General features: G+C 38.3%; 1 protein-coding gene across 2 annotated transcripts; it reads right to left on the reverse strand.

The window, feature by feature from the left end:
- Positions 1-496: 496 nt before the first annotated feature.
- ZNF638 (zinc finger protein 638) lies at positions 497-91,872 on the reverse strand. 2 transcript variants are annotated; one of them, XM_049856338.1, is made up of 28 exons: positions 91,748-91,872; positions 65,380-66,898; positions 60,396-60,457; positions 57,242-57,280; positions 55,734-56,020; positions 54,009-54,271; positions 52,829-52,975; positions 44,380-44,502; positions 41,014-41,072; positions 40,739-40,791; positions 33,871-33,918; positions 31,314-31,385; positions 30,429-30,515; positions 30,098-30,166; positions 29,840-29,883; positions 28,413-28,544; positions 27,307-27,435; positions 25,337-25,378; positions 24,708-24,842; positions 23,214-23,339; positions 18,250-18,287; positions 10,936-12,160; positions 10,266-10,331; positions 7,672-8,620; positions 6,771-6,875; positions 3,201-3,305; positions 2,213-2,331; positions 497-814 (listed from the first exon to the last, which is right to left on the reverse strand). In XM_049856338.1, exons 2-28 carry the CDS (start codon positions 66,694-66,696, stop codon positions 749-751), a joined length of 5,907 nt encoding a protein of 1,968 aa, XP_049712295.1. In that variant the 5' UTR covers positions 66,697-66,898; positions 91,748-91,872; the 3' UTR covers positions 497-748. The 2 variants fall into 2 exon arrangements, with proteins under 2 accessions (XP_049712295.1, XP_049712296.1); XM_049856339.1 differs by lacking the exon at positions 6,771-6,875.
- Between the last annotated feature and the right edge of the window lie 52,307 nt (positions 91,873-144,179).

Below are 144,179 nucleotides of genomic sequence, written 5' to 3' on the forward strand. Positions count from 1 at the left end.
TCATTTTTTTGTACCTTTACAACTTCTTACAAATATATTCAATAATTCAAATAGCTTAAAAATAAAACTCTGGGGTCCATGGGAAGTAAAGGCTGCTTTGCAGTTTCAAGTTAATGCTAACTGACTTACTAAAAAATCAGTGCCGTCGATTCGACTTACTAGGTGCTACTTAAGTGGGTCCTGGCAGAAACAGCAGGTGTTATCGAAAGCAAGAAAAAAAAATCTTCCCAGCACATTAAAAAACCAAGCAAAGTTTTACTCAAACCTACCTGGGCCAAACATGATATAATCTAATTTTACCCAGAAAACTGGTAAGTTTAAGAAACCTTTGGCCTGTATATGGATGGTGGAAACTCAGTGAAACACTGTCATGCTATGAATTCCAAAAACACATGAAGAATTCCAAACATGCCCAGCCACAGGGGTTGTAGAAAAGAACCTTGTCTACAATCACAGGCAAGCAAGTCTTTAATAAATCAGCCACAAACACAAGACGGTATTTTAAATATACAGTAGGAACATTTATTTTAACACTCTAAAAGATATTTATCCATGCCTGATGATTTGATATAAAAATCAAACCCATCATACTTTCCCCATCAGTCTCTCTACATCAAGGGCAATCAGAAATTTGTACAACATGAATATTTGCTTCTGAAACAAAAGTTACAAATTAAGTGATAACAAAATACACAAATCAACTGGACCCTAAATGAATTTCTAATGAAATTTTTTCTTTTCCCCCCAATCACCTAGAGCTTCTTTCTTCAGCCTCATTCTGCTCCTTTTCCTTTCTTTGCTTGGCCATGAACTTCTGTTAAAAGCAATTTGCAATACAAAATACTTATTAGAGGTTATTTCGTGTGCAAACATATTTAATGTATTGCATTGTAGTTACAATTTACAAGAGCCTGATTCTACACAATAAGAAAACACTGTGCCTTATATTAACATTGTTTCCTTTCACTCATCAGTCATCTCATATTTATGATACACCAGCATTATGCTTGGTCTGGGGGTTCAGTGGTCAACAAGATAGGTAAGGTCCTTTACCTCATGGAGTTTACATTCTAGTGGGGAAAGAGAAAAAATAAAGGAATAAGTGAACGAGGTAAATCTGGATGGTGGAAAGCACTATAAAAGATATACAACAAGGTAACTGAATGAGGTTGACCCTTTTGTGGGGGGAGGTAGGTGGGAGTGTGTTCTATTTTAGGTAGGTCTTTCTGAGGTAAAGGCTTTTCTGGGAGCTGATACCTGAGTTGAGATCAAAAGATAAGGAAGAACCAGCCACGCATGTGGGACTGGGAGGAGGCAAAGGAGCAGCAATATAAATGTACAGAGGCAGCAAGGGGTCTTTCATGTATGAAAAACAGAACCGAGAGAGCCAGAAGAGCCAGAACGTAGTGAACAAAAACGGTGAAGAACAATGAAGTCAGAGAACAGGAATCAGACTGTGGAGGGCTTAACAAACCCATGATAAGTATTCTAAGTGCAACGTGACGCCACTGGAAGATTTTAAATGGAGAGATGACATGATAAACTAAGTTGAGAGCATAGGTAGCATAGCCCATGTTTAAAGACTTCGGCCTAGAATAAAACAGAGCTGGTTCAAATTCTAGTTCTGTCACTACCTACATGTGTGATGGGTTTAGTTACTTATCTCTTTAGGCCTGTTTCCTCATCTTTAAAATTGGTATGATAGCATCTATCTCATAAAGTTGACAGTAGATTTAATAAGCTCACAACACATTCTTGCTCAATAAATGTTAGATGTGTGCCTGTGCCACAAATTCAATAGGGAGGGTATGCAAAACAACTCTCAAACATCTGGGAGCAATCAGAACCATTGCTTCACTGAGGCTAACGAAGATTCTCTAGAGTAGCATTTCCCAAAGAAAGGTGCAACTGAAAAAAGTGTAGCCAGTCAATTTAGGAAATGGGTTAAACAAAGTTAAGCAGGATTCTTTCTGTCAAGATATTTCAGAAGCTTTACTATGCTAATTGTGTACGTGACTAGGGCAGCAGAATAAAACACAGTGAGGAAGAAAAATAAAATTTTGGACTTAAGAACAAACTTGTGTAAACATTCAAAAGTTCTCCCAAAGGGAAAGAATGTACATTTTGGGTAGACATTTAAGTAATTCCCTTTAAGACAATAACAGCACCTGCGGATTTTATGCGGCAGAGTAAAGACTAAAAAACTATTTACCTCTGTATTTTGCTTATGACGTGTACTCTTGCAGTGATTTATCATTGCTTTTTCACCTGAGTAGAAGAGGGAACAAATTGGACAGAAGAATCCAGCCTTGGGTACAAGAAAGTCCAAATCTAGAGGACAAAAAAAGAGGGAAGAGAAAGAAGGAAAATTAATAATTTATCTATAGCTGTGCTGATCAATTTACTTAACGTAACAAACATACTAAGCATGGTACATACTTATACATAAGCATAGTATATACCGCTATATATCTAGGGATCAAGAGCAATTAAACTTTTAATCACAAAACATATGTCTTCATTTTATTTTTTAAAGCAAATTCTGTAGTATCCCAGAACCTCCAGGGAATTCCCAAATGCCACTGCACTGGTATGCTGCAAGGGAAACAGGTGCCCATGGAGAATCTTTAGAGAACAAAGAATTGCTCAGCAGTCCTTCAGAATACCAGGTCACTGAGGAAGAATCGGATACTGAGTCTCTGAAATAAACTTCTTAGGAATATCCCGTTACAACAAAGCAGGGTGAAGAGACAGAATGATGAGCGACTGCCTGTTTAAGGCATATGCTGGCTAAGCAAATAAGGTCCCCTCCCCGGCTCTCCTTAGCAGGTGATGAACACAGTTTGTTAGCTAAGCTTTTCAGCGTGTTCTGCTTAACTGGAGTTTCTGCCTAGGAAGAACATTTTACCAATTTTTCACCACAGCTATTTTAGTTATTCTGCAGCAGAGAAAGCAGCAGAATAAAAGAGGAGACATATTCCAGGCTTCATGGAAGCAATGAAAACAGTCTTGTCAGGTAAAAAAAACAAAACAGCCCAATAAGCTGTCTCCAGAAATCCCACTGTGCAAAACTGACAAATTTTCACTCCAAAATAAAAAACCATCTAAGCAAGGATACTCAAGTACTCATTTAAATAACACTTACTGTGGTACTGAATTTATATTTCATAGGGCTAAGAAAAAAAGTCACTATACTTTACCTGCAGGGACATCAGATTCCACTGATCTGCTTAAAGGAGAGTCCTCCTCAATCTTCTTGCGTTTTTGCTCTGGTTCTGAGTCACTTAATCCAGATTCTTCATCAGCTGAAGTCATTAAGTTTTTTCAAAGAAAAGATAAAACATCATTCAAAATAGATTTATAGACTAGGAAGCTATAATCCTCCCCGCCTTCAAAGACAAACTTAAAACTCATCTCTCTAAGAAAACCCTCCTTGCTTAATCCAATCTGTCCACTCTTTGTACAATATTCTCCAAGGTTCTTTGATGTAAGGAGCAGATGGTAAATCTGCTCAGCTTCATTAAATGGATTTAGGGGTACAAGGCTAAAGCTAACAGCATATTTTATTTACATATTATCTCAAAGAAGGTCAATTTTTATAATTACTAGTAAGAGTTAACTAGTAATTTCTAGTATATGCAAGGTATTGGGGTAGGAGGAGTGGGAATTAATGGGCAAAGAATATGAACAGAGAACGATTCTGATGCTCTGTACTAAGGCCCTTTCAACTTAGAAAGACTGAACCTAAAAGCAATTCTGGTTACCCTCAGTAACTGAAAAACCTTACTGGTGCACATTGTTGTTACTTGCCATTGAGTCAATTCTGACTCATAGTGACCCCAAGTGTACAGAGTAGCACTGCTCCATAGGGTTTTCAAGGCTGTAACCTTTTTTCAATCCACCAACCTTTTCAGATAGTAGTTGAGTGCTTAACTGTTTGTACCACCCAGGGACTCCTTTACTGTTGCACAGTATTTCACAATCCCTTTCACATATACATCGTTCATTTAGCTTTTATCCCATGTGAGACAGGCAGATCAAATCATTATCATCCCTATTTCTTCACAGATGGGGAAAGCAAAATCAAGAGAGGTAATGAACACATTTGCCCAAGGACATATAGCCAGTAAGTGACAAAACTAGAACCCAGGAGTTGTGATTTCAAGTTTAGTGCTCCCTCCATTATTTAAACTACTCTTTACCAATTCTGAGGGGATAGCCAGGACTCTGAAATCATCGTCCACTCCTCTTTTATTCCTCACATCCCACTGGTCACCAAGTCCTGAACACTCTATAAAAAAGCCTGCTTTCCTTTTCCTGACTTGACGGTTAAAACGGCCCAGTCTCCTTGCATCCAGTCTCTTACTACAGGAGTTTATTCCTCACCAAAAGTAATCTTCCTCAAACACATCTGCTCTGCAACTCCAAAGGCGCACTTATCTTTTAAGTAAATTAAAACAAATTAAGTTCAAAATAGTGTGGACCTGGATCAAAGGAGAATGAAGAACACCAAGGTCACACGATAACTATGAGCCCAAGAGACAGAAAGGGCCACATGAACCAGAGACTTACATCATCCTGAGACCAGAAGAACTAGATGGTGCCTGGCCACAACCGATGACTGCCCTGACAGGGAGCACAACAGAGAACCCCTGAGGGAGCAGGAGATCAGTGGGATGCAGACCCCAAATTCTCTTAAAAAGACCAGACTTAATGGTCTGACTGAGACTAGAGGAATCCCGGCAGTCATGGTCCCCAGACCTTCTGTTGGCCCAGGACAGGAACCATTCCCTAAGACAACGCATCAGACATGAAAGGGACTGGACAATGGGTAGGAGAGAGATGCTGATGAAGAGTGAGCTATTTGTATCAGGTGGACTCTTGGGACTGTGTTGGCATCTCCTGTCTGGAGGGGAGACAGGAGGGTAGAGAGGGTTAGAAACCAGCAAAATTGCCACGAAAGGAGAGACTGGAAGGGCTGACTCATTAGGGGGAGAGTAAGTGGGAGTAAGGAGTAAGGTGTATATAAGCTTATATGTGACAGACTGACTTGATTTGTAAACGTTCACTTGAAGCTCAATAAAGATTATTATAAAAAAAAAAATAGTGTGGAAAAGTGACTTTTGAGCAGGCTCCTTTTGTGAAACACATCACCCATTAATGAAAACAAATTGTTACCTAGGCAGTAAATAAAAATCATCCTTCTATATTACTCAGTTAAGGTAGCTCCAGGCCAGCTGGTAGTTAAACTTGCCCAATAACACAAAAATCCCACAAAGTCTCATGAAATCATGCTAGGAGCTATTAGGTTAATTTACTAAACCACCAACTCTGGCTTGGTATCAAGGAGTGGTTATGGAGAAGAATAGTACCCACTTGGCTAAGGAAGAAAGCTTCAAAAGAGAAGGTATGATTGACAAAAACAAACCATGCAAGAAAGTCAAATAAAATTAAAGGGGAAGAAATAAACCAAAAAACCTCCAATTATGACAGGAATCCAATGGGGGTTCTTTTTCAAGATCAGTTTCAGGAAAGTAGTAGAGAATGAAACTAAAGAAACCAAAAGAAGTAAATATAAAGAGGAGAAAAGATGGGAGCTACAGGGATCCAAGTGTAAGGATACTTTTTCCTTAATTGGAAAGACTTGACCATATTTCATGTGAAAGGAGCCAATGTGGATAAAACACAAGTTGGCAGACAGGAAAGATTCTGTATATGCCCTGCTAAGTTGAAATGAAAGCCAGGTCAGCCAGTTAGGATGGGCTAGGTGATGCATAAAGGGGCAAAAGCTCATATTACTACACCATGTTAGGAAATGGGAAAGAAAAAAGGTCTATAACAGATTGTCGTGCAACACTTGTGGAGGACCCAGCTGAGATCAGATTCAATAAACCTCTGAGACTGAATCCTGGTTGGCAGTTTTTCTTTAGAGAAAATAAGACAGAAGACCAAGAGGGAAAGAAGGATGCTGCAAAGAGACCAGTAAAAGGAATCCCCTTATAGCGCTGTTTAATTCATACTAACAGTTGATTTTTTTTTTTTTTTTTGCTTTACCTCTCCAAGTCAGTAAACTCCCTAAGATCTGGAACTGTGTGCTTTTTACACTTTTTAGTATTCGGCTCTGAGTATGACAGAAACAATGACAAATATTTGTTGAGGGGCTAGAATGTTTTCCCTTACTAGATACTGTTCCCTATTCGTTTCTAGATAAACTGCATTAATGTCAGTAAGATATCTTATTTCATTCATTGGCTGGCTGTTTTGCAGCATCCACAAGGCAAGGGATCTGGTTGATGTATTTAAAAAAACAGAATGACCTTGTAGGACAGAGCAGAACTGCTCCATAGGGTTTCCAAGGCTGTAAATCTTTACAGCAGGCTGCCGCATCCTTCTCACAGGAGCAGCTGGTAGGCTCGAACTGCCAACCTTTTAGTTATAGCAGGAGAGCACTTTAACCACTGTGCCACTAGGGCTCCTGGTCCACACATAATAGTTGATAAATGATCTCTACCTAAAGCTGCAACATGGTTGCAATAACTTTTTGTGGATCATTTCCACAAATTTTTCACATTATGTTACTTCCATTATCTCTCTAAATTACAAAGATAAAAGTCTTTACCCAGATCTAATAATTATAAGGTTGCCTTTTTCTCCCTCCTCTATTTCATTTATTTTCTACTTTTCTTCTTAGGTTGTAGATCTTTGGAACTTTAACTGCTACCTCATGCTGTGTTACTCTCCTCCCCCCGCTTCCATTAATCCTGCTTTACCTTCACTAATTCTGAAGACCTCTTCACCTTTTGCTGGTTCTGTTTCAACAGCTTTTTCTGATGGTGGTGTTTTCCCAATTCTAACTCTCTTGGTTGGCGTTTTAGCTTTAAAGAGAAAGTCTAATTTATTGCTATAGTAACAGTATTTAAATTGCTTTTTAACCCTGAATAACAAGTAACTTCAACATCTTACACTTGCAAACAAAACAATAACCCAATCTGGAAAGGAAATCTATTCCTGATATAAAATAGGAGAAGTCTATTAAAAAATATTCAGCATCAGTCTAAACACTCTCCTTTTCTTTTTTCCATGTATCTTGTTCCAGACAGCTTATACGTAATTTTCCGATTTGCTCCATAAACCTGTAGGATCTTTCTACTGTTTTATTCTTAGTTCAGACAAATCTTTCAAGATTTTCTTACATGGAAATGATTTTGATCTCCCTCAAGTCTTCAAAGTAAGCTGACCTATTATTCTGTACCACCAAAATATTACTTAAAAGTAAAATAGTACCTTTATGAATTTCTCTAAATTCTATGTCAAAATAAAAACTGGGAAGCAGTTCTGGGGCAAACATCCTTCTGCTTATCCAAAGCTGTGTTTTTCCCAGATACCATTTCACTTCAGTTCTAATCTGGGTACTCTAGCTTGCTTTCTGTTTTTGTTGTCTTTTCTTGATGTGCAATAACTTGAGGGTAAGCTCTGTTCTTTAACTAAGAGAAATCTGTGAAACTTTAACACATTTTTTTGGAAAACATATCACTAGCTATAAATGTTTATTTGTTGCCTTCTTATAACAATACTGGGTGAAATTATTAGTAATGCCAACCTATATTTTAAAATTAGCTTTAACTATATTTCCCTCATAAAACAGGAAAATTATCATTGCCAAGTACCTACCAGCTAAATGTCTTTCAATCATGGCTTTCAAATCTTCTTCCTTAACATTCTCATTTACTTGACTCACTTGGGACAAGGCAAGTTTTGTCTTCTTTGTGTCCACGGCTCTCTTTTTTCTCTCCCCCCTTTTACCTGTGGGATGATCATTTTTGCTTTGTGTTAACTCAACTTTTAAATCATTTTCTCCATCTTCTTCCTCTCCAACTTCATCAACAGTAACAAAGTTAAGCTCTTCTTTAAGGTTGTTAAAATCTGCCAGAGAGTCTTCATCTTCTTCAGTTACTTCATCCAAGGTCACTAAATGAAGATCACTGTTTTCATCTTGTATTTCATCTACAGTAACTAAAGTAGAAGGGTCTTCGGGCATCTGAGAAGAAATGAACCCAATGGAATCCGTTACAGTATTTCCCTCATCTCCTTTAGTATTTAAAGTGGCAAAAGTTATGTCTGTTGATTCATTTAAAGGTAATTCCTCTACTTCTCCAATTTCATCCACAGTTACCAAGCGTTCTTGTTTGAGAAGGTCTTGTTCTTCAGCCACTGACAGGACAGTCACATCTTTAGGTTCGCTATGGGAAATGCAATCATCTTGATCAATTAACTCATCTAATGTAAGAAGTGAATTTGAATTTTTTACCATTTCCTCCATATTTAGTTCTTCTTCATCAATGACTTCATCCACAGTGACTAGAGCTTGTGCTAGGTGTGCAGCTGCGTCTTCCTCTTCCCCAATCTCATCCAATGTTACGAAAGATAATTCACCCTCAACAACATGAGGGGCAGAACTTTTCCCCTTCTTCTTGAAGTTAAGTTCAGAGGAAGGGGTATTTTTGAGAGCTTCTTTCCTTTTCCCCTTTGGTGGATTCTGCTTGGCTTGAGAAGGATTCACTTCTTCTATAACCTCATCCACAGTAACAAATTCATCCAAATTAAATGGAAATAATGGTTCCTGTTGGGAAGTTAAAAATCAGTGTTGAGAATAACGACTGACCACTGGCTAGGTTCCAAATAGTCCCAATATATCATTTGTTAGAATTTCAGTGCAAACAAGGTTCCAAAGGTTAAAATTAGTACTAAAAAAAAAGAACCCACAAATGAATTAGTTTAATTCATAAACAATTCCAAAGGTAAAAATCTTAACAACATTGACCTAATTCTACCTTTACTTAATTTCTATAAAATAAAGAAAAGGTTATTATTATTTCCTAAATGATGTATAAGTTTTGAAATAGGATGCACGAAATACATTTAAAGCATTTATTAAACTATTAATATAATGTGAACAGCCAATTAGATTGTTTCAATGACCAATTCATATCAATCCACCCATCCATCCAAAGACATTTTACGATATAAGATGCTAAGAAATAAAGTTTACATTTTGAGAAAGCAGTTACTATAACTTAATGTAACTATACTTAAAAAGATAGTATCTATAAATTTGAAAAATGGTGCTAACAGTAATGAAAAGAAATTCTCAGCAGGCCTCCCGCACATTTAGTATGCAATTAGTAGTACATATAACAATGACAGTAGAATACATACCCAACAGCTTTTTGGGGAAGTCTGTAAGCAATTGCACTATCAATTTATTAAGCCAATGGAACAAACCACAACCTTTTCTTCTGTTTCTGAAGCTACTAACATTACTCTTTGCACCAAGAAAACAGATCCAAATCTATCCCATACCAGGAGGAAAAGAAAGTGAAATAATGGAAAAAAAATTCTATAAATGGTTGAAACCTAAAATATCAATCACATATAAAATTTAAGAAGTTTGTCTGGTGGTAGAATTCAGAAAAGTATGTCTTAGAGCCCACCTAAAACCAAAACCAAGCCCTCTGCCTTGAGTCCATTCTGAGTTATCCCAACCATATAGGACAGAGTAGAACTGCCCCATAGGGTTTCCAAGGAGCGCTTGATGGATTCGCACTGCCCACCTTTTGGTCAGCAGCTGTAGCTCTTAACCATTGAGCCACCAGGGCTCCTAGATGGGCTCTAGAGCACATCCAGTTGGGTTAAATTAGAGCCAGACCAAAAAGGATCACCTGTTTAGCAGTTCCACTGAGTGAACTCACTATAGTCAAATGCTTCTCTCCCTTATATATGACTTCATTTCATGTTTATAACCTATTCCCTATTAATATGAGATTGGTGGTATTTTCCTACTTTAATTCATCTTCTGTTCCTGCTTAACTGTTTGCAAAGTTTCCACCAAGAACACAAACTTATTATTTAACCCTATCTCAATGCTAAAAGTAAATTAATGATATGGTCAAAAATAGAACATCTCATTCCTGTCCCTAGCTCTATATCTCTTGCTCTTTAAGCATACGAATTAACTAATTCTTATAAAGAAGATTAAGTTATGTTGTTGTGTGCTGTTGAGTCGATTCTGACACCTAACAGCCCTATAAGACAGAGCAGAACTGCCCCATAGAGTTTCCAAAGAGTGCCTGGTGGATTCGAACTGCCGGCGTTTTGGTTAGTAGCCTGAGCTCTTACCCACTTTGCCACCAGGGCTCCACATAAATTATAAGACAGGTGAATTCTGCTCTGGAGGGGTGGAAAAGGGTCAGTGAATCATTTCTTACCTCTTTAGACTTGGAACTTCTACCAGTGGTGCTTTTAGGATTCTTAGTGTTTTGCCCAACCAAAGTCTGAAATATTAAATAAAAAATACAGAAAAAAATTACTGCCAGGTTACTAATGTTCTTCTTGGGGGCAAAAAAAAAAAAAACATTATCCAATCACATTCAATTAAGCAAATACAGCATTTAACAAGTATACAGAACTAAGTCACCAATCATCAAATAGTACAGGCATAGTCTCTAAAAGCTGTAGTTAAATTCAGTTTTACTCATCTTTTTTTCCCTATAGACACAATGCCTGAGTTGGGTAATCAGTAAGTGACCTGATAAAGGAAGATTCAGTTTAAATAAGAAAACTGTTTCCCATTCAGAAGTAGAGTACTAAATCACCTTACGAGATTCACTGCAGCCATTTTAACCACAAAGTTAGACTTCTGACCAAATTTTTTCAGAACAATGCTTTTGAAACCTGTTAATAAATTATGAACCTGAGTTTGATACTCTAAATGTCTACTGGCTTAAATCAATGGCATCATTTAAAAAAGGGAATAGGAGCTTTGGGTGGAGTGAGGAGATGAAGTATGAAACAAGATTACATCTCCTACTCCATAGTTAGAGCAGCAGAGCTAATCACTTCAAAGATACACTGAGCCAGTCTTCCTACCCTCCTCACCTTAGTGTTGCTGTCATCCCGTTTCATGATGGAAGGTCTAGTCTCTGTTTCCTGAGACTGTTTTGTTATATCCCTGTAATCCAATTTAGAATCCTTGCCTTGTGGGGCTGATATTCTTCCACTTCCACCTCTGGTAACACCACTCTGAGTGAGTTTGGATTTACTGCTGCTTTCTCCCAAGCCTGACCCGGCATTTGTAGGTTTAAGGAGACCCAATTCCTTGGCTGAAAGTTTCTTTTCAGCATTTATTTGATCTCTGAGCACAGATTTTAGAAAACTTTTCTGATTTTCAGTTTTTGAAGCTGTAGTTTTTGCCTTTGGAGAAGAGACTATAGCAGCCTTGAAGGTTGATTTACTGCTAGATACATTTGACGTAGTCGGGATACTAGTTTTACCAGTTTCATCAGGCTTACTCGCTTGACCCACTCCTTTATTTGGGTATGACTTGGTCACAGTGTTTTCTGCAGGCTTTTCTTTCATTATTGCCACAATCTTTTCCAACTTCTCTGCCACCATCCCAGCTTTATTCTTTTCAGCCTTCTCTGCTCCTATTTGCAGATCCACTGTAGTTTCCTTAGTATTAAATTCATTCTCCTCCTTTTCATCGATGTTACTTTTTTCAGACATTCCCTTTTTGCTCATCGCATTCTCATCCCCAATGGAAATTCCTGGTACTAAGGCCACAACACAGGCAGGCAGTACTGTTTCTGAAACAGTTTCATGTTTATCCATTTCAGCTACGTCTTCTACCACAGACTGTGTAATTCCAGAAAAGAAGTCTTCTGCTTCAGATGGAGATTCTTCTAGAATTCCTTTAATGTTCCTTTCTTCTATAAATGTACTGTCAGGAACTGATAATTCTGTTTCGGGGTTAACAATTTCTGCCTCTTCCTTTTCAAAGTCAGTGGTATACACCTGCTGATTTAAAGCAGACTCCTCTACATTTTCAGAGAATAATTCAATGCTGCCTTGAGTAGGTATTACCAAAGGAATTTCCACCTTGATTTCCTCTCCTTGAGTCTCAACTTCCAATGTTTCAATAGCGAGGTCAGATTCACATAGTGGCTTTTCAAGTTGTTCCTCACAAGGCTCTTCCTGCTGTACAGAAGGTTCTGTATGAATGCTGGGAGTAGTTTCTTCTTCAACCTCACTAGGTTTAACAGAGGGACTATCAGCTGCTGTTTGCACCTCACTCTCATCAACTGGACTGTTTTTCAAGTCGGGGCTAAAAGTATTTAAAAACAAACAAACAAAAAAACACAAACAAAAATCAAACTATGATGAGAATTCAACCATTATAAATAACTCTGTTGATGCCAATTGTTAAGACTTCCTGATGCATTAGCAAGCATTAGGAAATCCAGCCAATCAGCAAAAAAATGGTTAAGGTGTTTTGACATAAGTATGTGAGAACAATATAAAATTTTAAAAGAGATTCTACCCTGCACTGCAGGTTTCTTTTTAGTTCAAAGGAAATAATGGCAAAAGTATTGTTATCGATATGATCATATGCCTTAAGACCAGTTTTTTTCCTCCTGGATCTAGTTCGCTCCTGACATCAGAAGGAGGACTGTGAATCTGTGGCACCTCAAACTGTTAGGTCCCATGTTTGCAAGAGTGGAAACTGAAATAATAAAATATGTGTATAATTCTACAATGAAACTAATCATCCATGCATTGAAATTTTAAATTTTATAAGTGAACCCTAACTGAAAGGAATATAAAAAAAACTGGTAGAGGGAAAAGGCTACATTCTAAGTCACAACGCCTCTTGTTTTTGGATCTCAAATAGATTTGTTTCTAATTTTCCAAATCGTATTAATGATAATACTTAAAGCTTTCTTTGAAAGTATCCTTTACATACTCTGTTGGAGATTTAAAGCTAAAGGAGAAACTCAGCATGAGCATATAGCCCTTCAATAAAATCTAAGTGTCTTTGGCTACATTATGAGAAGGTATATGTTAAAAGAAATTCTTCCAGTTACAGGGAATCATTTAAAATTCCAATACATAACTTAAACATTTAAGTAAAATTATTCAGAAGACATGGAGAAAATACATGCAATTGATCTTATCACATCATGGTCTTCTAAATCCAAAGTAAACAAACAGTGATTCCGTAATTCCACTACTTCACCGAGACACACAAATAAATTATTTTTTACATTAAATTTCCACCCATCACAGGTTATCCTGAAGAATTACAGGAAAATCTTAGCTTCTGAAGACAATGTCCAGCTTGCTATCAACACCAATAAAAGGTTAAAAAATATATTTACATAGTTACATTAGAAGCAGCAGGTTAGAGGAAGACACCTGAAAGTAATCATGCCACATCGCTACCTCATAGTAAAGAATACTGACTTTTTTCTCCGATTTTCAACGAAGGAAGGAATGAGACACTGACAACAGCTAATGCTTTTCAAAAGGAGGCCATATGATCTTTCACTAACCATGCCATACGATGTGTATCTGTGTCCTGAGATGTTTTAATTATATTTCAGAAGCTCAGAAAAACTGTTAAGCGCCTACCATCACCATGGCCTAATGATTTGAGCCAAAAGAAACCAGTCCTCTCTCACAAAGATGGAAGTTTAAGTTTTCAAAAAGAGCAAACTTTTTAAGAGATCAGAGGAACCATTCTTTATGAAATGTTGTAAAAGCAAAGAGCTTAAGGAATCAATTTTAAGTTGAATATTTCAGTAACCATAGTCCTTAACCAATATGCATTTTATTCATTTGTGCAAGCTACTCTTTGTATACTGGAAAATGTTTCAAGGTTTTTTATGTGAAGTAATTCACATCCCTTATATTCAGACATCACTCACTGATTTTAAGTGTTCCAAAGTCTTAGGATTATCAAAATAAAATCTGTGGCCAAGCGTAACTATAACAAAGATAAGAAAAGTTGTGACACTGACAGTTATAGCAGTTATATGAATACTATTTCTCAAAACATATGTCATTGTTTTTAAGTTACAAGATTCAATTCTAACACTGAGGATTAAATTCAAATTCTTTGATCTGAACTGTGTATAAACCCTGAAGGCTTTACAAACAAGGGATCTATTGGGCTAGAAAAATAACAGTGGAAGTTTTGATTCCGAACTCAAGGCAGTTTTTCCCTTTTTACCATGTTTGAAGTTCGTACACCCCACCGCAAAAACAAAATCCAACACACCGTTTATGATTTTCAATATAAAATAAATCACTATGAAGCTCTACACTTCAGAAAACACAAACCTACTTGGAAAATGGTTTTAATTTCACAATTGTTCTTATGTGTTGGTCTTCAAAAATAATAGTGCTTTCTTCATAGAAATTATTCACCCAAAATTAGTATCTTGTTTTTCTGGCTAATATGGGAAAAAGTCTCAGTGTTGAGAAAAAAGAAGAGAGCCAAAATCAACAGCTTATCCCTACAACTAGAATAAGTAGAAAAGAAGAGCAAAAGAAGCCCACAGTCACCAGAGGAAATAAAATTAATAAAGATCAGAGCAGAAATAGATAGAAAAACAATGGAATCAATAAAACTAAAGTTGGTTCTTTGAGAGGATCAAAAAACTGACGAACCACTGGCCAAACTGAAAAAAAAAAAAAAAAAGATACAAATAACCAAAGTAAGAAATGAGATGGGTGACATTACAACAGAACCAGCTCAGATAAAAAGGATCCTGACAAAATACTAAGAAAGAATATACTGCAACAACTTGAAAACCTAGAAGAAATGGACACACAACATACCTAAACTAACACAGATGGAAGCAGAAAATTTGAACAGGTCCATAACAAAAAAAGTAATCAAAGATGTCATTAAAACAACAAAACAAATAACTCCCAACAACAAAAACAACAAAAAAAGCTCTGGCCCAGACAGCTTCACAGAGAATTCTACCAAACATTCAGAGAAGAGTTGACACCAATTCTACTTAAAGTATTCCAGAACACAGAAAAGGAAGGAATACTTCCTAATTCATTCTATGAAGCCAGCATAACCCTGATACCAAAGACAAGCAAAGACATCATTAAAACAGAAAATTACAGACCAGTATCTCTCAGGAATAAAGAAGCAAAAATTTTTAACAAAACTCTAGCCAAAAGAATTCAACAACAACAAAAATACATCAATCAAGCAGGGTTCATACTAGGGATGCAAGGATGGTTCAACATTACAAAATCAATGTAACTCATCACATAAATAAAACAAAAATAAAGAATCACATGATCATCTCAATCGACAAAGAAAAGGCATCTGATAAAATCCAACACCCTTTCCTGCTAAAAACTCTCAGCAACAAAGGAAAGGAATTAAATCCTCAACATAATTAAGGCCATGTACGCAAATCCAACAACCAACATTACTCTCAATGGAGAAAGACTGACAGCATTCCCCAAGGATGCCCTTTTATCACCACTCCTATTCAACACAGTACTGGAAGTTCTAGCAAAAGCAATAAGGGAAGAAAAGGAAATGAAGGAGTAAAACTACCCTTATTCATGAATGATGTGATTCTATACACAGAAAATCCCAGAGACTCCAAAAGGAAGTTACCGAAACTAGTACAAGAATTCTCAAAGCAGCCGGGGACAAGATTAACCCAAATATCAGCTGGATTCCTCTAAAACAGAAACCCTGGTGGTATAGTGGTTAAGAACTATAGCTGCTAACCAAAAGGTAAGCAGTTCAAATCCACCAGGTGCTCTTGGAAACTGTATGGGGCAGCTCTACTCTGTCCTATAGGGTCGCTATGAGTTGGAATCGACTTAACAGTAATGGGTTTGTTTTTTTTTTCCTCTACACTAACGAGGGCTCTGAAAACAAAATCGAGAAATCAGTATCATTTACAATAGCCCCCAAAAGGATGAAATACCTAGGAATAAACCTAACCAGGGATGTAAAGACTTACACAAGGCAAACCCGTTACCACTGAGTTAATTTTGACACATAGCAAACCTATAAGACAGAGTAGAACTGCCCCATAGGGTTTCCATGGAGCAGCTGGTGGATTTAAACTGCTGGCCTTCTGGTTAGCAGCCATAGCTCTTAACCACTGCACCACCAGGGCTCCAGCCAATCTTTTAAAGATCAAAGTAAAACAGCCATATTCTGGGAATTGGGATTAAAAAAAAAAAAAAGATTCCAGGAAGGAATCTTGTAAAAGCAGTTTTCACAAAAGAAGGAAATGTGTAGGATTCCATTACTCTTATTCAATTAATACTAAATCTGAAATATCTCAGGATACAGGTATCTAATTCCCCCCTACAATACCAGTTTCACAATCTTCAGAAAAGGCATACAATAAAACTTGGGTATGAGAACAAAGCTTAACACCATACCACACATAGCCTAAGAAACCTTAGATTAAGATCTAACAATACTGAAGCGTAGTGTTTATTCCAGATGGCCAGCAGTACTCCCCAGCATTATTAGTGAACTGGTGAAAATTTCACCTAGCATCCTCATTTGGACCCTTACATACATGATAAATAAATCCTGTTTACTAGTGTGTGTGTATGTGTGTGCGTGTAAGGAGGAGTGGTACAAGCAAAACATGGGTTATTATTAAATTATCAATATATCCACTTGAGAATTCCTTTAAGTAGGAAATCTATTTCAGTAGCTTACACTGGACCCAAAGGATCATATTTATGATACAGTAGTACCTGCAAGTGCTTCAAACACACAATATTGTCTAAGGATTAGTTTACTCCAAAAGAAAAGTGAAATATTCTGACTATATTGCACTTATTTTTCACCAATGCTATGTAACTCAAAAAAAAAAAAAAACCAATTGCAAAATGAGAATTAATAACTTATTAGCACTAGAACATTTTAATTAATTTTGTAAGATTAGACAACTACATGCAAAATCATTAAGAAGTATCTTTCATTTTCAGATAAAAGTCTAACTACTGAGAAGAAAAAGAATTACCAAAGTACAGATAATAGCTATTCTTATAGACCTGGAAAAAAATCTGTCAAATGGAAATCTGTGTACAGTGGATCTTTCCAAGAGCCTATTACTTACCAGTTACAGAGTAACTGTGGCCAAGCTGTAGGTCTACTGAGCCCTTTGTGGGCTTTTATATCAAACATTGCTAGAAGTACTACTTTTTAAGTATGTGAACGTTTAACTGCTGTAATGATGTTCAATCTGTTGTTAAAAGTTACCAATGTATTTTTAATGTCTTCATAGTCACTTTTATCACTTAAAACAGTCTTATTTTGTAAGACTTCATTACTAAGAATAAAAATCCATAAAAATTGCTTTTCAGGCATCTTAAAATTCAACAGCGCACTAAATAAAATTAAACACTTTCCATACTAAACTTTTCAAGCTGTTGTTTCAAAGCTCTACAAGCTCTTATGACGCCGACAGTAGGAAATATGAGTGAATCACTCATAAGGAAGGGAAAAGAGAGATTCTACATCAGTGAGTCTCACTGAAGAGCAGTGAAAGGCAGATTTTTGATTGGTGAGGCAAGGGGAAAGTGGTGATAAGGGGGTATTCCTCAAAATGAGAAGTTACATGTGGCCAAAACAAGGTTCTGAGTCACTAGTTTGTGTAGACTAAAGGACAAGCTTTCATCCTCTGAAAACACAAAGCAGTGTACATAATTTTTTTTATACTATCCCTTCATCTCACCACAGTTGCTTTTACAAAGTATCAAAATACACATTAAACAGTAAGCTAAAACGTCCTGAAAGCAAGCTAATTCCCATTTTTCAAGGCTGAGAGTTGGAAAATGATAATTTAAAGGTTCTCCCTGTCTCCCTGACCCAATTTTAATGCTAAGACCAAGATTTTCTCTAGTATACTTGGGGTAACAAACCAGATAAAATAACTGAATAAACTTGTTTCAAGTTAATAAAGTTAAAAAGGATTATACAAAAAGATTAAAATCCTACTATTATGTTCAATCATTTTAGAATAGAAGGATGTAACAAAACAACGTAACACTAACCACAGAGTCTAGTTCAAAAACAGCAAAACATTTTATAAGAAGTCATATTTATATCAACACAACAAAATTAAAAAGTCATTTATACATTTAATTCGAACCAGTTATACATTCAGTCTTCCTTAATAACCAGTAAATATCTGAGTGAGACCAAAAACAAAAACACTACCCGCCCCCTCAGGTCAAACAGAACTGAAAAATAAAACCGTAACAGGCTCGCACATACACAGAATGTACAAACATGAAAGACAGGAACTTATTTGCTGCATATGAACAACTATCATAAAATATGAAAATAAAATCTAATAACTAGTATTATGTAAAAATGTTAGCAAACTTTAAGTAACATACCTTTCTTTTCCTTGTTCTGAGTCTTTCTCAACTTGAGCCTGTAACATAATTCCATATTTTATTAGAGGCTATTCTACTGGACTTTAAATATTTAACCCATCACTGCAATGTTTTCAGCTCTTAAAGTCTTAGCTAAAAAACAAGAATATATCTTAAAAGCATATCAAAACATACTTTTCAGTGTCCACACAAATATCAGTTTTAGAGTTTATCTCATTAATTTATGAGAAAAAAGAAATTTGCTTAATGTTGATATAAATAACCTTTTTAAAGAAACTTTAAAAGCGTAGAAATACCACCTTTTGCTTAGAAAAAATAGGCAATAAACCTGAAAATAACATCTTCCTTGCAGAACTATTATTTTTTAAAACTTTTGATTATAAAAGGAGACATCGATTAACTCAAAACAGCTACCAGCTCTGGACAAAATTTAACACTAATCCTTTTAAATGTGTATCTGAATTCCGAAGAAAACAATGTCCTGGGGCTGAAAAAGGAAGCAGGAATTACAAACAATTGCCTAGGAACCAAACACTGTCCTGGGCACTTGGGATTCATGAATGAATAGAACTGCCACAAATCTCTGCCCTTGTAGAGCTTATATATATAAGCTGGAAGCTTTTCCTATGGGAATCATATGTGCTCTGGGTTGAGAACTGTCTTTCTAGAAAAGTTTTGTCAGACTAAAAACCGAGAATTATACGTTAAAAAATTTAAATGTGTTAGATGCCATCGAGTTGGTTCCAACTCACAGTGAACTTGTGAACAATAGACCTGGTACTACACCACCATTACTGCTATGTTTCAGCCCATTGTTTGCAGCCAAATGTGTCAATCCATCTTGTTGACAGTCTTCCTCTCTTTGACTGACCTACTTTAATAAGCATGATGTCCTTTTCCAGGAACTGGTCCCTCCTGATGACACATCCAAAGTAAGTGAGGTGGAGCCTCACCATTCTTGCCTCTAAGGAGCACTCTGGCTGTACTTCTTCCAAGACAGATTTGTTCATTCTTCTGGCAATCAACGGAATATTCAGTATTTTTCATCAACACCATAATTCTAAGGCATCAATTTTTCTTTGGTCTTCCATATTCATTATCCAGCTTCCCAGGCATACGAGGTGACTGAAAACACCGTGGCTTGGGTCAGGCTTACCTTAGTCCTCAAAGTGACATTTTTAACACTTCAAAGAGGTCTTCTGCAGATCTGCCCAATGCAATACGTCCTCTGATTTTCTGACTGCTGCTTCCATGTGAGTTGACTGTGGATCCCTTGAAACTTCAGTATTTTCCTCCATTTATCAAGATGTTGCTTATGGGTCCAGTTGTGAGGATTCTTGTTTTATGTTCAGGTGTAATCCATACTGAAGGCTGTAGTCTTTGATCTTCATCAGTAAGTGCTTCAAGTCCTCTCTGCTTTTAGAAAGCATCTGCACATCGCAGGTTGTTAAGGACTCTTCCTTCAATCCTAAAGCTGCAGTCTTCTTCATATAGACTATTTTCTACGATTATTTGCTCAGCATATAGATTGAGTAAGTATGGTAAAAGGATACAACCCTGACACACACTTTCCGGATTTTAAATCATGCAGTATCCCCTTCTTGTGTTCGAACAGCTGCTTCTTGTTCTATACACAGGTTCTGCGTGACCACAATTAAATTTTCTGGAATTTCCATTCTTCTCAATGTTATCCATAATTTGTTACGATCCATACAATTGAATGACTCTGCACAGTCAATGACAGGTAAACATCTTTCTGGTATTCTCTGATTTCAGCCAAGATCCATCAGACATCAGCAATGTTATCCCTCATTCCACGTCTGAATCCAGCTTTAATTTCTGGAAGTTCCTGGTCATGTAGTGCTGCAACCACTTTTGAATTATCTTCAGCAAAATTTTACTTGCATGTGGTATAAATGATATTGTTTGATAATTTCTGCATTCTGCTGGATCCCATTTCTTTGGAATGGGCTCAAATATGGATCTCTTCCAGTCGGTTGCAAGGTAAATCCCTCAAAATTTCTTGGCACAGACAAGTGAGCACCTCCAGTGCTGCATCCTTTTGTTGAAACATCTCAATGGGTATTCCATCAATTCCTGGACCCTTCTTTTTCACCAATGCCTTCAATGCAGCTTGGACTTCTTTCTTCAGTACCATTGGTTGGTTCTTGGTTATATGCCACCTCCTGAAATGGTTGAATGTCTACCAATTCTTTTGATACAATGACTGTATTCCTTCCATCTTCCTCTTGATGCTTCCTGCATTGATCAGTATTTTGCCCACAAAATCCTTCAATATTGTAACTCAAGGCTTGAATTTTTTTCTTCAGTTCTTTCAGCTTGAGAAATGCCAAGCATGTTCTTCCCTTTTGGCTTTCTAACTTCAGGTCTTAGCACATTTCATTATAATACTTTGTCTTCTCAAGCCGCCCTTTGAAATCTTCTGTTCAGCTTTTATTGCATCATTTCTTCCATTTGCTTTAGCTGCTCTACGTCCAAGAACAAGTTTCAGAGTCTCTTCTGACATCCATTTTGTTCTTTTCTTTCTTTCCTTTTTAATGATCTTTTGCTTTATGTATGATGTACTTAATGTCATCCCTTAACTCGTTTGGTCTTCAGTCATTAATGTTCAATGCGTCAAATCTATTCTTGAGATGGTCTCCAACTCAGGTGGGATATACTCAAGGTCGTATTTTGGCTCTTGTGGACTTTTTATTTTCTTCAGCTACAACTTGAACTTGCACAGGAGCAACTGATGGCCTGTTCCACAGTCGGCCTGGCCTTGTTCTGAGTGATGTTAATGAGATTCTCTATTGTCCCTTTCCACAGATGTAGTCAATTTGATTCCTGTGTTTTCTATCTGGCAAGGTTTACCTGTATAGACAGTTTATGTTGTTGACAAAAGGTATTTGCAACGAGTAAGTTGTTGGTCTTGCAAAATTCTATCATGTGATCTCCAGCACTGTTTCTATCACCAAGGCTGTATTTTCCAACTACCAATCCTTCATTTCCAATTTTTGCATTCCAATCACCGTTAATTATTAATGCATCTTGATCGCATGTTTGATCAATTTCAGACTGCAGAAGTTAGTAAAAATCTTCAATTTCTTCATCTTTGGTGCCAGTGGTTGGTGGGCAAATTTGAATAATACTTGTACTAGCTGATCTTCCTTCTAAGAGTGTATTATCCTATTCATATGCTATGAATAATATGGAGCCCCTGTGGCACAGTGGTTGTTAAGTGGCTCACCAAAAGGTCAGCAGTTGGAATCTACCAGCTGCTCCTTGGAAACTCTATGAGGTAGTAGAGGGAATTCCTGGTGTGGGTTCTATTTGGTTTCTCTACTAAAACAGGAGCTCCTTGAGGATTCAGATATTGACTCTTATGTTAATCAATATATCCCCAGTGCCTGAAACAGTACTGGCATAGAAAGTTAATTAGACAAACACTTGTTTAATGTGTTAATGAATTAATCCCAAAGCTTTTGGAGAAAAAAAACTCTTAAAGGTCTGACTGAAATTCGACTTCTCAGCAATATTGGTTGCTAAAAACAATGGGAAAAAAAAAACAAAAAACAAAAACTGAGCTCAGAATTTTATACCTAGCAAACTATCAATGACATATGTATGAGTAAAATAAAGTCATTTTCAAATATGCAGGGACTCAGGTTAACTATAGTTACAGAACTAAAGGCTGTAACATATTATATATGTAAGTAACAAAACAGGAAACAAAAATGTGGGATATGGAAGAAGAGAGGGTAATATAAATAAGTTAACTCATTTTTAAGAGTGGGAAATTAAAAACTGTTATCACAAAATTCTGGGGGCAGGTTTTATTTCCACTTTATAGTCTATTCCTTAGCTCAAACCTTCATTACTTCTCATACAGACCATTAAAATACCCTGAAATTAGTCTACCTGCCTCCGGTATTCGTTCGTTTTATGAATTTTTGTCATTTGTTGAATGGGTATAACGGACACTATATGTTCAAATCAACCCCTCGTGGCACAGTCCTTAGAGCTACGGCTGCTAATCAAAAAGGTCGGCACTCTGAATCCATCAATCAGTTGCTCCTTGGAAACCGCATGGGGCAGTTCTACTCTGTCCCATAAGGTCACTTTGAGTCAGAATCCACTCGACAGCAACAGGATTTTTTATTAGAGAAAACATATATAAGTTAGAATTTAATTCTTTCAAAGGGGGACTATTCATAGCTTTCATACATGTATTATTATGTAAGCCAAGAATCTGTAAAATCTTATTTCTTATATAAAAACAGTTTATAATATACCAGGATAAAACCAAAATAGATTCAAAATAGCTTCAACCTGAAAGAAACAATCATGCTACATATATGAATTCACTCTACACTTATGTCCATAATAAGTTTTAAGATTTATTAGCCTACAGTTTCGAAATTATCCCATTTTCAATGAGACAAATTTACACTGCTCCACGGAATAGTGGTGGTTCGGTGGTAGAGACCCGGGCTCAACTGCCAGCCAACGCGCCTCATGTGAGGCCACCACCTAGTCTGTCAGCGGAGGCTTGTGTGTTGCCATGCAGCAGAACTTCCAGACTAAGACAGAGTAGGAGGAAAGGCCTGGTGATCCACATCTGAACATCAGCCAATGAAAACTCTACGGATCACAACAGTCCAATCTGCAGCCAGTCAGAAAAATGGTGTAGGAACTGGCAATGTTTTCATTCTGTGGTGCACGGGGTTGCCATGAGTCAGGGGCCAAACTGATAGCAGGTAAACAACAATACTGCTTCGTACTGAATAGACTGCAAAACAAATTTTAAAAAGGAATATCTAAATTCAGAATCAGTTTGACTACCGCCTGAGAATAATTCTTGAAATTACCTTCAGAAAATATGTATCTGTGCTTTGGAACAATAACCTCTTACACTTTCCTCAATTTCTTAAAGTACAGGAGTTGATACAAAAAAATCTTACCTCTGTTGAGTCCAGTTTTGGAGATAATGTGCAGGTCAATACATAGTCACCTATGTTCTGTGGATTCTGATTCAGAAAGTTGTACATTGACTGAGCAGATTCAGGACTATCTAATTGAAGAATTGCCTTTGAATAAAGAAGAAACAGTATCAATATTTTTTCCTTTCAATCCCAAATATGTGACCACAAAGGTTAAGGTTAATCCTTATTTCAAAGTCAACAAGAGAAAATTCTTGGAATGCTGCAAGGCACAACTGAAGAGAGTTGACACGTAACTTAAAAAGAGAAGATTAAAGATGATTACAGCAAAGATTCTGTATTCCTACATGCCATTTGTGACATCCCTTTCCATCCTATATCACACTATCTCAAAAGCAACCAAACACACTCTATGTATCAGTAGGAGGCATGTCAAAAGACATATGGAGCCAGTTGTTGGTCAGTTAGGTATTTTTTTATGAAGTAAGTATTGGCAAGGAGTCCCCTGGTTGGTGCGAACAGTTAATATGCTTGGCTACTAACTGAAAGGTTAGAGGTTCAAGCCCACCCAGAGGCACTTTGGAGGAAAGGCCTGGTGATCTACATCTGAAAAACCAGCCGCTGAGAACCCTTTGGAGCAGAGTTCCACTCTGTCGTCACACATGGGGTCACCAAGAGTTGAAATCAATTTGACAGCACTACCAACTTTAACATGAAACCCTGACTTTATAGGGTACAAAAAAAAAACACAAAAACCAAACCCAGTGCCGTCGAGTCGATTCCGACTCGTAGTGACCCTATATGACAGAGTAGAACTGCCCCATAGAGTTTCCAAGAAGCACCTGGCGGATCTGACCTGCCTCGTAGCACTTAACCACTATGCCACCAGGGTTTCCATTATAGGGTACAGTTCATCAAAATTTAATTATAATGGATAAAAAAAAAATTTTTTTTTTTTATAATGGATACATACCTGAAATAAACATTATATGCAGAAGGCACAGTAAATGTAAATAGATTAACAATTTCTGGATCTTTTAAGGAAAGGGCCAAATCATGAAAGTAAGAAATGGTTATTTTATTATTCTTTCCATGTATCTAAACAAAGTTAAAGCTGTGCGTTTTACAGCTGGAAGAGATTTTAGAAAATACCTGACAACATCTCATTTTATAAATTAGAACTCAAAGTATAAACTGATTTAGCCAAGGTCACAAAGGTTAACTAAGGGACCATAAAGGTTAAGGTCTAAACTTCCTGTCTTTGTACTAAATTACCTTTCTGCTCCCTTGTGTTAGTCTTATTTCCCCCTTAAAAACTAGGAGTTCTGAGGAGAAAGACCATATTTCATCTTTCTTGTCACAGTCCAGAAGAAAATATCCTGATCCATCACAGTTCTGCTAAGAGGCTGAGTAATATTTATAAATGCATCAGTTCAGAGGCTAAATTAAAAACTGCAGACCATGAGAATATGATTCAGCAACATATTATTTACAAAACACAGACCATTCTGTTACCTTGTTTTTATTACTCATAAATATGTGGTGATCCACTTTTCCAAACTGAAGTCCAATACAAAGTACACACTGGAGTCCATCTTCTGGTAAGTTATCAAGATGTACAAATCGATTGTAACTTTTATCTGTATCTGCCTATAGTTTAAGGGACAGCATAGAAAAAGAAAAACGCAGCTATAGTATCAAACTGTAAAACACAGATTAACGGTAATTTAATATTTCAGAGGTCAGATGATGTCCTCTCTGAAGAATAAGAAAATGACCACGTGGGTTAAGACCATGAAGCCTTCATTTTAGATCTACATTATCAGTAAAACAATATACTAAAACAGGAGGCATAATCTTTTCTTCTATCAACATAGTATATAGTCAAAACATCCTCAAAGTAATTTCTCTATTTCACCACTTAATATACATTCCATTATCTGGAAATATAATTCATATTAGGGACTAACCCTTGATTTCTTATCTTTGGCTAATAAGAAGACCCATCTGACAGCTCCATCACCTCAGTATCTTAAAATTAGTACTAAGGTTTTCTTTCTTTACATTTCAAAAAAACCAAACAAACAAAAAAATTTTCTACAAATTAAAGAAGTATACAAAAAGAATTTAAATGCAAAACTCACCTCTGGGTCATTTTCTTTAATCAAGTTTGTAAATACAGCTTCCTAAAAAATAAATAAAGGCTGAAGGTGTAAATTCATTCTAATTCATATATTTAATTAGTCAAGATTTATAAAATAATAATCTATATAAATATGCATCTAACAGTATTTCATAAAACAAGGAGAAAGCAAAAGTTCTGTTCCTTCCAAAAATGTTTCCCTCTTCCTAAACAAGTTATCCAAGTCCCACACTCCATAAACACCTTCATTCTTTCTACTCCCCTACATGCATGAAGATTAATGAGGTAGTAACATTTAGGGGAGGACATTCAAGTTTACAAGAAAGGAATCACAGATTTAATTTAGAAGACGGAAGAGAACTGAAATTATAAAGCAAAAACTTAGCTAAGTAGGGGATGAGGAAGAGCAAAGATGCAGGCTAATGAAAAACAGCACACCATACATATACAGTGATTTGGAGCTACACAATTATAAAATAAGAGGTCAAGAGTGGCATGAGACAATGACGTTAAAGCTAGCGAATGCCAGCTAATGGAAAGCTGACGTACGCCAGAAAAGAATGTGGAGACTCAGACTACGGTTCTTAAACATACTTCGACATTACCCGTTACCCATGGTCATTGAGTTGATTCCAACTCATTAGCTACCCCTACAGGACAGAGAACTGCCCCATAGGGTTTCCAAGGAGTGGCTGGTGGACCTGAACTACCTATCTTTTGGTTAGCAGCCCAACACCTAACCACAGTGCCACCAGGGACAGGCACGTATAATACAATCCTAGCAATTATGTCACATTAGAGTAGTTTTCAAGGAAAGGCTTTTTCAAATTACAGATTCCCGCCTTGCCCTAGAGATTCTAATAACCCTACCTAGTGCCTCCTGGCATTCAGAAGTAAATGTCTGCAGGTACAAGGAGACACTGCATGGTTTCTGAATCAGATGATTTTGAACAGATTTGAATTTTACATAAGTTTCATGGCTTTGTAAAGCAAATATTTGAGGGAGACAAAGCTGAAGGTAAAAAGAAAAATTAGATGGTTACTTTAGTAGCCCACAGTTTTTAAAAGATGAAGTAATGGCTGATGGGATGATGATAAGAGAAAAAAAATCAGAAATATTTAGGAATTAAAACAGATGAAACTCGGTGACTGATTAAATGTCTGAAGGATGAGAGAAGAAGTTAAAGATAATTTCCAGGTTTCCAGTTTGGATAACAGAAAACAGCAGTGAGATACACAGTATATAAATGAGAAGCCTGTTCTCGGACAACAGGTTTCAACTTTGTTTCCACCCCAACAGGCATGAGTAATAGGATTCCTACACTATGGAAGTAACTTTGAACAGTGGGATAGTAGAGTATGGAGGGGCAGGGAGAAGCTTTCACAGTACCTAAAAGAAAACAGGTGAGATTTACAAAAGACTGCTAGATGATTCCAAAATTGTCACATAGGGGTCAAGGGCTAGTTACAGTAGGGATAAAAGGATAAAAAAGAAAAATTATAACTGACATCGATAGTGTGCTTACTATGTGCTAAACGTAAGCACTTCATGTGGCTTCCTTCTTCCAAACTCAACAAACACCTTATGAGGCAGGCCTTCCCTAGTTTACAGATGAAGAAACAAGGACTTAGAGAACAGAACAACCTTGCCCAAGTTCACAAAGCTGTCAAGTAAATCTGAACCCAGGCTGTCTACTCTTTAGAACTGTTGCTCTTAATCAGACTTTATACTAAACACAGATCAAAGAAAGCTTCAACAGGATTTGGTGATGGAATGCTTAATAAATTAGATAAAAAGATTTCATGAAATAATGGCCTGGAAGATTAGAAAAACAGTTAAGAAATTTCTAAAAGGGTATTTCACTGTATTCAAGATCCAAAGAAGAAAACTAAAAAAGATAACAGATGTCAATACATCTGTTAAGAAACTTAATGACATGCTAGTAAAAATGTTGGTAAAGTGACATTTACCTCATCTTTTATGTTCATGTCTTCAGGAGCCATACTTATTGAGAGTTGATTTCCATCCATTGATATTGGGAAGCAGGTATAAAATTTTACCATAGAATCTCCAGATTTTCTACTTATTTCTATATATGCCTTTTAAAACAGAAATTATAAGAGTGAAAAAATAAATCTTATTCAAATGACTTTTCCTTGAAAACATTTAATACTTAGAGTCAAGTAAATAACCTATTTTAAGATAAAAACATTTTTATTGTCTCTGCGTATGACAAATAATCTATATTTTATTAGTTTTATTGAGATGTAATTTATATACTATAAAGTAACCTGCTTAAAGTATACAATTCAATGGTTTTTCATATATTTAGAGCTGTGCAACCATCCAAATAATCTAATTTTGACACAGGAAGCTACATTTACCACTCGTATTGAGTCTCCTCTCCTAGAGTTTTTCTCAAGCACATTAGCTCCAATTACCAGCAAAGAGATACCCTAACTCTACTTTCAAAGATTTCTACTAATTGCCAACTGCTTTCTATTGTAAGAACATCACTTTCTACCACTCTAATAGTGTCATTTCCATTACTTAAACTCTTTCCTCAAATCCCTCCTCCTTTAAAACACCTTCTGCAAGTTTAGTATGAAAAATAAATATTATTGTGTGGTTCTGAAATTATAAAATATGTATTAGAGAAAATTTAGATGCACAGATAAGCCTAGGTGATTCTAAGTATTGATGACATAAATCTGAGGTCTCAAAATGGTTAGAAATACTAGTTAGATAAGATTCCATAAAGTTTTATAAGGTAAATTTAAAAACTCTGCATTAAACATATTAAAGATGTAAAACATTTTCTATTAAATGAAAATGTGGTTAAAAAAAAAAAATTGACATCAGTAAACCATTTCTCCTCCTCATCAGAATTATGTCTTGATTAAAACAATACTAAAATAAGGGATATATGTTTTACATTTAAAAATCCCTTGGCTTGAAACAGTTTAATTACTTTGAGTTACAGCTTTTAAAAGCCCCTTTTTTTTCTAGTTTTGTGAATTTTATATTTTTCAAAATATGCTTGCAGATAGTATGAACAGCTATTATCAATTCTTACCTTTTTATGAGATGACAAAACCAAAATATCATTCAAACCACCAAACGGTTTTGCTAGGTTGTAAACGTCTTCTATAGAATATCCTTTAATAGGCAAATTAGACACAAGGACCACGCACATTTCTTCTGTTTCCTTCAAAATGAGTTAAAAAATCAAACTCACATTAACATTTTTTTTTAACTACTTTTATATTTATTTAAATTTATATTGCAGATCATATGTTACATTAGTACTTAAACTGCATCTAACACTGGGTAAAGCCTGATCAATTCGGGAGGCTGGAGAGAACCTCAAATTAAAAAAGAAAACAAAAACAAAATGCTAATTTACTCTTTTCAAGTACAAAGAATAATTACAGGTCTTTAGGTCTCTTTTTCAAACAGTGTTTAAAAACATAAGTTCTCTTGTTTCTGACTGCAACTCCTTCCCTTCACATAATATTGTTACTCCTGTGCCTTGTGATGCTAACATATTTCCAAACTTTAAATCATGTATATCCTTCCAACCTTCCTGAACAAGATGATCACTTTTAGGTTATGTAAATGAGCTTATCCCTTAGCAATCCCCACTGCCTTTCAGTCTCTTGAATTTTTTCTATTCAAAGCAATTCTCTCATCAGTGCCAATTTCTCCTTTGGTGGATGCTAAGAAAATCTACAAAGGTATACTATAGTAAATTTGGCAATTTGTAACTCTTCTTTGAAAAAAAGATGGGAAGTTATAATTTTCATAAACCAGCTGAGAGTAATTTCACTATCATGACAACTGTCTTCATAAACGAATCTAAAATACTCTATTGGTACTTTAAAATACTCTTAAAATACAACAGTAATATAAGTAAGACATACTACTTAGTAACTGCTTGATCAATGGATCTACAAGGAAAACAACCTTATGCTTAGCACTTGAATAATCTTAAAATCTACATCAGTGAAATCTAATTTAATGAGATTTTAATATACTCGTAATGACAGATGTAACCACAGGGACATAATGAAGTAAACTTTATTCCGTTCAAATACAACTGCAAACCCCTCCCTACTCCAAAAAAGAACTCGTACTCTAAATATTAAAATATCTCCCATTCACCTCTATAAAGACTACACAAAATTTTATCAGTTTTAATTTGACAACCTCTTGTTTACTCAAAAAGCCATTTTGTCTTAATGTGTTATTCTCACTGAAAAGCAGTCCTCAAAAATATGTATATTTACTGATAATCTATTATTTCATTTCTGTGACTTACTCTGCCATTCAAGGTTTCTGAGCTGAAACCGTATTAATAAAGACACAAACTACTGAAATCTTTCAACATGCCAAATCCTATACATTTTTTTTTACACAAATATATCTGTATTTATAGTATCAAAAGTATCATGTTGTGTCAAAATTTCTTAAACTTTAAAGAAGTAAAATAGAAAAACTGACCTTGCTAACTGGTTCTTGGTTTTCTGTGGCCTCCAAAGCAGCTTCTTGAGACACAAAATAAAATAACATTTCATACAGATACATTTCACTTAGGTATGACCCCAATACTGCAATATACATGTGTACATATATATGCTACATATACACTTGACTAATACACAATTAAGTACTTAATTTCTTAAAATATTAATTTCCTTTCTACTTATAAAACTATTAGAATGAAATGAGATAACCTATTTTTTTTTTTTATTGACCTACCTGAAACAGCTTCTTTAATACTGTTTTCAGTGGCTTTGGCTTCCGTACTGGTCTTTGTTTCAGAATTTTCTGCATGAAACAGTCTGCTTTAGTAGTCTAGAAAAGCACACTAATATAATTAAACTGATGAATCTGAACATGACCTTAAGTTGGTTTAGTTTATTTTGTTATATCAAGTCTCCTTTTAGGCTGACTTAAACCAAAGCCAAGACAAGTTTTCTCCTTGAAAAACAAAACAATCCCTTTTAGGATTTTCAAACAATAATTTCAAAATGTACACCAAAATGATCTAAAAGAAAGAAAGCAGGGAATGACTATATTTCAAGCTTACCTGGTACAGTCACAGGTTTACTGGGGTCTTTGCTTTTGACACTGCCAGCCTTTTTGACTTCTAGAGACTTCTTTCCACTAGATTTTGCTTTTAAAAGTAGAAATGCACCATTATTCTCAGGGTCTATTCAATCATTCAGCATGTTTCACGCTAGTGTATTAGTAAATAAATAAACATTATAAAAGTAGTTCTTTTCCATATATTATTTCTATTAACTTTCAGTAACTGTTTACCCAAAAGATTAAAAGTACATTTAAACTGATATAATTTTTGTAGAGGGCCATAAATGAGTCACAAGTTTAACCCTCGTGTGGCAGAAACATACCATAATCACACACGTGAAAAATCATGTTTTGTAATTTCTGAAAAGGTTCCTTAAAATGACAGTTAGTTGGAAGAAGATATTATTAATAAAGAAATCATGCTAGTTTCAACACGCTACATTTATTTTAAATAGTGTACCATTTCTTTATGGAGGAAATACATTCTCATAACATGGAAGAATCCTTTTTTAAAAAGTAACAAACATCAGGAATTATATAAGCCAGGGAAGAGAATATGAATTAACTGTCTTAAACTAAGGAAAACAAAGATTAAGCAATTTCTAGGACCAAAATACCAGAGCAGCCCACAATTATATAGCTGTCAAAAACATACCTACAATGGCAAATATTGTACAAGATCAAAGGAGCCCTCCCCAAAAAAGTCCCATACATGTCAAATTTTAAGTATCAAAGCAGCTACTAAACTCTTAAACATTTTATACATGTTATAAATTATCAAGCTTTAAATTGTCTGAGTTTAAAACTTACTTTTGATGCTATATTCTTTAAAGCAGAATTAAGAATAAGCTTAATAAAAATCTCTCCTTCCCAATAATCTTACCTGTTTTAACTGAAGCTTTATTACCTTTAGCAGCTACTGTTATCACAGATTTTACAGAACTTGCCGATTTCCCTAAATCACAAAAGCTGTGGTCAAAACTGGTTTATTTAGCTAGTATCAACAATCCCCCAAAGAATCTTGTAGAGAAGGAGTATGAAAGCTACAGACTATATCTTATGCAAAAACATAAAATGCTATCATCTTTGGGAATATAGGCCATTTTCTAAATCTAGCAATGATCATTTCTTTAGGAAGAAAAATATCACACTGTAAGAATTCATCTCCCCACAAGGGTTCTGAAAGTAACATTCAGGCAAGTTAAATAAATCTATGAATGTGTGGATCAACTGGAAGCAAAAATGCTAACTCCAAGGACAAAAACAATTCCATGCTTCCTTGGTCCTCGGGTGATTGAAAAGCCTTCAGGAATACCTACATCATGGTCAGGCCACATAAAGATTGCTTTGACTCATTCTCATTGGGTCCTATTCGTACAATATTATTTAAATTGCTCTGACCCTTATTTGTACACAAGCATCTATTACTGTTATTTTCTAAGATGATGCTATTTATAAAGACTGTGATCATCAGAATGTGGCTGAGAAGATCACCAGGGAGTTAAAATCCTTTCCACACAGAGAGCAATAGCAAAGATTTAGCTCTGAAAATCAGGATTCATAACAGCTCGTGAGGTAACATGAGTACGGAACCCAGGATCAGAAGTCAGTAGACCTAAGGAGAATTCTAAGTTTAACCGTAAAACCTCTGAGAGAATTTCAACTGATTTCTATGTAGCTTTCTCAATTTATAAACAAAGGTGGTGACTGCCATTAGTACTTAACAGGAACTCTATGAGAATATAATAATGCTTTTGAAAAATTATCATACAAATAAAAAGAACTGATATTCACAAAAATGAATCAAATCGTTTAAAAATCCACCCCTTATATTCAAAGACAGACAAAAAAAAAAAAAAACAACTTTGCTCAAAAATAGTAATACCAATCCTTAGACTGCCACTTAGCTTAGTCATTCACAAGTTGGTTTTTTTCTATTGTTTTAAGTTATTTACAAGTTTTCCACATTGCAGTAAGCTGAGCCTTAGTGAGCCCTTAAGATACTTCTTTCACTGTCACTATGTTATTATCACAAGCCAATTCACTTTATTAGTTCTGACTTCTGTCTCGGTATCAGAGTTTAAGGAAAGAACAGCCAGAATTAACCGCCAAGAGTTAAGAGATGGCTGATGTGGCACCCCTGGCCCTAACCTCCGTCTGTGACTCCTATAAATTTTCTATCAAAGTAGTATCAATGTGTTTGCTAAGTATATACAGCTTCACGACAAGTTTCCTAGCCGTCCCCCACACTACTATCTGAAAATCTGGAGCTGCCACTAACAATAATGGTATTTGCCAGTTCAAGACTATATCCTTTCTAACATTACAGGGCAGATAATTTAATCCACTTAAAGAGGTGACCCTGAATTAACCAGCATTTAGCAAAAATGCGAGAGAAATCGGAAAGGAGGATAGATAATGCTAGGGGAAAGAGAATAAATTTATTAGCTTCTTTAAAACCCATTATAGTTTTAAAAACTGAAAAAACAACCTGTAACTTGCTGCATATTTGCTACCTGGCCTATTATGTAAAAGACAGTAAACAGAGAGCAAAGTTGTGAAATATGTGATATTCTTCCTAAGAAATAGTTTCTCCAGTTAAATTGTCTTATTTTCATAATTACTACAAGGAAAGAGGACTATCTATTAGTTGTCATTTAAAAAAAATTTGGATATTATAAATTTCAAAGATTAATATAAACTCAGCACATACTATGTCACATGAAATCTAATACTAATACTACATGCTTCTGAAATAATTAAGCTAACTAATAGGCAACACCATGATAAACAGAAAATAGTGAAGGTATCAAAAATTTCATTTTACTTGGATCCACAATCAATGCCCACGGAAGCAGCAGTTAAGGAATCAAACAATGTACGGCACTGGGCAAATCTGGTGCAAAAGACCTCTTTAAAGTGTTAAAAAGCAAAGATGTCACTTTGAGGATTAAGGAGCCCCTGATATAAGCCATGGTATTTTCAACTGTTTCATATGCACGCGAAAGCTGGACAACGAATAAGGGAAGGCTGAGGAAGAATTGATGCCTCTGAATTATGGTGCTGGCAAAGAGTACTGAATGTACCATGGAGTGCCAGAAGAACAAATCTGTCTCAGAAGTACAGCCAGAACGCTCTGTAGGAGCCAGAATGACAAGTCTTAGACTCACGTGCTTTGGACATGTTATCAGGAGAGACCAGTCCTTGGAGAAGGACATCATGGTTGGTTAAGCAGAAGGTCAACAAAAAACAGGAAGACCATCAACAAGATGGACAAACAGAGTGGCTGTAACAATGAGCTCTAACATAGCAACGATTGTGAGCATGGAACAGGGCTGGACAGTGTTTCATTCTGTTGTACACAGACAGGCTCGCTATGAGTAGGAACTGACTCAAGGCACCTAACAACAGTACGTCTAGAATTCAAATCAGAAACATACCTGAAGATTTATTCACTTTGGCTGATGTCTTGGTTTGGCCACTCTTGGCTAGAATGACAGGAAAATATATCAATGTTCATTACAAATAACATTTGGTTTTAAGAAAGAGCTAATCTGGCAATGATTTTGAAAGCTATCATTCAGTTCAGAGCCATTTGCTCTCACAAAGAACACTGCCAAAAAACATTCCTACACACATCTATTTATGCCCATGGTACTACAACTGTAGGATATGTCTCAGACATGGACTTGTTGAGTCAAAAAGCACGGGGATTTAAATTTTAACGATGAACATCATACTGTCCCCCCAGAAAGGCTGTGCCAATTAATATTCCCATCAACAGTATACGAGAGTGTGGCTTTCCCATTTCTACACATATTAAAGAAATTATTAATCTCTAATCTGCAATGGAAATTACTATAATTTCATTTTTGTCTAAGAGTAAAGCTATGTCTATTTTCCTGTTTATGAGTCACCTGTAACTTTTTCTGTGATCTGCCTATTTATAATATTTGCCAATTTACCTTTTAAGTTGTTGAAGTTTTCCTTAATGATTTATTAGAGTTATTTATATATTAACAAATTCAGCCTATGTCACACAGGTAATTAAAAAAAAAAATTATGCAAAAACATTTTCCTCTAAATTTTATTTTGTTGTTGAGAATACACACAGCAAAACATACACCAATTCAACGGTTTCTTGACGTACAATTAGGTGACATCAACCACATTCTTCGAGTTGTGCAACCATTCTCGTCTTCCTTTTCTGAGTTGTTTCTCCCTCATTAACATAATCTCACTGCATCCTAAGGTTCCCATCTTTTGAACTGCTGTTGTCACTTTGATCCCAAATGGATAGTTCTTAAAAGAGCATAATGTTCAAAGCGACCTTTCTGACTAGTTAAGCTAAACTACTGTTTGATTTTAAGAAGATTTCAAAAGTATTTTTGGTTTAAGGTTTAAATATTAACATATTTTTTATGCAAAAACCATGCTCCTTCAACGTCTGTTTACCAGCTGCTCTCTCCTCCCTTGAAGTATTTTCAGAAGCAGTACTATGTCGTTTTTTTTTTTTTAAACATGTTGCTGTAAAAAAGAAATAAGCTTAGTGCAATTACAAAAATACCTCGTACGGGGAGTGAGCAGTTGGCAAATAAACGTAGAAGGCACACATTATTTACATAAAAATACAATCTCTCAGGGCAACAGTCTCAGGGGCTCTTCCAGCTTCCATGGCTCCAGAAAATCTGCAGTCTACAAGAATCTGACATTCTGTTCTACATTCTGCCCCTTTTGATCAGGGTTCTTCTATGGAATCTTCGATCAAAAACTTCAGTAATGGTAGGCAGGCACCATCCAGTTTTTTTGTGTGTGGTCTCATAGCAATGCAGTTGTTCATGGAAGCAATCTGCCACACATTCCATATCCTCCTCCTATTCCTGACTCTCCTTCTGTTGCTCCAGATGAATAGAGACCAACTGTGCCTTGGATGGCCACTTGCAAGCTTTTAAGACCCCAGGCACTACACAACAAACTAGGAGGTAGAACAGAAGCACTAAACATGATATAAAGCCAATTAACTGGGATGTCCCATGGAGCCATGACCCCAAACCGCCAAACCAAGGAACCAAATTCCCTGAGGTGTTTGGTTGTACATAAGCAGCCTCGGCAGCCGTTTTGTTGTTGTAAATATATCACACAACTTTCGCCAATTCAGCTTTTTTCTTTACAAGTATACAATGTATTGATAGCAATTACAATCATCGAGTGTGCAACTCTATCCTTAAATCAATGCAATTTTTCCATCACTGTTAACCCACCCGTTCCCCCTCCTCCCACCGCTGGTAACCACCAATAAACTTTAGTCTCTGTGCATCTGCCTCTTCTTGTCTTTTTATAAGTGAGGTCATAGAGTATTTGTCCTTTTGTGATTGACTTATTTCACTCAGCATAATGTCCTCCAGCTATATCCATATCGTAGCATGTACAAAGATTTCATTTCTCTTACTGCATCGCTTAACGTCCGTGACACATTCTGTGAAATGGGATGTTATGTGATTTGGACATTGTGGAAACTGTGTATTAGGTATAGGCAGTCCTGGGTTGGGACAATCCCCATAAAGCCTCCTATATTAAAACCTCATGGGAGCCCGCTTCTGGTCACCATCTCCAGTGTGCATCCTTATTTTAATGATTTCCATCTGATCGATCCAGAAAGTATTTAAGAGGGAGGGAGACTCCAGCCTCTTCCACTGCCAGGGACAGCAAGAGCTCTGGAGCACACATATCAAGGCACAGCCACTGTCTCCTGGGGAGAGACTTTGCAGGTGTAGACTGTAGGATACAATCTCCACGGCCCTTCCTGGGGCTGGTAGGATGTCATGGGAGTGATAGTTGCCTTCCCAAGCCAGGTGAGGCAGCTGTGTCCACGCAGATTGTGACCTGGGGTTCAGGGGTTTGCCTCTCATAGACTAAGGTTGGGGGCTATGCCATAGGCCTGGTCTCCCAGCAGGTCACGAACCATCAGTGCCCTGGCCGGCTGGAAGGGTTTAAACAGAGTGAATCATGCAGTGACTGGGGCTGGACCAGCCGGCCAGGATGGCCTCCGCTTACACTGCACCTGCTCACACAGCTTGGGTGTCAGCACAGGCCTCGGCAAGGGCTGGAGACCCTCTGGCAACTGGGCTCCACTGGAGTGAGTCAACTGGGCCCCGCTGGAGTAAGTCAACTGGGCCGGGAGAAGGGGGGACAGCCAAGCTGAGGAGAAAAGCTGAGGGTATGAGGTTATTCAAGACATGTTAAGCCCAGAGTCATGACCTCAAGATTCTAAGGCCAAGACAAGCCACTTGCTGGGCCCCTCAGCCCCATCCTGGCAGCGGAGGGTATAGGCTATCGGGAAATACCTGCTTGTGTCACTGCCGTTTCAGCCCCTAACCCTCCCCATCTGATTTTTTTCTCTCTTTCTCTCACGCATACACATACCCCCTATAGGACACAGCAGAACTGCCCCATAAGGTTTCCAAGGACTGGCTGGTGGATTCGAACTGCCGATCTTTTGGTTGGCAGCCGAGCTCTTAACCATTGCATCACCATGGCCAGAGAGTATCCAATGTGTGTGGCTACTTAGGGGGTGTGGGTTGCCGACTTACTTTCCCCGGGAGGCAGAAGTTTGTCTTTAGGGATGAACTTCAGCAAGTTGCTAAATATTCAGGAGCAAGACTACCCCCGCTTGGGGCTACCATCGAGGAAACTGAGAGGAAGCAAGTGAGGAGGAAGTACAGTGTGCCCAGCCCTGCCCCAATGTTCCGTGACCTGAAGAGCAGAAGCAACCCTAGCCCCGAAGCCCCACAACCCTGCCATAGGCATCTGCCTGCCCAAAGGGCAAAGCTGGAAAGGCTGTGCCCAGAGCCATGTCTTCTGCTTCTCCTGCCTATATCCCATTCACAGTCCAGTGCTGCGAGAGTCTGGGTTTAGGGTCTTCAAAACCATTTTGTTGTTGTTGCTGTTAGGTGCTGTCAAGTCAGTTCATAGCAACCCTATGTACAACAGAATGAAACACTGCCCAGTCCTGCACCATGCCCACCAACCATTGTTTGAGCCCATTCTTGCAGCCACTGTGTCAATCCACCATGTTGAGGGTCATCCTCTTTTTCAACGACCCTATACTTTACCAAGCATGTCTTTCTCCAGGGACTGATCCCTCCTGACATGTCCAAAGTATGTGAGATATAGTCTCGCCATCCTTGCTTCTAAGGAGCATTCTGGTTGTACTTCTTTTAAGACAGATTTGTTCCTTCTTTTGGCAGTCCTTGGTATATTCAATATTCTTCTCCAACACTATAATTCAAATGTGGCAATTCTTTTTTGGTATTCTTTTTTCATCGTCCAGTTGTTGCATCCATATGAAAAATACCATGGCTTGGGTAAGACACAGTTTAGTCATCAAAGTGACAACCTTGTATTTTAAGATGTTAAGGAGGTCTTTTGCAGCACATTTGCTCAATGCAATCTGTCATTTGATTTCTTGACTGCTGCTTCCACGGGCATTGATTGTTGATCCAAGTAAAATAAAATTCCTGACAACTTTAATATTTTCTCTGTTTTATCATGATGTTACTTTTCCTATTATAGTCAGTAATATTACAACATCCTTCTAACCAAATCCATCCAGAATGAAATCTTATTAAAAAAAAAAAAAATTTCTCTCTTATTTTTTATATCTAATCAACTAAAAAAACTGTATATAACAAAATTCAGATGTTACCCTACCACACATTCTAAGTAACCTTATATCCAGTCTTCATTACCTCAAAGTGAATCACACCTGGTTCTTTCAATAGGATTTTTCCACCTCTCTGATTTATCCAACCTATATAAGAATCTTAAACAACTAATTTTTGAGTGGAGAGAAGGAGCATACTGTCTCATTAGGGGGAGAGCAATTAGGAGTATATAGCAAGGGGTATATAAATTTTTTGTATGAGAGACTGACTTGATTTATAAACTTTCACTTAAAGCACAAAGAAATCTAAAAAAACAAAAACAATTTTCCTTTTTCTCTACGGTAGTTTCCCAGAGTCTATATCAATTGTTCCTAAGTCTTTTACACAAAAAATAGGCTGCACCATAGCCAAGTTAGAAAGCTAAATAAGTTTACTTTATGCACGACTTGTGTTCTGCAAATATTTTTTTTAAAAAGTTGTAATACACACCTCAAACTTTATCTGACCCAAAATATCTCCTAGGAATTAGTCTTTCACACAACATATTTTGAGAAATGCTACTAATGGAGTCAAACTTAAACCCTTCGAAGCCTTCTGCGATATCTCAATTTTGTTATTTTTATGTCATCTTCCCAGCTGAAGTAATCTTCTCATATGCATTGTCTAATCTAATTTAAAACCTTAGTCAAAACTTACTGCCCTCTAGACGTCATGCGTAGTTACTTCTACTAATTTCCAATAACTTCAGTACACAACCCAACTAAACATTATGGGGAAATGAGGTGCCCTATAAATCCAATTTTCAAGTCACAGTTTAAACTCCTAACCTATTCTAAATAGAAATCTAAAACACTACACACATGCCTTCCTAAAACAGAACATACTTAACAACTTAACTTTCTGAGTTTTTGTTTATTTTAGCTCTTCTGTCTTGGAAACCGTGGTGGTATAGTGGTTAAGAGCTATGGCTGCTAACCAAAATGTCAGCAATTCAAATCCTCTAAGCGCTCCTTGGAAACCCTATGGGACAGTTCTACTCTGTCCTACAGGGTCATGATGAGTTGGAACCAATTTGATGGCAATGGGTTTGATTTTTTTTAGTATAAAGCTGTTTATTCTTACTAGTCTTAAGAGTATATGTCTTGGCAGCAACTTTTTATTCTCTATACTTTGCCAGTCCATTTAGAAGGAGGTGTTGTAAACAACTTAAACACTTAAAAAAAAATGCTATTAAAATCTAGGAACTGTAACAGATGTTTTACATACATTATCTCACTAGTCCTTATATTTACTCCAGAAGGATTCCATAATTACAGTATTAAATATTAACTGGTTAGTACCAGTGCCTAAAGAACGCAATTTAAGTCTCTTCCATTAAAACACAATAAATAATCTAATATCATCTTTTAGCAAGTTTCTAGTAAACTGGCAAAGTATACTCATCTGACACACATTTCACCAAAGAATAAATCCAAATGACCAATAAGCACATGAAAAGATGCTCAACATCATTAGTCATTAGATATAAATCAAAACCACAATGAGATATCACTTCATACTCATCAAAATGGCTGATTAAAAGGACAAAACACAAGTGTTGGTGAGGTTGGGGAGAAATTAGAACACTTGTCCATTGATGATGGGACTATAAAACGGTACAACCACAGTGGAAAAAGTGTTTGGCAGTTCCTCTAAAAGTTAAACATAGAATTACCATATGAGCCAACAATTCCAGTCCTAAAAAACACAAACCAAACCCAGTGCCATCGAGTCAATTCCGACTCATCGCAACCCTAGAGGACAGAGTAGAACTGCCCCATAGAGTTTCCAAGGACCACCTGGTGGATTCAAACTGCCGACTGTTACGCCACCGGAGTTTCCATTCCAGTCCTAGGTATGTATATATCCAAAAGAACTGAAAGCAGGAACACAAACAGATACCTGTACACCAATGTTCACTGTAGCAGCAGTCACAACAGCCAAAAGGTAAAAACAGCCGAAATGTCCATCAACCAATGAATGGATAAATGTGGCACATGCATACATAAAAAGAAGTGCAGTCCTAATACATGCCACGACATGAATGAACCCTGGAAACATTATACTGCGTGAAGTCAGTCAGTCACAAAGGGACAAATACTGTATGATTTCACTTATATGAAATATCCAAGACAGACAAGTATACAGAGACCAAAGTTTATTACTGGTTATCAGGCAGGAGGGAGGGAAGGGAAAAGGGGGACATGCTAGTTTGGAGACACACTGCTTAGGGGACACCGAGCTTCTGTTAAGGGTGATGAGAAAATTTGGAAACAGATAATGGTTGAACAACATGATATGCACAACAACTCATGTCACTGATTTTTACATATGAAGAATGTTCAAAAGGCAAATGATCTGTTACATGTATGTTTACAATAAAAAATTTTAAAAAATATATACACCCATACTCATAATCCAACAGAAAAATGGAAAGTGATATAGACAATTCACTTAAACAATAAAAATGACTAATAATTATACAAAAAGTTGCTGGAGTTCACCAATAATCAAGAAAAACAAAAGGCATAAAAGAAAAACACCAAAAATTTGAGTTCACTGAAACTAAAAACTTCCTATACACACAAGTAAAGCAACAACTTACCAGTAGAAGTTGAAGTCACAGTTTCAACAGCTTTCGAAGCATCTGTATCTTTTCTATTTAAAAGAAGAAAAAAAATCAGCAGAAACTTAGAAATTCTAAGTTCTATGAACTTCTAAAAATGTGATGCTTAAATCTAAAAGTTCAAAATGACTAAATCTGAACAATGCCCATTAAACTGTAGAGTGATAAAATATATTAAAAACTGTTTCAAATATTAAAATCTCCTATTTCATATATATATTCGTTTCCACATATGAAATCATGGAATCACTTACTTTAAAGTAGATGCAGATGTTTTCTTTGAATCTGAAGTCTTTTTCTTCACCTCTTTGCTCTATGAAGGAATATTTTGAACAAAAAAATTCAGTTTCTTCTCCCCAATTATAAAAAGCAATTTAGAAAATACAGAAAAGCATAGAATCCAACTAAAATATCTAAAATCTCTAAAACCCTAAAAGTATAGATGCTTACTACCTTTCTCTTTTTATACAGAAATAGAATAAAATTATTTTCCTCAATTTCAGCATAACTTTACAACTTGCCTTTTACCACTCACCCATATTTTATCATTAACTGTCTTTCAAGAATATTATTTCTAACACATCTACGTCATTTCAGATGTATAACTGCTAACACCCTGGCCCATGACTATCATCTTTTGCTTTGATTACTACAGTAGCCTCCTAATTGTCCTTTCTTGCTTCTTGTCATTTAACCCACCCCCAATCTATTTTCAATGAAAGCCGGATTAGTCTTGCCACTCCTAAACTGGAAAACCTCCATCACTCTCAGAGAAAAAGCCAATACTTAAAATGGCCTGTAAGAGTTTACACCATATGCCCCACCCACCCTTAACCACTATACCCTTCTTCCTGTACTCTGAGTATCTTTACATCTCAAAGTCTTTTGGAGTTGCTGTTCCTTCTGTCTGGATAGCTAGTGACCCAGGGCATGTGGCTTGCTTCCTCACACCCTTCAAGGTCTTTGCTCAAAATCACCTTGTCGATGAGACCTTCTCCAACTATGTTATTGGAAGTTATAGTTTCTCATTTCCAGTAAGAGCACTTCTACTGCCCTTTCTTAATGTCTTTCTCCACACCACTTGCTGCCAACTAACATGTATGTGTGTGCCTACGCACACATACACATACATATTTATTTGCTTGTGTTTTTTTCTCTCCCAGGCTTTGAAAATAAACTCTGTGAGTGCACGGTCTTCTGGTTTTATTTACTAATCTATTCCCAGGGCCTAAAGTACTATTCGGCAAATAGTAGATGTTCAATAAATACTAGCTGAATTCATCTGAATTTCATAATTATTTTCATCTTATTTTAGCATTCCCTGTCCTTTTAGAGTGTCTTTGCCCTTTTTTTTTTCCTGGACAATATATGGGATTTTATCCAAATCACCTACCTCCCCCCCCCCATGATAAGATACCTGTCCTCCTGTTTTTATTCTACTAGGTGGTTACCTTAAATTGTTAAAGAAATATGAAATTATTGATTCCCTCTGTGTAAGTTAAAAGCTTAACCCTTGTCTCTTGGATACATTTTAGTTTTTGATAATGTTATTTTAGACCAAAAAAAAATTTTTTTTTAATTTTCAGTGATATACTCTGCAATTTACATTATTTTATAAAAATATGATTTAGATTTTACTCTATGTGTAAATGGTTTCACTTTCACTGTCACTCAGCTTATATCATAATTTCTCCATTTCCTAAGTTCCTCATTTTGATTGTAATGTTTTGGGAAAGATACGTTAAGTGAACAAACAAAAGCAAAAGGCTTAAGAGGAAAACACCAAATATTTGAGTACACTGAAATTAAAAACTTCCTGTATATATATATACACACACACATATATCACTGCAAACAGCAGGAAATGACAAGCAAGAGACTAGAGGATTACACTTCTTAAATGTCGTTAGTTGCCGTAGAGTCGATCCTGACTCATAGTGACCTCACGTGTGCAGACCAGAACTGCTCCACAGGGTTTTCAAGGAGGCCCTGGGTGGCACAAACAATTCAGCGTTGGGCTACTAGCTGAAAGGTTGGTGGTTTGAACCTACCCAGAGACACCTCAAGAGACAGGCCTGGCGATCCGCTTCTGAAAAAGGTCACTTCTCATATATAACAAAAAATTAGTATCTAAAATAACGAATACCTACAAATCAATTTTTTTAAGAACGAATAATCCAATAAAAAAAATGGGAAGCAATAAAGACATCTCACTTAATAACAGGAATGAGTTATGCTGGAGTTCACCAAAAATCAAGAAAATACAAATTAAAACTAGATGGTATTTTTTACATACTGGATTTTTAAGACTAAAAATATTAAGATGTTGGTGATATATCCTCATAAACTGCCAGAATGTAAATTATTACAGCTACTTAGAGAGCAATCTGGTGTTATCTATAAATAATCTACATGTCTATCAGTAAGAAACTGGTAAAATAAACTGTGGCACTTCATACAAAGTAATACCACACAGAAGTTAAAAAGAGTGAGGAAAACTTGTGTGTACTAACATGGTTAGCTCTCCAAATCAAAGTACTGACTGGAAAAGTAAAAATAAAAAAACATGGAAATAAAAATACAAAGTTAAAAGAATACACATATGCAAGCAAAAATTACTGGAGCATTTTATCAATTTTAATCAATAACCTGAACAATGGCCTCAAACACATCAAAGAGCACGGAGATGGCAAAGGACTGGGCAATGCTTCATTCTTAAACGTAAGTCATGAGTCAGAGGTGGCTGGATTGCAATTAACACCAACAAAACAATCCTATAGGTATTATTATTGACACATAAGCTAAAATATAGAAGATTATCTAGAAAGACGAAACTCATAAACATGGCACCTCTAAGGAAGCAAAGGCGCAAAAGGATATATACTATATATACACTATGTGATTATATAACTATGGCGTTAGAAATCAAATTAGTGGTTACATATGGAGAGAAGAGAGGGTATAAAGATCGGGAATAACCATGCAGGGGGCTTCTAGGATGTTATCAATGTTCTATTTTGTGACCTAGAAAGCAGTTTCACGGATGTTTGCTAATTTTATATTATATAAGTAAGGAGCCTTGGTGGCACAGTGGTTAAGTGCTCCGCTGCTAACCACTTTGAGGGAGAACTATGTCACAGTCTACTTCCACAGATTTACAGCTGTGGAAACTCTGTGGGGCAGTTCTACTCTGTCCTATAGGGTCATATGAGTTGGAATTGACTCAACAGCAATGGGTATATGATAAATATATTCTCCAAGTCTATTGCTTGCCATTAACATTGAATAATGTGTGTTTGTTTTAATTTCAGTGTGTTTGAATTTATACATATGATCTGTTGAGTGATACATATTTATGTTTTGGATACTTCTCTGTACTATACTTAAGAACAGAAACCCTTGGTGGTACAGTGGTTAAGAGTTATGGACACTAACTAGAAGAACATCAGTTCGAATTCATTCACCAGGCCCTCCCTGAAAATTCTATGGGGCAGTTCTACTCTGTCCTATATGGTCGCTATGAGCCAGAATCGACTCGATGGCAACAGGTTTTTTATACTTAACAGAAGTTAAACTCATCATTAATAACAATGAATCATCTATATCTAAATCTAGTTTACCTGTGATTTTTTCTTTCCTGGAACACATACTTTCACACTTTTTCCTTTTATCAGAAGAGGCATTGTTTCAGCATACTTCATGACTGCAGTAATTGCCTCTTTAAATTCCATTTTCAAGTAAGCCTAAAAAGCAAATTTATTCCCTTTTTACTCCAACATCTACTTTAAATTTCTATGCATTTTATAAAAACAAAGAACTCCGGAGCCAAGATGGCGGACTAGGCAGACGCTACCTCGGATCCCTCTTACAACAAAGACACGGAAAAACAAGTGAATCGATCACATACATAACAATCTACGAACCCTGAACAACAAACACAGATTTAGAGACGGAGAACGAACTAATACGGGGAAGCAGCGATTGTTTCCAGAGCCTGGAGCCAGCATACCAGTCAGGTACGGCACAAGCACAGAGACCTGCTCCACCCCCCTGAACTAACCCCGGGAGGGGGACTAGCCGGTTCCACGGGCGGCGTGGGACGCAGCCGTTAGGAGAAGTCCCCGGGAGGCAGTGACTGATCTTGGAGCAGAAAGAGCAGCATCCGAGCCGGGGAACCGTCCCACAGGGATTTGGACTGCACGCAGGTACGCCATAAACACGGAGAGTTGCTCCACCCCCTGAACTAACCCCGGGAAGGTGACCATCCGGGTCGCGCGGGCGGCGTGGGACGCAGCCGGTAGGAGAAGTCCCCGGGAGGCAGCGACTGGTATTGGAGCGGGGAGAACAGCGTTCCAGCCGGGACACTCGGTCGCGGCACAAGCACGGGGAGCTACTCCACCCATCTGAACTAACCCCGGGAGGGGGCCCACCTGGTTCACGGGGGCGGCACGGCCACGCGGCTGGAGGGACGAGAAGTCCCCGGGAGGCAGCGACTGATTTTGGAGTCGAGAGTGCACCGTCCCAGTAGGGGAGCCTTGACGCTGGGCGTGGGGCTGGAAGCGGAGGATCTGACCGTGACTCCAGCGGGCCAGACCCCCCGGGGGCAATCTCCACACAGACAGCACACATAGGCGACGCGCCCGCGGGAATCTCAGATATAATAGTCATTCCAAGCAAGACAAGCAACTCTGGCTATATTCTGAGGTGCTACTCTCCTATCTCTCTGTTCCCTCCCCCACCCTCCCCAGGAGGCTTCATTAACATCTGAATAGCCTGAGCCAGAGGGAGAACTCTGATAGGGATCTGACTGCAGTTTTTTTTTAGCGGATTTTCTGGAAAAACTAGTTTCCCAGTGATGGCTCGGAGACAACAATCCATATCAAACCACTTAAAGAAGCAGACCGTGACAGCTTCTCCAACTCCCCAAACAAAAGAATCAAAATCTTTCCCAAATGAAGATACAATTTTGGAATTATCAGATACAGAATATAAAAAACTAATTTACAGAATGCTTAATGATATCACAAATGAAATTAGGATATCTGCAGAAAAAGCCAAGGAACACACTGATAAAACTGTTGAAGAACTCAAAAAGATTATTCAAGAACATACTGGAAAAATTAATAAGTTGCAAGAATCCATAGAGAGACAACATGTAGAAATCCAAAAGATTAACAATAAAATTACAGAATTAGACAACACACTAGGAAGTCAGAGGAGCAGACTCGAGCAATTAGAATGCAGACTGGGACATCTGGAGGACCAGGGAATCAACACCAACATAGCTGAAAAAAAATCAGATAAAAGAATTAAAAAAAATGAAGAAACCCTAAGAATTATGTGGGACTCTATCAAGAAGGATAACCTGCGGGTGATTGGAGTCCCAGAACAGGGAGGGGGGACAGAAAACACAGAGAAAATAGTTGAAGAACTTCTGACAGAAAACTTCCCTGACATCATGAAAGACGAAAGGATATCTATCCAAGATGCTCATCGAACCCCATTTAAGATTGATCCAAAAAGAAAAACACCAAGACATATTATCATCAAACTCACCAAAACCAAAGATAAACAGAAAATTTTAAAAGCAGCCAGGGAGAAAAGAAAGGTTTCCTTCAAGGGAGAATCAATAAGAATATGTTCTGACTACTCAGCAGAAACCATGCAGGCAAGAAGGGAATGGGACGACATATACAGAACACTGAAGGAGAAGAACTGCCAACCAAGGATCATATATCCAGCAAAACTCTCTCTGAAATATGAAGGCGAAATTAAGATATTTACAGACAAACACAAGTTTAGAGAATTTGCAAAAACCAAACCAAAGCTACAAGAAATACTAAAGGATATTGTTTGGTCAGGGAACCAATAATATCAGATATCAGCATAACACAAGGTCACAAAACAGAACGTCCTGATATCAACTCAAATAGGGAAATCACAAAAACAAACAAATTAAGATTAATTAAAAAAAAATACACATAACAGGGAATCATGGAAGTCAATAGGTAAAAGATCACAATAATCAAAAAGAGGGACTAAATACAGGAGGCATTGAACTGCCATATGGAGAGTGATACAAGGCGATATAGAACAATACAAGTTAGGTTTTTACTTAGAAAAATAGGGGTATATAATGAGGTAACCACAAAAAGGTATAACAACTCTATAACTCAAGACAAAAACCAAGAAAAACGTAACGACTCAACTAACATAAAGTCAAACACTATGAAAGTGAGGATCTCACAATTTACTAAGAAAAACGCCTCAGCACAAAAAAGTATGTGGAAAAATGAAATTGTCAACAACACACATAAAAAGGCATCAAAATGACAGCACTAAAAACTTATTTATCTATAATTACCCTGAATGTAAATGGACTAAATGCACCAATAAAGAGACAGAGAGTCACAGACTGGATAAAGAAACACGATCCATCTATATGCTGCCTACAAGAGACACACCTTAGACTTAGAGACACAAACAAACTAAAACTCAAAGGATGGAAAAAAGTATATCAAGCAAACAATAAGCAAAAAAGAAGAGGAGTAGCAATATTAATTTCTGACAAAATAGACTTTAGACTTAAATCCACCACAAAGGATAAAGAAGGACACTATATAATGATAAAAGGGACAATTGATCAGGAAGACATAACCATATTAAATATTTACGCACCCAATGACAGGGCTGCAAGATATATAAATCAAATTTTAACAGAACTGAAAAGCGAGATAGATACCTCCACAATTATAGTAGGAGACTTCAACACACCCCTTTCGGAGAAGGACAGGACATCCAGTAAGAAGCTCAACAGAGACACGGAAGATCTAATTACAACAATCAACCAACTTGACCTCATTGACTTATACAGAACTCTCCACCCAACTGCTGCAAAATATACTTTTTTTTCTAGCGCACATGGAACATTCTCTAGAATAGACCACATATTAGGTCATAAAACAAACCTTTGCAGAGTCCAAAACATCGAAATATTACAAAGCATCTTCTCAGACCACAAGGCAATAAAACTAGAGATCAATAACAGAAGAACGAGGGAAAAGAAATCAAATACTTGGAAAATGAACAATACCCTCCTGAAAAAAGACTGGGTTATAGAAGACATCAAGGAGGGAATAAGGAAATTCATAGACAGCAACGAGAATGAAAATACTTCCTATCAAAACCTCTGGGACACAGCAAAAGCAGTGCTCAGAGGTCAATTTATATCAATAAATGCACACATACAAAAAGAAGAAAGAGCCAAAATCAGAGAACTGTCCCTACAACTTGAACAAATAGAAAGTGAGCAACAAAAGAATCCATCAGGCACCAGAAGAAAACAAATAATAAAAATTAGAGCTGAACTAAATGAATTAGAGAACAGAAAAACAATTGAAAGAATTAACAAAGCCAAAAGCTGGTTCTTTGAAAAAATTAACAAAATTGATAAACCATTGGCTAGACTGACTAAAGAAATACAGGAAAGGAAACAAATAACCCGAATAAGAAATGAGAAGGACCACATCACAACAGAACCAAATGAAATTAAAAGAATCATTTCAGATTATTATGAAAAATTGTACTCTAACAAATTTGAAAACCTAGAAGAAATGGATGAATTCCTTGAAAAACACTACCTACCTAAACTAACACATTCAGAAGCAGAACAACTAAATAGACCCATAACAAAAAAAGAGATTGAAACGGTAATCAAAAAACTCCCAACAAAAAAAAGTCCTGGCCCGGACGGCTTCACTGCAGAGTTCTACCAAATTTTCAGAGAAGAGTTAACACCACTACTACTAAAGGTATTCCAAAGCATAGAAAATGATGGAATACTACCCAACTCATTCTATGAAGCCACCATCTCCCTGATACCAAAACCAGGTAAAGACATTACAAAAAAAGAAAATTATAGACCTATATCCCTCATGAACATTGATGCAAAAATCCTCAACAAAATTCTAGCCAATAGAATCCAACAACACATCAAAAAAATAATTCACCATGATCAAGTGGGATTTATACCAGGTATGCAAGGCTGGTTTAATATCAGAAAAACCATTAATGTAATCCATCACATAAATAAAACAAAAGACAAAAACCACATGATCTTATCAATTGATGCAGAAAAGGCATTTGACAAAGTCCAACACCCATTTATGATAAAAACTCTTACCAAAATAGGAATTGAAGGAAAATTCCTCAACATAATAAAGGGCATCTATACAAAGCCAACAGCCAATATCACTCTAAATGGAGAGAACCTGAAAGCATTTCCCTTGAGAACGGGAACCAGACAAGGATGCCCTTTATCACCGCTCTTATTCAACATCGTGTTGGAAGTCTTAGCCAGGGCAATCAGGCTAGACAAAGAAATAAAAGGTATCCGGATTGGCAAGGAAGAAGTAAAGTTATCACTATTTGCAGATGACATGATTATATACACAGAAAACCCTAAGGAATCCTCCAGAAAACTACTGAAACTAATAGAAGAGTTTGGCAGAGTCTCAGGTTATAAAATAAACATACAAAAATCACTTGGATTCCTCTACATCAACAAAAAGAACACCGAAGAGGAAATAACCAAATCAATACCATTCACGGTAGCCCCCAAGAAGATAAGATACTTAGGAATAAATCTTACCAAGGATGTAAAAGACCTATACAAAGAAAACTACAAAGCTCTACTACAAGAAATTCAAAAGGACATACTTAAGTGGAAAAACATACCTTGCTCATGGATAGGAAGACTTAACATAGTAAAAATGTCTATACTACCAAAAGCCATCTATACATTTAACGCACTTCCGATCCAAATTCCAATGTCATATTTTAAGGGGATAGAGAAACAAATCACCAATTTCATATGGAAGGGAAAAAAGCCCCGGATAAGCAAAGCACTACTGAAAAAGAAGAAGAAAGTGGGAGGCCTCACCTTACCTGACTTCAGAACCTATTATACAGCCACAGTAGTCAAAACAGCCTGGTACTGGTACAACAACAGACACACAGACCAATGGAACAGAATTGAGAACCCAGACATAGATCCATCCACGTATGAGCAGCTGATATTTGACAAAGGACCAGTGTCAATTAACTGGGGAAAAGACAGCCTTTTTAACAAATGGTGCTGGCATAACTGGATATCCATTTGTAAAAAAATGAAACAGGACCCATACCTCACACCATGCACAAAAACTAACTCCAAGTGGATCAAAGACCTAAACATAAAGACTAAAACGATAAAGATCATGGAAGAAAAAATTGGGACAACCCTAGGAGCCCTAATACAAGGTATAAACAGAATACAAAACATTACCAAAAATGATGAAGAGAAACCCGATAACTGGGAGCTCCTAAAAATCAAACACCTATGCTCATCTAAAGACTTCACCAAAAGAGTAAAAAGACCACCTACAGATTGGGAAAGAATTTTCAGCTATGACATCTCCGACCAGCGCCTGATCTCTAAAATCTACATGATTCTGTCAAAACTCAACCACAAAAAGACAAACAACCCAATCAAGAAGTGGGCAAAGGATATGAACACACATTTCTCTAAAGAAGATATTCAGGCAGCCAACAGATACATGAGAAAATGCTCTCGATCATTAGCCATTAGAGAAATGCAAATTAAAACTACGATGAGATTCCATCTCACACCAGCAAGGCTGGCATTAATCCAAAAAACACAAAATAATAAATGTTGGAGAGGCTGCGGAGAGATTGGAACTCTCATACACTGCTGGTGGGAATGTAAAATGGTACAACCACTTTGGAAATCTATCTGGCGTTATCTTAAACAGTTAGAAATAGAACTACCATACAACCCAGAAATCCCACTCCTCGGAATATACCCTAGAGATACAAGAGCCTTCATACAAACAGATATATGCACACCCATGTTTATTGCAGCTCTGTTTACAATAGCAAAAAGTTGGAAGCAACCAAGGTGTCCATCAACGGATGAATGGGTAAATAAATTGTGGTATATTCACACAATGGAATACTACGCATCGATAAAGAACAGTGACGAATCTCTGAAACATTTCATAACATGGAGGAACCTGGAAGGCATTATGCTGAGCGAAATGAGTCAGAGGCAAAAGGACAAATACTGTATAAGACCACTATTATAAGATCTTGAGAAATAGTAAACCTGAGAAGAACACATACTTTTGTGGTTACGAGGGGGGGAGGGAGGGAGGGTGGGAGAGGGTTTTTTATTGATTAATCAGTAGATAAGAACTGCTTTAGGTGAAGGGAAAGACAACACTCAATACATGGAAGGTCAGCTCAATTGGACTGGACCAAAAGCAAAGAAGTTTCCGGGATAAAATGAATGCTTCAAAGGTCAGCGGAGCAAGCGCGGGGGTCTGGGGAACATGGTTTGCGGGGACTTCTAAGTCAATTGGCAAAATAATTCTATTATGAAATCATTCTGCATCCCACTTTGAAATGTGGCGTCTGGGGTCTTAAATGCTAACAAGCAGCCATCTAAGATGCAGCAATTGGTCTCAACCCACCTGGAGCAAAGGAAAATGAAGAACACCAAGTCCACATGACAACTAAGAGCCCAAGAGACAGAAAGGGCCACATGAACCAGAGACCTACATCATCCTGAGAGCAGAAGAACTAGTTGGTGCCCGGCCACAATCGATGACTGCCCTGACAGGGAGCTCAGCAGAGGACCCCTGAGGGAGCAGGAGAGCAGTGGGATGCAGACCCCAAATTCTCATAAGAAGACCAAACTTAATGGTCTGACTGAGACTGGAGGAATCCCGGCGGTCATGCTCTCCAGACCTCCTGTTGACACAGGACAGGAACCATCCCTGAAGACAACTCATCAGACATGAAAGGGACTGGTCAGCGGGTGGGAGAGAGACGCTGATGAAGAGTGAGCTAATTATATCAGGTGTACACTTGAGATTGTGTTGGCAACTCTTGTCTGGAGGGGGGATGGGAGGATAGAGAGAGAGGGAAGCCGGCAAAATTGTCAAGAAAGGAGAGACTGAAAGGGCTGACTCAAGACGGGGAGAGTAAGTGGGAGTAGGGAGTGAGATGTATGTAAACTTATATGTGACAGACTGATTGGATTTGTAAACGTTCACTTGAAGCTTAATAAAAGTTATTATAAAAAAAAAAAAAAAAAAAAAAAAAAAAAAAAAAAAAAAAAACAAAGAACTCCACGAATTTTTTAATGGACTTAACACTTCCTTGTGGAATACAGGCTGTGAAATCACCTCAAGTCCTTTCTTTTTGCTTTGTTAAAAGTATATTTTAATCTTTAAGATGTTATCACATACAAAATGGACATTTAACCTTGTCTACTTTCAGAATTTCTATACCACTACCTAGGTTAAGAAGAGGGACACAATGTTCCATGGCAGGCTCTTGGAACAAGAGGAAATGGGAAGACAGAGCTCATGAAACAACAAAAGGAAGACAGGATCTAGTCTACCTTGCTTAAAGTCCAAAATTTTTAAGGCTTCCTGCAATAAAGAAGAAATTATCACCATGTTCCCTTATCTCACAAATTTATGTTTTGCTTAGCTCAGAGTTGTTCATAGTTTTGATTAACTTTATCAGGTAAGTTACAGGAAAACAACACATAAGCAAATAAATCCTTACTGCACAAATGAAATTATTTGTTGTAGTACAACTTAACTGGTATTCTAAAACAAGGGTTGGCAAACTATGGCTTGCCACTTGTTTTTGTAAATAAAGTTTCACTGGAACATAGCCATCCTCATTCCTTTACATATATCATCTATGGCTACTTTCACACTACAATGGCAGATTTGAGTAGTTGCAACCATATGGTCCACCGGTAAAGCCTGAATATTTACTATCTGGCCCTTTACAGAAAAAGTACGCCAATCTTTGTTCTAAAATACATAAAAAATAGTATTTTAGAACTTCTGTACATTCAAATCCAAAAGTTTATGTAACTCTCAATGAACAATTTTATGTGATAAAGCGGCTAAGAGCTCCAACATCTGTCTTTAAATAATCACTTAAGTAATGACTCTATGCATTTTTAGAATAGATCTACTGACTCACCTCCTTTCTATAGGGAACAATCAGTACATCACTAACTTTTCCAAATGGTTGAAATACTTTTCTAATATCTTCTTCAGTACAGCCATCCTCTGGTAACTCAGATACAACAAGAACTGAACCATAATTCAAAGACTGGTCTTTCCGCAGCTATGTTTGCAGGAGAAGAAATTAAAAATAAACTAAGTCACTGAGTACAATGATAATAACGGCAATAATTCCCAATATAATTTCTTTTACCAGTAATCTTAGTCCTTTAAAGGGTGTTGCCTAAGTATTTTTGCACCACTTTAGAAAAAATTTTAAATAAAAGTAAAAAGACATACGTGTTGATGTTACACCATTCACACCCAACAGTGGTAAAAAGTTCATAGGTTAACTAGTCAAAGATGCTCTTGTAGACCCCTTTCTGTCACTAAGCATTTTGTAATGATCAAGACCTACGGAACAGAGCTATTAAAGAGTATTTAATGAACTTGTATGGCCCATGAAGTAACGAAGCCAAAAATTATAGCTTTATTTGCCTTGTATTTTAATAACTGAAAATGATATCCTAGATAAGTATAATATTTTTATATTAATATATGTTGTTTTTAGCTGCTATTCAGTCAGCCTCCGACTCATGGCAACCCGAAGCGTTACAGAGTAAAACTGCTCTGTAGGATTTTGTCTGTAATCTTTACGGAAGCAGTCTGGCAGGCCTTTCTTTTGCAGCACTGCCGGATGGTTTTAAACTGCCAATCATTAAACCACCTATGTTAAAAATTGACTAAAAACTTTAAACGTTCTACTGAAACCACCCAGAAGTTTTGAAATAAAAGGAAACCATCTTTATATATTATCAGACAAATTTAGCATCCTTAAACTTTTCCCCATATTCAATTTCTTCTCAATTCCCTTCAAAATTCTATAACTGCAGATTGATTATATTGAGTTTATCCTTCTGAATATAAGCTCTTTGTGGGCAGGGAATAGTAGCTGAAAGTCTTTAATGTATATAAATACTGAGAACTTGTACCTAAATACCTGAATACTTTTTAATATTACAAATATTCTGTATCAACATAATTTAACAAGTCACCATTTCAAACTTACTGGAAATAAAATTCAGTCATCTTTGTTTTCTATTTGCCATAATAACAAATGTATGCATACTTGTGCTAACAAACGATCAATTACTAACCTTACGCTGAACAGAAACACCTTTATCAGACACCTGTTTACATTCTGGTAAGCTACCATCTTCAGGATTCTTTGACTTATAACGAGTATTTGAATCACTCTTTGTAGAGCTCATAGATTTAACTGATGATTTTGACCCACTGCTAGTTTTAGGCTTTTGTGCTGGTGAATGTCCTTTATCAACTGCTTCAGCATGCTTCTTTTTACTTGATTCTGATCCATGTCTTGATCGTTGTACTGTATCTTCTGAGGCTTTTTTCCTATCTAGTAAAAAGAATATAAATAAAATTTCAGTTGAAAAGAACTTAAGGTAGGAATCATCTCAGGAAATTATAAAATAAATAATAATTCCTCAGGATGCTCAAATATTTATCACGAAGAGTCATTCTTAAGCTAAACAGGAATCATACACACAGGAAAAAATTAATAGTCTTTGTTTACTCGAAAAGCTATTTTATGTGGGGTTCCTATATTCAGGGAACTTCCCTTACATTTTTGTTTCAGGATCCTTTTATACTGTTAAAAACTGAGGATCCCAAAGAGCTTCTGTTTATGTTATATTTATCATATTAGAAATTAAAATACAATTTTACGAATACTAATTCATTAATGTAAAAAACTCATGTTAACATGTATAACATCCAAAAAACCAAACCAAACCCAGTGTGATCAAGTTGATTCCCACTCATAGTGACCCTACAGGACAGAGTAGAACTGCCCCATAGCGTTTCCAAGGAGCATCTGGCAGATTCGAACTGCCAACCCTTTGGTTAGCAGCCAGAGCACTTAACCACTATGCCACCAGGGTTTCCTATATATAACACATTTTATGAAAAATAATTGTATTTAAAAAAACCCCAAAACTAATGTGAAGAGTAGCACCACTGTACAGTTTTGCAAAAATATTTATATTGCACTGAAAACACCCAGATTCTCATGTCTGCTTCTGTAGTCAATCTGCTGGATACATTGTTTTGACTGAAGTATATACAGAACATCCGCCTCACACAGATAGTAGTTGGGAAAGAGAGGACCTCAAGGGACCCCTGAGAAGATATCGGGAATACTCTAGGGGTTCCTGGACCACACTTCAAGAACTACTGCCTTATACATGTTAATGTAACTATATATACGTTCCATCTTTTAGAATACATTGAATACAATAAGAGATCTATTCACAGTTATTTCCTAAATGCTAACAATTGATCTCTTTCATTGTACAGGTGTACTTTAATATCTATGGCCTATTTCTACAAAGGTCACTAAGCTGATTATTAAGAAACAGGTTGAAAATATAAATAATTTCAAAAAAGTTTTCAATAAATTTATGGAAGATAAATCTCTAATCAATTTAGCCAAGCTAAGATGTTTGTATATCCTTTATTTCTGAATTTGATACTGGATGAACAGGTGTACTACTCTGCCACATTTGTTCCTACAGCTTCTGGAGGAAAGAAGAATAACTAGGTTGAGGTGTGGGTCAAATATCATAAAGCAGTTCTAAAATTTAAAAATACAGACCATTTCATATCTTAAGAACCTTCTAAAGAGCTGAAACAAATAACTCAAAATGTGAACTTTTGTTAAATATTGGCAGTAGTACCTAAGTCATCATTTCAAATATACTGGAAATACAGAAATAAGAAAATGCAAATAAAAAAAACAAAACAAAACAAAAAATTTGGTCAAAAGAAGTAGATTTATTATTTCATGGCCATCAGTATACCTGATGATCTCCTTGATGTCCTTTCAGGGCGAAGTGATCGATAATACTCTGGGCTAAATGGAACTCTAACTCGGTATGCTGGATTAGGGGATCTGGACCTGGATCTGTATCTAGGAAAGAAACGATGGCAAATTCTTGGACTTCGACTTCTCGGTCTATATATGTAACGTATTGGGCTTCGAGATCGATGGAACCTGTGACTTGAACTTGATCTCCTAGAACGCCTAGGAGTGGGAGAATGGGAACGTCTTCTAGGAGTTTGATCCTCTTTCCTACTGCCCTCATTTCTACAAAACAGGGAGAAAACAAAGAAAACAAACAGGCAGGATTAAAGAATTTAATGTAAATTTAAATTATATTAAATGACAAAAGTATCTTCTTAGAAACAGATTATTAGCAATACCAAACTCTAATGTGTATTTACATTTAAAAAAACAAAAACAAAAAGCCCTGTTTTTTATGTCTAAATTCAGGCTTGTGGGTAAATATGCAACAATTAGAACAGATAATCAGTCCTCTCGGGCTCCATTGGATCCCTCTGTTTTACTAATTTATAGAAGAATATCATCATCAATTTCTTGAGCTTTTTCCATAAAAATGTTGCATCTAATTTCGTTTTGAAAGTATCAATTATACAATTTAGGAAACAACTTTAATAAACAAGTGTTTTTCAATCATTTTTATCCTGAAAGTTTACACTGTCTACAAATGTTTCTTGACTGTCGTATTTGTATATATACACACTGAGTATGGCGCCCTAGGGAACCACAGAGAAAAGGAAAAAATATTGGTCTCTGTTTATTCAAAGGGGTATTTTACATAGGGTTCCTATATTCAGTGAGCTTAATAAGGCCGCTCTTGGCCTTCAAGGCATTTATAATCTCAGACCTCATAAAATAGTAGTAAAAGTCAGCATAAAATATTTTCAGAAAAGACTAGAGAAAGTAGAAGTCCAAAGATGAGAGCTACCATTTTTGAGCTGGAGTGATTAAATAAAGATTCATAGAGTCTGTTGCATTTGTCCACTCTTTAAAAATAAAAATGATGCATAAGCCCCTCCAAAAAACCAAACTCGTTGCCATCAAGTCAATTCTGACTCATAGCAACCGTATAAGGACAGAGTAGACAGAGTAGAAATTCATAGGGTTTCCAAGGAGCAGCTGGTGAATTCGAACTGCCACCCTTTCAGTTGGCAGCTGAGCTCTTAATCACTGTGCCACAAGGGCTCCTAAAAATGATGAATAAGCCTGCTGCCGTCAAGTCGACTCCGACTCAGTGACCATTCAGGACAGAGCAGAGCTGCCCCATAGGGTTTTTGAAGGAGTGGCTGGTGGATTCAAACCGCTAACCTTTTGGCAAGCAGCTGAGCTCTTAAACACTGTGCCACTAGGGCTCCAAAAATGATGAATAGTAGGACTCGATTTAAAATAGTATTTTTTTAAAAAGTACTTGTTTAATCTTAAAAGAAAATCAAGTTTTAATAATATCACTATTTAAAAAAGAATTACCTTCTTGACGGGAGGATCTCAGGATTCCAATCAGGATACCTATTTCAAGAATAAACAAACAAAAAAAAAAAACAGCTAAAATAAGACGATAAAGACCAATTTTTTTCCTGCAAAATACCAGAAGGATTGCTCAAAAGCTAAGTTTGCATAATAATTTATTAGTACAGTAAAATAAGAAAATTTCCTTTTATTACTTATTGAACGTCTAATTCAATAAATAATAAAAGTATTACACCAGTAGACACATCAGGGAAAGGAGACACATCCCTTATACTTAAAGGCCTCAGAATTCATAACCGATAAATACAGGTCAAAAGTATATGAACGTTTACTATCCTTTCAATACTTTGAGACTTAGAAAATTTTCAAAATAATATGCTGAGGGAAAAAAAGGAGCAAAGATCCAGGAGTCAGACAGACAAGTTGTGCCTCTTATTTGCTGTATGACAGTAGGGAAGTTACTTCTCTGCTGTTTCCTCACTGGTGAAACCAGGAATAAACGTTATACCTACACCTAATAAGGTTGTTTTAGATTAAATGAATTATGTAATACACTCAGAATAATGTCTACCACTTAACGATAACTATTATATTTATTATACTGTTAATACTAGAAGTCTGATGCACTGGACTTTCTCTCCATAAACTACCCTTGTGTCATAATCCATAAAGATAACAAGGTTACATTTATGAAAAAGAGAGGGAGGAGACAGTAAGCCTTAACAAAAGGAATAAGAACCTAAATCTATGTCAACAGAGGAATGACTAAACAGATTAAGGTATATCCACACAATGGAACACCGTGCAGCACTTTTAAAGAATGGGGTATCACGTTTTGCCATGGCAAGATTCCAAGCACGTAATCAAATTGAGTTGATTTGTTAAATTTTTTTTTTGCAGAGGAGAGAAAGTAATGAAGAGTATTATTCAAGAGCACACAATCTGACTAAGGTAAAAAAAAAAATTATTAATAGGGTACAGCATTAAAGTGGCAGGCATGGAAAGCATATGCTTTTAAAATCCGAGTCCTATGTTGATGAAAAAAATAATAGGCCTATGTAGACAAAGGCTTTAATAGGTATACAGTGCTGTTGGCCTTAACATGATGGCAGTGCACGCAGCTAGAATCTTTTTTTTTTTAATTGCACTTTACCTGAAACTTTACAGAAAAATAAGTTTCTCGTTCAACAATTTATACACAAATTGTTTTGTGACACTGGTTCCAATTTCCACCACGTGTCAACACTCTCTCCCTTCCACACCAATTCCCCATTTTCCATCCATCCATTTTTCCTGTCCCTTCCTGCCTTCTCATCATTGCTTTTGGTCTCATATACATGACTTAACTAATATGCATGTTTCTCACGTGCATTACTTTTGTTTTATAGACCTATCTAATCCTAGGCTGAAGGATGAATTTCCTGAGTTGCTTCAGTTCTGAGTCTGGGCGTAAAATCCTCTTCTCATCAGGTGCTGTTCATTTTGGACTCATAGTGACCCAACGTGACAAGAGCAAAACTGCTCCATAGGGTTTTCTAGACTGTAATGTTTATGGGAGCACATCGCTAGGTCTTTTCTCCCAAGGATTCGCTGGGTGGATTCAAACTATCAATTTTTCAGTTAGCAGTCAAGCAGTTAACCACTATGCCACCAGGGCTCCTGGAATGAAAATAGCTCATTCCCACCTAAATGCCTCACCTTCATAAAAAAATGGGTGCCCGCGGGAAGATATACGGTTTAGGAGAGATTCTCCATTTACACTGGCAGTAAGGCCTATCCATAGCCTTCATACTGGGAACCAACATCAATTTCTAATCTTAATCTATAATTTAGGTGGGGTTTATTCCACTCTCAACTCCAGGAATAGGCACCTGACACTGACTGAGTAGACCAAAAGAATCAAACCAAGGACTTCTGCAGGAGTTGGGGGAAGAGGTAACTTTTGTTTTGACTCCTGGAAGAGCCAACTACACAGATCACTGAAGTCCATGCAGTGCATTAATTACTTTTGTGTGTGGCCTTTCTACCCATGGTCTTGGAACTCCCATCCAGGTGACTGCGTCATAGGGTAGCTGTGGCCTACTAAGGGGACTGTCAGTTTTGCCTTAAGAGACAGCCAATTCCAGAGCAGAGAGAAAGAGCTCACCACCACCAAGGAAGGAGAGACCAGCAGGAGGGACCCAGCAGCCAGAGATGGCACGGTGGGCTTCCTGGCCCATGGAGAGAGAAAGCTTTGGGCAGAGACTGAGGGCCAGAAAGAGGCATGCCTGCGAGCATAGGTGGGGAGGGGCTATCCTGATGGAAGAACTATATCTTGAGTATTCTTGTGCCTGAATTGTAACTGTTACTTCCCTCATAATAAACCCCATAATTGTGAGTTTCTTCTTTGAGTTCTGTGTGGCCACTGCAATCAATCATCAAGCCCAGTAGAGAATGCTGTGGGAAGCACAGTTTGGTGTAAGAACTGATAGAGATGGTGGAGAGATGTGTCTCACCACCACCTCAGAGCAATCAGCCTTGTGCTTTTGATCTTGGTTCTCCTTCCCCTTTATGGGGTGGGAGGAGGTCGGACACTTCCCCTATGCCATTTTTATAGTCTAGAAGTATGGAGGCCATTTTGCCATGTGAAGAAAGTCTGCCTGACATTTCACGAAGCCAATGCAGAAGAAAAGAGGTAAGAAATGGAGACATTTCTGACACTCTGGTTTTTGTTTGAGCACCCAATTCAGCTGTCCTGAAACTAGAACTAATTTAACTTCCTTCAACATCTTAGTTAAATGAGCTAATAAAGTCCTTTTCACTTTCTAAAAACTGTTTTGAATTGGATTTGTCACTCATGACTAAAAGAGTTCTGGATAACAATCTCAAAAAAATTTTGTGATGTTTTCATAAAGAACAATGTAAAAACCAAAACAGGTGCCACAAATGCATTTGCCCAAGAACATGTTATTATCACTCTGTTGATCTTATTTAATTCACCCCCTTTGAAAAAACATTAAATGTACTTCTATAAAATTAATATTTTAAGCAGGCAATAGCTTTCCAAAAATGTTTTTTTTCGAAGTATCACAGTAGAAGTATTTAACAACCCTATCTCAACATGAACTATCTTATAAATGTGCTATCTGTAAAAAACGGGAAAAAATGTTCTTACTGTTGACGTAACTGTCGGCAGCTCTCAATATGTGTTGATGTATTTTGATGCTGAATCCAATCCTATTGTAAAAGGAGAAGAGGGCTGAAATTAGAATAGTCCTCATGATGACTAGTGAACTAGGCTTTTCAGAATGACACACCAAGATTCTTTTTTCTTTTCTAAAAATTAAGCAGATCTAGTTATAAATAGCATTTAACTGCTCAATAAAATTTTCACAAAATTTAAAGGCCCCAAACAAATGCACTTAATACCATACTCACTGATCTCATTTTAAACTATTTCAGTATGAAAAGCATTTTAGAAATCATACCCATGAACACTCATTTTGAAAGCAAATATATATTTAAACTTGGAAGCAATTAAAGGCATGGATCAAAAAATAACTCATCTCAAACATAAAATCAACACCCTGAAGAACACCAAAAATTCTACATACAAAATGGCATCTGTGAAATGGGATCTTCAAAACAGGATCTCAATGACTCACACCTTTAGAGTTCAAGCTAACAACATCAACATCAATAAAAAATCCTACCTCTTAAGCCAGTAACATTCCAATACTATATTGGCAAATGATAAGGCTAGTAAAAATGGGAAAAACTCCTGTTGATTAAATAGATTTTCAATATTTAAGGGAAAGTAACACCATTTCAAAGGAACAATGGCCCTTACACATAGAGCTTTACAGTTAACAAAATGCTTTCTTATACATTACTTCATTAACAAACAAATCTGCCTTAAAATTACAATCTGTACCCATAAATAGCTCCTGGAAGATACATCTGATGGGGGGGGGGGACAGTACAGTTTTCAAAGATACGGTCCCAAAAGTGAAATAATTAGTTGAATGCAATGTGTATATTATTCAATGTATTTTGTTCCTCCAGCATCTAAAAAGGCAAAAAAGTTACTATATAGTCTTGTATTTTAAAACTTTCTTGAGAAAAACGTTATTCATTTCCATTTCAAAAATTTTAGTTTATATCACTGTTAAAGATGAACTAGCAGTTTCCACAGTTTAAGCCACAGTTGACACAATTTTGGATTCTGCCTTAGCCAGAACTATCTGAAAATAGGTGCATGCTACTTGCAATATCCAGCCACAAGTTAGCAACAAGTTATGCGCTACTCCCGAACTATTTCATTAAGCCATGAAACTAACTGTGGACTGCAAAAAGGAAATGTTTACATATCCTGCTCAGTGATACAAATAAAAAGCCAGAAGAGACTGGCAGTTAAGATTCCCTAGTAGGCTAAACACCGGTCTTTGTTATTAACTGGATACTGTTTACATCAAACAGACACACTGGCAGGTAGTGCACTGGGTGTGATTTATTTGGACCATAAAATGTTTTATTTGAATAAATTGCCAACTCTTAAAAACACAGAGATTTTGCCCTCAAATCCAGGTTTCCAGCTTTTCTTGAAAGAAACAAGATACTGGACATGCATACTACCTAGCATCTATCAGCTGAAGCTGGTAGCTGCCTTCTTTATTTTAGGCATACTGTCTTTAGTTCAACACAGATATACACATACCCACTTCCTACTGTCTTAAAAGACCCACCTCACTCAATGACATTACTGTTTCAACTCAGTAAATTTGTCTATGTCATCTCAATTTCTAGACTCTGTCTAGTTAACAGCATCCAGATTTGATCAGGATCCACAGTAGCACTGCCTATTCAGAGAAAAAGTGCTAATTACATACTATGCAGGAATTACTGCAATGGCTATAGACTTGAGTGGATCCAGAATGAAACTGAAAATACCTACCACCCATATCAGAGCTCCAACTACCTCAAAAATCTTTTACATTGGTCAGTATTTTCTCAAACTGAATTATTTCTATCAGTCAGAAAAATATCATTTCTAAACCAAGGACAGGTTATATGAGCATTTATTTCCGCCTCCTCCGAAGTCTGAACCCCAGTTTGGAAAAGAAATTTATTTCACTTTCTATTGTTGCCTTCTCAAAGTACATCACCTTCAGGCTATAGTTTTAAAGATTGCGAGGTAGGGGACAAACATTTGTCAGCTGTTACTTAGCAGGAAAAAATTTACAATTACTAATTTACATTTATTGACTACATATTTATAATGTCATATATTTGCATTCTTACAAGGCAGCAAAAATGTATCACAGAAACGAGAGAGGTCATTTGTACCATTAAAGTCCATGTTTGTAAAATCCTATCATCTGGCCATCCGTTAGTGAAGAAAGAATTCGTTACTCTGATCATCCGTTTCGTTGTGCTGTTCAGACTGTTAAAAGGTTGTTTTTAATGCAATCTCTACGAGCTCTAAAGGAGCCTTGGTGGCATAACGGTTAAGTGCTTGACTGCTAACCCAAAGCTTGGCTGTTCAAACCCACCCAGCAGCTCTGCGGGAGACAGACCTGGTGATCTGTTTCCATAATGATTACAGCCAAAAAAACCTGCCAGGGCAGATTTACTCCATCACATGCGGTTGTTATGAGGAGGAATCGACTCCACCACATCCAACAGTACCAGTGAGCTCTAATGAGTGATCACTAAATGCTTTCTATTCCTCTCAAATTTTTACTGTTACCATATTAATGCCAGCTTTCACCACCTCACACTTGAATAACTAGAGAAGCTTCTTAATTAGGCATCCTACCCTACTTGTTCTCATCTCTATTCACCCTGCACACTTCAGCCAGATTTCTCTCTTAAAATCTACTTTTTAACATGTCACTTCACATATCAAGAAACTTAATTAGCTTCCTAATGCCTCTCACCTCAAGTTTAACCTCCTCAGGCTAGCTTTTCAAGGTCTTCATACGTATCTAATATGATCATCATTCCATTCCAATGCAACCTGTCATTTCTCAGAACTTTTGCCTATCTGCACACTGTTGCTCCTATCTGGAATGTCATCCCTTTGTTCCTAGGCATATCTAAAGCCTACTTCATCACTCAAGACCTACCTTCAACCTATTCCGTAAAGACTTCACTCCCCAATAATTCCAGTTCAGAAAGACTTAGTCATTGTCAATTATAGTCTTAGCTATCTAGGCTATAAAAGCCCTGTGATACCAGAAAGCATATTTACACTTTTTTGAAATCACATACTGCTAGATATACAGTAAATGTTAATAAATTAACAATGCTGGCCTCAACTGCTATAAGCCTGAAATTGAGACAGAAATATTAAGTATCTCTCCCACACCACACTCAGACAAGTAGAATACAATCACTGAACCATTTGTTGCCCTCTAATGTTTAACTCTTTAGATGTATAATTTCTCCCCTCAATGAGACTGTATAAACTGCTTAAGAAAAAGGACAAAATTTTATATAGTTCATTTCTGCCTAGCATCTAATATAAACCAAATCCACCACCATTGAGTCTATTCTGACTCATAGCCACCCTACAGGACAGTGTAGAACTGCCCCATAGGATTTCTAAGGCTGTCATCTTTATAGAAGCAAACTGCCACATCTTTCTCCTGCAGAGTGGCTGGTGGGTTCAAACCAACAACCTTTCAGTTAGCAGCCAAGTGCAGGGCTCCTAGCATCTAACACAGTCGTGTACAAAACTGGTAATCGTTAAATATTTACTCAGTAAATGCATACCTTCTACTGCACAAAATAAAAATTAAATCTTTATTTTTATATTTATTTTTACTATGTGATTCACCATGATTAATTAAAAGTTCTAAATAACTGGAGAAATTGTGGTGTGCTCCATCACAAGAATACAGAAATCCTAATACTTTATTCAGTACATAGGCCAGAGCTACTTATAGATTAAGTCTTCTGAATTATTGAGATTTTTTAAGGTAAAGGCTTTGCTATCCCTTTTAGTGGGGATAAGGCAATTACTCCCTTTACTTGAACTCAGCAAATTTGGCTAGAATGAGTATTGCTGACAAACAGCAAGGCTGTTTTCCTTGGCCAGAGTTAACCTTAAGACATCTTGTTGGCTGAAGCCCTGTGGGTGGGTACAGAAAAACAATAAAAGGACAGCAATGGAAGAAGAAAAAACAGTAAGAGGCTTATCACCTACAGATTTGTGTACTGAAGTACATAACCAATGCTATGGCCTTGAACCAATGCTTGTTCCTTTGGAAAGTACGGTCCCTCCTGACCCTTTATAATTTAATGTCAGGAGGCATATTTACACATTAGTATACACATATATAAATATACCTCAGTAATTAGAAACAATGGCTTCTGAACATATATAAGTAAATAAAACTTACTTGGAAATTCCTACTTAAATCCACCAATTATTACTATCAAACAGTATACTGTATTCTACATTCTTCAACATCTTTGCAAAATACTAACTTCTATCTATATGATCATGAAGGTAGAGTTTATTTTTTGAAGATGTTTCTCTCAAAATTTCCATCCTTTTATACTTTATTCCTGCTCATGAGTGGTCCTCAAATAGTTCACTCACATTGACTCAAATTTTCCTATGGGTTTAGGAAGCTTCTTCTCATGAGATACTGAAGTCTCTAGATGGTACAGTCAGAAAATATATAAATCCACATTAACTGTTGTTAGCCCAAGATAGGCAGATACATGCAAGGCTATACAATACAGTGTCCCTTAAAAGCGTGCAGAACAAATGTGTTATGTCGACATTTTATATTTTCACACTAACAGAGAAGTAATCCTTATTTAGATAAAGGTGATTCAGGTGACACTGTCATAAATACGAAGCTTATGTTGTATAAGTATTTTCTGGAATTCACCATAACTAATTAAAAGTTCAAAATAAATTGGCAAATTATGTGCTATGCCCAGTAACAGGAATTCAGAAAACCTAACACTCCATTCAGTACTTAAGCCAGAGTTACTTACAGAGTACCACTAAGTGTTGATGTTGAAGTAAAAATTAATTCTTCCATTTCCATAATGCTTAGTTAACACAGGATACATATCAGAATTTAGAGGGAACTTTAGGCGCTGAGTATCATTATACAGTGATCTTTAAAAACACTCACCTTCAAATGACTACATTCTACGTTACACAGAGAACACAAATGTGGAAATATTCTTGGAGATGCTGCATAATAATCATTCATCATAGAAGGAGTTGGAAGTCTCTTCATCTTCTGGGCATCAGCATGTGAAAACTTTGGTAGCCATGATGCTTTCACAATCCCAAAGGGAGACTGAATGGGAGCGTCATCCTCTGACTGGTAATTCTTTTTACTTCCTCCTGATCCGACGTGTACATTAGATGAATTAATCACAGGTTCATGGGGGATCCGCTCTTGTTGGCTTACAGTTGAAATTAATTCAGAAGAAAAAGGTTGCTGGTTCATAGATGGAGTAATGAGAGACTGACTCGTTGACTGGCTACCTGTTTGGCTAATGCGTTGGCTCACGGATTTTACAGGTTCTAGGACTGACTGTCCTCCTGAAATGTGTAAGCCTGACATCTTGGTTCCACTTTCAACTGGGAAATAAGACTGATTACTGGAGGACTCACTGGGGAAGTCCATCTGTCTGAACACATCTTCAACAGGAAACACAGAATTACACATCATATTTGAAGCAGGAACAGATGCAGAAATGCTCTGCTGCGACCGAAATTCATTCTCGACCTCATCAGTTGGAATTTCGGGGTCATAAATACGTACTTCAAGTGGATCTTCTGTGTAGCCGTATTTGCTCGCATGCCCATAATCAATCACATTACTTGAAACTGCCTCACTACCAAGTGTTTCTTTACCTCTGCTCTGAGAAGGTAAATTAGGTAATCGGCGCCCCATTTTCCGCATTCTTATATCCCTCAAAATTAATGGCATATTTTCAGGAGTTAGCTGTTCATCAGGATAGCGACTGAGTTCTTCTAAATCTTCATTAGATAATCCAAAACTTGCTAAGATACTTGAGGCACTCTCTTTTGTATATCGACTCTGTACTTTAGGACTCTGCTCTGTAGCCTGTGCTAAAGAACTCTGTTTCATTCCTACTGATGCAGATATATGAGTCTCATCATCCCACCGGCTACCATGAGGCTTCCCCTTCTTTTGCTGTGCTTCATGAAAATCCAATTTTTCTTTGGTCAATCTTGGATCAGTTCGGTGTTGAGTTACCTGAACATTCATTCTCTGTGGTCCCATGTTCTGATAAGATTCATGACCAGCAAATCTGTGTGGAATTCCACGGGCTCTTCCTGCTGTGTAATATCTTGGAAGACCCATAGATCCAGGTCTCATAAATGGTCCTGGAGGCCTCATCCCAGAAGGGTTAGGTGCTCGTGGCCTCTGAAGTGGAAAGTTTCCTCGAGGATTAAACCTGGGTCTCGACATGGCTATTTTCAAGAAAGCCTGATTTAATAAAGTATAAGGTGGTGTTGAACCATGTGAGGCAACGGCATTCAGCTGCTGAAGCGCCAACTGAGTCTTAATCTGAGCAAAGTGCAAAGGAGATGGGCCCAACAGAAGTGGGTTTGCAATGCCCAGGTTCAAGGAATTCACAAGTGGTGCGAAATTTTCCAAGAATAACACAAAGCTGAAAGTTAAAACACAAACATTAGATCATTTTAACTCAAACTACTTCATGAAGTGGGTTCTACAGGCAGTGTAAAACATTTTGAAATAAAGCCAAGAAACCCATTCTGCATTTCACATATTTTAGAGTAAGGGCTTATGAGGATTTAAAACTTCCCCCAAACTTTTTCTTCTATTCTTTCCTGAATCCAAAACACACACCTCAAACTTCAAGGCAGACTTCATGTATGTTACGGTGTGCTGGATGCTGTCCTAGGTGCTGAGCGCTAATTATAATTTCTTTTAAATAATCTTGAAAAAAATCAGGAATTTATTTCACACTTTAATAGTGAAAGAAAAAATGAAGACATTTAAATACTTAGAAATGAATATACATTTAATGTCATCAAACCTGCAAACAATGAAAATAGGAACTGTAAACCTCAAGTTTTATAAGACTCATTTCTCTAAGATACCTTCTTCCCTATAATCAGCCTTTACATCTAGTAATTTTCACAATGCAATTAAACTATGCTTTGGTTTGTTATTAAAAGCTGTTTCTCCTACGGTTAAAAACATGTTGCCAATAACTCAACTACACAATTTGACAAAGCAGTATACATAACAGAATTGGTTTTAACATACAACATAATATGTAACGAAACTAGTCACGCTACTCTTAGACGCTACTCTTAGACTCTCTCCGTAGTGAGAGAACAAATATATACTGATAGAGTAACAATGGCTAACTTTACTGAGCATTGTCCAGACACTGAATGCTATTCTAAGCACTTTACATGGATTGATTGATTCATTTAATTCTCACAACCCTCTGAGACACGGTCAGTTTTACAGAGGAAGACACTAAGGCACAGAAAGTTAAGTAATATTCCTTAGGTTACACAGTTAATAAATGGCTGGGTCAGGATTTTCAGTTGAAGTAATTTGGCCCCCAAAGCCAAGCTTGCTTTTAACCACTAATAGATGTGAGCAAGAATATCTTGCAGTTCTCAAACACTCGAACAGTTAAAACTGGTTGTTGCCCAGCCTATCAGAGCGCAACACTATCCACCCCGACTTACTTCCCCTCCCAGAGAAATACTCCTTTAACTATCGTTCAGGACCAAGGTCAGCAGTCACATTACTTGTCTTCATGCTCCCAGTTAATAAAAAAAAAAAAAGTATAGATTATACCTGTATTTCCTATCAAAGTGCCCCGTTGGCCAGTGGTTACAGAGTGCTTGGTTGCTAACAAAAAAGGTCAGTGGTTTGAGCCCACCAGCTGCTCCGAGGGAGAAAAATGTGGCAGTCTGTTTCCATAAAGATCACAGCCTTGGGGCAGTTCTACCCTGTGCTATAATGTAACTATGAGTAGAAATCAACCTGACACCAGTGGGTTTTGGTTATACTTCCCATCAGGTCCCTACTTTCACACCTGATAGAAATGCAGAGTGGGAAATGTGAGATCTTGAGACATCTATGCCTGCTATGGAAAACCCACACTATGGATACTACTTGATAATAACTATCCAGTCCAAGCAACAATTTCACCTGTAACTCTACTATGTAAAGTGAAACCTATAAGAGCTGGAACTCAATGGGACTGCCTTGTTTTCCTGGGTCTGGTAAGTTTTCCGCCTTTGACAGGGTGCAGTCTGCCACTTTTCTATCACTTGTTTTGGTGGAAAATATTTGTGTTTTTCTTCTCTGACAGGTTTCTGGCTCTTGCAGCTTTACTGAACTTTTTTCTTTACTTACACATTATGTACATAAGTAAAATGTTAATCTGGCTGAGAAATGGGCTTTATCTGGTTAACACTCTCCCTTCCAACCATCTTGCATGTTGCCACTAGATTTAATCTTTGCAAAAGAACATTTTTACCATATCACTTCTCTGTTTAAAAATCTAGAGTATCTCATTCCCTTTTCTTCTTAGCTTTACTTTCAGGTCCAATCAAATTTAGTCAATCTCCATCTTGCTAATTTTGGATTTAATTTTAATTATCTTATTTCCCAAGTATATGATCCCACTCTTCCTCAAAAGACCCCCAAATATGTTAAGCCACTTGAACGATCATATCAAAAATCCTCATTTTCCCCACAGATTATTCATTTTCAAATTAGAATGAAACACAAAAACAAAAATTACACAGCAGCAGACACAATCTTACTGTACAATGATACTCAAATTCTCTGTAAATAATATTCATTTATAACAAACTCCAGGTTTTGTAAACAATCCTAACTCATGTGAAACTGTGCCTACCTTCTACATAATAAAAATACCTCCAAAAACAACTTTCTTTAACCAAAATCCTTAAACAAATACAATCCTTTCTTAAGCAAGCAATTTGTCAAAGTTACTGAAACTCTTTCTGCACCATTTTCCCCATTTGGTGAAGACTGCTCTCCCGACTTCAGGTGCACGAGCTCCTCCAGATACTGTCTCTCTTCCATAATAAAACAGAAAAGGTACAGATTTCAATCCCAACCCAAACCTATTGCTGTTGAGTCGATTCTGACTCATAGCGATTACTACGTGCAACTGTGAACAAGTATCAGTTTAAAGCATATACATTTTAAATTTTAAAGGAAAGATCTATGTATTTCCTAACGTGCCTAGCACTGCAGAGCAGTTCTTCACAAACTGTATTCTGCAGAATACTAATGTTCTGTTTTAAGACTGTGTAAGTCTTTGCCAAGAGTTCCCTTGTCAAGGAAGTTTGAAAAGCAATGCACATGCCACCGTTTCTTAGAGGTGCACAATTTCTGTTAGCACATTAAAGGCTCTAAAAGCCCTGTTGTTTACCAAAAACCTATTTTCACTTTACATTTCCCAAAGCTGAGTTTTCCTTCACGCATCTCTCCAGGGTTGACGCTGGTAAAGCACAAACGATGGACAATCAGATCAGTAACTTGCCTTATACTGTGGAAGCAGAGTCCTAAGCCCCTCCTCCTCCCATTCCCCCTCAACCTTTTAGTTGCTAGATCATGGGGTGGTGGTGATGGGGTGGTCTGAGGGAAGGACTGAAAGAGTAGGGGAAACACTGGTGTACCCTTGGGACAGTCATTATTTATTAATCAGGGCAGAATTACCTCCTGAAATTTTCCCTTTACATGCCTCTGCAATTAACAGGGTATGCAGAGACTCAAAATTGGTTGAATAAACTGTGGTATACCCATACTGCATAGCTGTAAAAAGGAATGAGGAAAATACTATTATACAACCTTGGTAGGATATACCCTAAGGACAAGAACTAAGGGGAAAAACCTTAAACTGATTTCAGTAATCATAGTATTGAATGTTGATATTCTGAGATTGTTGTGGGTGAATTATGTGTTAAAGTGAACACAATTATATTGGTAAAACTATCTCTCATGGGAAATGGGAGATACAAATTTTAAGATCAATAAGGTAACACTCTATGGACTCATGACATGTTTAATCTTAATAATATTTAAGTGTGAAAAGGACTAGAAAATACTAAGGCAGTACCTTATTGCTAAGACTAGGATTCCTAAATACCATTTCCTACTAATAGAAATGAGGACTCCCTGGGAAAATAGCTTATTCCACGTACGGAACAGAGAATGTTTTAAGATTAACCTGCGACACTTTGTACACAGCAAGGACGCTACCAAAAGCCACTGAAGTCATATTAAAAGAACTTGGGACCCAACTTAGAGACTCTCACTGGCCAAAATCACAACAATCCGAGCATCGACAAGCTAACTGCTATGGGTTGAAACATATCAAAACATCTAAACACACGAGTTAATTAATATTAAAAAAAAAAATTCATTTGTCGCCCTTATAGGATATGAGGAAATCACTCATTATTTTGAAAACTGGTTAAAAAATAAAGGGAAAAAAACAAAAACACACTTTTTCTGCTTTTCCTTTAAAAACTATACTTCAGGGTAACTAAATAGTTGGCACAGGGAAGTTTCTCGTTATAGAAGTATTCCAGCTAATAAAGAAAGAATGACTAAATTAGAAAACTGTATTTTCCAAATAACAAATTATTGGATCTGTACAATCGTAATTAAAAGCTGTTAACACTGCAAAGAAAGACAACCGTATTTTTATGTGCTTCCTAATGGACATGCACTATGAAGTATTCTTGGGAAGCAAAAAGAACCTGAATCTGAATGTAATTAAACCTCTAGATGTAACTACCAGTTTAAAGGAAATAGGGGGAGAGGGGCTGTTAGAGAATCACGTTAAACAATACCACAGGGATGAAATCAACACTAGGCTTGTCTTGAAAAAGCTACACAACAAAACAACTGGTTTCTTCAACAACAACAAAAATATAAGGAGGCGGAGGGCGAGAGAAGGGATACCTATCAAGGGTTCTGAACCTGTGGATTTGTGGACTTTGGAAGGAACATCAACTCCTTGAAAAGTATACACAAATTTAGGTGGCTGGGGTGAAGGTGGGGAAACCCTGATGGTGTAGTGGTTAAGAGCTACAGCTGCTAACCAAAACGTCAGCAGTTCGAATCCACCAGGTGCTCCTTGGAAACCCTATGAGGCAGTTCTACTCTGTCTTTTAGGGTTGCTGTGAGTCAGAAACAACTTGACAGCAACAGGTTTGATTTTTTCTTGGGGGGGATGAGTGTTAAGTGTACTTGTGAGCATTTCCTGCACAAAAGATCCATAGCTTTCATCAGAACCACAAAGGAATTCATGGCCTATAAAAGGTTAAAAACCACAATGCTATGAATTTAAAGGACCAAAAAAAAAAAAAAAACCCCACTGCCGTCTAGTTAACTTCAACTCACAGCAACCACAGGACAGACTGGAACCGTCCCACAGGGTTTTCAAGGAGTGGCTGGTAGAAAGAAACAAACTGCCAACCTTTTGGTAAGCAGCCAAGCTCTTAACCACTGCACCAGAAATCTATTAAATTCTCAGTATACTCAATGTATGGATCTTGATTTGAACAAACTATCTTAAAAAATGAGGTAAATGAGAAATTTTAACAACTCACTATTTGATATTCAGGCATTATTAATGTAGGTTTGAAAATGGTACTGTTTTTAGAGACACCTTTTGGAAATGCATACTAAAATATTTATGATAAAACGATATGCCTGCATTATGCTTCGAAATAATCAAAAGGGATGGAGATCAACAATATTGTCATGAGCTGATAACTACAGAAGTTAGGTGATAGGTACTGGGGTTTCACTATCATATTGGTATGTCTGAAATTTACCATTACAAACAGAAAAAAAATAGCACACAAGTCTTTCAGAAATCTAAAGATCACTTTACTTAAATAAAGCAATGTTCCAAGGTAACCTTGAAATTAACAAAAAAAGTCACTACAATGTTCCAACTCTCTAGAAGATGAGAAACCACCACTTAAAAAATGTAACTATATCCTTGATTTAATATCTTTATTTGAATTTATCTTGTAAATAAAATAATTCTGTTATCAATCATCTCTTGCACTCATTTTGGCTGCACAAACTTGTATAGTAGCCTCTAGTTGAAATTAGCTTTAATATTATATATATTAGGTTCTTTGGTTAACAAAAAACAAAATCAAATGTTGGCAGGGTAAAGGAAAAACATCCACAAGCATCACGGTACTGCAAATTCTTTTTTATTTTTTTTGGATCAATCTAGCAATAACAAAAGCTACACAAGTTTTAACGCTCTTGGTTCAATGAGTAGATGTTTGAGAATTTAGGGCAAGGAACTAAGCCTGGCATATTAGCTAGTTATTCTTAAATTATTAATTCAAACTTATCACTGCTCTTTGCTAAGACATAAATATACAAAGAGAAACCGAAGTATCTTTTACCATTCAGTTACCTGACTGGTAGACAGAAAAGCATGTGGATTATGCTAGTATTGGAAAAATGAATATATGAAATGACACTTACAAAAAAGCATATCGTGGGCCATGACTGCAACTGTCTTAGTCTTAAAATCCATCTATGTATGTATGAACACTAACAAATATCAACAACAAATTTATAGCAATAAAAAGCTTACTGTTCACTAGACTTTTTTCTACAAAAATTGCTTATACAGGAAAAAAAGAGACAAAATATGGGTTTTAAAACAGACTCCAAAGTAATGAGCTTACTTGAAAAAAAAGCTAGAAAGTACTTTCCTGCTTCAATATTGTATTTTAGAAATACTTCCATTCATCAATTCCTTTAACAATTGACTATTACAGCTTTGTTTATACTCTTGTATTCCCTACTTCCTTTTTTATTGCCAAATTTCACTATTGGCATTTAAGGGCTACTTCGTTTTAATAGATCTTTTATTCCTTGATTTTCACCAGCCACTCTGCAGGAGAAAGATGTGGTAGTTTCCTTCCGTAAAGTTTACAGTCTTGGAAACCCCATATGACAGTTCTACTCTGTCCCACTGGGTCGCTACGAGTCATAACCAACTTGATGGCAACAGGGTTTTGGTTTATTCCTGATTTTATTTCTTCAATCATTTTACTGTATATTTAAACTACGTTAACTATAGGAGTATACAAACAGATTAAAAAACGGGTAACTGCTAATGCCAATCTGAGGGGGATTCAAAAATATCGCTCAAAATACGAAACTACAGTAATGTTTTAACTATAAGTTATTTTTAATTAACTACCATTATGGAGAAAAAATAAAATGCTAGTTAATGATGAAATACCCATACAAAAGTATTACATATGTATGTAAGTAAACAGAACTACATATGTATATAGTATTATCCTGGTGGCGTAGTGCTTAAGTGCTATGGCTGCTAACCAAAGGGTTGGCAGTTCGAATCTGCCACATGCTCCTTGGAAACTGTATGGGGCAGTTCTACTCTGTCCTATAGGGTCGCTATTAGTTGGAATCGACTCGAGAGCACTGGGTTTGGTTTCTTGGTTATGGTATTACCATCACCTGTGTCTAAAGTCAAGCAGGCTCAAAAGGGCCACATAAACCAGAGGCTCCATCAGCCTGATACCAGAAGAACTAGATGGTGCCCAGCTACCACCAATGACTGCCCTGACAGGGAGCACAACAGAGTGTCCCTGATGGAGCAAGAGAAAAGTGTGGTGCAGAACTGAAATTCACGTGAAAAGACCACACTTAATGGTCTGAGACTAGAGGAGTCCTCGAAGACATGGCCCCAGACTCTGTTAACCCAAACCTAAAACCATTCCCAAAGCCAACTCTTCAGACAAAGATTAGACTAGACTATAAAACATAAAATAATATCCCTGAAGAATGTGCTTCTTTCTTAGTTCAAACAGCTACACAAGACTAAACGGGCAGCTCCTGTCCAGAGGCAGGATGAGAAAGCAGAAAGGCACAGGAGCTGGTTGGATGCACATGGAACACGTGGGGTAGAAAGGGAGAATGTGCTGTCACATTACAGGGACTGCAACTAGTGGCACATAACAGTATGTGTATGAATTTTTGTACGAGAAATTAACCTGAGCTGTAAACTTTCACCTAAAGCACAATTAAAAAAAAAACAAAGTCAAGCAGGCTTCTAATCCTAAACCAGGAAATTTGACAGTGCTCCAGGTTCTCCAAATCTGCTATTAGAATATAAAGACCAAGGGGTTTCACCAAGGATGACATTCACTGATTTGCCGATAATCTGAAAATATTGCTAATATCATAGGATTCATATAATCATCAAGGTAAAAACCAATAGCCAGAAACTTACAACAAATGCTTAATACAGTAAATACAGTGAAACCTGTGACAGCCAGAACTCAACAGGGCTGCCTTGTTTTAAGGGTCTCAAGTTTTCTGCTTTTGACAGGGTGCAGTTTTGCCACTTTTCTATTGTTCTCTAGTACTAGAAAATATTTTGCTTTTCCCTCTCTGGCAGGTTTTCCTTACACAAGTTCCAGCTTTCACAGGTTTTACTATATTACCCTTTATTATCCATAATCATTAAAGAATACGCCACTTTCTGGATAAGCGGTTTTCCTAAGTAAGCTTTTCATTTTTTTTCTCCCAGTCATGGAATACATAGCATCCATTGCCTTAGTGAGAAATACAGATTAGAATAAAAATCAGCCGAGGTTCTAAAATTTTTTTACAGGCCCAGAGCATACACCATAGTATTGGAATTAAAGGCTTCTAATGATTTTTTTTTTTTATGATTAGGGTCAGGAACCACAGAGAAAAGACATGAAAGCTCCTTCTGGGTTGGAGAAGAGCTTCCGAATTTCAATCAGAGGTTAAGTTGTTAGTACTGAAACCAGGAAGTGGAGTAATACCTCGGAAAAGTGATTTTGGGGAAAGAAGGGGAAGGGGAGAATAAATTCAAACTGAAAGAATCTAACTTTCATCTAGTCGTCAAAAAGGCTTATGATAGGGAGTTTCAGAACCTAGGACTTGAAGGCTAAACTTAGGTGGTTGTGCCAACTCACTCAATCGCCAACTGTCGGTTTGGCATACTGTAGTGGACTGGGTGTTGCTATGATGCTGAAAATTATGCTGCTGGTATTTCAAATACCAGCAGGGTCACCCATGATGGCAAGGTTTCAGCACAGATTCCCTACTGTCTTAGACTGGTTTCTCTTAGACAAGCAAAACAGTGAAACATGTATAAATACACACACACACATATATAAATATAAATATACAGAGAGACAGATTTATTTCAAGGAACTAGCTCAGGCAGTTGTGGAGGCTGGCCAGTTCCAAACAGGTCGCTCAGGCATCAGGCTAGAGGCTCCTCATGACTCACATGGTTGTAGGGGTGTGACGAACCCAAAATCGGCAGGTCCAACAGCAGGCTGCTGCCCCACTGCACCACAGGGGCTGGCGAATCCCAAAATCTGCAGGTCAGACAGCAGGCTGCTGGTTCACGTCCCAAGAACCAGAGTCAGAGAATGACGAGTCACATACAGGATTGAGAGCAGGCAAGCTTTGCCAGAACATTCCTATACATTGGATGCAGGCCACACCCCCATGGAAACCCCCCTATCAACTGACTGGCTGCTCCCATCAGATCATAAAATGGAGGATGATTACATAATATCTGCCAAGTCACTGAGAATCATGGCCTAGCCAAGGTGACAAATAACCTTAACCATGACACCTACTTAGACAGACTAGGAAAAAAGGCCTGGCGATCTACCTCAGAAAATTAGCCAGTGAAAACATACGGATCACAACAGAACACTGTTCATTATAGTGCTAAAAGATGAACCCCCTAGGTTGTAGGGCACTACACAATGGCTGCAACAATGGAATCAAACATGCCAATGCAATCATGAAGATGGTACAGGGCTGGGCAACACTTCATTTTGTTATACATAGGTCACCATGAGTCAGAGCCATCTCAAGAACAACTAACAACAAAAATGACAACTCCCTCTCCCCCTCTCACCTTTCCTTACCCAATTTTTAGCTTCTGGCTGTCCTACACTAGCATGTGCTTTTGCCTTTTGCTGCTATTACCATTTCTGTACACCTCGGCTTTGCTAAATATTGTTGTTGGTTTTTTAATTAAAAAGAACTATTTAACAGGCAATGTCACTAGTTTAGAAAGTTCCTTCTCACAAGTATGCAAATCCTGCAGGCTACTGTAGGGTGAGGGAAGGCGAGGACATATTCACTTGCTGTGGCCAATAATTTCTCAGAGGCTGTTTCTTTATTTCATAGGCCTTTTCCCCTTCTTTCTTTTCAATTGTGGTGGAAAGGGAAATTCAGAGTCATTCATTCATTTTTATTTTTGAGATCCCAATTTTTTATTTTTAAGATCCTACTATATGACTGATGCCTTCAAATTATGCTGTTGGCGAAGAATATTAATTATACCACGGACTGCCAGAAGAACAAACAAATCTTTTGTCTTGGAAGAAGTATAGCCAGAGTGCTCCTTGAAAGTGAGGGTGCCAAGACTTTGTCTCACATACTTTGGACATGTTATCAGAAGGGACCGGTCCCTGGAGAAGGACATCATGCTTGGTAAGGCAGGGGGTTAGCAAAAAAGATGGAAAACCCTCAAAACGATGGACTGACACAGTGGCTCCAACAATCGGCTCCAACATAGCAACAATTGTGAGGATGGTACAGGACTGGGGAGTGCTTCATGCTGTTGTATATACGAGTTGGAACCAATTCCACTGCACCTAACAACAACATTACATGATAGTCACTATTCTAGTTCCTGGAGTTTTAAAAATGGTTCCTACAGCCAAAGGCTTACAATCCAACAATAAAAAGAAAGTAAATCAACTGCAGTACAGTTTGTCAGTATCACAAAAATACTAAGGTATCAGAAAAAGGTTGCTGCAAGAGGTAACGGATGCTTTAGTTGAGTTGTATAGGATGAGCGCCTTCAAAGCTTTTTAGAGAACTGGGAAAATTGAGATTTCAGACGACAAGGTCCTATTAACATATGCTTACCAAATTTCAGAAAATTTGTAATTTTATGGGCAAAGTTTCTAAATAAAATAAACCCATTGCTATCGAGTCGATTCTAACCCTACAGGACAGAGGAGAACTGCCCCATAGGATTTTCAAGGAGCACCTGGGGAATTAGAACTGCCAACCTTTTGGTTAGCAGCTGAGGTCTTAACCACTGTCCCACCAGGACTCCTCTGAACAAAATGCTATAATAAAAAGAAACAGCTGCGCTGGAATGATAAAAAGCAAGTTATAAATAAGCTAATCTAATTAATGGCATATATCTGACAAAGCTATAAAGTTCTGGACCAAGACAAAGTATAGCTTCAGTTACATAAAATATCCACACTGTCTATTAACTATTTGATAAAATTATCTATGGAGATAGAAATATGTGATGGGAACCTATTTCCTTTATGGCAACTGCTATGTTAGCTACTGTTTTTACTGGCTTTTGGACTGGGTCCAAAAACTATCCATCCTTAATCTTCTGCCTCTCTCTACAGCAATTCTCTTAGCCACCAAGGTTTTTTAAAAAAGCTCTGTATTCTTCATTTCTAAATACTCATAAACTTCTATGTATTCCTGTCAATACCTCTCACGCATACATTCTTTTCTCCCTCACAACTACAGCCCTTTAAGCTTTCATCATCCTACACCACAGCTGGCCTCCATTCCAACTCATTCTGTCAGTGTCAGATTACCCCACTGCTGTAGAGTCGATTTTGACTCATAGTAACCCTGTAGGACAGAACAGAATTGCCCCATAGGGTTTCCAAGCAGCACCTGGTGGATTCAAACTGACAATCTTTCAGTTAGCAGCCGAGCTCTTATCCACTGCGTTACCAGGGCTCCTGTCAGATTAATATCCTTAAAACATTTCTTTCAGCATATCATTCTCTACATTAAAATCTTCACTTAACCACTGCCTAGAAGATACTGTCCGAATGCCTCAGCCTGGCATTTAGTATTTATAACCTAATCTCAATCTGGAAACCCTGGTGGCATAGTGGTTAAGTGCTACGGCTGCTAACCAAAAGGTCAGCAGTTCAAATCCACCAGGTGCTCCTTGGAAACTCTATGGGGCAGTTCTACACTGTCCTATAAGGTGACTGACTATAAGTCAGGATCTACTCAACAGCAACGGCTTTGGGTTTAATCTCAACCTACCCTTCACATCCTACTAGCTAGTAATACTTAACTCAAACCTTCTGCTAAAGCCAAATCAGTCTATTTGCTAGGTTAAGCACTTGGCTGCTAACTGAAAGGTTGGTGGTTTGAACCCATCCAGTGGCCCTGTGACAGAAAGGTCTGGGGATCTGCCTCCATAAAGATTACGGTCAAGAAACCTCTACGGGAGCAGTTCTACTCTATCACATGATGTCGCTGAGTCAAAACTGACCTGATGGCACCCAACAACAACCATTTCCATGGTGAACCCCATCAGTGCAGAGTCATACTACTCCATAGGGTGTTTAAGACTATGACCTTTGGGAAGCAGATTGCCAGGTCTGTCTTCTGAGGCACCTCTGGGTGGGTCTGAGCCACCAACCTTTCGGTTAGTATTTGAGTACTTAACCATTTGGTCTACCCAGGGGCTCCCTGAGTCGGAATCGACTTAACAGCAACTAACAACCACCACCATGTCCCACAAATCTTGCTTCCATACTTTCATTCATACCTCACCACCTAGATTACTCCTGTCTGAATCAAATCCACTTCTTGTGAAGTGCCAGCCTAGGAGAATCCTTCTGATCATCTCCTATGGCACACATTAAACTGACATAACTCAATGAAGTAATATACAGTCTTTCAAATTCATTTCTAAGCTGATACTTTGGTATTTGAAAAACTTTTTATTCAGTAATTCAATTCACTTAAATATTTAAAGAATATTTGCAATGTTAGGTTATTATTTCAGGGATATGAAAAGAGGAACTACAAGTAGGCACCAAGACAGGGTAAAATAAATACGAGGGCAAAAAGACACAGATTTAACTCCTGCTGTGCTTAGTGGCCAGTTCCCTCATTTATAAAATGAAGACATCATCTTCCTCAAAGTTTTAAAGATTATTAACATCAGAAAAGATCCCAGATCACTGCATGACATCTATTATTCTTAGCACTAAAATATAGTACCAATAGAATTTTTTCAGCCATACTCAAAAGCACTTACTTCCACTTTGGTGAGTGGCATCTGGGGTCTTAAACGTTAGCAAGCAGCCACCTAAGATGCACCAATTGGTCTCAACCCACCTGGAGCAAAGGAGAATGAAGAATACCAAAGATGCAAGGTAAATATGAGCCCAAGAGACAGAAAGGGTGACATAAACCAAGGACTACATCAGCCTGAGACCAGAAGAACTAGATGGTGCCCAGCTACCACCGATGACTGCCCTGACAGGCAACACAACAGAGTCTCCGATGGAGTGGGAGAACAGGGGGATGCAGAGCTCAAATTTCTTGTAAAGACTAGACTTAATGGTCTGAAACTAGAGGGACCCCAGAGGTCATGGTCCCTATTCCCTAGACCCTCTGTTAGCCCAAGACTGGAACCATTCCTGAAGCCAACTCTTCAGAAACTGGACTGGACTATAAGAGGGAAAATGATACCCCTGAGGACTGAGCTTCTTGGTGCGAGTAAACACCTGAGACTATGCGGGCAGCTCCTGTCTGGAGGCGAGATGAGAAGGCAGAGGGGGACAGGAGCTGTTTGAATGGTCACGGGAAATACAGGGTAGAGAGGAGGAGTGTGATGTCTCATTAGGGGGAGAGCAGCTAGCAGTACATAGCAAGGTGTGTGTAAATTTTTGCACAATTAAAGAAAAAAAGCGCTTATTTCTATATACCAAATGAGGAGTGTAAGTTAGGTTAAGAATGGAGGATTCCTTAAGACACAGCACAGCTGATGAGACAGAGAAGAAGTCTGATCATATAGGCCTGAGTTTGAATTCTACCATATTCACCATTTACTACAGATAACTTCAACAAGCTATTAACCTTCTGGGCATCAGTTTTCTCATGTGAAATGGGAAAAGTATCTACCTCTCTGAATTATTTTAAGAACTGAATTAGATGAAACATAAATAAGTACAGTCTTTGACCAAGGAGTGCTTAACGTTTCTTTCTCCCTTCCACTCTCCTTTGCTGAGCAGGGGCTTGGCAGGCAGCCAAGCCAAGCAATACTCTCGAGCATCAGTGCCTTTTAAATCTCTGCCTCTGCAAAGAAGAAAGTATTTAAATTTAGAAAAAAAGGGAAAGAGGTAAGCAAAACAGAAATTGTAAGAAAAACACTTATATCCCTATTCATGGAAACCCTGGTGGCATCGTGGTTAAGTGTTACGGCTGCTAACCAAAAGGCCAGCAGTTCAAATCCACCAGGTGCTCCTTGGGAGCTCTATGGGGCAGTTCTACTCTGTCCTAGAGGGTCGCTATGAGTTGGAAACGACTGGATGGCAACGGGTTAGGTTATCCGTATTCATACAAAACACAATCTCTAGCTGAACGGATTCAAAAGAATGCAGTTAAATTTCTAGAGAACAAACCCTATCCTAAAAAAACCACAATGTTAATTGCTCTTCTGGTAAATGGAATCATGATAGTCAGTTGTAGAGGAATCCCGGCGGTCATGGTCCCCAAACCTTCTGTTGGCCCAGGACAGGAACCATTCCCGAAGACAACTCATTAGACATGGAAGGGACTGGACAATGGGTTGGAGAGAGATGCTGATGAAGAGTGAGCTACTTGGATCAGGTGGGCACATGAGACTGTGTTGGCATCTCCTGTCTGGCGGGGAGATAGGAGGGTAGAGAGGGTTAGAAACTGGCAAAATTGTCACGAAAGGAGAGACTGGAAGGGCTGACTCATTAGGGTGGGAGTAAGGTGTATATAAGCTTATATGTGAGCTTATGACAGACTGACGATTTGTAAATGCTCACTTAAAGCTCAATAAAAATTATTAAAAAAAAAAACAACACCTAAAAGTGTAGAGACTGGGGTGGGGGGGGGTGGGACAAGCTCCCTCAATACACAATCGTATACTCCAATGTAAAGCTGTATCCTTTCTTTGGCTATTATGAACTAAAAATCTACAGTTATAGGGATTCATTACCTTTTCCTCTATTTTCTGCATGTTTGAAAATTCCATAATAAAAAAATTTTTAGGTGCCAAGTACGATCTTTTTAACAGAAAACAAAGAGGAGGAAGAGAGTATAAAACCAGCTTGGGTTATTGAAATTTTCATTCTTCGCAATCTAATCTAACATTACCACACCAAGATCTAACAAAAGCTAAAATTACCTAATTTGTTATGATTAACAAGTAATGTATGAATAAATTCAAGTTTAAGTCTAATATCTCATTGTAGTTATTCTCTATACCCTTCCTTCCCAACTGATTTTTTTTAATCGGCTATTAAAAACTTCATATTTCACTATCTCTGTTTCATTCTACCTTTCAGTGGAAAAAGTTAACTTGTGAGATAAAGTAAAATTAAGCAAAACAGAGTTATTGACAAGAATTCTCTGATTAAAATTTAGGTTATGCCACACCAAAATAAATAAATGAGCTCTCTGCCTTCGGAAAATGATACTGATACAACTGAAAGGTTGAAGGTTCAAGTCTATCCAGAGGTACCTCAGAAGAAAGGCCTGGTGATCTATTTCTGGGGGGAAAAATCTCTATAGAGCACACTTCTACTCTGACATACACGGGGTCACTGTGAGTCAGAATTGACTAGGCAGCAACTGATTTAAATTTGGTATTAACACCTGAAAAACAACAAAATTACAATACCCTTTTTTGCTTAGCCCCAGGAGCTCTGGTCTTGAAGTTTGCTCATCTAGAATTTACGGATGGCCAACTTCTGAAATCGTTAAACCTGGAAAAACTGACTTGAGATCTGAGTTCTTAATTATTAACTCTGAAAACAACCACGAATAATATTAAACCTTTAAAATAAATTCTAATTCTTGATTATATAATATATGCTTGTTACAGAAGCTAAAACAGCAGTAAGTGAAGTCCTTGCCAATAAAACCATCATCCAAAGTAAACTAGTATTTTGATACAGTTTCTCCTAGTTGTATGTGCTCGCATGCACATGTGTGGGGAGGAGACAAATATACCAAACTTTACTGTACGAAATCAGAACTGCATTACTTGCTATTTTCAACTGACGTTTTATTTTCCCATATTTAATATTCTTTAAAACAGGATATTTAATGGTCACAAAACATTCTGAACTCCTTAAGACTGGTTTATGATTTTGACATGTAATTTTGACACGTAGCAGTCCAAAACTCTGTCTTTTTAAGAACTAAAACATGCCACTCCAAAGTAAGAAATGCTCAATACAAATAAAAATTATTTTAGAAGCACCAGGTAGGAACTGACTCCTTGAGGCATAAAGAAATGGCTTAATGGATTCAGAAGATATCACCATTAGATCCCATGAGGTGTTTCTGAGACATCCACTACTATGGACAGTCAAGAACTGCCTGTTATTTTGATGCACTCTTTCAGGAAGGAAGGGAACCCTTAATTTTTCCTTACAGGTATCAGCAGACCTGAAATCTCTCAACATTCAAAAGCATCACTAAAATTTAACCAGCCAGATCATAATTGCTCCATTAGATTCATAATGAAAAGGACTCTATCAAGCCTGGCACTTGGATCTGACAGCACTTCATGGTTTACAAAGCATTTTCATATTCATTATCTCATCTGAGTCACACGACAACCCTGGACTAAGGGAAGCCTTCCAACTTAACCAGCAAGTGGCAAGATCACAAGAACCTGTACCTCTCAGTGTTCTTTACATGTGTCAGCCTAGAGATGGAAATGCAAATTTATCTTGTATACTTTGTTTTTCTAATACAAAAAAATACAGATTTCATTTCTCCCACCCTTGTCAGAGAAAAAAAAGGAAAGAAAAACCACCTTAATTCTATGCAGAAAAGAAGAATTTTCAATAATCCTACCACAAAGAGAAAACCAGCATTAACATTTTTCTAGGTACATATCTATATACCTTACTTGGTGTTGTTCTGGTACCTGAAAATGCGGTTATTGCACAAGCCAGTTCATTCAACACTGAGTCCTACTGTACAGTCACAAAACACTAAGATGATTTTCTCTGCTTTCCTCAGTTTAACTAACAATCTGCTAATCGCTACCATGTAGACAGATCCACTTGGCAAACTCTTTTTCTAACATTAGTTTTGTCCTCTCATATCTTATAAAAGGTATGCAAGTCAAAATGTTGAAGGTGTCACCAGTGTGGAGACAGCATCAAGCCGGAGAGTAAAACGCCAAAAATGTGGTGCCTTCAGGAAATGGTCAAAGAAACAAAGCAAATATAAGCAATCAGAAACATGCTGCATTACAAAGAGCACCACAAACTTCACTGCGATCTGGAAGGAATGATAAGCATCATTTCATGAGATATAAACAAAATGCACAATCCCATGAAGACATCTCCATGAGGATCATGTAATCTCATATGACAATGCTTTGGTATTATTTTTTCCAGGAAAACAACTTTTTTTTGATAAACGTGTGAGTATACTCGTATAGGAAACCCTGGTGGTATAGTGGTTAAGCGCTACCGCTGCTAACGAAAAGGTCAGCAGTTCGAATCCACCAGGTGCTCCTTGGAAACCCTATGTGGCAGTCCTACTCCACCCTATACAGTCGCTATGAGATGGAATCGACTCGCTGGCAATGGGTTTTTTTTTTCCCCTCATATGTATCTTATTTCTTCTTTTAACAGCATGTACACCACATACATACTGGTGATCCAATTGAATCTGGAAATTACTGAACAATATCATTAACATCACATGCAAGCAAAATTTTGCTGAAGATCATTCAGAGCGGTTGCAGCAGTACATCAACAGGGAACTGACAGAAATTCAAGCCAGACTCAGAAGACTTGGAACTAGGGTTATTACTGCTGATGTCAGATGGATCCTAGCTCAAAGCAGAGAATACCAAAAAGATGCTCAGCTGTGTTTTACTGACTGTGCAAAGGCATTCGACTGTGTAGATCAGAACAAATTATGGATAACATTACAAAGAGTGGGAATTCCAGAACTCTTAATTATTTTCATGAGGAACCTGTACATTGATCAAGAGACAGTTGTTCAAACAGAATAAGGGGATACTGCATGGTTTAAATTCAGGAAAGGTGTATGTTGAGACTGCATCCTTTCACCGTACTTACTCCATCTGTACACTGAAAAAATAATCTGAGAAGCTGGACTATAGGAAGAAAAACAGGCTATCAGGATTCGTGGGAGACTCATTAATAACCTGTATGATGCAGATGACACAACCTTTCTTGCTGAAAGTGAAGAGGACTTGAAGCACTTACTGATGAAGATCAAAGACTACAGCCTTCAGTATGGATTACACCTCAACACAAAATTCCTCACAACTGGACCAATAAGCAACATCATGACAAGCAGAGAAAATAGTGAAGTTGTCAAGGATTTCATTTTATTGGATCCACAATCAACCCCCATGGAATCAGCAGTCAAGAAATCAAACCACCCACTGCACTAGGCAAATATGCTGCAAAAGACCTCTTTTAAGTATCAAAAAGCAAAGATGTCACCTTGAAGATTAAGGTGTGCGTGACACAAGCCATGGTGTTTTCAACAGCCTCATGCATGTGAAAGCTGGACAATGAATAAGGAAGACCAAAGAATTGACAACTTCGAATTGTGGCATTGGAGAAGAATGTTGAATATACCATGGACTGCCAAAAGAATGGACAAATCTGTCTTGGAAGAAGTACAGCCAGAATGCTCCTTAGGAGCAAGGATAGCAAGACTACACCTCACATACTTTGGATACATTATTAGTAATGGATCAGTCCCTAGAGAAGGACATCATGCTTGGCAAAGTAGAGGGTCAGCGAAAAAGAGGAAGGCCCTCAAGGAGATAGACAGACATAGTAGATGCAACAATGGACTCATGCATAATGATTCTGAAGATGGCACCGGACTGGGCAGCATTTCATTCTGTTGTGCACAGGGTCACTATGAGTCAGAACCGACTCTACAGCATGTAACAACAAGAACACCAGTACATGAGTGCCCTGCCATCTCAATAAATAGTCAAAGAGAAACCACCTGATTCAAGCTGGAAGATTCAAGAAATCTTGCTGCAAATTTTTAACAAGAAATGAGAAAAAGTGGTAGATGTAGTATAAAACACAAATGCTGTGATAGCCATATTTACTGCTTTAGTGAGAAAGCACAAGCACTGAAACAAAATAAAGCCAACATAATAGAGGTAAGCAGGGTCAAGAGATAACTACAGTAAGAACTTTCAATGCCCAGTTCCAACTGTTTCTGAGGACTAACTGCATCCTTGACCTCCCTGCCATTCGGTTGTTCATGTCTTTCATGAACTGCATGGACTAAAAAATGTTCCCACTTGGCCTAAGGTAATTAAAGGTGGGTTTCCAAAGTCTGGTGACGCAGTGGTTAAGAGGTCGGCTGCTAATCAAAAGGTCAGCAGTTCAAATCCACCAGCCACCCCTTGAAAACCTTACGGGGCAGTTTTACTCTGTCCTACTTATCTGGTTGCTGATAGTTGGAACCAACTCAATGGAAATGGGTTTAGCTTTGTTTTTTTCCAAAGTCTTCAATTAAACATACCTAAAACAATCTGGCCAAATGCATCAGAAGTCTAAAGTACAAAAGGGCATATATAGTATGCCAACTTTTGTGTAAGAAAGAAAAAATAAGAAAAAAAAAGTATATATACACATATAAAATCTGCTTATGATTACAAAGAGTAACTGGAAGGATAAAGCTGAAAATAATGAGGATGGTTACATACAAGGGGTATTGGATACAAAGTATGCAAGAAATATAGGACATTTCACTAAGTACAATTCATTGCATAGTTTTGACTTTTGGAAACATACTAATTATCTGCTATTATGAAAAAAATACAATAAAATCATCAAGGATGGGAAGGGGGGGATCTAAAACTGAAAGCAAACTGAATGAATTAAATCGATCGTATTCCAAATCTAAGTATCATAACCCACTGATGGGGAAAAAGAAAACTAATCCAAGTAATTTGTGAACACAATATGTGATTTATATACCTTCAGTCTTGGCTGGAGCTGGGGAAAGGGAGAGAACTGCAAACAAATTCTTTTTAGTAGGCTTTTTTTTGCGGTGGTATGGGCAATGGGCAAAGCAATTCTGAAACTACTTAAGATATGTTATCAATGCGTATGGGCTGAAATGTGTGAATGTTTTGATGATGTTAAGAACCAGGACTCTCACTATAGAAGAAAATACATACAAATATGAAGTAGGGGAAAGAAAGAATGGCAAACTATACACCACTGAAAAAACCAGGAGTCCATAAATCCATACCAATGAATGTAACAACAAAGAAGAAAGGAGAAAGGAGGGCTCTTGTAGAGTGCCGAGTACCACGGTATATGTAGAGTAACTCCTGGACTTAAAAACCATCATTTTGCCACCATCATAGTAAAGACTAGCTCCGGTATGAATCATTAAGTGGGTATTAAATCAAGGGGGAAATTTTGATGACAAGGACATTTGTATGGTCTTAAACTATCTCCCACAGATTGATTAAAAGGGAAAAAAGAGTATCGGACATGTTAACCAATATCACCAATGAGGAGTAGGTGGACATCATATACCTCCATACATGACATCACTTATGTGAGTTTTCTGGCCAGGAATGCATAATCTGAATCTAATCAAAAGGTCACATGAAATCCAAAGTGAGAAATGTTCTACCAAAAAAAAGCAGACTGTATTCTTCAAAAATGTCAACTTCACAGAAGATAAAGCCGTGGAAACATTCCAAATTAAGGAACAGTAAAAAGACATGACAATTAAAATTCAATATTGATTCCAGATGTACTGGGGGAAAAACTGCTATAAAGGACATCAGACCAACCAACAAAACTGGAATATGGATGGATGGTACATTAAATAAATTTTATCACTGTTAAATTTACTGAAGGTGATAACTGTACTACAGTAATGAAAGAGAAATATCCTATTCTGTGGAAACACATACTTAAGTATTTAGGGATAACGAACCCTGATCTATATAACTTACTTTCAAACAGTTTCAGAAAAAAACAACCGTGTGTGTTTATGTATAGAGGGAAAGTTGGAAGAGAAAGAGAATTCCCTTGCACCCAGAGCTTGAATTCATTCAAAACTAGTTAATGACCCAACATTTTATGTCCAACATTAAAGAGTTCTTATTTAACTCAATAATACACCAAGTCAAAAAGACTATAACCAAGTATGGCTAAGAGGCAAAGAATCTACACTATGATAAAGAGCATCAGCCCCGAACAAATCTTTGGATTTGGTTCTTCTCGTTCTCTGTATGTTTACTCCCTAACTATTGACTGTTAGTCAGCCTGTTATGCAATCCATAATAATCTGATCTTTGGGGAAATTTCCACTGATCTGAAGATACCCACCCTGTCAGGAGAGCAGCCAGTGAATGACTTCATACAAAATTGGTTAACTCCCCTAAGTAAAATCTAGCACTATTAATTCAGCTTTAGAGAAGAAGTATAGGATAGTGTTTTTATGAACTTAGACCATAGATTCAGTGCCTTAATTCTAGTCCTCCTGCTTGCTAACAATATAACCCTGAGCAAGCTGGTTAACCTGAGTTTTGCCATGTCAAAAATGGAGGCAAAAACAGTGTATCCACCTCAAAATGTTGTTACGAAGTTTAATTAAACTCCTAACACTCAAAAGAAGCTCAAAAAAAGGTAAGATATTAAACAAAATACTTTATTTAAAAATCTGGTAGGTGTTTATTCCTTTCATTAAGATGGGTAATTTCTGAAAATTACAAAATAGTATTAGAAACAGGAATTGTTTACTTCCAGCTCTTATAGTATTTCCTAAAAATGAGTACATTTTTAAATTCACATCAAACTCATGGATTCAGAAAATGTTGAAGAAGCAAAACATTACCAAAACAATGTATAAAAAAGCCAAGTTTTTCTTCAACAAGTAAATTACAGGGGGAAAAAATGGTGGATGGGGAGCTTATAAATAGATTTGAGACATCAACCAATTGCAACATATAAACCTTACTTGGATCTTAGCTGCAACATATACATACATACATATACATACATATACATACACACACACACTTAATCATGTTATGCCATAACATAAATTTACGGCATAACATGATTAAATGTGTGTATGTGTACAGATACACATACACACTGACTTCTGAATACTGAATGAATATCTAATATTAAGGAATGATTATTAATTTTAGGTGTAATGTTTTTAAATATTTTAGGGAAAAATACTTAACTACATATTGATGAAATGATATGACATAGGATTTGCTTAAAAATAATCGAATGGGTGAGAAGTAAAGACAAAACAAGACTGATCATTAGCTGGTAACTGTTGAAGTTTGATGATATGTATGTGGGAAAATCATTATATAATTCTGTTTTTGCATGTTTAGTATTTTCCATAATAAATTTTTTTTTTAGAAAGAAATTCAAAAGAAAGTTGGAAACATTTCTCATTAACAGGGACAATGGGGAAATCAGTTGAAAGTTTAATAAAACAAAGACTGTGGAAATAAGGCAGGAAAAATGTATAAAAACTGGAAGAAGACTGGAACAGTAAATACATTTTGATATTTAGGAGGTCCTAAAGTTTACAAGCAATACTCCAAAATTTATGTACTTTTATAGCTGTATCTCCTATGCTCCCCAAACTTTCTTTTCAATTCCAAAACTTTATTATTCCTGACCCTATGTGTTTTATTTCTATACCTCACTTTTTCCTCATTCTTCTTCCTTTCCATTATTTTCTCATCTTCCACGTACTTATTTTCCTTCCATTTTCAACTACAAAGTTTAGACCAAATAAGTTGCAGCAAAGAAAGACTAAATAAACTTAGAAACAGTCTGGAGGATCTTTAAACCATCACGTTTCAACATTCATTACCTGCTTCCTTGCAAAACAGTCCAAACTACGTTACTGAGTACCCATACCAGAAGCACTGTTTAACTACATAAAGTGTTTTATTAAGAATTTGGACAGATTTATCCAAACCCTGACCATTCAAATCTATGACCGACCATTAAGGCAGAGTGGAAAGAGCATTATTTGAAGTCCAAGGTTCTGTGTTATTGCCTAGGCTCTGCCAACTAATAAGCTGAGTTCATTCACTCAACATCTGGGTATCTAATACCAGGAACTGGGGCAGACATAAAGATGAACCTAACAATCATATAAGCAAATAGTTACAACCTATTTTGATAAGTCCAATACGAAAAGTATGTATAAAGTTTATAAAGGCACAAAACACATGAAAGTTAGATGATCTCGCAGTTCCAAAATTTTACTTAGTCTAAATTCCTTTGACTTTCTTCTTTTTTAATTAAAACAGGGTATCTACAGTTGCACTTTTTAATCAAAAGATGCTGCCTAAACACTTCAATATTTCTAATAAAAATAGCAGCTAACATATATTAAACATCTACTCTGTGCCAAGGGCTAGGAGCTTTCCATACACTGCTTCGTTTATTTTTCACAACAATCCCAGGCCAGAAAGAAATTATCACCGTATTACAGATAAACAAAAGTTCATAAGGCTAAAATAACTTACCCAAATTCACACACAGAGTTAAGAGGAAAAAAGGTTTTGAATCCAGATCTTCTGATTCCAAAGCCTAGTCTCTTTCCACTACACTAGTTGTCTCTCATTTTCTTTCTCTACGTAAAAAAAAAAATTCCAGGGATCACCTTTTTAAGAGAACTAAAAACTCCTAAGACGTCCATGAAGTACAAACTGAGGACTGATTGTGAGAAGCCTTTTTTCAAACCAGAGCATCTGCTGTACACACCCTCCAGAACAAGATACAAGATTACAAAACTTAATACTCAGCATAATACATGTGTGACATGAGTAAATATACTCTGAAAACAAGCCAATAAGATTCTTTTATTTTTTTCAACTGTTTTATCTGTACCCCATTTGGCTTCAACACGAATGACCAAGGAGGGAATGCCCAAGCATATTTTAAGTGTTTTACACATTGGACCCCACAATAAATATTTAAAAATACACACTACTGAGTACAGTAATACAAAATAAAATGCATATGAAATGCTGTTAAAAAAAAAAATCTTAAGATGAGTACAACACAGGCCAAGAATGTCCAATCATTACCAAAAATCTAAAGCTATTTTGAAGTGATGTAAATCATGCCTTTTTCTGTGAAAACGTCCTTAAATTCGTCTTTTTTTTTTTTTTGGTAAACTTTTTCCCCAGGCTATCAATTTTAATTGCAATCTGAACCAGCAAACACAGCATCCCCGAAAATTAAAAGTTAACCCTTTGTAACAAGAGTAAAAAAAAATTTTGTGCACAATTCCATAGCTGGTTAAAAAAATAATTTGAATCAACATAAAGCGCTTGAGAACTCCTTCGGATTAAAGTTTTGTTTTTTTATTCAAATTTCGCCTCGGACAAATTTTAAGATTAAGAAAAATTATCTTGAGGCAGTCTTCACTGTCTAGTTCGAGTACAGATTTTGTAGTAACAAAAGCCACCCTCATTTAGCAATTGCCTCATACGACAAAACCTCTGTTTCAAATGTCCTCAAAGATCCAAGTGTGTGGTATACATTTCCCCCTTTTAGGAGAACGGGGCCCAACCTAGGAATCAACATAAGAACAGCAACAAAATCACTAACGTTCCACATTCACGATTCGTGAGGAATTTGTAAATAAGTATCACAGCCATTTATGCCCTCTGTATCCCCCAGAGAGGTGCCATTTTCTTTGCTTTCATACCCGCACAACGCAGGCAGAGAACACGGACCCGCAAAAGCCGCCGCTGGATGGTAACATCCCCTCCTTCATCCCAACTCTCCCTTCCTCAGCCCCATATACAAACATGCTCTTCTCTCCATGCTTCTTGCACAACGTCGCTTGTAAAAAGGCTCAATTCAAGCCTCTCTTCAAGGCGCGATGGGAATGGTTACTCCCTTCTCCGTGCTTCCTCAGCACCGCTTCCTCCGACTGCCAGGCCTGGCGCGGCCTCGGCAGCCCTGCGCCGATGGGGAAGGGGCCGCTACGGCCTAGTGAAAGGGCTGTTCTCGTCCTTTGGCCCAAAGCAACGGCGTCAGGCGACTCTTCCTGAGACAGCTTCCTGGAAACGGTGCCCGACCCGGCCCTCCGGGGCAGTGAGGTGAATAAACGCGGCGGCCGGGCAGAAGAGCTTCCCTTCTCACCCCCAGGGCCCCCCGACCTCCTCCCGCGCTCCCCGTCTGCCCGCCGCCATTTTGTGCGCAGCCGCTGCGACACAGATACAATAGTCGGCCCGGATCTCACAGAAAAGGCTCAGGACCCCCACGCTACGGGCTCCCACCCTCTAGCCCTACTCCCCACAAAGCAGCAGTCATACCTATGGCCACCCGACTAACAGCCGAATCCCATATCTGCCCGGCAAAGTTTAACACTCAGCCTCCAGTCTCGACGACGAAGAAGCTACCGCCTCCAGAGAGCTTCACGCATGCGCGCTATGAAGCCTTTGCGAGCCCTCATCTACTCCCGGCGCCTGCGTGCCACCGGCACCGCACTCTCTACAAGGCACAAGGGGCCAAGAAGCTTAGTTCCGGAAGGGGGCGCCCCCGCGAGTGTGGCGTTCCAAGGCGCCTACTGCAAAACTCAAGTACCGACAGCAATACAGTGTCTTTGCCTATCCTGTGCAAAATTATGCACATCTTTGAGACCTATGTTAAGTGTGACCGCCTCCATTAAGTCTTCCCTGATCATTCTTGCCTTCAATAACCAAAACCAAACCCGTTGCTGTCCAGTCGTTCAGATTCATGGTGACCCCCATGTGTTACAGAGAACTGCTCCATAGGGTTTTCTTGGCTGTCACCTTTACAGAAACAGATCGCTAGGCCTTTTTTCTGTGGTGTCGTTAGGTGGATTTGAACTCTCAAACTTTTGGGTAGTTTAAAAAAAAAAAAAAACAACGTTGCCCTTCAGTCATTCCAAGGCATACAGTAGAATTGCCGCATAGGGTTTCCAAGGAGTGGCTGGTGGAGTCTAACTGCTCACCTTTTGGTTAGCAGCCAGCTGTTAACCACTGCCCCCCAGGGCTCCTTTAGGGTAGTAGTCCAGCACAAGCAGTTTGTGCCACCCTGTGCCACCCAGGGACCTCTTGCCTTCAGTAACAACATTAAAATAGGTAATACCTGGTATTTGATACTAGGATGTTTTGTACACTTATTAAGATTTTGTTTCCTTTATCCTCTCACCTTTTACTTTTTCTTTTTTAATTTTTGCATTCCTATAGCAATGATTTGATACGTTATCAGCCACTCAAAACATCAGGAAACTAGAATTCAATTAAAGCTTCTTGAGCTAAAAGCCCAACACTCTGAAAAACCTTTTATATGTCATTTCACATGGTTTGTGCTGGATTGCAGGAAAAAGATGAGGCAGTCCGATTCTGCAAAGATTACAGCCTTGGAGAGCCTATGGGGCAGTTCTACTCTGTCCTGTAGGGTTGCTATGGAACGGACTGGATGGCAGTGGGTTTGGTTTTTTTGAGTACTGGACTACTAACCTAAAGGTTGGTGTTAGTTAGCCAGTGCTGCCATAACAGAAATACCACCAGTGGATGACTTCAGCAAAGAGAAGTTTATTTTATCACAGTAAAGTAGGCTAAAAGTCCAAATTCAGAGCATCAGCTCCCGGGGAAGGCTTTCTCTCTCTGTCAGCTCTGGAGGAAGGAAGGTCCTTGTCCTCAATCTTCCCATGGTTGAGGAGGTTCTCAGGCGCAGGTGGTGGAATGAGGTCCCGGCTCTCTGCTTGGTTCCCTTTCCTATTATCTCTTGAGAGATAAAAGGTGGTGCAGGGCATACCCTAGGGAAACTCCCTTTACATTGGATCAGGGAGGTGACCTGAGTAAGGGTGGTGTTACAATCCCACCCTAATCCTCTCAACATAAAATTACAATCATAAAATGGAGGACAACCATGTAATACAGGGAATCATGGCACAACCATGTTGATACACACATTTTTGGGGGGACATCATTCAATCCATGACACATGGTTTGTGCTGGACTGCGGGAGAAAAATGAGGCAGTCTGATTCTGCAACAATTACAGCCTTGGAGACCCTATGGGGCAGTTCTACTCTGTCCTGTAGGGTTGCTATGAGTTGGAATGGACTGGATGGCAATGGTTTTGGTTTTTTTGAGTACTAGACTACTAACCTAAAGGTTGGTAGTTTGAATCCATCCAGCAGTGCCATGGAAGAAAGGCTTGGGATCCAAAAAGATTACAGTCAAGAAAAACCCATGTAGAAGTTCTATTCTGTAACACATGGGGTCACCAGGAGTCAGAATCAACTAGATGGCAACAGGTACACCTGTGTGGTAGATATTTTTAATACTCATTTTACCAATGAAAAACCCTGTATTGAGAGAAGTTGAATAACTTAAGGTTATTCTATTGCACCAATACAAAAACTCAATCACTGGGCAAAATCTGGTCAAATTGACACAAATCACACTATCTACCCTGCACCTCACACATTGGTTTCACCCAGCACCCAAGCAGATGTGTTTCTTTTATTCACATTATAATAAGCATAGGAAAGGATAGGGGAAAAAGTCTTTTTAAAAAATATACCTTATTAAATTTTTAATTAAAAATCTATTAAGTTCTCATATATAAAAATGGATTTATGGGCCCTCCAGTCTGTCTAACCAATGTATTTGTCTACCTATGGGTCAGTTCATTCATTAACTAATCAAATAAATATTACCTGAGGGCATATTCTGTGCCAGGGGTTTTGTTCTAGGCACCAGAGAACTAATGGCAAGCCAAAAGCACTAAGTCCTGCCTTCATGGCACATATAGCCTTAGTGAGGGAGACAGACAATAAACAAGTAAATATATAGTATGTCAGATGGTGATAAGTGCTATGGAGAAAAAATAAAGCAAGATTAGGACGCACGGCAGGCAGAGGTGAGGGAGGCCACAATTTGAAATCGGCTGGTCAAGTCCTTAAGACATCATGAAGAAAGCAGCATTTGAGCAGAAACCTGACTGAAGTGAGCAAATAAGTAGTAGAGATATCTGGCAGAAAGAGTGTTCCAGGCAGGGTAAACAGAAAATACAAAAGCTCTAAGGTGTAAGCCAGCTTTGTGTACTTGAGAAATAGCAAGAAGCCTGTCAAGGCCACAATAGCATGAGCAAGTGGGGACAGAGGGAATGAGGTGGAGGGGAATTGGGCATACTTACAGGCCATTTTAAGAGCTTTCATTGTTACAGCAAATAAGATAGGATAATTTTGAGCAAAGAACTGATGTAATTTGACTTATATCAAATACTTACTTTGTGCCACTATTCTAAGCATTGGAAGGCACATCAATGAACAAAAATCAAGTACCTGCCCTTACAGAGTTTATATTTTAGTGAAAATATTTTAGAGTTTACATTTAGTGGAAAGTTTACATTTTAGTGAAAATAATATGGTAACATAAAACGAAGAAAATAAAGCAGATAAAGAGAAAATGATGAAGCAGGGGCTGGAAAACACTTTTGATATGGTAGTCAGGGAAGTCCTCTCTCATCAGGTGACATTTGAGCAGAGATGTAAAGGAAGACGGGGGGAAAGCCATGCAGATACCCACAGGAAGAATTCTCCAACCAGAGGAAACATCAAGTGCAAAGATCCTGGGGTAGGAACAAGTTGGGTATTGGAGGAATAACAAGGAGGCCAGCTCAGCTGAGGTGGAATGATGGAGAAGAAAGACAACATGAGGATGGGGAAGTCATGAGGAACCAGATAATGCAGAGTCTTATAGGCCTCTTAAGACAAAGGGTAATATTGAATGAAACACTGGGTTAGGAATCACAAGAGTTACCTTTCTAGCTCCTACTCTGATACTAACCTCACTGTACATACTTCGGTTTTCTTTGAAGTAAAGAGGAACGGGAAGAGGGCTAGATTATCTTGCCCAAAGATGTCTGTAAACTGGAAGATGCTTATCAATATTCATGGCATTCCTAAGAAAAAGATTGGTTATCTTTGGTCTACTATATTCATGCCACTCCAAGCTTTTATGCCTTCTAATCACCCTAGACCACTTCCAGAAATTTGTCAATATTCTTTTTTCCCCCTGTAGTAAATCTTTTTATTTTATCTTTTATTGATCATATATACAGCAAAACATACACCAATTCAATGGTCTGTCTCTACACAAACAATTCAGTGAAGTTGATTACATTCTTCAAGTTGTGTAACCATTCTCACCCTCCTTTTCTGAGTTGTTCCTCTCCCATTTGCATAAACTCACTGCCCCCTAAGGTTCCTATCTAATCTTCTGAGTTGCCACTGTCACTTTAATCCCATACAGACAGTTCTTAAAAGAGCATAGTGCTCAAGGCAGACATTTCTTACTAGTTAAGTTAAACCATTGTTTCATTTTAAGAAGATTTCAGGGGATATTTTTGGTTTAAGTTTTAAAGATGATCTCAGAGCAATAGTTTCAGTGGTTCATCCAGCCCCTATGGCTCCAGAAAGTCTAGAATCTATGAGAATTTTAAATTCCGTTCTGCATTTTCCCCTTTTTGATAGGATTCTTCTACAGCATCTTTGCTCAAAATATTCAGTAATGGTAGCCAGGCACCATCCAGTTCTTCTGGTCTTGTGGCAGAGGAGGCAGTTGTTCATGACGGCAACACATTCCATACCCTCTGTTTTAGGCTAGGTTCTCTAGAGGAGCAAAACCAGTGAAGAATATATATATATTCTTCAAGTCCATGGGTAAGCCATCAGGCTGCAGGCTTCTCCTGACTCGAGTGGTTGCAGGGGCTCATGAATCAAAAATCAGCAGGTTAGGCAGAAGGCTGCTGGCTCACAGAGTTGCGGTAGCTAGCAAATTCCAAGATCTACAAGTCAGGCAGCAGGCTATTGGCTCACATCCCAACGACAGGAAGTCAGAGGATGACGAGTCGGATGCAGGATCCAGAGAAAGCTTTGCCAGACATCCATATATATTGCCTACAGGACATATATATCCCGGAGGAAACTGATTGGCTTTCAACTGATTGGTTGCTCACATCAGATCACAAAATGGAGGATGATTACATATATCTGACAAACTACTGAGAATCATGGCCTAGCCAAGTTGACACATAACCTTAACCATCACATCCTCCTTTTCCTGACTCTCCTTCCTCTGCTGCTCCGGGTGAATACAGACCAGTTGTCAAGCCTTGGATGGTCACTTGCAAGCTTTTAAGACCCCGGGCACTACCAATGCACTTGGAGATAGAACAGAAGTACTAAACATGTTAGTAGGCCAATTATCTCAGGTGTCCCATGAAACCATGACCCTAAACCTCCAAACCAAGGAACCAAATCCCATGAGGTATTTGACTGAACATAAGCAGCCTCAGCAGTTACTCTTATGTTGTTGTTGTTACAAGCATATCTATCACACAACTTTGCCAGTTCTTTTTACAGGTGTACAACTTACTGACAACAATTACAGTAATTGTCTGTGCAATCCCATCCTTAATCAATGCAATTGTTCCATCACCATTAGCCTCTCCCCTCCCTTTCCCCCTGCTTGCTGCCCCTGGTAACCACTAATAAACTTTAGTCTCTATACTTTGGCATTCTCTTGTTTTTTTATACAAGTGAGGTCATACAATACTCATCCTTTTGTGATTGACTTATTTCACTCAGCATAATGTCTTCAAGCTACGTCTGTATTGTAGCATCTATCAAGACTTTGTTTCTTCTACTCTTTGAGTAGTATTCCATCATATGTAGGTACCACATTGTTTTTATCCATTCATCTGTTGATGGGCATTTAGGTTGTTTCCACCTTTTGGCTATTGTAGACAGTGCTACAGTGAACATTGGTATACAAGTCTCTTTTTGGGTCTCTGCTTTCAAGTCTTTTGGATGTATGTCTAAAGGTGGAATTGCTGGGTCCTATGGTAGTTCTATTTTTAAGATTTTGAGGAACAACCACACTGTTTTCCACAACAGTTGTACCACTTTGTGTTCCCAGTAATAGACAAGGATTCCAATTTCCCCACATCCATGCCAACCTTTATTTTCTCGGTTTTTTTGATTGTTTTTCTTTGCTTTATTTTTAACATTAGCCATCCTAAAACCAAAAAACCAAAACGATACCTGTTGCCGTTGAGTTGATTCCGACTCATATCGACCCTATAAAACCCAATGCCATCGAGTTGACCCCATAGGACAGAGAAAAACTGCCCCATAAGGCTTCAAGGAGCAGCTGGTGGACTTAAACTGCTGACCTTTTGGTTAGCAGCCATAGCTCTTAACCACTGCACCACCAGGGTGGTGAAATAGTATTTCGTTGGGGTTTTGATTTGCATCTCTCTGATGGCTAATGCCATTATGCATCTTCTCACATACTTGGTGGCCATTTGAATGTCCTCTTTGGTGAAATGTCCCTACAAGTCCTTTGCCCATTTTATGACTGTGTTGTCTTTTTTGTTGGCAAATTACCAATATTATTGACATTAAAAAAAGGTGTCCTACTCCCCATTCTTTCCTTACCATCACGCTCTTCCACAATTCCCCATTGTTTTCTTTCACATACTCTGTTTTCTGCGTGGCCAGACAATAAATACTAAGCAGCTCTATCCAGCTCTATCTGAACTCTATTCAGAGCTCAGCTTTTATCTGCTCGGAACGTTCACAGCCCAATGCCTGAAAGTATTGAAAAAAAAAATAGTCATCACAAACGTTCTTCTGTGTGTCAATGGGGCTTTGTCTCAATGACATGAAGAATCTCATCACCATTTCAGCTCAAATGCAAGTGTTACAATACATAAAGTTCTGGAGCAATGACTGCCCTTCTGTCTTTAGAATCCAAATCTAAACTATAGGGATAGACACAGGGCCATGATGAAAAGTTTGAGAAATCCTGGTGCCATTTCCCGTCCTGCAAAATAACATAAACATCAAGAAAATTGGGTTCTTACTGATACTTGAATTTTGCAGTTTTTGTTCCAGGTTACAAGGTATCCGGATATATATATTACTAACACAAGAAAACAGGCAATTACTCTTCTGAGATTTTATCAAAGCTGATGCAATGATGACCAGACATCACATTGCCTCTTCTTGTTAAGGTAGTTTTTAAATATGTACACAATTCTTTCACACACTTCCCTTCAAGAACGAAGCAACTTCCCCTTTCCTCAAATGTGGGCCAGACTTAGTAAATTGTTTCTAATGAACAGAATGTGGCAGAAAGACATCCTATGACTTCCGAGGTTAGATCCTAAAAAGGATAACTTCTGCCTGTCTCTCCCTCCCTCTCTTGGATAGCTCCTTGGGGAAAGCCACCTTCCATGTTGTGAGAACATTCTAACAGGCTGTGGAGAAGCCAATAAGGGGAAGAATTGAAGCCTCCTGCCAACAACCACCACCAAATTGCCAGCCACTTCAATGAGCTACTTTAGAAACAGACCTTCAGTCTCAGTTCAGCCTTCAGATGACTACAGCCTAAGTCAACAACATTCTGAATACAACCTCATGAGATACCCTAAATAAGAACTGTCTAGCTAAGTTACTCCGGAATTTCTAATGCATAGAAACAGTGAGGATTAAAAAAAAAAAAAAGTATGTTATTATATTAAGTCACTAAATTTTAGAGTAATTTTTTTTAAAAAATAGCTATACCTAATTAAAAAAAATTTTTTTTTTTATACCTAATTAGTACACTGGTTATCTGTAGATTAGGGCCTCAACTCATTAAAAACATGATTTAAAAGTATGATGCTTCAATTAGTGAACAATGACATGAAATTTAGAAACAACAGGAGAATTTTAGCTTGAGCTTTAATTTAAGTGATATGAATAATTAGCTTCCTCAACAGTAAAATGTGAATAATCCTGTCATGGACTGAATTGTATCCCCCCAAAATATGTGTCTACTTGGTTAGGTCATGATTCCCAGTATTGTGTGGTTGTCCTCCATTTTATGATTGCAATTTTATGTTAAAAAGGATTAAGGTGGGATCCTAACACCCTTACAAAGGTCATATCCCTGACCCAATGTAAAGGAAATTTCCCTAGGGTATGGCCTGCACCACCTTTTATCTTACAAGGAATAAAAGGAAAGGGAAGTGAGCAGAGATGGGGGACATCACACCACCAAGAAAGAAGCACTGGGAGCAGGCTGTGTCCTTTGGACCCAGGGTTCCTGCACAGAGATGCTCCTAGCACAGGGGAAGGTGGATGACAAGGACCTTCCTCCAGAGCCAAGAGAAAAAGCCTTCCCCTGGAGCTGACACCCTGAATTTGGACTTTTAGCCTACTTTACTGTGGAGAAATAAACTTCTATTTGTTAAAGCCATCCGTTTATAGTATTTCTGTTATAGCAGCACTAGATAACTAAGAAAGAATTTGGTGCCAAGAGTGGGGTGCTGCTCTAACACATACCTAAAATGTGGAAGTGGTTTTGAAACTGTGAATGGATAGAAGAGCAGCAGCAGCAGACAGCCAGCAACTGCAGTGAACCAGCAGCAACAGAACCAGGAGACCAACACCAGACAGCACCGGAGCTGACCCATGGAGCAAGAGAGCTGAGTGCTTGTGCATAGGAGGCTTCTCGGTGGAGTGGGGTGCCTCTGGGCACTTTTTGGTGAAGCTAGACTTGCCGACCCACAGAGCAAGAAAGCCAAGTGCCTGTGCACAGGCGGCTTCCTGGCACAGTGGGGTGCCTCCAGGCACTTATTGGTGGAGCTACAGAGCTTCGGAGCACTTGCCTCAGCAGGGCAGATGTGGGAGTGAGGCCCCAGGAGCCAAGAGGCCCAGAAACCAGGAAGCAGAAGCTGAAGAGACAACACAAGAAGCCAAGCTGCCTCAGTCTCAAAAGGTATGGCCATGACCTCAGGAGTTTCAAAGGGTGGAGCCATGGTCTCTGGAGTTTCTAAGCATGGAGTTGCCACTCAGATGGACGAGCACTAGATAACTAAGATAGTGACCCTGCTGGCATTGCTTCCAGCATCACAGTAACATGCAAGCCACCACAGTACAATGAACTGACAGAAGAGTAGTGGACAACACACATAGATAAAGGTAAAATCTTGAACTGGCTGAGAAATCTAATAGTTTTTTGTTTGTTTTGTAGGTGTCTGGGAGGGCATACCAAAGACACTGTAGTATGTAAAAACAGTAGACAAGCTGGGGAAGTTCAGCATTTAGAAGTATTGCCTTTAAATGTCCATTTATGAATCCTGGTTTGTAAGAGGGATTTTTTTTTTAATTATAAAATTTAGATAAAATTAAAGAAAAATCTGATTTTTTTTCAAAATTCATTATCCGATTTTAAGTAAAAAATAAGTAAACTTCTAGGGCTGGGAATAGGTGGCATAGGATTGGAGGTGAAGTTATCAGAGAAGGAGGGAATAGAGGCTGCTAACATAGGTGAAAGAGAAACTGGTCACACAGCTTCCGAACTGCCTCAAATCCAGCAAACCTCTACCTTCTCTAATCTCATACTGAGTATACATAAGATAGTACAAATGTTCACCATGACCTCCTCCTATACTCAAAAATGCTTTAAGGAAAAGAAAATTGGAAGCATTCATAGAGCATTTTTAAATGCAGGAATTACCTTGGCATTAAACCAGAAGTAAAAGATTATTCATCACTTAACCCTCCAGAGCTCTAAGACAGTGGTTTACAAACTACAGGGTGCATTAGAACCACCTAGAGGGCTTGTTTCCATTTCGCTGCTATCCAAAAGGTCAGCAGTTCAAATCTACCAGCCCTCCTTTGGAAACCCTATGAAGCAGTTCTACTCTGTCCTACAGGGTCGCTATGAGTCAGAATTGATTCGATGGCATTGGGTTTGGTTTTGGTTTGGAGGGCTTGTTTAAAATCAGGTTGGTCTCCACCCCAGTCTCTGATTCAGTAGTCAGGGGCAAGGCCCCCTAAGTGATGCTGCTGTTTTGGGGGCCACACTTTCAGAATCACTGTACTAAGGTAATCTACTCAAAATATGGTCCTTGGTCAGGTAGACCAGTGCTGTGTAGGAAATGTTTGTTACCAGGCTGAGACAGAAATCAGTATGCTTTTGAAGACTTTTCTAGCAATTTAACATTACTATGCTAAATAATGGAAACACTGGTGGCATAGTGGTTAAGTGCTACGGCTGCTAACCAAGAGGTCAGCAGTTCGAATCTACCAGGCACTCCTTGGAAACTCTATAGGGCAGTTCTACTCTGTCCTATAGGGTCACTATATGAGTCGGAATCAACTCAAAGGCAGCAGGTTTGGTTTTTTGGTTTACGTTTAATAATAAGGAGGAAAAAAAAAAGGAGACAGAAGAAGAATTGACGTCTTTGAACTGTGGTGTTGGAGAAGAATATTGAATATACCACGGACTGCCGAAAGAACAAACAAATCTGTCTTGGAAAAAGCACAACCAGGATGCTAGTCTCACCTATTTTGGACATGTTATCAAGAAGGATCAGTCCCTGGAGAAGTACATCATGCTTGGTAGAGGGTCAGCAAAAAAGAGGAAGACCTTCAATGTGACGGATTGACACATGCTGCAACAATGGGCTCAAGCATAACAACGATTGTGAGGACGGCACAGAGTCGGGCGGTGTTTCGTTTTGTTATACCTAGGGTCGCTGTGAGTCTGAGCTGACTCCATGGTACCCAACAACATGTCAAGTTAACTACCCCACAAATTTTCCAAGGCTGTAATCTTTACTGAAACAAACTGCCACATCTTTCTCCCGTAGAGTGGTTGGTGGGTTCACAACAGTTTAACCACTGCACTACAAGGGCAGTGGTCGCCATGAGTCAGAATCAACTCGAGGGAATATGGAAACACATGGTCATTTTTCTAGTTATTCATTTCTATTGTATTTTCCGAAAGTATTTGTATGCTATTGACTAGAGTTTTTTTTTTTTTTTTTTTTTAGTTTGAGAAGCCCTGTTCAAAAATAACCTTAGCACAAAGACATGTGCCCTCTTTGGGATATAGAAGCTTCCTGTTGGTAGACCTCCCAGACCTGCCTCATGCGTTTCTTCTTTGTGCTGATCCTGATTTGAATCCTTGATAATAAAGCTGTAATCAGGAGGCGGGGCCAAGATGGCTGACTAGGTAGAAGCTACCTCGGATCCCTCTTGCAACAAAGACTCGGAAAAACAAGTGAATCGATCACACACATGACAATCTACGAACCCTGACCATCAAACACAGATCTAAAGACTTGACCTGAGTGACAGAGACTGAGAACGAACAACCACGGGGAAGCAGCGACTGTTTTCGGAGCCTGGAGCCCGTGTCCCAGTCAGGAAACCTTGGCGCCAGGCTTTGGACTGGGCGCAGGGGAGCTGAGCACGGCATCCTGAGACAGCGCAAACACGGGATGCAGCCCTACCACCCAGAATTGACCTCGGGGGAAGCCCAGCCAGTGCACGCAGGCAGTGCGGCGACGCGGCTGACAGGAGGAGAAGCCACCGGGAAGCAGCGACTGGTTTCAGAGCTGGGAGTGCAGCGTCCCAGCCGGGGAACCCTGGTGCTGGGCTTTGGACTGGGATGGGCTTTGGACTGGGAGCGGAAGAACTAACCACGGCTACTGAGACAGCGCAAGCACGGGACGCGGCCTGACCCTCGGGGGCAATCTCTACCCAGCCAGCGCACACAGTCAACACGCCCCTCGGGAATCTCAGATAAAACAGTCATCCCAAGCAAGATAAGTAACTTTGTCTATATTCTGGGGTGCTATTCTCTCCTATTTATCTGAACCCTCCGCTCCCCTTCCCAGGCGGCTTCATTAACATTGGAATTTCCTGAGCCAGAGAGTGAACTGCCCTGCAGTTTTTCTTTCTTTTCCTTTTTTTTTTTTTTTGGTCTTTTCCTAACCCATTCTACTGGCCTGAGAGAAGCAGCTACAAAAAACCCAGGGACCAAAAATCCTTCCCTAATTGGACTAAAAACAAGAACCAGCTCCAGCCAAGCACATGTGATCCACAGTCTTGGGCTTTCATCCCTACAGGGAACAAGGTGGCTATTATAATGCAAAGGCATTTCTGATAGGGATCTGACTGTAATTGTTTTAGCGGATTACTGGAAAGACAAGTTTCCCAGGTCTGATATCTCTGCGTATTCAACAGAGCCCTCACTGACCCACAACAGGGAACTGAGGGCTGAAGCTCCCCCCAGATCACCTAGCCTCCTGCCTTAGGGGTCTAAGGAGGGTGACAACTACCAATCTGTAGAGGTACTTGCATTGGGGGCCTGAGGTACAGCTGCAGAGCCCACCCACCAAAGTGCTTTAGGAATAGAGACATACCTACCTCACTGGCACTTGGCGGAAGCCTGTCAGCATCCTGCCCCGCCTGGAGTGTGAAACCCTGCTGCTACTAGAATCTGGTGCACACAACTATCACCACTACTTCTCTAGGTGGATAGGTGACAGTCTGCACCACACACTTGGTGTCACAAAATCAGATTCTACTCAAGAATAGTGAATGGACTCTTAGGCTTATACATCTGGTAATAGCCCAAACCAGCTGGTAATAGGACATAAGTGATTCAAGGGCTACAACAATCAAGACAGCGCAATCTAGTAGCCCATCTACGTATATTGAAAGAAAACAAAACAAGATAAGACTCGGTGAGCAAATATCACTACAATATCTTAGAGATGGCTCAGAGACAGCAGTCGATATCAAACCACATAAAGAAGCAGACCATGATTGCTTCTACAACTCCCCAAATTAAAGAATCAAAATCTTTCCCAAATGAAGATACAATCCTGGAATTGCCAGATACAGAATATAAAAAACTAATTTACAGAATGCTTCAAGACATCAGGGATGACCTCAGAAATTAAATAAGGCAATCTACAGAAAAAGCCAAGGAACACACTGATAAAGCAGTTGAAGAACTCAAAAAGATTATTCAAGAACATAGTGGAAAAATTAATAAGTTGCAAGAATCCATAGAGAGACAGCATTCAGAAATCCAAAAGATTAACAATAAAATTACAGAATTAGACAATGCAATAGCAAGTCAGAGGAGCAGACTCGAGCAGTTGGAATGCAGAGTGGAAAATCTGGAGGACCAGGGAATTGACAGCAATATAGCTGAAAAAAAATCAGATAAAAGAATTAAAAAAAATGAAGAAACCCTAAGAATCATGTGAGACTCTATCAAGAAGAATAACTTGCGTGTGATTGGAGTCCCAGAACAGGGAGGGATATCAGAAAACACAGAGAGAATAGCTGAAGATCTGTTGGCAGAAAACTTCCCTGACATCATGAAAGACGAAAGAATATCTATCCAAGATGCTCATCGAACCCCATTTCAGATTGATCCAAAAAGAAAATCACCAAGACATATTATCATCAAACTTGCCAAAACCAAAGATAAAGAGAAAATTTTAAAAGCAGCCAGGGATAAAAGAAAGGTCTCCTACAAAGGAGAACCAATAAGAATAAGTTCAGACTACTCAGCAGAAACCATGCAGTCAAGAAGGCAATGGTATGACATATATAGAGCACTGAAGGAGAAAAACTGCCAGCCAAGGATCATATATCCAGCAAAACTCTGTCTAAAATATGAAGGTGAAATTAAAACATTTATAGATAAACACAAGCTTAGAAAATTTGCAAAACCAAACCAAAGCTACAAGAAATACTAAAGGAAATTGTTTGGTCAGAAAACCAATAATATCAGATACCAGCACAACACAAGGTCACAGAACAGAACATGCTGATATCAACTCAAATAGGGAAATCACAAAAACAAATTAAGATTAATTTTAAAAAGAAAAAAAGGCTCAAAACAGGGAATCATTGAAGTCAATATGTAAAAGATCACAATAATCAAAAAGAGGGACTAAATACAGGTGGCATAGAACTGCCATATGGAGAGGGATACAAGGCAATATAGGACAATACAAGTTAGGTTTTTACTTAGAAAAATAGGGGTAAATATTAAGGTAACCACAAAGAGGTATAACAACTCCATAACTCAAAATAAAAACCAAGAAAAACATAACAACTCAGCATACATAAAGTCAAATACTATGAAAATGAGGAACACACAATTTACAAAGAAAAACGTCTCAGCACAAAAAAGTAAGTGGAAAAATAAAATTGTCAACAACACACATAAAAAGACATCAAAATGACAGCACTGAACACATAAAAAAAAACACATACTTATCTATAATTACCCTGAATGTAAATGGACTAAATGCACCAATAAAGAGACAGAGAGTCTCAGACTAGATCCATTAGAGAAATGCAAATTAAAACTACGATGAGATTCCATCTCACTCCAACAAGGCTGGCACTAATCCAAAAAACACAAAATAATAAATGTTGGAGAGGCTGCAGAGAGATTGGAACTCTTATACACTGCTGGTGGGAATGTAAAATGGTACAACCACTTTGGAAATCAATCTGGCATTTTCTTAAAAAGTTAGAAATACTACTACCATACAACCCAGAAATCCCAGTCCTCGGAATATACCCTAGAGAAATAAAAGCCTTTACACAAACAGATATATGCACACCCACGCTTATTGCAGCACTGTTTACAATAGCAAAAAGCTGGAAGGGACCAAGGTGCCCATCAACAGATGAATGGATAAATAAATTATGTTACCTTCACACAATGGAATACTACACATTGATAAAGAACAGTGAGGAATCTGTGAAACATTTCATAACATGGAGGAACCTGGAAGGCATTATGCTGAGTGAAATTAGTCAGAGGCAAAAGGACAAATATTGTATAAGACCACTATTATAAGATCTTGAGAAATAGTATAAACTGAGAAGAACACATACTTTTGTGGTTATGAGGCGGGGAGGGAGGGAGGGTGGGAGAGGGTTATTTACTGATTAGTTAGTAGATAAGAACTACTTTAGGTGAAGGGAAGGACAATGCTCAATACACAGAAGGTCAGCTCAACTAGACTGGACCAAAAGCAAAGAAGTTTCCGGGATAAACTGAATGCTTCAAAGGTCAGCGGAGCAAGGGCGGGGGTTTGGGGACTATGGCTTAAGGGGACTTCTAAGTCAACTGGCAAAATAATACTATTATGAAAACATTCTGAATCCCACTTTGAAATGTGGCGTCTGGGGTCTTAAATGCTAACAAGCGACCATCTGAGATGCATCAACTGGTCTCAACCCACCTGGATCAAAGGAGAATGAAGAACACCAAGGTCACACGATAACTATGAGCCCAAGAGACAGAAAGGGCCACATGAACTAGAGACTTACATCATCCTGAGACCAGAAGAACTAGATGGTGCCCAGCCACAACCGATGACTGCCCTGACAGGGAGCACAACAGAGAACCCCTGAGGGAGCAGGAGAACAGTGGGATGCAGACCCCAAATTCTCATAAAAAGACCAGACTTAATGGTCTTACTGAAACTAGAGGAATCCTGGTGGTCATGGTCCCCAAACCTTCTGTTGGCCCAGGACAGGAACCATTCCTGAAGACAACTCGTCAGACATGGAAGGAACTGGACAGTGGGTGGGAGAGAGATGCTGATGAAGAGTGAGCTACTTGGATCAGGTGGACACTTGAGACTGTGTTGGCTTTTCTTGTCTGGAGGGGAAATAGGAGGGTAGAGATGGTTAGAAACTGGCAAAACTGTCATGAAAGGAGAGACTGGAAGGGCTGACTCATTAGGGGAAGAGTAAGTGGGAGTATGGAGTAAGGTGTATATAAGCTTATAGGTGACAGACTGACTTGATTTGTAAACGTTCACTTAAAGCTCAATAAAAATTATTTTAAAAAGTAAATAACCTTAGCACCACTAACGCACAGGGTCCCACCTGACCGAAGAACGCAGAGCGCCCACTTAGGCCCACACAGGGTAAGGAGTAGGGCCAGGGCAGCTTCTACCAACTGGGGAAACCTGGGGTGTCCTAGAGGATAACCTGAGGCTGAGAATAATTTCAGCAGCCACAACACTGGCCTGAGATACAATTCCAACGCTCAAGTTTTCATCGTTCTGTATCCTCCCAGTGATGCCAGCACAGCACTGTACTATCACTGCAAGTGGCCAGAAGCAGCGCCCCGCGAAAAGGAGAAAAGATAGGGGGAACACAACACATCACCGTAGGCGCACACCTGTCAGAAAGGGTGGGAGGTTAGGTCAGTGCTTTTCCTAACCAAAGTTTGAAGCCGCCAGGGTATTTACACACTACGCGACTTATATCAACACACTAGATTCCTTCAGAGTGTTTTGTTTTAGCAAGGTGAGAAGCTAAGAAAAAGAAAGGAAAGACAGCTCGAACCCACCAGAGCAGACCCTACTGTTTTCTCTTCCCCTGCTGGCGCCTCATCGCGCCTGCGCGAAACCCCAGCCTAAAAACCAGACCGGAGCGGGCCCAAGTCTTCCTTCCCCGCTGGGTAAACAAAAACAGCCGCTCGAAGCTCGTGCGCTTGCGCAGCGGCTGTTTCGGCGCCCTTTGTGCGTGCGGGCGTCCTTACCCGCTACTAATATCGGATCTTTCCCGCAGGGCAAGGCCTGCTGAGGGCTGACGATCTTAGAAGCAGAATTGCCCATTCTTGGGACGGGAAAAAGTCTGTAGAAGAGCTAGTGAACCCTCTTCGTGGCCGAGAGCATGGGCGGGGCGCTAGGTGAAGGGCGCCGTGACTCAGAAGACCACAGGGGACAGCGGACCTGCAGCCGGCAGAGCCCGAGATTGACGCCCTTCGGAGGCGGCGGCGCGGGACCCGCTTGCGCTCCGACGCGCTGCAGGCGGGCGCGGGTCTCTGAGGCCGCGTGCGTTCCTGATGATGCCAGCGGCCGCCCTCGAGCCTAGGTTACCTAGGACGGCAGTTTGCTTCCTTAAAGACTTAAGCCTTGGGAACTCTACTCTGGCCTATAGGGTCACTATGAGTCAGAATTGACTCCTTGGCGAAGGTTTTTTTTTTTTTTTTTTGTATACATCTAACATACAGTATATTGTTATATTGAATGTATCTTCTCTTTCCTAGCTTCTTGAGAATTGCGCTTAGTTTTCCTTTTGGATGCGTACCTGGTGGTGTAGTGCTTAAGTGCTATGGCTGCCAACGAAAGGGTCGGCAGTTCGATTCCGTCAGGCGCTCCTTGGATATTCTATTGGGCAGTTCTACTCTGTCAAGAACGGACTGTTGGTGTGTTCTTTCCCTGAAGGGAGTATCTGGTCAAGGTGGCACCGAGCCATTTTTTTCTGGCTCTCTGCTGAAAGTACAAATGTACTAATTGTCGCACGAAGTACAGCGACAATGGCCAAGAGTTAATAATGCCTAGCCTTTGTGCTGTAATTTGATTTTAAAGTTTGTTCACATTTCATCATCTCCTTAGGGACTACTGGAATTTATGTATTATTTCCGCTGGAGCTATTACAATGATAAATTACTAAAAGAATTAGTCAAAAAACCAAAAACCAAACCCAGTGCCGTCCAGTCGATTCCGACTCATAGCGACCCTGTAGGACAGAGTAGAACTGCCCAATAGAATATCCAAGGAGCGCCTGACGGATTTGAACTGCCGACCATTTGGTTGGCAGCCGTAGCACTTAACCACTACGCCACCAGGTACGTATCCAAAATGGAAACTAAGCGCAATTCTCAAGAAGCTAGGAAAGAGAAGATACATTCAATGTAACAATATACTGTATGTTAGATGTATACCAAAAAAAAAAAAACCCTTGCCAAGGAGTCAATCCTGACTCATAGTGACCCTGTAGGCCAGAGTAGAGTTCCCAAGGCTTAAGTCTTTAAGGAAGCAAACTGCCACGTCTTTCTCGAATGGAACAGGTGCAACCACCAAACTTTGAGTTAGCAGCTAGAAGCTTAACCACTGCAGCACCTGGGCTCTTTGTTAAGGTACAAAACCCACTGTTGAAGAGCTGATTCCAACTAATAGCAACCCTGTAGGACAGATTAGCATTAGAACTGCCTCCCAGGGTTTCCAAGGAGCAGCTGCTGGATTCCATCTGCAGATCTTTTGGTTAGCAGCCTGAGCTCTTAGCTACTGTGCCACCAGGGCCCCAGGACTGTGTAAAAAAAAAAAAAAAATTTTTTTTTTTTTTTGGTGGTGTTAAAAACAGTAAGACTTTGACAATTAAAGCCAACAACTATGAAGAGAAAGCCAAAGATAGGGAGACAGAGAGAGACACGTTTGCAAAAGAAACAATTCTGGAGAAGCTATCAACTATAGCAAAGTGTTTTTTTTTTTGGCTTATAAGCCATTTATAATCTTGTGATAAAAGAAAGAATATAGTTTGTTCTTTGAAGATTATACACTCGCTCAGAAGAACAAGTCACATGGAATACACAAAATACAGGTCTTGGGGAAAAAGAAACTTTTAGGTTAAACATCTACCATCTGTTACTTCAAAGTGATCAAGTCCTTAGGAAAACAAGAAGGGGCATTCTTGAGAGATTAATGAAGCTGGTTCGCAGCGGTACATTTTAATGGTAAGATGCCCAGGGTTCTTGGAGTGTTGTCCAAGCTTCTGGGGAGTTGTTTAATTTTAACAGTAGATAGGTAATAAAATAAAAATTTTTTTTTTTTTTTAGGTAATAAAATATACTTTAAACCCATTGCACAGGAGGGGGGAATAGAGGAGCAAGGCACTCATACCATTAGTGCAGTTTAGGTGAATTTGATGGTGCTGTTGGATCACTGGAAACCCTGGTGGTGTAGTGGTTAAGTGCTATGGCTGCGAACCAAAGGGTTGGCAGTTCAAATCCGCCAGGCGCTCCTTGGAAACTATATGGGGCAGTTCTATTCTGTCCTGTAGGGTCGCTATGAGTCGGGATCGACTTGATGACATTAGCTTTGGTTTGGTTTTGTGGTCGGATCATTATTGTTGCTCAAATCAGAAGAAATAGCATTTGTTCCTCTGACAGATTTTCAGCCTAAATAAGGTGGATGTGAGACAGAGGTCTCCAGGCTACAGAAAATACCACTGTCTCAGGAAGCTTGGTTGGCATCCCCTGTAGCTTTATATTAAAATCCTGGTTCCCCTCTCCTTAACCACTGCCCACAATTAGAGGAACTTGATGGAAACTGGGTTAGGGGCCATGGTGACATCCAGTAACCTTTTAGCTCATTGAATACTTCATACATAGTAACTTCCCCACCTCTGGGTCGAGTTTAACAGTTATTGTCTGAACATGCGATGCATGAAGTTATTGTAAACCCCATTGCGCCTGTGAAGTATGATTAAGAATGTTGCTGATGTAACTTGTGTGAACTTCCTACTTGTAGGCCCCTTAAAAGCAACCTTCCCCCTCACCCTTGCTGAGCAGTCTTGGTGGCAGCAGCCCTGACTGTTCCTTTCCTTGTCCAACAAAATAAAGGCACATTTCTATTCTTCCACCTTGGTCTCTGGTTTGTTGGCTGAGATGAGCCATGCCGAGCAGAACCTGGGGTTTCCAACTGGCAACAGATGGAGCCAGGTAAGTAAACTGGGACTTCCATATGTAAAATTTTGGTTTTATACAATTGTTCTACCAAGTCCTGTTGCCATTGAGTTGATTCCAACTCATAGCAACCCTATAGGACAGAGTAGAACTGCCCCATAGGGCTTCCAAGGAGCAGCTGGTAGATTCCAACTGCTGACCTTTCTGGTTAGCAGCCCAGTTCTTAACCACTGTGCCACCAGGGCTCCTGTTCTACCAAAGTGGTGGATAATCCCTGATGAGGGAAGAAACTTCGAATTATACCCACAGAAATGAGAAAACTCTGACCCGCCCTCCCCCATGGGTTTAGTTATCTCCTTGTTTTAATGTGGTCTGGACTATAACATAAGAAGGACAGGAGGATTAGCCCTACTGTATTGTAGGATATTGCCAGACAAATAGCATTAAAGCATTTATTGTCTTATTTGTAATTTAGATTTCCCTTGGACAAAAGTGTACTTCAATATTTACTTTTTTTTTTTTTTAAGTCTTGTTTTGTTTTATGGGCCTGTCTAATCTTTGGCCGAAGGGTGAATCACAGGAATGACTTCATTACTGAGCTAAAAGGGTGTCCAGGGGCCATACTCTCGGGGTTTCTCCAGTCTCTGTCAGCCCAGTAAGTCTGGCCTTTTTTTGTGAGTTAGAATTTTGTTCTACATTTTTCTCTAGCTCTGTCCAGGACCTTCTATTGTGATCCATCAATATTTACTTTTCATTTGTTTTTGCTATAAGATTACGTGAAGTAATTTCTACAGTCCTTTCCTGAAAACACCCTAAACTGTCTCTTCTAGGCTTGTGAAAGCTTGGTCAAATGAGTAATTTGAAAAAAATAATAGTAATAATAAGGTCATTGTCTGTCAAAGGAAATATTCTGTTCTTTTACAAAATTGCTGCCTGTTGATATATACTGATTTGCTTTTTATATGTTTTCTAGTTGATTGTATGAAGTTAAGCAAATGCTAGAAATACTCGGCAACTAAGAAGTGAAAATTTTTTAATATCAAGGACAAGTACTTACGTAAAGTCAAATGAGAAAACACAACAGAACTACAGTATGATCTCAACTATACAAAAATACACATACAACCACTTGTACACTCATTGAAAAAAGACAAGAAGAAATAAAAATGTTTGCAGTTTTGTTGTTCAGGATAGTGGGATTCTGCTGATTTTTATTTCCTTTAAACTTCTTTGAAAATGTTATACATGGTTACAGTAAAGTGTTCCAACGGATATGTGTTCCTGCTATAATTATAAAAAATAAACATTTTTAAGGATGTGGTAATTTATTATTCAAAGTTTCTTTTTATAAAACTGGGGTTTCTTATTTCATTTACCAGAATAATAGCAAGAAAAGTTGCAACAAGCTTTTTGTTGTTGTTTTAAGGAGAGAATTAAGTATTCCTGCCCTCAATCATTCCATATTCACCACTGGAAATTCCTTTTCTTCAGACTCTCCACGTAGTTCCTTCTGAGCTCCTCTACACTGAGACAGTCTTTGCTTTACACACCTCCTGATCTGACATACACTGCTTTGATTTGTTACTTTTGTGATTAGGCTCCGGTCTTCCCACAAATTCTAACAATGTTTATTCCTTAGCACGCTGTGTAAGTATCCTCTGTGGTATAACAAAAAAAAAAAAAAAAAAAAAAATTTTTTTTTTAGGAAACCCAAAATGCAGCAGTTTAAACAGAAAAGTTTCTTTCTATATAACAATCCAGAAATAGGTGGTCAAGCGCTGGGTCTTCCATAATATCACATACAGGATCAGATCACATTAAGTGTACTATGGTGTTATGGATTGAATTTGTGTCTCAAAAAAATTTTGTCCCGTAAATCCTAACCTCTATGCCTGTGGTTATACTCTTATTTAGGAATGGGTTGTCTTTGTTAATGAGGCAGGATTTGTATAGGGTGTATCTTGAGTCAATTTCTTTTTAGATTTAAAAGAAATTAAACAAGCAAGAGAAGGAGAATTGGGGTAAAAGAGATGCTAAGTCATGTGAAGGTCTCTCAGAAGCAGAAGTTCAAAGAGACAAGGATCTTTCTCTAGAGCCGACAGAGAGAAAGGCCTTCTCCTAAAGCGAGCACCCTGAATTCTGAATTCTAGCCTCCAACTGTGAGAAAATAAATTCCTGTTTGTTAAAGCCATCCGCTTGTGGCATTTTGTTATAGCAACACTAGATAACTAAGACAGAATTTAGTACCAGAAGAATGAGGCGCTGCTGTAACAGATACCTAAAACATGGAAGCAATTTTGGAATTGAGTAATGGGTAGAGGCTGGAAGAATTTTAAGGTGCCTAGATTGCCTTGAATAGACTGCTGGAAGAATTATGGACATCAAAGGCAATTCTGGTGAGGGCTCATGTCTTGGTCATCTAGTACTGTTATAACAGAAATACCACAAGTGGATGGCTTTAACAAAGAGAAGTTCATTCTCTCACAGTACAATAGGCTAGAAGTCCGAATTCAGGGCACCAGCTCCAGGGGAAGGCTCTCTCTGTCAGCTCTGCAGGAAGGTCCTTGTGATGCTTTAGACTTCCCTTGGTCCAGGAGGATATCGGCACAGGAACCTCAGGTCCAAAGGACACAGTCTGCTCCTGGCACTGCTTTCTTGGTGGTATGAGGTCCCTGTCTCTCTCCGCTCGATTCTTTTACATCTCAAAAGAGATTGGCTTAAGACAGTATCTAATCTTGTAGACCTCATCAATATAACTGCCACTAATCCATCTTATTACATCTAGTGATAGGATTTACAACACATAGGGAAATCACATCAGATGACAATACTGGGAATCATGACCTAGCTAAGTTGACAGATATTTCCGGGGGAAAAAATTCAATCAATGACGGTGCAGAAGCAAGTAAGGAGAGCCACAGAGAAAGTCTCTATTGTCTCAGAGAATACGTATGGTGCCAGCAACAAAATGTTACTAGAAATGTGGACATTAAATGATTTTCTGGTGAGACTTCAAAAGAAAATGGTGAACATGTGGTTGGACAGGGGAGGAGTATGAGCAGTGGCAGAGAACTTGTTTTTATGCAGTGGCAGAGAACTTGTCTGAATTATGTTCAAATGTTTGGTGGATGGTAGAATTTGTAAGTGATGAACTTGGATTTTTGGCTGAGGAGATTTCTAAGCAATATCTTAAAGGGGCTGCACGGTTTCTCCTTGCTGCTTGTAGTAAAATGTGAAAGGAAAGGTATGGACTTAAAAATGAACTATGCTCAAAGAAAACAAAACTTATAAAGATTTGGAAAATTCTGTTGTACAAACTCAGGATATGTGTTCTAGAATTTTTACCAAGGACGAGTCTACACAATCTTTTGTTAAAGAGGTTAAGCCTGTGACTGATGGATCTAACCAACTATCACAGCAGAAAACCCATCTTCTTAGACTGAAGGGGACAGAGGCAGGATGAAAGAAAGGAAAGCTGTCTGCATCCTGGAATTCTGCAGGCAGGGAACAGGCCAAAGGAGCTATATCCGTTGTCCTTCAAGAAAAGACAAGGACCATCCCTGAAGGAGTGTAGAGATAAACAGAACTGTGTGAAGGAGCAGAGGGTGGAGCCACAAACTACTAGGTATCAAAGGGTGGAGTCACAGCCTCTTGGGTTTCAAAGAGTCAGAACTCCACCAACTCAGTTCCAGAGCATGGGGCTGCTGTTCAGGTGTGACAGCAGTATGGGGCCTTCACCCAGAGATGAGGTGGCAGGGTTGCGATGCCCAAAGGGCAGAAGAACGGAGCCTACTGAGGCTGAGGTCGTGGGGTTGCCACTTAGATGGACCAGAAGAACGGGGCCAAACAAAGCAGAGGAGGCAGGGTTTCTATATTAGTAGACCTGGAAGGTGGGGCCTCCACCCAAAGCCTAGGGGCCTACACCCAGAAACCAGAAAGCATGGCCAACCCTCAGAGTCTGAAGGGCAGGGCCATTGCCCAGATGGTCTCAGAGAACAGAGAATTATTTTCAAGTCTTAAGAGCTACTGTAATTTGTTCTGCTGGTACCCATTATTGCTTCTTTCCCTCAAATTTCTCCCATTTGTAATGACTATGTCTACCCTGTGTCAGTTCCACCATTTTACTTTGGAAGCATAAAACTTGTATTCTAGATTTCACAGGTTTACAGATAAAGAGGAATTTTGTCCCAGGATGAAATATGCCTAAAATCTTACCCATATTTGATTTAGATAACTCAGAAGATGAGATTTTGGTCTTGGAGTTAATATAAGACTTTTGGGATGATGTAATGGATGATTATGTTTTGTATGTAGGAAGGACACGAATTTTTAAGGGCCAAAGGGTAGAATGTTATAGACTGAATTGCATCCCTAAGAAATATGTGTTATAAATCCTAACTCCTATACATGTGGTGGAGCCCTGGTGGCATAGTGGTTAAGAGCTTGTCTGCTAACCAGGAGGTTATCAGTTCAAATCCACCAGCTGCTCCTTGGAAACCCTATGGAGCAGTTCTACTCTGGCCTATAGGGTCATTATGAGTCAGAATTGACTTGATGGCAATGGGTGTTTATACATGTGGCTATAATCTCATTTGGGAATGGGTTTTCTTCGCTATGTTACTGAGGCAGTATTAAAGTAGGGTATGTCTTGAGTCAATCTCTTTTGAGATATAATAGGAGAAGATTAAGCAAGCAGAGACAGGAAAAGATAGATGCCACGTCACATGAAGATCACCAAGGAACCAAGGGGCAAGGATCTTACCGCAGAGCAAACAATGTCTTCCCATAGAACCCATGTCCTGAATTCAGACTTCCAGCCTCCTAACTGTGAGAAAATAAATTTCTGTTTTTTAAAGCCACCTACTTGTACTATATCTGTTACAGCAGCAATAGACAACTAAGACATGTGGTGTGACACCTATCATCCCCATCTATGCTTACTTGCTGCCTGTTTAATCTGCTCTTTTACATTTCAAAAGAGGTTGACTTAAAATATACCCTATAGTGATACTGTCTCATTAACATAATAAAAAAACTCATTCCCAAATAGGACTATAAACACAGGTATAAAAGGTATTAGAATTTACAACATATATTTTTGGGGACACGATTCAATCCATAACAAATGGTTATGCAGTGAATTTAATTGGACCTAAATTCTGACTTACATTAGCAAAAATGTCTTCTGCATTTGCTCAAGAATTGCTCTGCCTTGCTCTTGTAGGTAAAGATACTTAATGCTTTAATCTAAAACCTTTTAGTTGAGATATAGATTAAGAGATTAATCGAGACCAAAAGATAACATCTGAAAATAGTCTTTTTTTTTTTTTTTTTCTCTCATGTACTTGTCTAGAGCTAGCTGTTCCAGGACTGGTAAGGCAACTCTGCCATCCTTAATACATGACTTCCATCTCTGGGTACTAAGTGACCATCTCATCCCCTGCAATCACATTTACATCTTAGCCAGGCAAAAGGAAGAAAGAAAAAGCGCACCAGAAGTAGCACATATCATTTCCATTCATTCCATTGCCTTGGTTAGAGACAGCTACATCTACTGGAAAGATAAGTGATAAAGTTCTCCAGCTGGGCAGCCATGGATCCAGCTAATACTTGGCAGTACTAATAAAAAGGTTGGCAGTATAAATCTACCCAGAGGCACTGGCAAACTCTTTCTGAAAGATCACGGCCATTGAAAACCGTATTAAGTATGGCTCTACTCAAACACACAGGGTTGCCAGAGTCAGAATCAACTCGACAATAATTGATAAATAATAAGGGAAGAAGGTGAGAATGTACCTTGGCGAACAACTCTACCACAGTCTACTCCTCCGGCCACCAAATATCCATGCATAATGTCTTAGGCTGGGTTTTCTAGAAGAGCAAAACCAGTGAAGCATATATGTAAATAAATAGATTTATTTCAAGGAAATGGCTCACGCAATGGTGGAGGCTGGCAAATCCCAAATGCACGGGTCAGCGGCAGGCTGGAGGCTTCTCCTGATTCACATGATAGCAGGGGCTGACAAACCCAAAATCTTCAGGTCAGGCAGCAGGCTGCTGACTCACAGGGTTATGGGAACTGGCGAATCCAAAATCTGCACGCTGTTGGATTACATTTCAAGAACCGGAGGTCAGAGGATGACGAGGCAAATGCAGGATCAAATGCAGGACCGAGAGAGAGAGCTTTGCCATAACATCCATATGTATTGGATGCAGTCCACACCCCGAAGGAAACTTCACATTCAACTGGCTGGCTGCTCACATCAGATCACAAAATAGAGGATGATTACATAATATCTTCCAAAACCACTGAAAGTCATAGCCTAGCCAACTTGACACATAACCTTAACCATCATACATATACTTCTTCTGACATATAGAAGACATCACATCCTAAAGGAAGAAAATCCCAAGTTCTGAGCAATTATTGCATCTAGTTTAAAGTCCATGATCTGAAGATGATGTTCAGTCTTTTACAAATCTGGATGTAACTCCTGGGGTCCACTGACCAATAAACTAAAAGATGAATTATCTATTCTCCTATCCTACACCACACACCCAATACAGAATGGTGAAGTAGGAATATGAAAATCAATTTGGAAAAAGAATAATGGAGACAGAGGAGTAGACACTGGTCCATAGCCTAAGTAATTGTCGCAAAGGGGAAATTTCAAAGACTTCCCAGGCAGTAGGAGTAAATTCTTGATTAGACCCTAGTTCTGCTTTCTAGAAGGAATTCCCTGCTCGTTGCATCTGAAGGTCCTGGCTTTACCCACTGGGAGGTTCTAAACTATGATCCTCCATGATTGCATCTGAAGTGTACACTGAAAGGAATGTACATCTTTTTATACCCTGTTTCTTACTGGTGTCATTTTGCTGTGAGTTATTTTAGGGTCAAATTGTTCTTAGGTGCTGTCGCATCAGTTTGCAACTCATAGTGACCCCATATGACAGAGTAGAGCTGCCCTGTAGGCTTTTCTAGGCTGTAATCTTTACAGGAGCAGATCGTCAGGTCTTTCTTCCATGGCTCTACTGAGTGGTTTGAATCACCAACCTTTTGGTTAGCAACTAAGCACTTGACTGTTGCACCAATGGGCTCCTTTAGAGTCAAATAAACACAGACATTTGCCCCAGAAACTTCAGCTGGATTGTAGCTTCACTGTCAATTAAATTTTTAAAAATAAGTACTGAATAGATTTCTGATCTATTTGCTTCCAGACAATTCCTTCTGCAAATAACCATAGCTAAAGATTTCATCTAGTTATATTTCTTATCCCTAACTGTTTTTCTATTTGAAAGACTCTCTTCTGTATCTGTTAACTTGATGGCAGTGCACTTGCAGCCAGCAGATACAGTAGGTTTGGTTGGAAAGGCAACCTCTTAATTTACTACTTGGCTCACTTTCATCTCTGTTTACAAAACAACTTGCTTTTACCTGAGTTTATCTTTCTCAAAAGACTTTACTAAGAGAGGAAGGAAGCAGCCAATACTCTCTCATTGGTCAAAGAATCATCTTTCCAACCATTTTCCCTACAGCTGCAGATTGAAAGAGGACATGCTCTGCCTTCCAAAGTGTTGAGTTGACAATTTTTTCTAATGTTTTGTGGTGACATAAAAACTTCACTAGTTTTCCAGCCTGTAATATCCCTGTCCTTGATGTCTGCTGCCTGCTGGCTAAACTAATGCCACATATTTTAGGTTAATGTTATGGAATCTACAGAAAAGCAACTAGAACTAACATAGTAGTTTGGCAATGTTGCAAGATATGATATTAACATACAAAATCAATTGCATTTCTCTATGCTGGTGACAAAAAATGGAAATTTAAAATTTAAAAATATTAAATATTTAGGGGTAAATCTGACTAAAAATGTGTTAGACCTGCATACCTAAGACTACAAAGCATTGCTGAACTTTTAAAAGAGCTAAATAAATGCAAAGATATACCATGTTCATAGATCAGAAGACTCAATAATGCTAAGATGTAACTCTCCACACATTGATCTATAGATTCAACACAATTTCAATGAAAATCCCAGAGTATTTTTTAATAGAAATTGGCAAGCTGATTCTAAAACTCAGGTGGAAATATAAAGGACCTAGTATAGCCAAAATCGACTTTAGAAAAGAATAAGTTTGGAGAACTTAGAATACCAAAGATGTATTATAAAGCTACAATAAGCAGGATATTGGCCATAAATAGATAAATGGAACAAAATAAAGAATGCCCAAATAAGCCCACACACATATGGTCAATTGATTTTTAACAGAAGTGTAAAGGCAGTGTATTTTTTTAATCAATAGATTAAAAAAAAAAATCACCTTTTCAACAAGTGGTACACTGGAACAACTGGATATCTACATGCAAAACAAATTGAACCTTGATCCGTAAATTACACCATATACAAAAATTAACCCAAAATGAATCATAGATTTAGATGTAAAACCCCAAACTATAAAACTTCTAAAAGAAAACAAAGGAGGAAATCTCAGTGACCCTAGGATAGGCAAATATTTCTTAGATACAACACCAAACACATGATTCATAAAAGAAGAATATTGATAATTGGATTTCATCAAAATTAAGAACTTTAGCTCTTCAAAAGACACTGTTAAGAGAATAAAAACACAGTCCCAGACTGGGGGAAAATATTTACCAATTATATATCTGACAAAAAACTTATACCAAGGATACATAAAGAACTCTCTAGTCCTTGTAGTCCTCACCCCTGGGCTGGTGCGCCTCTCCAGTCTTGCTTTGCATTATGGGTCTGTCTAACCCCTGGCTGAAGGGTGAACCTCAGGAGTAAGAGGGCAGGAGGGGAAAGGAAAGCTGCTGATAGGAAACTCAGGATTGAGAAGGGAGATGTTGACATGTCATGGGGTTGGTGGCCAATGTCCCAGAATAATATGTGTACTGATTGTTTGATGAGAGGCTGGGAGGCTGGTTTGTTCTGTGGACCTTCATCTAAAGTACAATTTAAAAATAAATAAAAAAAGAACTCTTAAAATTCAACAATAAAACAAACAACCCAATTTTTCAAATGGGCAAAAGATTTGAACAGACATGTCACCAAGGTAGATATACAGATGGCAAAAAAACAAACAAACGAAAAAACCAAACCCACTGCCGTCAAGTCAATTCGGACTCATAGCAACCCTGTAGGAGAGAGTAGAACTGCCTTATAGGGTTTCCAAGGAGCACCTGGTGGAGTCAGCCAAACTCTTATATGCACATTTAAAAAAACAAAAAAACCATTTAGTCATTAGGGAACTGCAGTGATATACCACTACACGCCTAGTGTTGTTTTTAGGTGTTATCAAGTTGATTTTGATTCATAGTGACTCCATGTGACAGAGTAGAAGTGGCCCATAGGGTTCTCTAGGCTATAATCTTTAAAGCAGCAGATTGCCAGGTCTTTCTTCCTCAGAGCTGCTGGGTGCATTCGAATCACCAGCTTTTCAGTTAACAGCCAAGTGCTTAACCATGTGCCACCAGGGTTCCTTACACACCTATTAGAATGGCTAAAATTCAAAAGACTGACAATACCAAGTATTGGTCAGGATATGGAAGAACTGTAACTCTCATACACTATTGGAGGTTACGTAAAATGGTACAACTGCTTTGGAAAACAGTTTGGCAGTTTCTTAAATAGTTAAGCATACACTTTCCATATGACCCAGCCATTTCATACGAAAGTGTCTGTCCAAACTAAGGTCTAGTATGCAAATGTTCATAACAGCTTTACTGTAATAGCCAAAACCTGGAAACAATCCAGATGACCTTCTACAGGTGTATGGGTAAAAAAAAAAAGTGTGGTATATACATGCTATGGAAAACAACTCATCAGTAAAAATGAATGAACTATTGATACACACAACTACATAGATGAATGTCAAAATACTACGTTTATGTAAATGTGTCACACAGTATTTACTTTTTTGTCTGATTCCTTTAAAATTTACATAAAAGTCTAGAAAACGAAAACTGGTCTATAATAAGAAAAAGCAGATCTGTGGTTGCTGAGACTACATATGAGGGATGGAAAGGGAGGGATAAAAAGGAGCACCAAGGAAAGTTTTGCAGGTCACGGATATGTTCATTATTCTGATTATTGAGATGGCTTTACAAAAAACTCAAAGCTTATCAGATTTTACACACTTTTTAAAAAATGTATTTCTGCTATCTGGTTGGTGTTTATACATTAATGCTTAAAATAAAATCTATTAAACAAACAAAAAATATTGTTAGAATTTGTGCCTTTTTATCCATGTGAATCAGGATGTTCTCCATTTTATGCAACTAATATAAATTTAATGCAAAGGCTGACATGAGACTGTAGATAAAATCCGTTAACCCAATTTCAGACTAGATGTCCATCAAAAATATTTTGCTTACTTTACATTTGTGCTGAACTTACAATTTTTTATTAATAAAATATTACCTTTAGAAGATGCAAATCAAAACCACTAGAATGGTTATGATAAAAAAAAAAACAACGAATGGTAAAGCTGTGGAGAAATTAGAACCCTCACTCATTGATATTGGGAATGCAAAAATGATACAGCCACTGTGGAAAAGAGTTTGGCAGTTTCTAAAAAAGTTGTACATAGAACTGCCACGTAACCCAGCAATCCCAATCCTAGATACATACTTAAAAGAATTGAAAGCAGGAATGCTAACAGAAACTTGTCTACTAATGTATATTGCAGCACTATTCACAATAGGCAAAAGGTGGAAACAACCCAAACATGCATGAACAGATGAATGAATAAACAAATATCGTATACACATACAACAGAAAACTGTTGTTGTTAGGTGCCATCAGGTTGGTTCCAACTCATTGCAACACTTTGTACAGCAGAACAAAACACTGCCCAGTCATGTGCCATCCTCAAAATCATTATGCTTGAGCTCATGGTGGCAGCCACTGTGTCAACACATCTCGTTGAGTCTTCCTCTTTTTCACTGACCAACTATTTTACCAAGCAGGATGTCCTTCTTCAGAGACTGGTGCCTCCCGATAACATGCCCAAAGTATATGAGATGAAGTCTCCCTATCCTTGCTTCTAATGAGCATTATGGCTGTACTTCTTCCAAGACAGATTTGTTTGTTCCTCTGGCAGCCCATGGTATATTCAATATTCTTTGCGAACACCATAATTCAAAGGAATCAATTCTTCCTGATTCATTGTCCAGCTTTCACATGCATATGAGGTAATTGAAAACACCATGGCTTGGGGCAGGCGCACATTAGCCCTTAAAGAGACATCTTTGCTTTTTAACAATTTAAAGAGATCTTTTGCAGATTTGCCCAATTCAATGCATCATTTGATTTCTCGACTGCTGCTTCCATGGACGTTGATTGTGGATCTAAGTAAAATGAAATTCTTGACAACGTCAATACTTTCTCTGTTTATCATAGTGTCACTTATGGGTCCAGTTGTGAGAATTTTTGTTTTTTGTTGAGGTGTAATTCATACTGAAAGCTGTGGTCTTTGATCTTCATTAGTAAATGCTTCAAGTCCTCTTCACTTTCAGCAAGCAAGGTTGTGTCATATGCATATCACAGGTCCTTAACGAGTCTTCCTCCAATCCTGATGCCGTATCTTCTTCTTATAGTCCAGCTTCTTGGATTATTTCCTCAGTGTACAGATTGAATAAGTATGGTGAAAGGATACAACCTGGACACACACCTTTCCTGACTTTAAATCACATAGTATCCCCTTGTTCTGTGAACAACTGCTTCTTAGCCTAGTTACAGGTTGCACATGAGCACAATTAAGTGTTCTGGAATTCCCATTTGTTGCAATGTTATCCATAATTTGCTATGACCCACACAATCAAATACCTTTGTGTAGTCAATAAAACACAGGAAAGCATCTTTCTGGTATTCTCTGCTTCCAGCCAAGATCCTCCTGACATTAGCAATGATATCCCTCATTCTACACCCTCTTCTGAATCTGGCTTGAATTTCTGGCAGTTCTGTTTTTGAAATATCTTCAGCAAAATTTTATTTCTGTGTGATATTAATGATACTGTTTGATAATTTTCACATTCTTTTGGATCACCTTTCTCTGGAATGGGCACAAATATGGATCTTTTCCAATTGGATGGCCAGGTAGCTATCTTCCAAATTTCTTGGCCTAGACACCTCCAGCACTGAATCCCTTTGTTGAAACATTTCAATTGGTATTTTGTCAGTTCCTGGAGCCTTGTTTTTCACCGATGCCTTCAGTGCAGCTTGGACTTCTTCCTTCAATACTATCAATTCTTGATCATATGCTACTTCCTGAAATGGTTGAATGTCGACCAATTCTTTCCGGTACAGTGACTGACAGTGCATTCCTTCCATCTTCTTTTAATGCTTCCTGCATCATTCAATATTTTGCCCATAGAATCCTTCAAAATTGCAACTTGAAGCTTGAACTTTTTCTTCAGTTCTTTGAGCTTGAGAAATGCCAAGTGTGTTCTTCCCTTTTGGTTTTCTAATTCCAGGCCCTTGTACATTTCATCATAATACTTTAGTTTGTCTTCTGGAGCCATCCTTTGAAATCTTCTGTTCAGCTCTTTTTCTTCACCTTCCATTTGCTTTAGCTACTCTACGTTCGAGGGCAAGTTTCAGAGACTCTCCTGACATCCATTTTGGTCTTTTCTTTCTTTTTTGTCTTTTTAATGACCTCTGGCTTCTTTATGTATTCTGTCCTTGTCATTCCACAATTTGTCTGGTCTTTGGTCATTAGTGTTCAATGTGTCAAATCTATTCTTGGGATGGTCTCCAAATTCATGTGGGATATACTCAAAGTCATTTTGGTTCTCGTGGACTTGTTTCAATTTTCTTCAGCTTCAACTTAAACTTATATTATTAAAAAAAAATTATTGTGTGTATATTATTGGGGGAAAGGCTCTTTCTCTGTAAGCTCTGGGAGGAGATCTTTGTCTCTTTCAGCTTCTGTACCTTGGTTCCTTGTGATCTTTGTGCGACATCTATCTTCCCCAGTTTGTCCTTGCTTGCTTCTGTGCCTAAACTGCTCTTTTATATCTCAAAAGTGATTGGCCTAAGATATACCTTGGTAAGGCCTCATTAACATAACACAGAAAACCCTATTCCAAAATGAGTTTATATTCACAGCTAAAGGGGTAGAATCTACTACTCATATTTTTGAGGAACACATTTCAAGCCATAACATATTATGTATAACCAAACCAGACAAATCCATGGCCATTGAGTGGATTCTGGCTCTTGCTGACCCCATGGGTTACAAAGCAGAACTGTTCCATAGGGTTTTTTTTGCTGTAAGCTTTTTTTTTAATTGTGCTTTAAGTGAAAGTTTACAAATCAAGTCAGTCTCATACAAAAATTTATATAGACCTTGCTATAAACTCCTACTTGCTCTCCCCCTAATGAGACAGCACACTCCTTCTCTCCACTCTATATTCCCATGTCCATTCAGCCGGTTTCTGTCCCCCTCCGACTTCTCATCTCCCCTCCTTGGCTGTAAGCTTTACAGAAGCATATTGCCAAGCCTTTTTGCTGTAGCAAGCTGGGTGAGTTTGAACCTCTAACCTTTAGGTTAGTAGTTGAGCACAAACCATTTGCACCACCCAAGGACATGTATATGTATATGTATATGTATATGTATATGTATATGTATATGTATATGTATATGTATATGTATATGTATATGTATATGTATATGTATATGTATATGTATATGTATATGTATATGTATATGTATATGTATATGTATATGTATATGTATATGTATATGTATATGTATATGTATATGTATATGTATATGTATATGTATATGTATATGTATATGCATATATACTCTGTCCTATAGGGTTGCTATGAGTTGGAATCGACTCGACGGCAACAGATTGTTTATGTATATATAAATTGAGACACTGTATCTCCCCTCTCATACACATATATATAAATTGAGACACTATCTCTTCTCTCATATTGGCATAGATTAAAAAAAATACGATTATGTTGGTTAGGGTGTGGGTGATCAGCCCTCTCATATATTCTTATTTGCAGTATAAATCGTTATAACCTCTATGGAGGACAGTTTGGCAATATCTATCAAAACTACAGAGCTCTGGTGGCACAGTGGTTAAAAGCTCGGCTACTAACCAAAAGGTCGGCAGTTCGAATCCACCAGCCGGACCTTGGAAACCTCATGGGGCAGTTCTACTCCATCCTATAGGTCACTATAGTTGGAATCAATGGCAACGGGTTTGGTTTTTTTGTTTTATCAAAACTACAAATGCACATACTCTTTGAACCAGCAACACCACTGCTAGGAGTTTTATCCTACAGATGCACTCACACATTTCATATATATATATATATATATATGCACACACATACATATATATATTTAATATATGTAATATATTAAATCATTAAAGAAATTAGAATGTTACACTAGAAAATATTCATTTAATGCAAAAGAATGCAGTAAAGAAGGAATAGAGAGACAAAAAACAAGTCATGAGATACAGAGAATGAAAAGTAAAATGGCAAATGTAAATCCAACTTTATCAATAATCACATTAAATCTGAATGGATTGAAGACTTCAATCAAAAGGCAGATATTGTCAGACTGCATAGAAATGCATATGAAACTATACACTACCTACAGGAACAACTTGGTTAGGCCACGGTGCCCAGCTGTTTGGTCATACGTTAGTCTGGATGTTGCTATGAAATACTTAGATGTGACTAACATTTAAATCCATTAGCCTTAAGTAAAGCAGGTTCCCCTCCATAATGTGGGTGGGCCTCATCCAATCAACTGAAGGAATTAAGAGCAAAACCAGAGGTTTCCCAAGGGAGGATTCTGCCTCCAGAGTATAAATAGACATCCTGCCAGAATTTCCCTCTCTTCTCTACTATGTGACCTACAGATTTCAGACACAAGACTGCTGGAATTTCCAGCCCATTGCCTGACCTATGAATTTTGGACTTGACAGTACAATAAAAAAAAAAAAAAAATTTTGACCTACAGATTTCAGACACAAGACTGCTGGAATTTCCAGCCCATTGCCTGACCTATGAATTTTGGACTTGACAGTACAATAAAAAAAAAAAAAAAATTTTGACCTACAGATTTCAGACACAAGACTGCTGGAATTTCCAGCCCATTGCCTGACCTATGAATTTTGGACTTGACAGTACAATAAAAAAAAAAAAAATTTTTTTTTTTTTTTTTTTACAATAGCATGAGTTAATTCCTCAGAATAAATCTCTCTCTCTCTCAGATGTGCAAATTCATGTCTTTCATCAAATTTGGGAAGTTTTCAGCCATGATTTCTTCAAATATTCTTTCTACATCTTACTCTCTCTAGTCTCCCTCTGAGACTTTCATTGTGTTTATGTTGGTATGCTTGATGATGTCCCTCAGGTCTGTTAGACTCCTTATTTTTCTTCATTATTTTCTCTCTCTGCTCCTCAGATTGCGTAATCTCAACTAAACTATCTTCAAGCCTGCTGATTTTTTCTTTTGCCTGATGTAATCTGCTGTTGAACCAACCCCTCTCATAAAGCAAAAGCTGACAGAATTAAAGGGAGAAGTAGACAATTATATAATAACAATTCGAAATCTTCTATTATGGATTGAATTGTGTCCCTCAAAAAGATATGTTCAAGTCCTAACTCCTGCACCGGTGGAAGTGATCCTGTCTGGGGAAACAGGGTTTTCCTTTGCATATGTTATTAATTAAATCTAACAGTAAAAAAATGAGGCATGCAATTTATCTGTCTTTTTTATTTCATTTTTTGTAGTTATTTATTTTTATTGTATTTTATAGAAGTACTGGTCTATGACAGATTTAAAACATTATTTTTAAAACTGGTCCTTCAGCACAGTACTTTGAAATATACTGGTGTAAAGAATTTATAGAACGAGTGAATGCGGGGAGACCAGTTGGTCTGGTCAAAGACAATAAGGTAGGCTAAGATGCAGGCAGTGAAGACACTCAGAAATGGAAAGATTTGAGATATTTACAAGGAAAAATTGGCCTGATTTGGTAACTCAGCAGGTATGGGGGATGGGTGAAGCATATACCCATGGTGATTCCAAGGCTCATGGCTTATTCAGTAGATAGATGATCAGCCATTCACTTAGACAGGGAGCACAGGAAGATGACCAGGTTTGGGGAGTGGGGCTGGAATTCATGAGTTCTGTTTCACTTGGGCATGTAGAGTTTGAGGTATCTTTGATACAAGCAAGTGGAAATACTTGGTAGGCAGTTAGATACATAGGCTGGGGCTCAAAAGAGGCTTGTGAGCTAGAGACATCAACCTGAAAGTCACTGGCATGTTTCTGATAAGTGAAGCTGTGGGCCCTGGCTGAAATTACCTAGGGAGATATAGAGTGAGAAGAGATGATGGTCAAGGCCAAGTGTTGAAAATAGGCAATATATAATGACTATGAAGGATGAGCTTGCAAAAACAATTGAGGACAAACCAGACAATAGCTTTATGTCCATATAATAGGATATTATTCACCAACTAAAAGTTTTTTAGATTTATAAGATTTAAACGTTTTTTAGATTTATAAGATTTACTGAAAAGGTTTATTGTAAAATACTTCCGGTATATTCCAATTTTTACACACGAAAAAATATATATATGTAATCATATATCCACAGACATATCTCATAAAAAGTCTGAAAAGATATACAAGGTGTTAACAGTGTTTGTCTCTGGGTGGCAGAGATTGAGGTGTTTATTTTTTTCTCCTCACTTATTTTCGTTTCTGCTTTCTAATTTTTCTACGATGATCATGCTTTTTCTTGTGGCAAAAGCTAGTTTTTAAAATTTTCTGTGCAGGTGACAACACAGTCCTCAGATTTAAAATTTCACCTGAAACACCAAAAGTATAGAGAATAAGAGTCCTCAGGTTTTGACTAAAGAGTGCCACAGTCACAGAGGATTCTTTGAAAACATAATCTCTCAGGTATGCTAAATTTGCATTGTTTCTGGGCTTGCCCCTAGCACTTTCTGGACACACTAGCACTTTGGATTCCAAGGAAAGAAATCAGTTTGCATAATGATCAGGAATCCTCACTGAACTACATTTGGTGAAAAAAAATACATAAGAAAGAACACTGCGTACAGTGGGTGGCTGGGATACACCCTTTCATATCTTTTTTATTTTGAACACTGTGTGGATAACATGACCTATTTAAAATAGTTTTTCTAGATAAAGAATGTGATTTTAAAAAAAGGTCTTTCAAATGTAAGGTGAACAATACACATATAGAAATTAATTAAATAAACAAGGTGCAGAAATCAGAAAAAGACAAAGATGTCTATTATCCCTGCTTTTCTTTTTTTTTGGAATTACATTGGAGGGTCTTGTCAATGAGGTAAGACAAGAAAAAGAAATAAAAGACATAAGGATTAGAAAAAAAGAAATAGAATTATCATTCTTTGCAGATGCTCTAACTGTCCATATAGAAAACTGCAAAAAATCTACAGAGAAATAACTAGAATTAATAAAATAGCTTAACGAAGTAACTGAGCATAAGGTCAAATTACAAAATCAACAGCACTTTTACACACCAACAAAAAGCCAATACATGTACTGAAAAAACAACTTTTTATGGCAGTGATAAAAATCAAGGTACTGAGAGTAAATCTTTAAAATGATAAGTTTCTTTGTGGAGAAAATTAAAAACTTTACTGAAAACATATTAAAGAAGACCTAAACAAATGTGAGCTATATATTACATTTATAAATACGAATTAAAAGAAAAAAAAAACATGGCCGTTGAGTCAATTCTGTCTCCTAGTGACCCTATAGGACAGAGTAGAACTGCCCCATGGGGTTTCCAAGAAGTGGCTGGTGAATTTGAACTGCCAACCTTTTGGTGGGCAGCTGAGCTCTTAACCACTGTGCCACCAGGGCTCCATAAATATGAAGTCAATATAATAAATATATGGATTCTCCCCCAAATACATGTATACATTTAATAGAATTTCAATCAAAATATCAACTGGGCATGTTTTGGGAATTGATAGGCTAATTCTAAAATCTATAAGGAAGAATAATGGCTCAAGAATAGCCAAGATATGCCTATGGAAGAAGATTAAGGAGAAAAGCACTGTTCCACCAGCTATCAGGAGTAAAAGTTATATAAAAAAGTGTGATATTGTGTAAAGACAGACAAAAAAATAATGAAGCAGAAATGTGAGATCACTAGAGAAGAGATGGACTAAGCCATGAGTGGTGCTTTCTTATTCATATGAAAGAAAATGGATTCCTATCTCACACCATTCCCCAAAGTTTATTCCATGTATGTTAGATACCTGAAAATAAAAGGCAAAGCTTTAAAACTTTTAGAAAAAATATAGGAAAATAGCTTTATGACCTCAGGATAAGGAATAATTACTCACACAACACTCCAACAACAAAACCATAAAGGGAAACAGTAACGAACGTCACCACTTGGAATTAAAACCGTTTATCAAAAGACAACAAAATTAAAAAAAGAAAGTTAGGTCACAAAGTAGAAGAATATTTTTAATACAAGTAATTGACAAAGAGTTAAAATCTGAATTTTTAAAGTGCCCCAACAAATTAGTAAGGAAGTATTAAAAGATTTGACCAGATGAAGAAACACCACTGGCCAATAAAAATATGCTCAATTTGATAATCATGAAGAAAACACAAATGAAATTTCAATGAGATTCATTCAATTCATTCAACAAAAGATGTAGTAAAACCTATGATGCAGATAGTACTCTAGGCTGCAGGTATACAGCAGTGAACCCAACGTATAAAAATCCCTGCCCTTCAGGGGTTTGGGGACTATGGCTTCAGGGGACATCTAAGTCAACTGGCAAAATAAGATCTATTAAGAAAACATTCTGCATCCCACTTTGAAGTGTGGCGTCTGGGGTCTTAAATGCTAGCAAGCAGCCATCTAAGATGCATCAGTGAGTCTCAACCCACCTGGATCAAAGAAGACTGAAGAACGCCAAGCTCACAAGGTAATTATGAGCCCAAGAGACAGAAAGGGCTACATGAACTAGAGACTACCTCATCCTGAGACCAGAAGAACTAGATGGTGCCCAGCCACAACTGATGACTGCCCTGACAGGGAACACAACAGAGAGCCCCTGAGGGAGCAGGAGAACACTAGAATGCAGACCCCAAATTCTCATAAAAAGACTAGACTTAATGGTCTGAGTGAGACTAGAAGAATCCCGGCGGTCATGGTCCCCAAACCTTCTGTTGGCCCAGGACAGGAACCATTCCTGAAGCCAACTCATCAGACATGGATTGGACTGGACAATGGGTTGGAGAGAGATGCTGATGAGGAGTGAGCTACTTGCACCATGTGGACACTTGGGACTATGTTGGCATCTCCTAACTGAAGGGGAGGTGGGAGGGTAGAGGGGGTTAGAAACTGGCAAAATGGTCATGAAAGGAGAGACTGGAAGGAAGGAGCAGGCTAACTCATTAGGGGGAGAGTAAATGGGAGTATGTAGTAAGGTGTATATAAGTTTATATGTGAGAGACTGACTTGATTTGTAAACTTTCACTTAAAGCACAATAAAAATTATTAAAAAAAATAATAATAATCCCTGCCCTTGTGGAGCTTATGTTTCAGTGGGGGAAAGGCAATGGTAACGAGCGCTGTGGAGAAAAGTATAGCAGTAAAGGACGACAAGCAGTAAAGCAAGGGGTGTCAAAGTTTAAATGGAATCCATGGGGAAAGCCTCACAGAGAACACAACGGTGGAGTAAAGGTCTGAAGGAGGTGAAAGAGGAGGCTATAGGGTTGGGAGATGGAGGGCATTCCAGGCAGAGAAAAGAGTTAAGTGCAAAGGTCCTGAGGAATGAGAAGCAGGTCAAAATGATTAGAGCAAAGGGCGAGACCATCTTGCACACACTAGGCAAAACCTAAAAACCCAAATATTGGTGATGATACAGAGGAACACTCATACACTGTTGGCAGGAGGGTATGGTGATAAGTCCCCTTGGAAAACTACTCGTAGATATCCAGCATAATCCTCCTATGTATGAAGTCTACAAAAACTCCTGCACACCTGTACCAGGAGACAGGTATAAAGGGTTCATAGCAACATTGATTTTTAAAAGGAAAATTAAAAGTCTTCTTGATTTTAATACGATTTTTCACTGACAGGCCACTGGCAAAACAAATGGTATAGTCACATAATAGAATACCATACAGTAGTGAAAATGAATGAACTGTGGTTAAATGTATCTACCTAGATAAGCCTCAGGAATACAATGTTGACTTAAAAAGCAAGTTGCAAAATACCTAAAATACTATTCAATTCATGTAAAGTTTTCAAACATGCAAATCTAAACAATCATTGTGAACATGTCCATAAATGGTAAAAGATTTTTTAATGTAAGAGAATAAGAAATCATGAAGTCAGGGTGGGGCCTGGGATCTGTAGGGGTATCTAGAGCTTCAGAAGTATTAGTAACATTCTATTTCTTCAACCGAGTGATGTTGTGTGCCTTCAAGTCAATTATGGCTCATAGCGGCCCCGTGTGACAAAGTAGATCTGCCCCATAGGGTTTCCCAGGCTGTAACCTTCGTGGGAGCAGATGGCTGGGTCTTTTCTCCCACAAAGCCACTGGTGGGTTGAACCCTGCCCTTTTGGCTAGCAGCCCAGCACTTAATCCTTATGCCACCAGAGCTCCTAAAAAAAAAAAAGTAAGGCATAGTATCATTTAAAAACTACTTCTTGATTATCAAAAAGGTCTTTCTTCTGTACAGATAGCAATACCTATAGAATAAAAATCTATCCAGCTTTGTCTTTTCTTATTCTTGTTTTCACTTTCTGGGAACATAGCAACTAATATTCTTTTTCAAAAATATATAAAGTAAACTTATATAAGTAAGGTAAACAAAATCCTAAAATAATTTTTTTATCTAGTGACTAATCCTAACTCTCTCCAGTGACTAATTTAAAGGTAGGAAATAGGGAAATATGACGGAGAGGAAAAAGAAAAATTATCAAATACCACTGAAATGAAAAGCAACTGGATTTGACTTTGAAGGTTTTTCTACAAGAAAATTCTCTAACATGTCATTCGTATACTTCATAAATTAAAACAAGGCAACTCCATAAAAAAACACAAAAATGTTTAAACTTCAATTCCATAAAAAATTTCACATTTTTATTTGCCAGGCTTTATCCTAAGTGCTTTTTACATGTATCGATTCGTTTAATCCTGAGAGTGATCCAACGAAGTGGGCAATATTTTATCCCCATTTTACAGAAAAAGGAATTGAGGCACAGAGTTACGTAACTCACTGAATGTCACACAGTTTGTAATTGGTAGAATCTACTTGAACTCAAGCAGTTGGGCTCCAGAATCCATGCCCTTAACCACTACACAATATTGCCTTCCTCATGTTATGAAGTCTTGGTGGAAAGGGACAGATGGCAGAAAAAAAGGAGTGCAGAAAGCTAAGGAGGCAAGTCTGTCATCTCCTAAAGCCTGGGAGATAATTATCTACTTCATTCACCAATATTGTTCTTTAACAGGTATGAAATCCTTCACCTAAACAATGGAACAGTATTGCAAAAATGTCAGAGCAAGTATTCCGAACATTTCTTAAGTTATGAAATATACTCTTAGAATGAAGAAAATCAAAGGCACAAGGGAAAGATTAATCCGAAGAACTAATGGGCCACAATTACCACAGCCTCCACCAGGCTGTTTTTTTTTTTTTTCCACCAGGCTGAGTCCAGTACAACTAGATGGTACCTGGCTGCCACCACTGACTGTTCTGACAGGGATCCCAATAGAGGGTCCTGGACAGAGCAGGAGAAAAATGTAGAACAAAATTCTAACTCAAAAAAAAAGACCAGACTTCCCGGTCTGACAGAGACCAGAGCAACCCAGAGAGTATGGTCCGCTGACACCCTTTTCACTCAGTACCAAAGTCACTCCCAGAGGCCTGCTGGTGTAGTGGTTAAGAGCTCAGCTGCTAACCAAAAGGTCTGCAGTTCAAATCCACCAGCTGCTCTTTGGAAACCCTATGGGGCAGTTCTATTCTGTCCTAGAGGGTCACTATGAGTCAGAATTAATTCAAGGACAATAGGTTTGTTTGTTTGTTTTTTGGTTTTTAAAGTCACTCCTGAGGTTCACCCTTCAGCCAAAGATTAGACAGGCACATAAAACAAAAGGAGACTAAATGGGCACACTAACCCTGAGGCAAGGATGAGAAAGGCAGGAGGGGACAGGAAAGGTGATAATGGGGAACCCAAGGTCAAGAAGGAGAGAGTGTTGACAGGCTGTGGGGTTGGCAACCAGTGTCACAAAACAATACATGTATCGTTTAATGAGAAAATAATTTGCTCTGTAAACCTTCATCTGAAGCATGATAAAAAAAATCTATCAAAAAAGAAAAAATATATAGATATGTTTAAATATCTATAATATAAATATGTTCCCAGCTTTTCATCAGGGAACATCTTACTGGATAATTCCTCTTTCATTAAAAAACAAAAAACAGGCATTTTAGAGTTCTGTCGCCATCTTGTGGCCTTTCCTGGCAACCCCATGCACAATGGAAAGAAATACATCCCAGTCCCGCGGTTCAGACCGTTGAGATCCATAGGGTTTTCACTGGCTGATTTTCAGAAGTAGGTCACTAGGTCTTTCTCCCTAGTCCATTTTAGTCTGGAAGCTCCCCTGCAACCTGTTCAGCATCACAGCACCACACAAGCTTCCATTAACAGGCGACACATGAGGTGCATTGGACAGGCTCAAACAGAGGTCTCCCGCATGGAAGGCAAGAATTCCACACCAAGTCATCCCTGCCTCCAGTGCCAATCTTAGGGCTGATATTTTGCCTGCATTTGATCATTTTGGTCACATTCTGTGGGCTTCTAAGTTTATCTACATCGGTTTTGAATTGTGGTGACTAAACTGGGCGCAGTCTACTCTATTACTGAAGAACGAGACCAAGGCCTGCCATCCCTTTCTAAAGAAAGTTATCCCACCAAGTCCCTGCTGAGCAGAAGCCTGTGTGAATTCACAGTTACAACAGTCTCAAGACATTTCTTTATGCTGAATTGGCCCTGGGTTTCCTTAGTCTTATTTAGTAATACATTAAGTCAAGTCAGAAGTAGAAAGTTAGTCACTACCCTAGTTCCTCGTCTCAGGGCTGGTCTCCCCTCTCAGGAGTACTTCCCCTTCCCTTCTTTGGGAAGGGGAGGAACAGGCTGGCACTGGGGGATAAGCCAAGTGCAGGTCCCAGAGGAACACTTCAGGGTGAGGGTCTGAGGGTGAGGACTGATGAGATCTTCAGGCATATGTCTACTTCCCTGCAGCTCCCTGGCACTGGTGACTAAGAGCTCAACTTAAACTTCCAGCTGACTCCAGGTAAGACTTAAGTGCACCCAGTTTTCCTGCTTTTCTGCCTTGTTTGTGGTCAAAGTAACCTTTGAAAATCCCTTAAATTCATTATTCGAGTACAGTATAGACAGTTCTGTGCAACCAATCTGTCATGGATTGAATAGTGTCCCCCCAAAATATCTGTCAACTTGGCTAGGTCATGATTCCCAGTATTGTATGACTGTCTACCATTTTTGTGATCTGATGTGATTTCCCTGTGTTGTAAATCCTATCATGATGATGTAATGAGATAGATTAGTGGCAGTTATATTGATGAAATCTTCAAGATGGGATAGTGTCTTAAGCCAATCTCTTTTGAGACACAGAAGAAAGAAGCAAACAGAGAGACATGGGGACCTCATACCACCAAGAAAGCCAGGAGCAGGATGTGTCCTTTGGACCTGAGGTTCCTGTGCTGAGATGCTCCCGGACCAAGGGAAGACTGATGCATCTCAAGGACCTTCCTCCAGAGCCGACAGAGAGAGAAAGCCTTCCCCTGGAGCCGGAGCCCTGAATTCGGACTTCTAGCCTACTGTACCATGAGAGAATAAACTTCTCTTTGTCAGAGCCATCCACTTGTGGTACTTCTGTTATAGCAGGACTAGATGACCAAGACACAATCCTAAAGACAAGTTTGTCAATTCCTCTAATTCTTTTTCATTCAGTTTTCTTTTTGAATCTTTATTATTTCTTTTTTTTTCTCTCTAGTGTTCTAGACCTGAGCCATATGCTCCTATCCCTCCACCCGCCAATGTTTGAAAATCTGTAGGAGTGATCCTTTGGTTGACCCGATAACAGGATCTAAACCCATTGCCACAAGTGAGTTCCAACTCATGGCGACCGCATGTGTTACAGAGTAGAAACGAAGTCCATACAGTTTTCTTGACTGTAATCTTTAAGGAACCAGATTTACCAGGTCTTTCTTCTGTGGTGCCACTGGGTGGGGTCAAATCAGCAACCTTTCAGTTTATAAAAACTCATAAAACCAAACCCATTGCCGTCGAGTCAATCCTGACTCATAGGGACCCTATAAGAGAGTGACCCTCTAAGACAGAACTGCCCCACAGAGTTTCCAAGGAGCGCCTGGTGGATTTGAACTGGCGACCTTTTGGCTAGTGACGGTAGTACTTAACCACTATGCCACCAGGGATTTGGTTTACAGTCAAGTGAAAACCATTTGCACCACCCAGGGACCTACTGAGGAAATAATGGCATTTAATGGTTGAAATCAAATATATTAAAAATCTTTCAGTGTGTGAGACAATCTCAAAATGAATTGCCCTGCACAGTGTGGTAAGAAAACCACTACTGTCCGCTTGTCTGGCCTCCTGAATTATACATATGCCTTTTTTATAAATGGTCAGGAAAACCCTTAAAATTATTTACATGCTATTTCCATAGACTGTTACAGGATGGAGTATACAGTCATGAAGTAGAAAAAAGGGCAGTGGCAGGCCCCTCCCCCTGTTTAGTAATACTGTATATATTTATCTTCTCTTTACTTACGTGATTTAGTGATTTTGAGTAACTTAATACATGATTCTACTCTATCTATTTTCCTACCCTTTTTAAAACATGCAGTGTGCACATTTCTTTTTCTTAACAATAATTTCTTGAAATTATTCTATATCAGTACAAAGAGCTTTACCTCATTCTTTTTAACAACTGCAGGATATTTCATTTTATGGAGAGCCTAGAATTTACTTAACCACTCTTGGTTGAAGAATTTTAAGCCAAAGAATAACATGATCAGATGTGTATTTTGAAAAGATCATTCTGGTTATGCTGTGGAAAATAAGAGCCCAAGAGACAGAAAGGGCCACGTAAACCAGAGACTCCATCAGCCTGAGACCAGAAGAACTAGATGGTGCCTGGCTACCACCAATGACTGCCCGGACAGGGAACACAACAGAGAGTCCCTGATGGAGCAGGAGAAAAGTGGGGTGCAGAGCTCAAATTCTAGTAAAAACACCAGACTAAATGGTCTGACTGAGACTGGAGAAAACCCAGAATCATGGCCCCCAGACTCTCTGTTAACCCAGAACTAAAACCATTCCCAAAGCTAACTCTTCAGACAAAGATTAGACTGGGCGATAAGAGATTAAGTGATACTTGTGAAGAGTGTGCTTCTTACCTCAGGTAGATGAGAGATACATGAGATTAAACGGGCAACTCCGGTCCAGAGGTGAGATGAGAAGGCAGAAAGGGACAGAAGATGGTTGAACAGACACAGGAAATCCAGGGTGGAAAGAGTGTGCTGTCACATTATAGAGAGAGCAACTAGGGTAACATAACAACGTGTGTGTAAATTTTTGTATGAGAAACTAATTGATCTGCAAACTTTCACTTAAAGTACAATTAAAAAAAAAGATTGGATTGTGCTTTGAGCCAATCTCTTCTGAGGTATCAAAGAGGGAACCTGGCAGAGAGGGGCCTCCTACCACCAAGAAAGCAGTGCAGGGAGCACAGCATGCCCTTTGGAACCCAGGTCCCTGTACCTGAGAAGCTCCTAGACTAGGGAAGATTGATGACAAGGACCTTCCACCAAAGCCGACAGAGAAGAGAAAGCCTTCCCCTGAAGCTGACGCCCTGAATTTGGACTTGTAGCCTACTAGACTGTGCGAGAATAAATCTCTCTTTGTTAAAGACATCCACTTGTGGTATTTCTGTTACAGCAGCACTAGATGACTAAGACAGACAGAAAAGCATATCCATACCCATGAATACACACAAGGATATACACACATTTTTCACAAATATATCTTAGCCTGAGACAACAAAACCACTGCAGAAATATCATAAAGCTACAAAACGTAAATGTTCTTTTATTTACATTTACTTTCCAAAATAGAATTCCTTTTTCACTTTAGGCTGACCTAGAATTAGACACTTAAAAAATTTTTTTAAAATTGTGATTTAGGTGAAGGTTTACAGTTCAAGTTAATTTCTCGTTCAAAAATTTACACATGTATTGCTTTGTGACATTGGTTGCAATACCCACAATGTGGCAGCACACTCCCCCTTTCTGCTCCAGGTTCCCTGTGTCCATTTGACCAGTTTCTGTCCCTTTCTGCCTTCTCATTCTGCATTTGGACAGGAGCTGCCCATTTGGTGTTGTATATTTGAATGAACTAAAAAGCACGTTCCTCACATGTCTTGTTTTTTGTTTTATAGTCTTGTCTAATCTTTGAACGATGGGCTTCAGGAACGGTTTCAATTCTGGGTTAACGGAGTGTCCGGGAGCCACAGTTTCGGGAATTCCTCCAGTCGCTGTCAGACCATTAAGTCTGGTCCTTCTACGTGAATTTGAGTACTGTTCTACATTTTTCTCCTGCTCTGGTCGGTATTCTCTCTTGTGTTCCCTGTTAGGGCAGTCATTGGTGGTAGCCAGGTCCCATCTAGTTCTTCTGGTCTCAGGTGGGTGGAGTCTCTGGTTCATTTGGTCCTTTAGTCCTTTGGGCTAATATTTTCCTAGTGTCTTTGGTTTTCTTCATTCTTAGAATTGGAGACTTTTGAGTCAAGCAATTCAAGTCTGTAGTTCGTGTTAGAATTTTTTTTTTCACCACCTCTTAAACTGCAGTCTTCTGAAATATTACCTGACTGTTTTAGTCACTATGTAACACATGAAATTGGAAAATAATATGAGAAGGAAATGATTACAATTAATTTAGTATGATTAATTAAAATACCAATAAGATTTTTCTATAACTACAAAAATTGTTCTAAATTTCATTTGGAAATATTAAGAGATAAAAATGTGAAAGAATTATTTGGAATGGGGGAGAACAATGACAAAGAACTAGCTCTATTAGTAATGAAATTCTATTATAAAGCAAAAACAGTTGGCTGCAGGATTCCCTGAAGCTACTGCCCTGAGATAATCTTTAAACTTAAACCTTACACCTAAACTATCCCCTGAAGTTGTCTTTAAACCAAACAATAAGTTAACTTATTTAGTAAAAAACATTTTACTTGAACATCGTGCTTTTTTGAAGAACTACCTATATGGGATAAAAGTGACCACAAGAATTTGAAAGGTTAGATGAGAAGCTCAGGGGGCAGTGAGTTTATGTTGATGGTGGAGGAATAATTTGAAAAGGATAGCAAGAATGGTTGCACAATCTGAAGAATGTAATCAACGTAACTGAACTGTACATGCAGAAATTATTGAATTGGTAGATGTTCTGCTGTACACATATTCCCTCTCAAATAAGATTTATATAAAAAATTTGAAAGCTACTCTTCTATGCTGCTTTCCATAGCACTTTACTTTGCATTAGTTCCCAAAGCACCAACCTAATTATAAAAAGAAAGTGCCATTTAATACCTGCTAAAATAAAGTAAAGAAAAATTTTATTAATTTATAATTAAGTTCTTAGACACAAAGTATTTTTTAAAAAGTTGGTGCTCTTGATTAAAAACATAATCAAAATCTTATTTATAATATACAGTTGTTACACAAAACTCTTTCCACTCACTGGTAGTATAAAATTAAACTACATCAAGGGCTCCCCATCACTTTTATCACGTATTATTTATTATTAATAACATTAATAACTACCATTTATTATTACTAATTCCTTAGTATAATGTATGGAACTTTAAAAATATTATTTCACTTAATACAACAGCCCTACATTATCATTTTAAAGATAGGAAAACTAAGACTCAGAAAGGTTAAATAATTTACCCATGATCCCACAGCAGGTAAATCCTGCAGAAATACAGAATCCAACCCAGCTCTTTACGACTTTGAAGTCCATGCTCTTACTCATCAAATTATATCACATTGCAAAAATAAAATAAAGCAAAAACAGCTAACATGATACAGTTTGGGTATAAAATCAGAAATACAGAACAATGGATCAAAGTTGTTGTTGCTATTAGGTGCCCTCAAGTCAATTTATGGATCACAGTAAACCCCAGCCAAAGTCATTGCAGTCGAGTCGATTTTGACTTAGAGCGACAAATAGGGCAGAGCAGAACTGCCCCAGAGGGTTTCCAAGGCTATAAACTTTACAGAAGCAGACTGCTACATCTTTCTCAGGGGCTAGTGGGTTCAAACCGCCGACCTTTCAGTTAGCAGTCAAGTGCTTAACTGCTGTGCCACCAGGGCTCCTGGATCACAGTAGAGTCCCAGAAATAGATCTTAAAAATAGTATTGAATATAGGATAGTTCAAAGCATGATAAAGTAACCGAAGAGATTCATTATTTAATAAAAGTTTACTGGAATAAATTGATTGCTATTTGGAGAAAAGTTAATAAATCTACAAATCCGTGTCACAGTAAATCAAACAAAACTAAGTAGGTCTATTTTACTAACCAAGCATTCAAAAAATTAAAAGAAAAGCAAATTCAGCTCTATTCTAACTACAGTACCAGCTGCTATCAAGTCAATTCCGACTCAGGGCCACCCGACATGTGCCAGAGTAGAACTGTGCTCCACAGGGTTTTCAGCGGCCACGTCTTTTCTTAAGGCGCCTCTTGGTGGACTCAAAAGTCCAACTTTCTGTGAGCAGCCAAGTGTGTTAACTCTTCGCAACACTCAAAAACCAAAAACCAAGCCCACTGCTGTCCAGTCAACTCCAACTCATGGTGATGCTAAAGGACAGAGTAAAACTGCCCCATAGAGTTTCCAAGGCTGTAATCTTTACAGAAGAAGACTGCCACATCTGTTTCCCTCGGAGCAGCTGGTGGGTTCAAACCGCCAACCTTTTGGTTAGCAGCTCAGTGCTTTAACCATGAGGGCTCCTTTTTGTAACAAGGGTTTCTATAATCCCAACTACGGTAGAGTTTAAAAAAAAAAAAAAACAAGGTAAATGGAACCAGTATCATGAAATAATATATAAAAATTATATGGATATAATTTTATATCTAGAAAACTCGCAAATAGATGAAGTCCAAGGAAATACATACAGGAAATAAACATGTAGAAACGTGTTCAGCCTTGGTAATCATCAAAAAAAGAAAAAAAAGTTATAAAAAGAAAGTACCATTTAATACCTACTAAAATAAAATAAAGAAAAATGATAAAATTCATATTTATACTCCTTATCATATTCCTTACCAGGAAGTATAAAAATCTGTCTATGTTCTTATGTATTAGCTCCCAGAAATATATTAGTATTAAGGAATATTAGGGAAACAATTCAAATAAATGAGAAAAGCTATGTACATAAAGAAGTTTACAGTAAAACTCTTTAAAATAACATTGTTTATACTAAAACCTAAATTGTTCAGTAAAAAATTAGATTGAAATTACATAGAAAGGCTGTGCAAAATATAGATAACTTGACTAAGAAAGTGTGTAAAATTTAATCTGAATGGTACCTACTCAGAGTTTTTTTTTTTTTTTTCCCCAGTGAGTTACTCACATTAAGTAACCAAGATGAGAATAATTGCTCTAGGCCATGTCTCAAAACCTAGGTTCCCTTCTGCTCCATAGTTTCTGTGAGGACAGAGCTAAATGACTTCTGGAAATGCCTAAGGCAGCTCCGGCTCATCCATTACCTCAACAATTAGTTCTTGTCATTCAAGGCAGTCTGACGAAGGTTGTTGTTAGGTGCCATTTGAGTGGGTCCTGACTCATGATGACCCTATGTATATCAGAATGAAATGTTACCCAGTCCTATGCCATCTTCACAATTATTGCCATGTTTGAGGCCATTGTTGCAGCCACTGCATCAATCCATTTCATGGAGGGTCTCCTTTTTTGCTGACCTCTACTTTACCAAACATGATGTCTTTCTCCAGTGATGGGTCCCTCCTGATGATGCGTCCAAAGTAAGCAAGATAAAGTCTCCCAATGCTACCGAGGAACATTCTGGACATACTTCCTCCGAGACTGATATGTACATTCTTCTGGAAGTCCATGGTATAGTCAATATTCTTTGCCAACATGACAACTTGAATGTGTCAATTCTTCTTAGGTCTTTTTCCGTTGTCCAACTTTTACATACTATGAGCTGATTGAAAATATCGTGGCTTGGGTCAAGTGCACCTTAGTTATCAAAGTGACAGCTTTGCTTTTTAAAATTTTAAAGAGGTCTTTTGCCACAGATTTGCCCAATGTAATAAGTTGTTTGATATCTTGACTGCTGCTTCCATGAGCGTTGATGGTTGATACAAGTAGAATGAAATCCTTGACAACTTCAATATCTTCACCATTTATCATAATGTTGTCTATGGGCCCAGTGGTGAGGATTTCCATTTTCTTCACATTCAGGTGTAATCCCTGTTGAAGGTCTTTTACCCTCATCAGTAAGTGCTTCAGGTAATCTTCATTTTCAGCAAGCCAAGTTGCGTCATCTGCATTTCATAGGTTGTTAATGAGTACTCCTCCAATCCTGGTGCCATGTTCTTCTTTACATAGTCCAGCTTCTCAGAGTATTTGCTCAGCAGATAGACTGAATAGGTAAGGTGAAAGGATACAAATCTCCTGCACACCTTTTCTAATTTTAAATCTTGTATCCCCTTGTTCTGCCTCTTGATCTATGTACAGGTTCTGCATGAGCACAATTAAGTAGATCAGCTTATGGTAACTACCACAAAGCTCTAACCAGCTAGGGTAAAGGCCCACAGTTCATCACACAGTCTACACTTTATCCCAGTCTTCCAAAACAACAGGAAGATGCTGAAGGAGTTTGAGAACTTTTATAGGTATCCACGTACAATTTCAATATAGGTCTAATTCAAGTTACATAAAGCAATGATGTTCAGACTTTAGCGTGCATCAGAATCACCCAAAGGGCTTGTTGAAACACAGGTTGCTGTCCACCCCACCACCCAATAGAGTTCTGATTCAGTAGGTCTGGGTTGGAGTCCAAGATTTAACATTTCCAAGAGGTTCCCTGGTGATGCCGATGCTGCTGGTCCAGGAAGCACACTTGGAGAACCGCTGAAGGCAGCATTCAGAAACATACCTCCCATTATACATGTCTGACTCCAAATAAGAATGCAGTGTAATGGATTGCTTTTTGTGTGGCCTTTCTAGCCATGGTCTTGTAATTTCCTCCCACATGACTGGGTGGGACTACGTGATAGGGTAATTGTGATCCACTAAGGAGATTCGGGAAACCCTGGTGGCATAGTGGTTAAGTGCTATGGCTGCTAACCAAAGGATCAGCAGTTTGAATCTGCCAGGTGCTCCTTGGAAACTCTATGGGGCAGATCTACTCTGTCCTATAGACTTGCTAGGAGTCGGAATTGACTTGACAGCAATAGGTTTGGTTTGGGGAAAGGGATTGGTCGGAAACCCTGGTGGTGTAGTGGTTAAGTGCTATGGCTGCTAACCAAAGGACTGGCAGTTCGAATCCACCAGGTACTCTTTGGAAACTCTATGGGGCAGTTCTCCTCTGTCCTGTAGGGTCACTATGAGTCGGAATTGACTCAACGGCAAAGGTTTTTTTTTTTTTTTCTTGGTAAGGGGATTGGTCAGTTTTGCCATCCCGCTGAGCTTGCAATGAGACACCCCAGGGGTGGGAAAGAGAAGAGCCCACCACCATTAAGGAAGGAGAAATCGGCAGGAGACCCATAGGAGATGGCTCAGCTGGCTTCCCGGTCCACGGAGCAAGAAAGCTGAGTACCTGTGTGGAGAGACTGAGGGCCAGAGTAACATCTACACCTGACCCATGAATTTGGGACTTGCCAGCCTCCACAACTGCATGAGCCATTTCCTTTATACATTTTGGATCATGAGTTCTATGAGACTTTGTAGCAAATTAGGGAACCCAAAGGCAGGAGGGAGAGTGCTGAGGTGACAGGGAATAGCTGATGTTAGAGATGATAGAATGGTACAGCAGCTTGAAAAATTTGGACATTTGGGACATCTTTAACCTCTGGCTCATAGGAACCAGCTTTGTGCTGGTCCTTATAAAAGAAATTATTCATTTAGAGAATCAAAAGGAAACAAAGAGAAATGTGAAGAGTGGAAGGTAAACATTTTACCCTTTGGTATTGTCATTTCTTTATATAAATACATTTTTTCCTGAAACATTCACCAAAATGAACCTGAAAACACCCCAACAGACACTCAACTTTAGGGAGGAAAAAAAAGGATATATTAATAGTAATAATTCAGTACCTACAAAGTATTTAAGGTTTAGAAAAACATTTTCCATTCCCCTTCTCTTTGTTTTCCTTGGGAGAGCCTGGGAACTTTAGAGAAAAAAAAAAAAATTCTGTGGTCAAAAGCTTACCTAGAGTCTTTATGGTCTATAATTCTACGAAAAGGCAACACACAGCAAGCAATTGAAGGGCAGAGCCATAACTGCATCCGAGCCAGGGTGAGGATAGCACTGCCAGGGAGAGGGGAGGACAAAGCAGCTTCTCATAGACTGCAGACATCTGTTAAACCAAAAATGGCAATCAGACAACAGAAACTCAGGAGTTATTGCAAAAGAAAACACAGACTCTGGGTCTTCACCTGAACGCTTCATGTCCAAACACAGTTACATGTCTAAATAGCTTGTGGGTGTTAGTTTTTAAATGGTTTGCCCTGAAGCTTTCAGAGAATTGTCCACTGAGGATTCTTTGGGAGATGCAGGATGCGTGAAGGGAAAAAAATCTTGTTACATGATATGGGGCAGTCTAATATGTATTTACAATGTTGAGATTAAATAAGAAGGAATTTTCAACATTCACCTCCTTGAACCGTCATCATGAAGCAAACCACCATGAAAATGTTTAGTGCTTAAGTTAAGGGCAACTGGTAACAGTATAAGGTCCGTTAGAACAAAGTGGTTGCCATATTTTCACAGCAGTCTCGCCCGAGGGTATAGCTGAGATTTTACTTTTCACCTATAAAGGTCACAAACTCAAATACCTGTAAGGGCCAAGCTGGTAACCTAAACAGTTAAAGTGAGCAAAATAAAAGAAAAATCAAACTCCAGAAATAGGATCAAACATTATTTTTAATGAACTGTGTGATTCAGACATGTGACATAATACAAGCATGTATGATATTAGAAATTATACACTTGAAACTG

Source organism: Elephas maximus, chromosome 17 (genome assembly GCF_024166365.1).
Source record: "Elephas maximus indicus isolate mEleMax1 chromosome 17, mEleMax1 primary haplotype, whole genome shotgun sequence".
Classification (NCBI taxonomy): Eukaryota; Metazoa; Chordata; class Mammalia; order Proboscidea; family Elephantidae; genus Elephas; species Elephas maximus.

Coding starts and splice junctions, on each gene's coding strand:
- ZNF638 (XM_049856338.1), bottom strand. CDS start 66,696: ATGTCGAGACCCAGGTTTAATCCTCGAGGAAACTTTCCACTTCAGAGG. Junction 30,167..30,428: donor TAAACCTGTGACTGTACCAG/GTAAGCTTGAAA, acceptor TGTTTCATGCAG/AAAATTCTGAAACAAAGACC. Junction 8,621..10,265: donor GAAGTTCCAAGTCTAAAGAG/GTAAGAAATGAT, acceptor ACTTCCCAACAG/GAACCATTATTTCCATTTAA.